This window comes from Tinamus guttatus, unplaced genomic scaffold, assembly GCF_059628265.1.
Source record: "Tinamus guttatus ecotype Peru unplaced genomic scaffold, ASM5962826v1 Tinamus_guttatus_pri_ptg000229l, whole genome shotgun sequence".
NCBI classification, from domain to species: domain Eukaryota; kingdom Metazoa; phylum Chordata; class Aves; order Tinamiformes; family Tinamidae; genus Tinamus; species Tinamus guttatus.
In genome coordinates, this window is record NW_028288763.1 from 421,339 (window position 1) to 565,517 (window position 144,179).

At 42.1% G+C, this 144,179-nt stretch overlaps 4 protein-coding genes across 6 annotated transcripts; all 4 read right to left on the bottom strand.

Moving 5' to 3' along the window:
- Positions 1 to 18,852: 18,852 nt before the first annotated feature.
- PARVG (parvin gamma) lies at positions 18,853 to 29,811 on the bottom strand. 2 transcript variants are annotated; one of them, XM_088525612.1, is made up of 12 exons: positions 29,716 to 29,811; positions 29,144 to 29,208; positions 26,577 to 26,679; positions 25,936 to 26,076; positions 25,392 to 25,507; positions 24,045 to 24,100; positions 23,096 to 23,118; positions 22,612 to 22,670; positions 22,421 to 22,489; positions 21,989 to 22,090; positions 20,182 to 20,254; positions 18,853 to 18,966 (listed from the first exon to the last, which is right to left on the bottom strand). In XM_088525612.1, exons 1-12 carry the CDS (start codon positions 29,792 to 29,794, stop codon positions 18,887 to 18,889), a joined length of 966 nt encoding a protein of 321 aa, XP_088381738.1. In that variant the 5' UTR covers positions 29,795 to 29,811; the 3' UTR covers positions 18,853 to 18,886. The 2 variants fall into 2 exon arrangements, with proteins under 2 accessions (XP_088381738.1, XP_010214488.1); XM_010216186.2 differs by having other exon boundaries at positions 22,612 to 22,673.
- An 8,232-nt stretch (positions 29,812 to 38,043) lies between these two features.
- Positions 38,044 to 89,963, bottom strand: PARVB (parvin beta). Of its 2 annotated transcripts, none has more exons than XM_088525613.1 (13): positions 89,836 to 89,963; positions 71,460 to 71,549; positions 68,600 to 68,670; positions 60,865 to 60,967; positions 55,173 to 55,313; positions 53,936 to 54,051; positions 50,944 to 51,002; positions 49,257 to 49,276; positions 47,445 to 47,506; positions 46,701 to 46,769; positions 44,311 to 44,412; positions 41,875 to 41,947; positions 38,044 to 38,139 (listed from the first exon to the last, which is right to left on the bottom strand). In XM_088525613.1, the coding sequence occupies exons 1-13, from the start codon at positions 89,948 to 89,950 to the stop codon at positions 38,063 to 38,065; spliced, it is 1,098 nt and encodes a 365-aa protein (XP_088381739.1). In that variant the 5' UTR covers positions 89,951 to 89,963; the 3' UTR covers positions 38,044 to 38,062. The 2 variants fall into 2 exon arrangements, with proteins under 2 accessions (XP_088381739.1, XP_088381740.1); XM_088525614.1 differs by lacking the exon at positions 89,836 to 89,963 and adding an exon at positions 73,204 to 73,258.
- Positions 89,964 to 98,052: 8,089 nt separating this feature from the next.
- Positions 98,053 to 112,889, bottom strand: SAMM50 (SAMM50 sorting and assembly machinery component). The gene is made up of 15 exons (XM_088525621.1): positions 112,844 to 112,889; positions 111,496 to 111,606; positions 110,030 to 110,131; positions 109,163 to 109,250; positions 108,683 to 108,789; positions 106,755 to 106,885; positions 105,979 to 106,066; positions 105,284 to 105,412; positions 103,585 to 103,656; positions 102,866 to 102,952; positions 101,647 to 101,717; positions 100,793 to 100,860; positions 99,678 to 99,824; positions 98,967 to 99,108; positions 98,053 to 98,174 (listed from the first exon to the last, which is right to left on the bottom strand). The coding sequence occupies exons 1-15, from the start codon at positions 112,862 to 112,864 to the stop codon at positions 98,129 to 98,131; spliced, it is 1,410 nt and encodes a 469-aa protein (XP_088381747.1). The 5' UTR covers positions 112,865 to 112,889; the 3' UTR covers positions 98,053 to 98,128.
- A 1,841-nt stretch (positions 112,890 to 114,730) lies between these two features.
- Positions 114,731 to 132,285, bottom strand: LOC104569230 (patatin-like phospholipase domain-containing protein 2). Its single transcript, XM_088525622.1, has 9 exons — positions 132,099 to 132,285; positions 126,454 to 126,686; positions 125,602 to 125,667; positions 122,441 to 122,650; positions 121,277 to 121,337; positions 120,545 to 120,760; positions 119,498 to 119,630; positions 118,416 to 118,532; positions 114,731 to 115,213 (listed from the first exon to the last, which is right to left on the bottom strand). The coding sequence occupies exons 1-9, from the start codon at positions 132,283 to 132,285 to the stop codon at positions 114,922 to 114,924; spliced, it is 1,515 nt and encodes a 504-aa protein (XP_088381748.1). The 3' UTR covers positions 114,731 to 114,921.
- Between the last annotated feature and the right edge of the window lie 11,894 nt (positions 132,286 to 144,179).

Below are 144,179 nucleotides of genomic sequence, written 5' to 3' on the forward strand. Positions count from 1 at the left end.
CTCTAAACAGGCCTCCTTTAGCAGTGAGAAAGTCTGGTATAAGCTGAACAAGTGCAAGTTATGGGTTAAAAGCATCTCCACTACCAAAAGTTTGGTGAGGTGTAATTTGAAAAAAAAAAAAGTGGAGGGAGAGATGGACAATAATACTCTATCATCTTCAACAGCTTGCTAAAAAATAACAGGGGCATAATATATATAATAATAAACCTGCTATGTGAAAAAAAAACCCTTGGCACTGCAGTCAACTGACATTTCTGAAGCACTTTCGGGGCCTCAGGAAAATGCGATTTCTCATGTAAGGCACCTGTGTTTGAGAAATGCTAAACAAGTACAAACGATGATAAGAAGCTTGGCAGTGGTTAACACCTCTGAGGAGTCCTCCACGCACACCACTTGGATACTGAAAACCAGGACAGTGAACAGGGGCAAATGACCACACTTGTAGCAAAAGAGGAAAATTCATTCAGTAACAGGCATCCAGTAACTGCTCAATGGGAGCAGCACAGCCAACGGGAGCAAATCCAAAACAACACATTCCATAATCTCCTACTAGAGGTAGCTCACCCTCTGGGGGTCCCTCCTCCTTTATTCAGCAAGTTGATGAGCCCTGTCCCATGTCCCTTCTTTGTCTAGAAGACCTTCCCTGGCAAGAGGAGGGCCAGCAGAAGTGTCCAATGGTGCTCAAACTTCAACACCAATAGGGGTCTTGGACACATTCAAGGGAAAGGAAGGGCTCCCTGGTGTACCCTAGTGCCCAGCAGCTTCTCTGTGCTGTCCATGCCAGTGTGGGGCCAGGACTGCATATGCACAGTCAAGCAAGCAGTCACCTCCATCACACAGTGCTCTTTCCCAGGAACTTTGGGGTGGTTTCTGATTTTTTAATGAGTTGCCACAACCAAACTACACTCTTCTAACGTCTTTCTCTTCCAGAATAATAGGTTTTGTATTGCCAAATAAGGAAAGCACAAAAGTCCAATAGAAACAAGAAGGTCCCACACAACCCAAAACCTCCATCTCACCTCCCTCCTTGGAAGTATCGCTCTGCAAACCTTGCATTTCCTTTCCAAATACACAAAGGCAAAAAATAAAGTAATACAAAATATCTTTATTTCCTTTTAACAGGGGAAACAAAGCAATTCAAAACAACCTTTTTCCCCAAAGGCCTTCTCCTGAAAACAATCACATTTCTGTGACACAACTTCTAAATACTGCTCTTCCTTTCCCCATGATTTATAGCTACTTTGTTTTTTTTTTTTTAATAGAGTGGTTTAATTTGTTATGCTCAATTAAACTGGTTTATTGCTTTGTTCTTTTGGTTTTTTTATAGCTGCAGCACCAACTGATCTAGAAAGCATTTTGCAAAAGAGCGTAAAAGCAGTGAGTTACAGACTAAAGAAAGAAAAGAAGCAAACAAATCTTTAATACCAACCAGGAATATCCTGCTTTTCCCCATCCCTATTACAAAACCAAACTATTCCTCACTGTCAGCTATTGACCATAAAAGGAGCATTTTGGGTTCAGCTATCCTTACTTTTGAAACATTAGTATGATGAAGCATCTGCTTGCTCCATGACATCCACTCACACAGGAGACCTCTGACAGAGCGCTCATTTTCTACTCAGAAATGCTTTTTCCATATAATTACAAGTTGTTTCCTGTTAGAAAGATGCACATTCATGGCCACTTCCAGATAAATTGGCTTTTATGTGTGAACAAGCATGACCATATGCAAGTCAAAGATGAACACGCCTGTGGCTGGCCACTCTCTGCAGCTCATTGCATGAAGCTTTGTTCACCATCACTTTCATGAGAGTTCAAGGCAAAGGTTTCAGGCTTTGGGGGTCTTGAAGTCACATGCACTGGGTCACACTTAACACATGCTAAGTTTCCCTGGTACAAGGGAAGATTGTCATATCGATTTGTTTCCTTTGCAGAGCAACGCTGGTGCTTTCCTAACACGAAAATATAATGCCTTATCAATCATTTTTTTGTCCCTTGTACTATTTAATTCTGTAGTACAATGCTACGAGTGCTCTTATATGAACAAGGTGTGTCTGGTGGCATCTCTGAAGCTTCAGAGCTGCTTCCAAATCTGTGTGTGAACAGTTTGCAGAATGAGGGTAAGGGAAACCACCTTAATCTTTGTTTTCTTTCTAAAAAGACCTATTTGTTTTAAGCTATTTTTATGTATTTCTAGTTTATTAGAGTTGAAGACAGTATCAGTGTTGATGTCATTTTGAATTCATGGTGTAGAGGTCAGCAAACGCACTCAAACTTTCCATCCATACAATGCAGTGGAAACATTCCTGTAGGATCTGGAGCAAGCCACAAAGTTATTGTGCTTTGGCAACCCCTGGCTAATGTGGTTAAATCCTTGCTTAATGACATAGTTGTTTATTGGGCAGGAACACTGAAAGCACGCTACACCTCAAGGCAGTGAGTACCATTAGCTGTCTTTGACTAGGGCAGTAACTCCATTAAACCACAAGCACTTTTTTGGGTGAAAAAATACAGACCTTTTTCAGCATCATAAATAGTTTTTCCTCCACCTTCTCTGGATCACTGCACACCCACCTCCTAGCATCGATCACACATCGTGCTTTCCTACCCCAGGATGTTGAATTAGGATGTTAAGTCTAGCGTGTGTCTCTCACACTGAGTGTATCCAGTTGGGTTGTCAGCCTACAAAAAGCTAACACAGCCTTTACCAGTGCTTTGCTTGATTTATGGATTATTTTTAATGTTAATTCACTCCCCAATGCTAGTTCTAAGTCATGGTGTTTTGTTTCACTCCTTTAAATCTTAGCAATTCAGTACCGACAATACATAAATCTTCTCCTTTGCACCTCAGAGAAACTTGGAAAAAAAACTGCAAGCTGCTGTTGTCTGTCTTAGGACATTTTTTGAGTTGATCAACTAGTCTCAGATTATAAAGCCATTTTGTTTATTAAGTCTATTTCCCCAAACAAAGAAAAGTTAATAAAGGGCAAGGCTGAAAGCAAAGAAATAAAGTGGGGCCAAAAGGGAAAAAGCTTCTAAAGTAGGATTTGGTTTGGTTTGGGGCTTTTTTTGAATAAAGGAGAATACAGAAGCTAATATCACACCAGTAATTCACCCCATGGTAGTTACCAAGAACCTCAAACACTGGAATCTGAAAAGCAGAGCAAAGGCAGGAAGTGCAACTGCTGAGCTTTTAATAACAATAATAATAATAATAAATCACTTATTAACTGTCTCTGTCAGCTTGCTTAGACTTCACAGTTTTTCCAGCCTTATGAATTTAACAGACTTGAAAACATTATCTTGGGGGATGCAGAGCTTTCAGCACCTATCTTGACTGCATGTGTCTGGACCATCTTCATAGGCAACCAACATTTGTTTGGAAAGATTCATGGTCCTTTATGTGGCAGTATACGAGACATTTTCTCACTGTTGAATTTTACCCAAACAAAGCTGTCCTTTAAGTGTCTAACACTGAGCTGCTTTTACTATCCCCCCTGTTATCTAAGGCAGACAAAATTATCCTTATTAGTTAAAAGTTTTGTCTTGCATTAGTGCCTTTAAAAAAAAAAGAAAAAAAAAGATATTTCTTGACTTGTACTAATGAATCCATGTGGTTTTACAAATAAATATAATCTTAAGAGGGACCTAGATTGGTTGTAGAGTTGGGCAGAGAGGAACCTTACGAGTTTCAACAAGAACAAGTGCAGGGTAGTGCACCTAGGAAGAATAACCCCAGGCACCAGTACAGATTAGGGGTTGACCTGCTAGAAAGCAGCTCCATCCATGGAGAGGGATTTGGTAGTCCTGATTGACAACAAGTTAACCATGAGGCAGCAGTGTGCCCTCGTGGCCAAGAAGGCCAAGGGGATCCTGGCCTGCATCAAAAGGAGCGTTGCCAGCAGGTCAAGGGAGGGGATCCTGCCCCTCTACTCAGCTCTGGTGAGGCCGCACCTGGAGTACTGTGTGTAGTTCTGGGCTCCCCAGTACCAGAGGGACATGGAGCTTCTAGAGAGGGTCCAGCATAGAGCCAGAAAATGATTAAGGGACTGGAGCATCTATTGTATGAGGAAAGACTAAGCGAGCTGGGCCTGTTTAGTCTGGAGAAGACTGAGAGGAGATCTTATCACTATGTACAAATACTTGAGGGGAAAATGTAAAGAGGATGGGTCCAAACTCTTCTCAATGGTGGCCAGTGACAGGACAAGCGGTAATGGGTATAAATTAAAACACAGGAAGTTTCACCTCCATTTGAGGAAGGATTTCTTTCATGTGAGGGTGACAGAGCCCTGGCTCTGTCTAGGCTGACAGGCTGCCTAGAGAGGTTGTGGAGTCTCCTCCCTTGGAGATGTTCAAAACCCATCCGGGTGCAACCCTGTGCCATGTGTCTCAGTGTCCCTGCTTGAGCAGGGGAGTTGGACTAGATGATCTCTCGAGGTCTCTTCCAACCTCAACTATTCTGATTCACTGTAAACTTAGTGCCTCTTCCCCATCTGCCAGAAATATCCTATAATTTAACCTGCATTTGCTCAGATTCTCACTTCTCACAGCAGAACACAATGAGTAAAAATTCTTCTTTCCTTGATTATTCCCAGTTTAGTCATGATTTCCATTTAGATACTTAAGAAGGAAATTCCATGTAGAATTTAAGATGCAGAAAGTCTCTCTTACACAAAATCAGATGCTGCAGCTGCCTAAGAAAAGCATTTTTAAATGAAAAATAACAGAATTCAACAACAAGAAAAAAAAAGACTTAAAGAGGGCGATTTGTCCCATTCCTCCAGCAGAACTCCAGAATTAGCAGATTTCATTTTTTTTTTATGCATAGAGTACTAAAAAAAAACCCATCCTGCCCAGATAAACCCTGCAGCACCAGGTACCCAAGATCGCATCCAAATAGACCTCCAAGTGCTAACTGGAGGTGCCTTTAGGAAAACCTATTGGGTTTTGAAATGGTTTTGTGCTCAGTGGACACCGGGGATGACTCAATGAGCTTATGGCAGACCCTTTGCCACATCTGAAGCAGTGTCTGTCCATCTGTCCTACTGGGACCTCCTGACTCAAAATAGAGCACACTCATCTGCCTGTCCCAGGCAGCAATGTTTTCCAAAGTCAAGATAATTTGATAAATAATTTTCAGATTAAAAAGAAAACACAAAGTAACAGCTTCAGAAATAGCTCCAATAGCACTGTTGGAGCTGGAGGGGGAGGGAATCTCAGGGTTCTTTTATTTTAGGTTCCCAAAGCTGCGAGGCGGCTCCTGTGGCGTGGGCAGGTGTTGGAGAGTGGAGGGGGGCCGAGCACGACATTTTCCCGATGAGCAGACCCAACAAAATGACTCACCCTCCTCCTCCATCAACAAGCACTCCCGAGCAGAAATAAAGCTGCTTGCGCAAGGCAGCTGGCAATGGCCATTATGTTTTGGGGATAAAGCTCCTCCTTTTCAAGAGGCTTCTCAAGCAGAGGCTCATTCCCCAAAGTGCAGTGTGGGACTGTAAGTGGGTACATGTGCTCTGGGTTTCCACACCAACACATTCACCTCCAAGTCAGGAGAAGCTTTGCCCACCCTGTGTCAACTTGCAAGGCAAGCTTGGCCTCAGACCAGAAAACACTTGGTCTCTGCCCCTTGTGCTCACCCAGTGTCTCAGCAACCTTCCTCAGCTGAAAGAGACTCAGCCTCTTGCCAAAAAACTCACTTCCGTGGAGCTTCACCTGGTTTCTGCTATCGTGGGTGACAGCACTCAACCATATCCTGCCCCATGGGAGCTACCCTGAAGCCACCCTGCCCCAAGCACCGAAGACCCATAGCAGGATAAGATGAGACAATGCAACTGAATCCAACTCCAGCACAATCGAATAGAACCCAAACCAACACAATCAAACCGAACCCAACTCAACCACACCCCACACAGGTGCCACTCAACCAAGTTCTCCAATGGCCTATTTGCTGCCTGGATTGAAGCACCTGCTACCCCCCTGCTTCCAGCTGCAGAGGATCAAAACAAAGAGCAAGCCTGCTCCTCACCCTCCAGCTCTCCCCACCTCCTGCCAGGACAGCAGATGCAACACAGGTGCTCCCCTCAGCTGCAAAGGACCAAAGTACAGAGTTGCATTCATGCCTTTTTGTGCAGGAGTCAAATAACCTCACATACTCTTTGCACCTGCCAGTGCAACGGCATCTCCCTGCTTACTTTCACAAGGCTTGACATAGGGAACGGCATGAACCATGTCTGGAAACATGCGGTTTCTGCTTCAGTGTGTTCTTCACTGTGAAATAAATCTAGCTTTCAAAATGACCTTGTTTTTGGTTTTTAACCCTCATTAGAGGTTAGCAGGCCAAAGTACCCATTAAAACACATCATCACGGAAAGATAAATATGAAATTAAACTAATAGCAATTGGCATGCTAGAGCTATCAAGCCACAGTAAGAAGAGTTTCAGGGAACACCATACGTCCTGCTATTAGGGAATTTTCCAGCACACTAAGTAAGGTTATTTGCAGATCAATTTTGCCATGGTTGATTAACAGTCAGTTAAAATCCAACCCCTTTTCTTTGGAAAGACTGTGTGCAGTTATTTCCCCCCGAATTATGGAAACAGGATTGCCATAAACTGTTTGCTTCAACTCCTTGATACACTATTAATTCTTAAGCCATAATGCTGGATTTGCTTCTACACATGAATGAGAAGAAATCTGAGATAACAGAAAGTAATAAGGAAATTTCCTTGTTCCTGCCCAAATATCCTTTGTTCACATGCAAATAGGGCTAAGAATGCAAATAGACTGCAGTTGAAAACTCAATACAAGTGTCTGATGTTAATCAAAAATAGATTATTTGCAAAACTGAAGGGAATGTTTCATGCTGCTACTAGGACTGTAAACAAATGTTTCTGGGTTTGACTGACTCCAGGCCAGCAACAAATGGACTTTCTAGAGCAGCAGTCTACAAAGGCTTTTGTTCCAGAGAAAAGTAGCAGTAGCATCAGTGGTTCCTGTTACAGCAGGTAAGCACCCAGGTTTTGCACACCCATCCTACATTCACATCCATTTGCATCTAACTGATGGAGCCTGCACTCTTACAAGAATTCGGAGAAGATTCTGTTTGGCCCAAGAGCTGCTCTGGAAAGCTTCCATGCAACATCCCCATGAATGGCAGATTACATATTTTGAAAAGGCTTTACCCTGGCGCTCCAGCTTGGCTTAACTCCCACTGAATTCACAGTTAAGTCAATGGTGGGTGTCTTGAAAAAAAAACATCTATGGGATCCAAAAAATACAAATTTTGGACAAGGTCAAGTATTTCTCCAGGGCAACAAGAGGAAGGTGACTGGTTGTACATTCATGTGCAGTCCACCTCTGCTCACTCACAGATCTGAGTGATTTTCTTCTCTTCTGCTTTGAATATTGTATGGTCACTTACTCCTGTGCCAGGCTGACTGTAAATTACCACCATTATATGCTGGCAACATTTCATAGACAGTTTCTGAAGGCTTAAGCACACGTGGAGCAAGGTAGTAAGAAATCAGCCTAATGTTGCGACCACAGGACTTGCATTTCAGCTGCTCAACAGAGTTGGCCCCTGGCAAAGACTCAGACCGGAGCCCACCTTTCTGAGGCTCTGCACCAGCCACCTGTAAATTGATACTAAAGCAGACTGTTCTCTGCCTGTTGGACATTAAACACATTGCTCTACAGGAGCCAGCCTTGATGGTTCTCAGGCAACTATTTGGCTGGGTTGAGGCAGGTGTCTTTATTGTGTCCTCCTGCACAGTCACTATCACCATCTCATTTGGAAATAAGATATGAAGAACCCTAACTGAGAAAATATGAAGCATTTTTGTTTGTTTGTTTATGCCTAGAAGAGACAATTAAAAATATATTAAGTTGTACTTTGAGTGCTTTTGAATTTAGGGTAACTAAATGACAGTAAAATGACAGCCCCCTCCTACCTGCTTCCTAGTTTCAATCCCACTGGTGATAATGGGAAATGACAGTCAGACTGACCTAGGGAAACTGGCAAATCACAATAAATAACAAGGACAATAAAAATCATACCAGCTGGCAATGACATAGTCTGTTAACTGGCTGGGTATGCTGGGAAGAACATGCTGTCATCTGCTGCTTGAAAAATCAGAGGCTAAAAGGAATCGTGTACAGGCAGGACGCCAGCACACCTCCTCCTTTCTCCATCCTTAACCTAGCCAGCCTAAGTCATACCTTGCACTTACACATGTGTCACGTGGCAGTGCACAGCATCTGATGGTGTGAGAGCTGCCATTTTGGGCAAGGTAGTTAGTGACTAGTGGTCTGCAGCACAGAATATGTGAGTGTTTAGGGTTTGTAGCGAAGAACTAGGCTCCTCAGTAACATCACAGATTATCATCCTCTGATGAAAGCATTAATCATACCTTGACAAATAGATTTGACATATTGGATGCGTGGCAAGTGAATGAAATGTGAAACATGTGCAGTGATTTGCATTATCAGCTACAGATTATGATACTTTTAAAGAAAAAAATAATAATTTGCAAGACAAGTCATCACCACTTGGGACCTCACACAGTCACAGTCCGTAGGACTTCAATCTCCTCAGACATCATTCGTAAACACTCTGTTGCAATCCAGTCTTTGGCATATCCAATCTATCATCAGCTCAGCTTCATAGCAAGCGGGTAACTTGACAACAGTTTCTGACATGACAAAGCTAAAAGAACATGGCAGGAGCAAGTCTCTTTGATGTAACATCTGGGCCCACTTGCTAACCACACCAGACAAGTCCAGCCAACTCAGCTAAGTACTTTTGCGTGGCTCACAGCACAATATTTTAAGGAAATGACCATACACTGCCATCTGGCAAATGACAGGTTCGTCCATTTAAAACATCAAAGCCTAAAATATTTTCATAATGATCTTTAACTGCAAGGCGAGTAGCCAACACACACCTCTCACCTGGAAGCCATAGATTAACCTTGGCAGTTTGACACATAACACTTGCTCCATTCACACCAGTAATGGTAACTTTTTGCCGTCCAGGTTGCACACCCAGCTTTTTGGCATTCTGTGTTGTTAGTATTTAGATCTGTGCTCCTGTATCTATTAAAAACTTCACTAATTGCCTCTGAGGACCAACAGGAATTAGGATATAGGGGCCATTATCACTTATCCACTGATAAGCCTCCACTCGCTGGACAGGCAGGCCCAATTACCCATTTTTTGAACTCATTTCTTGCAGTTCTTGTCTAAGGCAAGAGAAGGGATTGTTTCTTTTTCCAGGGTCTGGCACTGGAGGAGTCGATCTACGCTCCTTCCTTTTGCCGTTACCTCATTTCTGGAATGCTTCAACAAGACTGAGAATTATGCTTGTGGGTTTACCTTGTATAGCAGCTCTTGGAATGCCTAGAGCCAGAGCTTTTCTCCATACTTCATTCCTACATTTCTTAAATTCAGTCTGTGAGAGCTGCTGCTCTTTCCCTTTGATCTTAATTTCAATTCCCTGCTTTACTGGTCTCACTCTGTGATGTTCACTTTGGGGTTTAGAGTTTGCATTGCTGTTAGGATCACACCAACCCATCTCACGGCCATAACTGGCTGTGCCCTGCATTAGCTCAGCCCAAGTGGGGAGCTGTCGATGGGGGTCATTAATACCTAATTGCTCATTGTATTCAGTGTCCCGCCTTATCTCATCCCATTTGGCCACCAGATAGTGCTTAAGGATGGCTGGGGCACCTCTTACCAGTGGTTTTAGCATTGCAGGATTCACTATAGCAGATATGGGGGCATTGTCAGGCCCTTGTTCATGCATGGCCTGGATACAGACAGCAATAGATAAGTCACTTAATGATTTGATAGGAATTATGGATTCTCCCCGGTCCATTGCATCTATTCCTCCAGCCCAGTAGGCCACTTGGCTGGTGATTGAGTGGAGAGTAGCTGGTGGGTCAGGTCCTAGGTTTAGGAAAACACCAGGGCCCCAATACCTGTTTGCTTCGTCTCCACTCAGCATTATCCGATCTCCACCACTCAAGCAGACTTGCCACAGATATTCAGTTTCAGTTTCACTTGGTTTCCTGCTATACTTCTCTTGTAGGTTAGTTAGTTGTAAAGGGTCCCAGGGAATAGTCCTGGTAGTGTATCGCGGAGCACCACCTCGGGGTCCGTCAGTTCTTTCTGTTTTCACTATAGGTCGAGCCTCATATACAGGAGGTTCAGAGGGATATAAGGGGTCATTGTCATTGTCTGAGCTACTATCCTCAGAACTGAGGGAACTTCCCCAGATGTCCCCATCCCAGTCCTCAGGGGATACTATCAGTTTCTTTATTTGTACCACTTCAGGAGGGTGAGGAGCCCTTAAAAGCATCATTTCTACCCTTTTCTCCAATTTTTGCCTCTTTTCTTGTTCTTCCTGTAATTGTTTTTGTAATTGCTGGATCTTTAAGGATAACAGCAATTCAGTGTTTTTCTTTCCTTCTGTTTCTACTCTGTTCTGTTTTAGTCCTCTCTTTATGTTCTTGTTTTGCAGCTTCCAGACAAGTTCCCAACATCTTACAAATAATACCCTTTCCTTTACCATAGAGGTTCAAGGAACCTCTAGCCGACTTTAAATGTTCCTCCACAGCTTCCCAATCATGCCAGCTATCACGAGCCCACTCCTCTGAGAAGCTGGGACTCGGGTTCACTCCATGCCTGCATAAAGAATTAGTGATACAACTTGCCATCCTGCCAACTACGCCAATTTTGTCACGGAACGAGTGGTGTTGGGGGTGAGTGACACAATGCACTTCACTCATGGGAAAGAACCAGGAATAGGTTTTATTGGTAATGACAATGGTTTCACGAGATTCTATGGCAAGGTCACTTATTAGTTACTGCATGGAGGTTCAAGATACACACAGAATTATCAAGGACACCCTCCCGTTGGGTCACGAGGTTCAGACTGGACCCCCTTGCTTTCCAAACTCCTCCTGAGAGGAGTCTGGGTGTGGCTGGATCCAGTCCTAGTCCCAGACCTGGTCAGTGGTTTATGTCTAAGGAATTTGTGCACAGTTACAAAGTAAGGTTTACAAATTCAGAAGGAGAAAGGTGCGCCATAGTCACTTGGGAAGGATCTCTTAACCTCGAGGAGTATCCTTGAGAGGCGTCCCTGCTCAAGGGGAGATCCCGGCGTGCAGCCCGCTGCCACGCAAGGAGAGCTCAATGGGCTCTTGGGCTGTCCCCGTATTTATGGGATAAGATGATTGACTAATAGTCATTCTTTCAATTCAGAAATGACTGTTGGCTGGTGTACTCACAGTTAGCCTTATCTCCCCATCAGGATAGGGCCATCAGGACTGTTATTGACGGTTAATGTCTGGGTGGGGGAGGAAATCAGGGAGGCAACTACCAGGATCAGATAATGTGGTACTTAACACCTGAACAGGACTACATGTGAGAAGTCAGGATGAGCTGGGGAAGGAGCATATCCGTCACAGGAGAAGAGAATAACATGCAATGCCACACACACAGAAGGACGCAAAGAACCTACTTGGGAGAGCTTCATCATGCTCATGCATGATCATGCTCAATACGGTCAAGCTTTACACACAGACTTCTTTATTATTAAATATTTGTGTTCATGTGCTTTGTTCTTACTATTAAGATTAAATAGTACTTTGATTTCCTAACTCTTGGCTCAGACTCTCTAGTCTTCTCTGGTGAAGAATCTGATAGAATGTCCTTTGCTGCTGTTGATATGTGTTGATCACTGAATTCTCTGATTTTCATGATACTTCTATTCCAAACTATAACTCAGTAGTTATTTCAGAAAGTACAGAAAAAAAAAAAATGAAAACCTAAGTTTACACCAGCTGGAAGTGTCTTTGAAACATGAATCAATTTCATGGATTGCAAATTGCCTTTTTTTCTCACAAATTAAAGACTTCTCCACCTCCACTCAAGAGTAAAAGTAGGGAGACAACTCCTAACATTTTTTTTTGTCATTTAAGAAACTTTTCATGAAGCAGATGACATAAAACGTGCTAGCTGACTACTTTTGCAGAGATGCACAGTGAACTTCAGTAACATACTATGAGCTGAATTAAATTGTCTGCCAAAAGCAAGCAAACTCTTCAAGACAATCTGTTATTTGACTCACTGTAATCAGTAAAGCCTGTTGCACCATCTGCTCTGTATAAAGTGCATGGTACATGTTTTTCATGGTTTCTAAACTTAGTGATGAGCCAGAGTCAACATTTCTACAGTGGGGATCCCCATAAGGAATTCTATCAACAATTCTTGCCCTTCCTGCTTCATGTCCAAGATCCTGGAAAATCCTTTTCCATACTGCCATTGTGCTCTACACGCTCAGTAGAACCAAGGGACTTCTCAAAGGACATCCCACTTAAGAATTAGAAAAGCACCAAGATCAAACTCACCCTTATGGCTCTTCAAAATCAGTAATATTACTAGGACTCAAACTTTACATGGGCTGGACAGGGAGATCACAGGGCTAGATTTCACCTACCAAGATACAGTAATTTAGAAGGGTGTTGGTGAAAGGGGTGCTGTCTGTGCTTGAATTGTACCAACAGTAACCTCAATGTTTTGCCTTAGGAAATGCCCAACGCTCTACCCCTATTCACTGTTGCTTACATTATTAGCAATTAAAAGATTCTCTATATAGAAATATGCCCACAAAAGCTGCAGAGCGTACAGTAAACCTGGGGGTAGGGGGTGACATACCTATTAGCTATGGGCTGCACATTTATTCTACTTGCACACTGTGAACCTGGCACTTCTGGGAGAAATTAGACTGCTATAGATGACAATACAGCAGAGAGCACATTCCCACCAGAACCAACTGGGAGGCAATACCCAGAAATCCCACACACAATCACAGAATATCCTGGCATACAACAGCTGTATCTGTGGAATCCTATCTGCTGAGTTCTCAAACATCCAGAAATGTTCAAACCCTCCCTGCTCAACATTTTCCTGCCAAAGAGGGAACACATCCAGCAAAACTATACACACACATACACACACACACACATATGCATATAGTACTCCTAGCTGCCTTGAATGGAAAGGTGAAATAGGCATGGAAAATTATATGGACAGTGTGACATGGATATATTTCTGCTGTTGCATCTCTAACATAGTAGATCAACCTAAACAATAGGACTTCTCTCTTTGACTTCTTTATGTTCTAAGAACGACAAAGGAATTCTTCTTGCATATCACTAAGAAACACTTCAAATTCTTATACACAGTGGACAGCTGGTGTTTGAAAAAACTGTTCACAGCTTTTTTTGCCTTGCAAATGCAACTTCTCTAGAAGATCTCTTCTCAGTGACACCTCTGCAGCACCGAGCAACAGAGCAGAGAAGGAGCAGGCACCATGAAAAGGCATCTGCTCGACCACCCAGGCAAGCAGCACATTGGGGAGCCATGAAAAGGAAGGAAGATCTGGGGATAAGGAGGCAGAACAGCAAAGTACTGGAACGCACAGAGGAAAGAATATGTAGAAAAGCTGGATGATATAAAGAGGCTGTAATTTGAGTATTATTATTTTTTTCTCTATGTTTCATTTGGTCTGTCTGTAGAATAGCTTTACAAAATATATATAGATAGACCTGATTCCACTAAGACTTTCTGATATTACTATTATAGTGAGCGGAAAGCTCAAGTTTCTGTATTCATCAATAAGGGGGTTTCTCCACAGTTTGGCTGAAGAGCAGGACAAAGGGAGGGGAGACTGAGTGGAGCCATGAGCGAGTGGGACAAAAAGAGCCATCTGCAAGGAGATGGGGCCTTTACAAAGGAGGGAAATAGGGCAATTCCCCCACATTCTTCAGCAAGGGGGACAAAGGAGTTGGTGAGCTCAGGTGAGAACAGATGGCGGGAGGCCGGAGTTCGGTGTAGGCGGGCTGGGAAGGCTGTAACTTCTGAGTACCTTGGCCAATGGGGAAAAGGAGAGGGCGTCCCTCGGTCGGGAAATTAGGATAAAAGGGAGGCTGCGTCCCCCAGCAATTTGAGAGACCCCACAGGGATATGCCCGGTGCACAATCCCTTTATTCGAATAAAGTTTTAGGAATCCTCTGTCTCCTTTTGGACATTCAGTTCTTGACAGGGAGATTTTCCGCACAATAGTATCATAAGTTAATGTGGTCCAACGTACATAAACTCTTTTCTATTACATAATGGAAGTGAAACTGCTCTAGAAGTGCATTTCACTGGATGCACTTAAAAGCATATGATATACTTAAAGAACACTTTTAACAAGAGCTTTCCTGAAATACTCAGCTACATACTGCTTTGAAACTTGTGGCTTTTTGACTCTATAGATTTTATTTTTACTGGCTTTTGGTCCATAAAAGTCTAGTTAGTGCTGGGCTTCCTTATTCTAAAATATTTATTATGTTCTCTGGCCTGCACATTATGCAACAGCTGATCCTGAAAGGCATCTAAAACCCAGGAGCAAAGTGGCACCCATCATTCGCCCAGACATTTCACTGTAAGTCTGTGATGCATTTTAAGCTACTGAGACATGTACTTCCCTGGCAGGAGAACAATGGTTGAATATGATGGTTGATATTTTTTCATTAAAATACAATGTTCCGCAAGTGGAAGAGTGGGTTTTTTAAAAAAAAATGAAATAATATAAAAAGAGGAGGGGGTTTTCCTGGGGAAAAGACACATGGTGGGAAAAAGCACATATTTGTAGTACACCATGGGAGTTTCAGTTCATGTACTTCAAGTGTCCATTTTCCATCTTGGCCTTACTCCCTATTTGGGATCCACTTCTCAAGAACTATAACCATATGACTGTCATGAAGCACTTCTTCACTATAACAAGAGAAAGAGACTGTCATAGATGGCAGGAGATAGGACCAGGGTAACATCAGGAGTACATACAGGAGATAAAGTCTGGCACTTGGAATATAGATGAAAATAGGAAGCACAAAGTACCTGAACTGAAAATTCTCCGGAGGCATGCCAGAAAGATTTTAGGACCTAAATTTAAGTAGTTTTACTCAAACTCAACCAGCCAAACAGATATTCTTCCATAGATGAAATTCATCATGTTTTGACCTCTTCTCCTCCAGATTTATCTGATTTCATGCTATTTAGTTGGCTTTTCATCTAGATGTGTGAAGCACATAGGTTCAGCCCAAGAAAGAACATCAGTGGACAAAGTCCTTAAAAACTTTCATTTTACTCACAGGCTGGAACACACAGGTTTAGGGGAACCCTGTTGTAATATAATGACATGGCAAGGAAAGGCTTGGGAATCTGTAGATACTAAAAGTCAATGGCAAAAGGTGCCCTAATGTTTTTCAAATCAAAGTGCTACAGAAATGGACTATTTTTTTACTTTCAAAATTCCAGAAAGTACAGCACCTGCTGATATAGAAGATGTTGGGGAGAGGGATGTTTCCAGCCTTCAGGACAGCTCCTTTGATTTGATTCCTTCTAACCTTAAAAAAACAGTCTCTCCGCAAGTCACCCCAACTTGCCACCATGCTAGGAAACATGCTAGAAAAACTAGAATGCCAGAGGAAAACTATCTATCATTAGAAAAGCCAATATCCACTGACTCTTTCATTTCCTCCAGCCCGCAAAGTAACACTTTCGTTTATTTTATGATAACATTAATACACTAGGAAAAAAAAATCAGATGTGTGAAAACTGACCATAGCTTTTATTCTTTAGGAAAAGCATGGAAGAGAAAGAAGCCTTAAGCACATGGAGAGTAAGAATTTGGATCAGCTACTTTTGTGGCTTGAAAGCCACATTGTCAAAGAAACATTTGGTAGTGACTTTGGGGATGTTTCCTCACAGGTACTACAATAGCAACATAACAGAGGACATATGAAAAGAATAAGAAAAGGGAAAAAATAAAAAAAAGGAAAAGGATAGACAATAGACATTGAGGATGGTTGGTAGTAAACACAGGAAGGAACTCCTGAGGAGAAGGGGTTTTGGCACCAGAGCTGGGTACCTAATACCTTTCCTGGGCTCTACAGCTAGTAGTTCCTTTTTTTCTTGCCACTGTGCCTCCGTAAAGACCCCCTGGTGCAAGCTTGGCAGTTTGCTTTGGAAGAGCAGGACAACAAAAAACTGAGGACAAGCAGGAGGCAGCAACATGTCAGATCTGTTCCAAGTCTCTGTCATTGCCTTGCCACATAGCTATCAAATCACTTGGAGTGACACAAGCTCCTGTAGGGCTCCTCTCTGCCCCAGCAATTCTCGGGCTGGTTACTGGATATTGAAGAGATAAATGAACTTGATTTTCTGTCAATATTTCAAATATTTCAAATGTTTTACACACAAATGACTTCACTGGATGCCTGAGGAATTGCCCCAGTTCAGTTTGCAAAACTAGCTGCAGAGAAAATAAAATCACTTAAACACACTTACTAGTCCACATATATTTTTTCATCAGAAATTGCTCACTATCTAGTATTTAAATATGAGCATTGTAATTTGTGTGTCAAGGAGCAGGCTTGCATAGAAGAGAGCTTGTTTTATTCAATACACTATAGTCAATTTTCCAGCTTAATAGCATAAGCAGCTTTGTTTTTATGGGCTTCTACTTGCAAAGGAAAAGGGAGCCAAGTTGATCATTATATAAGGCAAAAGTAAAGGAAAAGGGAACCAAGTTCATCATGATATAAGGCAAAAGTGATATCTGGGAACAGTAAAGCTTATTTCTATTTTCCCCACTTCCATGCTGCAGGAATATTCTCTTTAACTCTGTTACTTTATATTTACTATCCAAGCTGTGCCAAGTCTGTGAGTACATCCCAAGTGTAAATAGTGCATTTGTATATTCTGTACAGATTTATGGAGTGTGTGGGTGCCTGTGTGATGGATTAGTAAAATTCTGTCACACGCTTGAGGAACCAAATGCCAGCTCTTCCTAGTGAGACACACACTTAGCCAAGTGCTCAGAAACATCAAGCATGCTGTAAATCAGCTCATTGCATGAAAAACAGATTAAAACATTCAGTTTTGATCCCCAAGCATTTTTGATTTAACCACATTAGCTGTCATTTTCTCTCCCCTGTAGGTTTACAAAAGAATGACTAGCTCTCAACAGGTCTACGCAAGGGAAAGGAACATGGCCCTTGCTTTTATTGAATATTCAGAACTAGACTTTCCCCCACAGCTATGTGTTGGACTGTGAGCTCCTCAGAAGTGTCACATTGACTTGTGCTGGGCGATGTCCTTGCTGGACCACGTCCCTGAGACTAGTCACCGTCAAATCAGGGCTAGTTTAGTTCCTAGCTTGAAGAGGCAGCGTCATTGCCCATTGCCAACTCTACAACCAAATGCCTTGCTGGCCCTGCTCCCCACAAGTGACATCCTTCTTATCCATGTGGGAGTGATTGATTCAGCAACCCACTTGGAATATCACAGCAATGACAGCAGGGCTTTGCGAGGAGAGAACTAACTTCTAAGGACGTCCAGGCAATTGTTTGAAGCCCACTAAGGAATAAAACAAGATACCTACAGACACTTGCACATGAAAGAGCAGGCATTTCTAGCTTAAATCTTTTGAAATGGCACACACAATAAATTTCTGCTAGGGAAGCAAGTTGGTCTTGCAGTTCATTGCCACCAGACATTGGTTTTTCCTCTATAAAAACACAACAAGGTAATTATGGGTGCAAACAGGATTAGGCTCATAGCACTTTGAAGAATTCATTCTCTTAGCAGCTTTGTGTTATCACCACTTTCAAAGGAAGTACTTGAAGATGTACCAGCATTGCTATCTGATGATCTTCCTTAGGTTGCGTGATCAAGAACTAGACACAACCAATTCACAACTGTAAATGTCAGCCCTCATGCTAGGCGTGCTTTGGTTTTCCCTTAACACACAGAGGGAGGATCAAATGTCACAGTCACTGACTACAGGAAATTATATCAGTTAAGAGGAAAGCCAAAATAATATCAAAAGTTTTTTTTATTGGAACTCAAGATGTATGCAACACAAATATGACATAATTTTAAGGTCAAAGGAGCAGATGGAGGTTTTGAAGGAGTTCTGATCTAAATTCCCAGAGAAAGACCCAGGGCGATAGCTAATATAAATGGTGCCTTTTGCAAAAGTGACTGCATTTGGCAGAGGTCTCCTGCTGGATAAATTCAGCTAAGAGTGTCACAGGGCAGCTGAGTTCCCATAGCACTAGGATGCCGTCAGAAGTGGCAGGGGTCTTTCCACGGTGTTGTAGAAGCCCCTGTACAAAACCACCTCAGTACATGGTTCTGTGTCCCTCTTCCAGATTTGAGCAGGCAAGTAACGAAACTTTTATCTAATGTTTTGATAAGTTCAGGTTTCCTTCTAGCTCCACATTCATTTGCTTTCCAATCCATGTGGTCTTGCCCACAGCTGGCCACCTCTGCAGAGAACTTGAGCTTGCAGTGCATCTGTAATATCTGCACGGTGGGTCACCCACCTCTGTAATCTCCAGAATGGATCAGAATCAGAAAAGTGCAAAGTTGCAATACCAGCTTCCAAATCCCATTCCTGGCACAAAAACAGAAGGACAGTCTTACTGGAGACAGGAATAGACACATATTGGACTTCTGTCCTGCATTAGGGCCTCAGAAAGAGCAAAGGAAAGATTCTGGAAGCTCAGTTACAGAATATCCTGGCCTTACTCAAAAACATACCACGGATTCAAACTGTGTATTTGAAATCTTGCATGAATACATATGTGCCTGTATGTGATATACAAGCATCAAAGACAAGTGTAGGCACATGTGTACACAGGGACAAACATATAGCTGAATTTCAAAAACTAGACCACAACGTGCTAGAATAATAATAATAAGAAAAAAAAAAGGGGGGGGGGGGCTTAAAAAAAAAAAAAAGGCAGCCCAAGCACTTAGCCTTTCTCTTCATGTTTCTTTGGTCTTGTATTTGGAATATAAGCAATACAGAAGCCGCAGTGTAGTCTTTATATCGCCTTTCACAACATCTGTGAATACACAAGAAACAACCATACCAGGTGGGAAGCATTAGAACTATCTGGAATAGAAAGAGGTACCAATGCCAAAGACAACCTTCCACATTTCCCCAATTACAGTGCAAATGGAGACAATCTAATTGCAGTGAGAAGAAAAACAGGATCTACAGAGTTAGAAAAGTATTTGATTCCTCAAACGAACTAAAGAAAAAGGGGCTTTCACTTCACTATCTTCCTGGAAGACAAGATAAATAATAGATATCCAGAAACAATTCTTCACCTGTAGAGATAATGAACTTTATCCAATTTAATGAACTTTAAAGAGTTAGCTTTTTATGATTTTGCTCAGATATGAATCATTACAGGCATTACCTAACACTTTATTTTTCTGTTGCAATGTTTCCATCATGTTTTACTGCTGTTGATTGTTTTCTTTTTTTTCTTCCAGGCTTCAGCTTTCATGTTTTTGTTAAACAACTTGCTCTCATGTTTATTAAATGTAATGGAAGAAGTTAAGTGATGCAGAGCATTTACCATTCTTCTTACATTTCTGTAAATCGCTAGTAGACAGCTCACGCTAAATGGTCATAATTCTTCCTTGAGCTATTTTAAATACATTAATGTATTGACATGCCTCAGCCCTCTCCAGCAGACAGTCCTATTCTTAAGCAGAGCTAGTCAAAATCATTTGTGGGAGTCACTTTGGTTTTTAATTGGAAAATTGGACTCATTCAAAGAAATTTTTTTTGGCGTGAAAAGAGATGGGACCATGAAAAAGACAGGTCAAAGCATTAACGCTGTGAAGAAAGCACTCATGTGGATGCAGGAGATCAGGATTCAGCCACCAGGACTGAAGTAGGCAGAATAATAACTTAAATCTATGAATTTCCCATTCAGGATACTCTCCTGCCAGGTATCCTGGATTTGGATAGAGCGAGCAGCCTTTCTGATTTTCAGGACATATTCAGGAAAGTCTCTTTCCACTATCAACAAGCTTGCTTTTATATCACACAAACTTCTTTAGAATTGAGAAATGTCTTTCCCATCAGGTTTGCTGTTGAGTTTTCCTTAAGGACGATCACTGTTTCAAATCTTTAGCAAGTCCTGACTTACCAAACAACGCGAAGCATCAGTGCCGCATTGCAAAACTTTCTGTTTTCCATCTCCCTAACTTCAGCCAAACCAGGGTATTAGCAACGCCAGGTAAGCTTTTGTGTCAGGACTCACCTTCAGAGTTCACAGAAAAATTGAGCAGACCTCCATCCGCCAGCAAGTCCAGCGCAAGGTTCACGTTGTGAAGCTGTAGATGAGAAAGGGGGATCAGTGCACCAGAAAGTGTCCTCCACCCATGGGTGCACGGACCGGGCTGGTTTTAATAATGTTTCTCTAGTAGCTGAAGAATGATATCGATTCCTCTTCCTTTCTTTGGGTGCGATGGGGTGCTTATCAGAATTTCTCCTAACAAGCATATAAAGTTTGCAGTAAAACCCAATCTCCATTCAAATGTATCCCACTTTATTCCCAAATGCTTTCCCAGATTATCCCAAAATAATTCCTCCTCCCTTGTACATCCCTTTGGCTTCCAGTTTATCCTTGGAGAGGTACATAATAAAATGCCAGCATGCAGCTCCTTATTGCCTTCCAACAAGAAATTATGCACTGGGGTCCCCCATGCATAAGCCAGGCAGGAACTGTGTGCTCCAAAGTGAAATAAGAGCTTCCCGTTTCACCAAGCTCTGGGATTTATGGGTGACAGAGCCCGACAGTTTGGACTGGAGCTTGTTTTCAGCCTCTCCCAGCTGGCAGCTGTGAGCACTTCAGTTCATATGCAGGCCTGCACAATTTTTAGATTGGAATGAATAAATCAAATTTTTTCTTAATGGACTGGCAAAGGAGAAAAGGTGGTATTTTCCCCTCTGTAAATATATCAGAGTTGCACAGAAAGATAACCCACAGATTTCAAAATAAATCTCCAGGCAGAAATGCTGGTAATTACCAAAGAAGGGCAACCTTGAAAAATAAGCTGTTTTGCTCAGCATTATTTCTAGACTCAAAAATGCTTGCAAAATTATTTAAGATTTATGAGCTGATAGAGAGGGGGAAGTCTGGAGTATTTGGGATCTGATCAGGCAAAAAAAAGAATCTCAGGATTATTTGCTTTGGAGGCAGCAGCTCCCGACTACACGCTTACAGCTGGAAAGGAACCTGAAATGGCGCTCCGATCTCAGCCACCCCTCCTGAGATGGGAATGACACGTTTGAAACCTTCGCAGAGGTCACGTTTTCATACCTTGCTGTACCAATTAACGTCAAAAACGACAGGGAGCTGCGAGGCCCGTGGGAATTGAAAGGCACATTTTATGGGGAGATCAAAGGTGAGCTGTGGGAGTTCAATATTTTTAGTGAGACTGTCATTCTGGTTTTTGTCTTGTAATGAACATCCTCCGAGATGAAAAATACCGCTTGGGTAAAGTGTTCGACAGCAACTATGGTACTTGAAAGTAACTTTGCAAAAAAGAAATTACTGGCACGTACAGTGCAGATAGGCTCCGACTTGCACCCAAAACTGCTTCCCTGAAGGAGATTTGCAAGGCTTGAACAGGGCTGGCCAAAACCAAAAAGGTTATCTATATAATTTTAAGTCAAAAAATATTCACTGAATTCTTTTGAAAGAGATTACTTGAAATATTAGAAGTTATTTCCCGTTCAGTAGAGCAGAGCAAGCAATTTGGAAAGCCAGGTAGGTGGAAGAGGAACAACCAGTAGAAATGCTTCAATTTTTTCTTGATTTGACCCTTCAAAAAATATTTCCCTGTTCTGAATATTTTTACTTTAAAACTCCAAATATTCCTGACACACAAAATTCAAACCTTGACCTCACACAGCTGAAGCTGTGAGAGACCCTTCAAGGGCACTCTCAGGCATTTGGCTTCCCACGCTGCAGCAGCTACATCAAGCCACACACAGCTGACTTACGGGTGTACAGAGGGGTGATGTTTGAAGCAACAGGCCTTAATAACTAAGGAAGAACCTACCATCTCCGTGGGGCTGGCTGGAGTCAGAAAGAAATCTCTTAAATTCAAGAAGTAGCCCTCCAGCTGCCCGATCAGCAGGAGTAAGATGACTCCATCTGCAAACTAGAAGGATGATCCCCATGTTATTTATTAAATTGGCCTTTAGGAATCATGCTAGATAAATGCTTTTCTAGTGTAATAGGAAAGGAAATGGCACAGCAGCAAATAGGCTAAAAATTCAGTTTCTTGTACCTCTTAGAATCATGGAATCATCATGTTTGGAAAAGACCTTCAAGAACATCAAGTCCAACTGTAAACCCATCACCAGCTTTTACACTGAACTTCATATTTGGTTACAAACAAACTAAAACACATTGGTAGCAATGCGACCTCATAAAAGACTAGCTCCCATAGCGAGCAGAACACAGGAACACCCCACTCCAAGCAGGATACCTGAGACTCAATGTCTTTCACATTTAATCCCAATTTTCCAACATGCTGGTTGACAAATTGCAGAAATACCTGAAGAAAACAGATGGGGAGAAGAGGGGGAAAGAAATGAGAATTTTTTTTCTTTTGTTCAGAAGGGCTGTGAATTATATATTACTTTGCAAATTCCAGTGTCTATTTAAAAATTAAATCACCTGTTTTACCGCATCCAGTCTATCTGGAGCATGGCTGAATAATTCATCAAAGGCATCATCTGCTATAGCAAAACAACATTAATTGCTATTATTTTAGAAGACCATCATATCAGAGGTTTAGAAGGGCTTGAGAAGGAGGGAGGTGTGAGTCTTATAAACCAGGGAGTAAAAAGAGCTGCTAGGCGAGGGGAAAATCCTGCTTTTGTGTTTAACAGAGTGGGGCTTCAGGCTTCCCAGCCTGGAGGCTGCTGGGTTGCCCTCCCTCTTTGCTAAGCATTAAAAACAGAGAAGAGCCATCACTTTAAAGAGCGGATTCCGCATTTCTCCTCCCAGCAGGATCAGGCTACTGGAGGAAACATCCATGGGCATTTTTCCGTGCTAAGTACATATTAAAGGAAACATTTTACATCTATGCAGCAAATTTGGTACATAGTAGCACGTAGTAGACGTAGTAGACAAATACCGAATTTGGCAATGTACTTACTTGACTGGTCTTCTAAATTTCCTCTAAAGGTTCAAAAAAAGAAGAAAGAGTTAGAAAAAAAATAGCAAAAACTAATCCTATTCATAAGCAAAGCTTATCTGTGCCATAAGGCATCTTGTAAAGCAGCAGGTACAGCACAAAGTGTCATTAACTGTATGTCAGAACAACTTTTCAATAGGCATTAAGTATATTGTATATCCGTATAGACACTTAGAAGTGTATATAAGATTTTAACTGGCACACAGACCAATAAATATTTATTTTATAAGCATAATTTGTAATATCCTCTTCCTATAAGCTCCTCATGATGTTAAAACTTAAAGATGTTCTGTATATCAAAGATGATAGTTGGAAAGTCTGTTTCTAATTCTTGAAAAGATGTCCGTATTCTGTGTATAAATGGTATCCTACTATTCAACTCATTTAATAATCACAACACCTCACATAGAAGCTCAAAGCTTAGTTCTTCAACAGTAAAATAATGAAAAACTCCTTCTTTTATCTTAATTTATTAATACAAGAGCAATAAATTGTTAGCAGATTTACACTAAAAATTTCCACTTTAATCTTGGACACATAAACATACAACACTGGATTTTTATTACTACGTTTGTGTGGTTTTACTACTATCAGTAAAACCTAATGAGGATTGATTGGTGCCTTCACTTCAGGCACTAGTTCCATGGCAGTAACAAACTTCAAACCTCAGAAATGCTCACAGACATTCTTTAAGAGAAATATAAATAAAAAGTAAATCAGAAAGGTATTAGACTGTAATATTTAAGTTAGGGTGATGGAAAAAAAAAGAAAGCAAAAGCACAGTTAATATGAATATGCATTCCTGGTATTATGATTTTCGTTGCCATCATGCTCCAATCTTTCTTTTAAGGAGGGAACCCCCCCACTTCAACATTTCCTTTCGTAAAAGCCAATATACATCCCCTCTTACTTGGTATCTGTGATATATTCCAATCTCGTTTCTGTCTTTAATCCTCTAGAGGTGTTCTGTTAAGAAGACAAGAAATATTTTCCTTTTTTTATTATTTTAAAATATGTATAAATATATCTGAAAGCAGTAAGGAGACGTCCATGACCTGTTTGGTACCATAAGCACTTACCAGAAGGTATTTATTTTTCCATATTTTGCTCTTCTGCCCTTGAACACTTTTGCAGCTTTTCTTCCCCTCTCTGAACCCCTGTCTTCACGGTTTTCCCTCACTTTTAACCTATTGATTTATTTTCCCCCTCAGGACACTACCCAAGTTATTTCCACTGCCATTCATCTTTCCTTCAGAGCTAATATCCATTTCCAAGGCCGTGCTTTCCCAAATGATCCAACTTTGGAGTAGCAGAGGCATCCATGGCCTCGCAAGGAATCACAGGGCAGGCTGCTTTATGAAACATCTGAATTTTGACTAAGCAGATCCGCAGATCCACACTTCACAAGCTGCTGACTCTGGCCCAGCAATGTGCAATTTAGATTCCTCTTGGAAATCAGAGAGGCTACTCGTGCGCTTAAGTGCTAGGCTGAAATGGGTCCAAAACAGCTACCTTGGCAGACTGCAGTCTCAGAAGAGGTTGTCCCTCCAGGACCTTTTAATCCTGTCTGACTGAAGTATGTAGCTTAAGCACACACACCATTTCAGCCCTGAATTTGATGCTCCAAACAGCGAAGAGTGCCAGCTAATGGACGTCCAGACTATGCTTACAACACGACTGAATCACGAGTTTTTTGTTAAACACGTAACAAAATTGCGAGATATAGGATTGTTTTTCTAAATTCCCAGAGACAGAGCGTCAGGTGTGAATCTCAGCATCGACTTGAAGAACGGAAAGAGAGAAAGAAAGCAGGCAAATCTTGGCTAGCAGAGAAAAATAGCAAAATGGGATCTTGACAGACAGTAAAAGCTGCCTTCCTCTAAGAAAATAAAGACTTAGCATTAAACAAATGTCATGATTTAAGAGTACAGGTTTCTATTTTAAAACTCTTGGAGGTAGCAACAGCAGAATTTGTTCCTTTTTTCCTCATTTACAAAGATCAACACCTGTTTTCCATTTGGCCCGTTTCTTTTGGATCAAGGGGAAGAGAGAGCACAGTAGTTCTGCTCTTTTGAAGATACAGCGCCAATGCTAAGCACAAAGTAACAGTTTGCAGCAACAAACAGCTTAGAAATTAAAAGGCGTAGTTCACAGAAAGCAAAAGAAATATTTTATAGTGCTGCACCCACATTCCTCCCTAATTCTAAGCAAATTAAGCCCTGTAATCCATAGTAGCAAATATAAAAACTATAATTACCTCAATAGTCATTGTTTCCACTTGAACATTTGCAGGAATAGCCAGATCAGGTTGGAAGTGCTTTGCTATTGCAACCAGAAGGTGCAGTGTGCTTAGTAAGTCCTTCGACAAGATAGCTGTTCCACACAAAGAAAGGAAATAACTTTTAGCACGCAAAGCAATTAAATCTCACTGTAATATCCTAAATGGTCCCTGTGCAAAAGACCCCAATGTCATGGAAGGCCATATCACAGGTGCAGCACCAGATTTGGGATAATATAACATCACAAATAAGCACTATCACCACTTAAATGAACATTTGGTGAGATACATACAGCCCGTAAGTTAGCGTAGTAGTGGTCTACGCACTTTGACATGTTTGCATGACCTAGTGTTAGTCGGATATTCATGTCAGATAATTCTATTGGAATCCAACTTATAATTAAAACATCATTTAATTCCTGTTGTAGCACCCTAACCCCAAAAGGTCCTTTGCCTCACAGCAGGTTGATAACAGAGGACCCCCACAATGGTTAATTCCCTCCCATGTCTCTTCTGCACCCACATTCTACGCTCCACTTCAGCTGATTTTCTTCCAGCTGCAGACACTTAGCCACAGCTTCCAGGATCACAGCGAGCTTCTGGCGCTGTTTTTTTTCTGTTAACGCAATCTTGTCCACATCCAGCTTGAGGGATCCTAGGTGTTCTTCATCGGAGAGGCCATATGAAGATGAATGTACATTAAGACCACCATAGGGAAAAAAAAAAAAGGAAAACAAAAACATAAAATCACAGTAAAGCACATCAAATCTTGCTTTAAATGCCTGATACCACTTAATAGCTTCTATAGCTACAGCTCCTCATCCCGCAGCTGCATGTGTTAAATTTCTGGTCTTTCCAGAAGCCTCAGTAAAATGAGGAAAGCTCTGCAAAAGAGGTAGGACTCCAGTGCCTGCTCAAAGCATCGTTCTCTGACCCCAACATCCCTTATTTTCCTGGTGGAAACTACATAAAAACAATAGAAGACAAGCAGACATTTATTCAGAATTTCACTAATCACAGAGTGTTCATAGCACATAGCATGCTTCTGTTTTGCCATTAAAGAGAAGCGAGACTCCAGCAGCCCTACGACTACTCTAATTCCTGTTGTTTAGTCCTGAATTTTCTCTCTGATTTTCTTGGGAGCTAAATTCACAGGCAGCTTACCCAGAAGATGATGAAGTACCAGCCCGTCAAACAAATCCTCCTCCAGGCTTTTGACTACTATGTGCTCCTGTTTCAGAGTGGCGTTAATCCAGTCAATCAAAAACTGTAGAGGGAAATAAAGCAGTTGACAACTCTATTCTTGCTGTTTAAACACATACCCAGTGCTGCACCGTGTTGTACCTTCCTTTTTGGTCTCCTTATCTTACATCTAGTTTTGTTTTTGTTCTCCTTTTCTTTTGGGCCTTTTTTTTTTTTTTTTTTTAAATAAAAAGGGAAGTGAAAGTTAAGTAGCAGTTCTCCCTAACAATACCAGGCTTGCTGGTCAATTCTGGCCAAATCTCTAAGGGGCATAAATACCTCAGAAGTTTTATCTCAGAAATTATATTCGGATATGTTTTGCAGAAAGAGATATGCAGGAAAGAGGGGTTATTCCTGCTGGTGCTGCTATTGCCATTGCTCCTGGTGAGTGGCTGGAGTTTGTTTTGTGGGTGATATCCTTCCCACTCACCTTGAATAGAGGAAATAATTCACAGCCCATCCCTGGGGGTCAGGCAAAGGTAACCAAAAAAAAAAAAAAAGTAAAAAATAGTTTGTTAAAAAAACAAACAAACAAAAACACAAAAACTCTGGGATGCCTGGAAGTGCACAAGGAACAAGAATGCTGTCAAAGCCTCTGAAAGACACTTCCTCAGCTGAGAGGGAACCCACACTTCTCTAAAGCAAAATGCTGTACTCCTCAGCTCATGCTTTCTGTTCCAGTTCTCATGATGCTTTATATTTGCAAGTATGCATAAATTCATAAATCTAAATATGAATACAGTCAAATAAAAGGCACTGTCAAGTGCAGATTTATGAGATTTCTTGTTTGCTGCTTCTGCGCTTAACAGCGATGACCACAGGTTCCCTATTACACAACTCTGCTTTAAGTCCAGTTATTAGGACCCCACTCAGCTGAAGAGCATACAGTTGTCTCTAAAAATGAATAGCTAAGGAAAGGAAGAAGAGAAAACCCCTCAAAAACGAAGTTTGCTACTAGCTTCTAAATGTAATCACCTCGTATTTTACCTGCAGTTAGATACTTATAATAACTGCAGTGAGCCACCTGGCAGTTCACATTTCCTAGCTCCCAAAAGCCCCCACAAGACGAAAATGCCCTGGAATGCAATATCCATCTCCAACGCCTTTCTTTGCTTCTCTTATTCTTCCTATAAGTCAATGCCCCCCATCATAATTCTCTTCCTCAAAGGAGTCGTGAACTCTTTAGATCAAGATGACAACTCGCAGCACTGACAGACACACAGGAGATTCTGCGGAGGGCCCCAAATCCCACCTCCTCATCTTCCAGAGAATTGAAGTTACACAGCAAAAAAAGATTATTTCAAAAGACTGTGACAGGAAATGGATGAAATGCTGAAACTCAAGGAAATTTTCCTAAACTAAAGAAACCTCTTCATTCTAGGCAGCCTGAAAAGAACTTAGTGTCTCTGTAGACAGTATAATTGCATTTTTCATACTACCTTTCAGATCCTCTCTTTGTATAAAAATATTGTGAGAGCTTGATGCAAAAATTAACTCTTCTTGTTTGAGGGTGCATGAAGGTTTAAGAAAACATAATAAACACAGTTATGGCTTTATGAATGCCACATATACACACATTAGTGCACAACCTAACTTGTTTTCTTAATATTTATAACAATTTTAGTATCTTCATAAGTCAAGAAGTGCTGGTTTCCAAAGAGACAGGCCAGTTTTCTTCCAGGAAATTTCAGTTTGCTAACGTTCCTCTGGGCTGTGGCATTAGAAAAATGGTGAATGATGCACAGGGGATATTTTCAAAATTTTAAATTAAGCACTCTCCTGTGAAACAGGCTTCATCCTTCACAGTTCCCTCAAGCAGACAATGTATCACACAAGGAATTTGCAAACCTTTCTCCTGAACTGCAGTGGTGACTCACAGCCCCTTCACCCCTTCTGTCTCTTCTCTATGTGCTCTTGGTCAGGAGGCACCATGTGTTTCCTTAAGCCACTAGCAACCAACACAGAAGACAGGAAAGGAAACCGCTGCAGATCAGCATGGGGGCAATCTGAAAGGTTGCTAGCATGGGATCAGGATAGCAAATTCGCATGTATCAGCACACAAGCCTTTAGTAACAGTAAATTTAACATATATTTGCTTTCAACCACAGCCATTCCCTTTGCTATTGCAAGTGAGCCAGCAACAGGGCACTTCTGGTGGGTATCATACACATTTCCCCAGCTAGGAGGGAGACCACATAAGAGAAACTCAGCTTCACACTGTGTGAGTGCCAGCAACCACTTCTGTGCAAGGTCAGCACTTAAAAAGCTTGATCCAGTAAGGCCCCAGGTATTCTGGCACTTGTGCTTAGCAAAACCTCTTGTCTATTTGTGTGCAGCCCAAGAGCCAAAACCAGACCCAGTCTATGTCCTTAGAGAGTGTGGGACCAGGGCCAAGGGGGCTGGGAGTCTACAGGCCTGAGTACTATCACAAGAGGTTAAAATAACCTGGTTGGGATGAGGTTTAAATAATACAGTAAAAGAAGTGGTACCACTTTCAAATCTTCCAATTTGGCATTATTGCGTGAGGTGGGTTTTATAAGCCTCCTCTTCTCTCCTATAAAAGGAAGTAAAACAAAATCCATTAAAACTATCAGATCTGAGTAACGCAAGTTTTCTATAAAATCTACTATCAATATAATTTTAGCCAGTAACACTAAGCTCCCTATGTGAAAACAGTCCTAATTTTAACAGATTTCCTCTGTGGGAGAAAATGGCATATCAAGAGTATTGTGACTACAATCCGAAACTACGTTTCAAAGGAATTCCATTCAACAAGATCCAGAGGACAACTCTGGAAATAAACAAATTTGAGCAGATCCTTGTATACAAAGTTTAAATTTCAACTGAGGTATCGGCTAGCACTTGTGTTGCTGCCTCATGATTTGCCTCTAGGGAGTCAGATGGGAAATTACACACTGTAGTTTCCTTGTAGCCAGTTATACCCTGGGAATTATATTCCTTCTGGGAAAAAAAATACAATTCATTCATACTGCAAATTTTCTGCTTAGTTCTTCAGGTCATTCCTCTGACCTTTTCCTGTACTGCTTTGTAAAGTACATACCTTGAGCAATGCCATTCTCAACTTCAAAGTCATTAACTGCAGCAGAATGTGTAAACGCATTGGGAATGTCTGGATCCATTTCTTTTTTCACTCCTGATGAACTATTAAGAAAATACAGGGGGACAAGATATGTTAGCAAAAGCACGTTAAGACCAAAATGAGTGCCAAGAAGGAAACACACAACAGAATTTTTTTTTCAGTTACAATTGCATGACTTGTGGATGACTTATTTTAAAAAAAATCTGAAAAGTTAAAAAGAAGTATCCTTTGCTGCTGCTAATAACTAAAATGTGGAGACACTGCAGTACTATGGAATGGCTTAATTACACCCTATTCTGTTTCATGTGAATTAGATTAGTAAAATCTTATTTCAAGTGAAAAAGCTTTCAGATTCTAGGTATCAATAAGTATCTCCTATAAAAATCACCAGTACTTAACAACTATTCAATCAAGTCTGCAGTAGTTAAATTACTGAGAAAAAACACTAAATAGAAGCAATATCTTTTATTAGACCAGCTGGCATAATTGTAGAAGTAAATGGGATTTGCTTCTGGGTACACAAGTCTGTCTGGATGCTAGTTATTAGAATTAGGCGGCATGACTTCTGCATGATTTCTTTTAGATATATATTGCAGAAAAACTTCCTTTCCTATCAATCACAGACGTCCTCTAACGAAAGCATGATGGCAATGCACAACAGAGAGGTCAAAGCACCTTGTCAGCAAACACTAAACTATGGATAAGGTTTTCCAGAAGGGCTAGGAGTCCTGTGGGAGCGCAGAGAAGGCAGAGAAAAGAATGGGATGGTTGGAGCAGGGTGGAGACAGTCCATATCACTCATACACAGTCCTATCAAACTGGAAAGGTTGGAAAGGAGGTTCCTCTCTTATCCATCAGAAAAGAGCTGCAGATTAAAGGCTGGAAGTGATCTCTCTCACTCTTTTGGAAGCCTTGAACGAAATCCCTGGTAAGGACAGACCAGTCTGATTTTTTAACCATTCAAAGCAGTGTCATTCTGCCTATACAAACACCACAAAAGATAGAGCCAGGCTCTACAGACAACTTGAATGGTAGGAAATGTTCAATTTTAAGTGCTGGCCTTTGTAGTCTGAATTTTCATGTTAAGGTTGTTTGGTCAAAGCCACAAAATTGAGAAAACTAGAATAGTTCAGCTTGGCAAAGACTAAAAGTTAATTAAATGTTCATGATATCAGAATGTGAGTTCTCTCTTCTGCAAATTGTACTATGCCTCAAAAAGCAAGGTGGCTCTCTACTAAACCATGGACCATCACAGCAGCACATGGTTTGTGTCATGGTATCATCTGTACAAACCCACAAAAGAGACCTCAGCTTCTCTGACAATCTTACCATCTAGACAAAAACCCCTTTTAACATACACCTTGTTCATTAAATCCCAGCTGCAGCTAGAAGCTGGTTACTCCATGGGCTGTTACTGTGCTGCTCCACAACTGGGAATGCTACAGCCTACAGAAGGGAAAAGCACGATCTTCACTGAGGTTCAACGCTGCAGGGCCGCTATGGGAAAAAAGAGGCAAATTGCTTTTCTTCCTTTTTAAATGAAAATGAGATGCTCAATACTGTAGGTCTACACATACTGTTTGGAGGAACAAATTTGATGCGAATGGTAGCGCACACCATTCAGAGAAGATTCTACAAAGCGACACTGCTTTCTCTGATAGCTTCAGGCTCTGAACAGCGTGGTGCCACTCTGTAGACTCTCACGTATTTTTTAAAGGCTCTAGTCAAAGTGCGTTATGAACATGTGTTGTATTTTAACACAGACTTTGCCAAGCCAAACACACGTGGAAAGAGAATATTGGTGGAAAATAGCAATTAAATATTTTTGCATATCAGTCTTGCAAAACAAAAAGTTCTCAGTAAACCATTAGAGGGAAGGGGCATGAGAGAATATGTTTCATTACAGTGACTGCAAAACCAAATGCTCTCTCTGGAAAGGTAGTTGACTAAATAAGATAATAAGGAAAAAATGAGTCATTTAGTGCCTGAGAAGCAACTGAACTATCTGAGATGAGACTGCCCAGATGAAATGAACTGAGAGGGGAAAGGTAATTAATAGAGAGCAACCTCAGTCCAACCTACTTCTAAATCAGGTTTCTGACAGCCATTATGCCTTGGAAAGCCCCAGCCATTTCTCTTATTAAGAGTCTACTGTAAACTAATTCAGCTTTGCTGCAAAACTCAACTTACATAACTCTTACACTTCCACTTTGTAACTACTCATCCAAATAACACCTCTGCTATACTCTTGGTCTCTGCTTGACCAAGGAACCCAAACTGCCAAAGCTGATGTTAAAAATTTGTAACCCTGTAGGAAAGGGCCGGAAATTAAGTATTTGCAGTCGCATAAATTAATCTACTTCAGGCCTCAGTCCTGCATGGCCTGAGGCCACGCACTCAGTTAAAATGGCCAAACAGTGAGGCACAATGTCCACCTGGCCTAGTCACCAGGCCCTAGTGGCACCTAAAAGTGGGTAAGTAGGAAAAAACATTAGCAAGTACATATAGATGCTTTCCTGAAAAACTCTTGCATCTCAGTCATCACACTCAGTCATCTCTTCCTGATGCTGGGGAAGCAGAGGAGACCCTTTCAAACCTTTCATCATCCTCATCTCCCTTTTCTGAACTTTCCCAGTGTGATAGTTCCTTTTTGGAACACTGTGACCCTGAATGGATTTAGAGAAGGGCACTGTAATGTTTTTGGACTTGTTGTGCACTCCTCTCCTAGCAATTGCTAGCACTGCTTGGTTTCTGATTGCTGCTGAGCTCAGAGCTGACACTTTCATGGAGTTATCCATTATAACCCCAAGGGCTTATTCACAAATAGCAACAGTCAGCTTACAGGCCATCATTTACCTGTAGAGCTGGCAATGTTTTTCCCTCCGTGTGTATCACTTTATGCTTGCCTACACCAATTTCCAACAGCCACTTCAGAGCCTGAGAAGTGCAGTTTCCTAGCACTAGTAACAGACTCAATGCTTATTACTAATAATTAGCACTCTGGAGCAGACCCTCGCGTGACTTCCATTTCTGTGAGGCTTGCTCCTAGACACAGCCTTTCAGAGAAAAACAAACTGCAGAAACAGCGTTGGCTGTTTCCCAACTCCTTCCAGCTTCACTGCTAGCCAAGGAGCAGAAGAAGATAGAAGACCTGTGTTTCCAGCTTGCACATTTGCTATAGCTGCAGCCCATCTATACAATTTGCAATTCACCTCTGTTACCAACACGCTGTTTTCTCTGGCCTCAATCCTCCTGCATGTATTATTTATCAGTTTTCAGAGGACAGCTTTATGAGACAACCGCTTGAATACTGATTGCAGGGGGTTTTATGCTGGAATCCTTAAACAACATTGAGGTTTAATGAGATTTACTTATTGACTCTTCAAATGCAATAGCATAATTTGGTCCTTTACTTTCTGTTATGGCCACAGCGACATGGATGTACAGGTTTGTTTGCTTTGAAATAAACAGCTGTTGCATTTCTCCCTATGTCACCTGCTGAGGTAGCAGATGACTTAATTTTTGCCAGGCTTGGCCTGTTGCATAATAGTAACGTTGCAATGCTCAACTGCTGATAAAACTATTCTCCAAAAAGGTCAGACCTTTTCCTCACCGTGTCCCAACAGCTTGGCTCCCAGACACCCCTGATATAACACGTTCGGATGCTAGTTCCTGCACGTCCTGCAGTTCCTGACCTACAAACCAATTGCAGGACATGCACAAGGCACTTACTTTTTTCAGCCATGTTACCAAGTCCCTTCAGCCGCTTTGTTTCCTGTAAACAAAGCTCCACATGAGCCCAAACACCTTGCCTGCCGTGAGCTTGCTAAAGGGATCATGCCCGAGCAGGGAGCAAAACCCAAACAGGGAAAGTCAGTAATGTTGCTGCCTTCAGCACACCAGAAACTTAAAAGAAATGAGAAAAATAGGAGAACTTAACATGGTGTGCCCAGCTTAAGGCTTGCTTTTACTTCCTTGTTGAGTACTAGACTTTTCAAGTGCTCATTCTGGCCATCAGCCTCAGAAAAGGTGTTTTTCTAGCAAAAGCAAGAATGCAGAAATATTTCCATTAAAAAAAAAAAAAGATAAGAAAAAAATAAGAAGAACCAAGTCCCTTTCCCAGACTTACTGCTCTCGCCTTTGGTAGTTGTCCAGAAGCTCTTCCAAGATCCTTTCCCTGCAAGGGATGTGCAGTTTCTGTGGGGCTGAGGCCGGAGCAGTTTCGCGTGGCCGCCGCAGAGGCCCGTGTGGGCGCGCAGAAAGCACGAGGGGGAAGTTGCACTGCGCAGCGCTGGCTCCCCTCCGAAACGAAAGCGCGCGGGCGCCCGGAACTCAACTGTCTCCGCGCTTGGCCCCTGCCGGAGACAAGAATAAACAGAAACACAAATGGAGGAAGCGAGTGTCCCCACAACTCCTTGTAACAGCAGAACGTATCGGGGAGATAGGGTCGCTCCTGCGTAGTGCTGCACGGCACGACTGCTTGTTATTGCGCATCTCGGGGTCGCTGGCAGCGCGTGTTTTCCTTGTGTATAATAATAAAAATAAAAATGACAGTGCCACCCTCTACCCTGCCGTCCCCATCACTCATGCCAGAGGGGAAGCTGGAGACAGCAAGCATTTCCCTGGGACACTTCCTCTGGCTACAAGTTGCGGTTGTGAGCTCTTCCTGAAGCGAAAAGAGACCCTGTGGCACTCTGTGAGATCCAGGGAAGAGGCGGTGAGCAGCCACTCTAACCACGCTGGTCTGCTCTAGTGCTGTTAAAGGGCTGAGGCCTGCGCTCGGCTCCACAGCCTAGACAAGAAATGATAATTCTGCCAGCAAACGAGCTGAAGGGGATAAATGAGAGCGGGCTCAAGACAGATTTCCAGCTGCCATGAGCTAGTGGCAACCGAGATTTGCACTCGATCTTTTATCCTCCTCCCAGCCTCGACCTCGGCTCTCCCCTTACATTTCCAAGTACACACACCTCATGCACGCACAACCTCATACACCTGTGAGTCCTCACACAGCAGTGAACAACCCACGGAATTTGTGGTGCTCACCAGTAACAGGTCTTGATGGAGTAGTTTCCTGGTTCCCCACAAGGCCTTGCATTATGGACTCTACGGGAGAGTCACTCTTTTTTCTCCCTCCACTCCAGGGAAAGGAAAACCCACAGGCTTTTTGAGTACTCCTCCAGGCTTACATGGGCTTCTGGCTTCCCAGAAGCCCAGCAGACACTCTGAGGCCCTGGCGTTAGCTTCCCTCCATGCTGCTGTGGAAGGAGCGAGCTCTGCTCTTCTGCAGGATTCACAGAGTGGAAACCAGGTGATTTTCTCTTGTGGAAAGGAAAAGGTGAAGTGTCATCGTGCCTAGCAGCATATATATATAAATATGTATCAAAAAAGGTAATTAAAAGCTACAGACAAACTCATTAGTGTCTGCATGGACATCTCATTGCTTTACCAGTGCCAGAAACCCATGAACACTGCTCGACCAGGTCTTACAGAGATCAAGCATGGGTGCTGACAGCTGAAGCTCATCTTTCTTCCCCCAGACTTGTCCACTCAGTCCCCCAAATGACGTAGCAAAACACGTGATCATCATTTATTTATTTATTTGAATAAATATTACAGTTGTCACAAACCATGCACTGATTTTCTACAACACTCCTGCGGTCATTTCAGCAAACATAGCATTGCATTGCAACTTGCTTACAGTACACAAACCTTGTCACAAAGCTGGATGTGTTCAGCATGTGACAAGTCCAGAATTTTATCCGCAAGCTGGTTTTTAGTAGCTAGAAATCCAGAGGAAACACTGTTAAAAAAGTAGAAAAGATTCTTAAAAAATACATTAATACTGAAAGAACTGGCACTTGGGGTAGAGGGGTAGAAAGCCCTATTTTACCCTGATTAAAAACAAAACAAAACAAACAAAAAACTCTGCCACTGCTGCTTTTCCATCTCGAGAAGCAGGATGTAGGGCTTCTTCTGTGATAATATAGCTTACTGGAGCTGAATGTGTCTAGCAGATGCATCTAAAGGGCAAGCTGCATAGGTGGATAAGACAGACGTTTCCCAAAGTGCTTACAAATGTGGGAGCCTTAATGCTGCAGCACATTTAGTATTCCAGATGAACTCAGTAGGATGCAAATCCACCCCTTTGGTCCCCAAGGGAACATGGTTAAAAATCCAGTTACAGAAAAAGTTTATGAGTAACATTTTGAACACTGGCTTATCTTTCTGAGAGAGAGGTAAGTGTCATGGCTACGTAACAGAAAAGTATGGAAAAAAACAGGTGTTTAGGGAAGGTTTTACCTACATTACCCTTTCTGTAAACTGCTTTGCTTGGATGAGATTCCAGTTCAGATAAACGCATTCCCCATCCAAATCCAGTTAACAATAAAGGCAGCGTCTGCAAGAAGAGTCACCTGGCTAGACAGCAGAGAGCCTAGGAAGGAGGAAGAACGTATTTTCCCTGTGCAACACTACCAGCAGGTTTGGAAACATAACAAAACCCACAGGATATGACACCTGCTCTCAACCTATCCAGGACATCACAGTCTGCAGCATCAACTTGACGGGATATGCAAGGCATACTAAAAGAAATCTATGCTTCAGGTTGTAGAGAAGGAACTTCAGTTGCAGGAAAATGGCCAGAAAAGCCTAATTGAATGAAAGACAGACCCTTTCTAAACTTGGTGACATGCTCACACCTTCTCATGCAATGAGAAATCAAATCCCCCAACTACAAATCCCCTTCTCAGGAATGGCCAACTTCCCTGACCCAAAACTGCCCTTTCCAACCTCCACTTGTTATTTCCTTTTTGCTTTCCATATTAGTATTACCAGGAATTTCAAAACTAGATTCTCCGGAGGACTTTCCCAACACCTCAGAGAACACACACAGCATGTGCACTTCCACCCTAGCTGAAAGCAAGTGGGTGGAATGACAGCTCCTCAAGAGATTTCTTGTTTCCCATTAATACACTGAATTAAACAGGGAGCTTGAGACATCTTTCAGTCAATCATCTTCTAGCTTTCAGTCCCATGATACCCCTACTCCACAGCAGAAGAGTTGGACCAATTTCAACTTTCAGAAGAGCTGAAAGTTGCAGCTGCCCACAGTACCTCTACAATCTTCTCTATAATAACCAGTCTACTGGTCCCATCTGAAATTCACATCCTACTGTACTAGTCACTGTGTGAAAAGGCAGATCACCTCTCTCCTAAAGTGCACACAAGCACGGATTCCCCACAAGACTTTCTACAGTAGGTAGGATCAGAATTTATCTTGGAAAAATGGGAAATATCCCACCTTCTCTTTTTGGGAAGGGAGGAGTCAATGGGAGCAGAAGCGACACAAATAAATTGACAGCAGAACACAAGGCAGAAGCACATTTTTCCCCCCACATTTCTGAAAATTAAAGTATGTTGAAGGAAAGAAGGAAAAAAATCTCACACCAATTCAGATAGCATGTTTCCTCTTGAACTCAGAAGGGTAAATAAGGCTTGGTGCAAGAAGTCTGGATAACTGTCATTCCTCAGGTACATTTCAGAAACGACTGGGGAGAAAACGCATTACTCCAACATATGCATATTTGACTGACCGGATTCAAGCTGACCACTAAAAGACTGACTGCTGCCCTAGCAAACAAATTTCTCCTGCCCAGAATAAATACAGGCAGACATGATTAGATGGTCATCCCATTGCAAGACTTATTCAGTGTTTACACAGAATGGAAATAACAGTGAGTAGTATGAGGTTGACACCAGAATGAAAACACTTTCAAGGCTTTCACCAGGTACTTCGGATAACCCTCCTACCCTCCGCAGCAGAACAGAACAAAACTCTTATTTGACAGAAAAAGCTCAGCTTCTAAGTATATTCCAATGCTCTTTTTTAGTTCCTAACTCTTAAGCCTAGAAAACCATCCAATGCCAATAGCAACCAAGAAATTTACAAAAGAAAGTCTAGTATAGTATGAAAAGGTCTACAGCCATGAGGAAGGTCTCATGTTTTCCCTGCTTATTAAAGTAACTAGTGGTATATTTCCTTTATCACAAGAAGAACGTTTCCTGGCCATAAACATACAATGGACCCAACAGTTCTGGCAAGTGTGAAATACCAACACTTTTTCAAGTGGCCAGCAGAATACATGCATTATTTTTAGTAGGGTGTCATACAAGGAGCTAAGGAGAGATCACATCAAGTATAGAAAGAATGCATGAAGAATGCATAAGGCACAAAGAAAGCGTGCAGGTGTTTTTATTGTATTTTTTCCTAAGGAGGTTGGAAGGACGAACACCTCAGCAGCTTTCAGGATCACTCAATGTTCTTGTACTTCGTGAAGAGGTTGTACAGAACCCTGAGGGTAGACTTCAGATCCAGGTTGACAACATCTGTGGGGAAAAAAAGAGAAATTCTTAATTTGCTTCTAGCTCTGCCTCCTCGTTTGCCCTCGAAGGAACAAAAGCCTTCTCATCTTTGAGCCTGTAGACGGCAGCAGAAAACCCACAGAGGTACGATCTCAAAAGTTAAGGATTTTAATTTGTCTGTATGATGCGCTTCAAACCTTTTCATGATACTGAAGTCACAACTAAATTTCTCTGGGAAACAGAAGAAAAGAGTAATTCCTATCTTCCCTTCCCCATTTAAATTTAGTCACAGAGGAAGCCTGCTTCTGCCTGAGATGCAGGAGAAGGGCTTTGGAAATGCTCACTCCTGGCAATAACATTGTTAGTATAGTATCATCTTCTGAATTTTCACAAATGGCTACACTAGCCATAAAAGAAGCAAAAATGTAACTGTACCCATCCTGTGGCACTGAATCTCACGTTCAGCCACTCTGCGATCATACAATTCACAAATAAAAAAGAATTAAATTCTCCCAGAAGTTTTCTATTAATTAATAATTTTCTAATAACATTACCTAGTAACTCCTGCCATTCTAGACCAGAGAACAATTCTGGCAGCTCTCAACAAAGGGTTTTTTACTAGCACCTCCCATCCCGTTACTATAATAAAATATCAGGAAATACCACAAACATGTGAGCCAGGGACTGCTGGGGTGGGGAAAAGGCAAAACACAGAGAAAGCTGAAGAGGTGAAAGGAAATGGTAAATAGATAAGGAAGGAGGAGGAAGTGAAAATACTACAATATCTGTGGAAACAGCATTAAGAAGAAAAGATATTTTAAAAATCACTCGAGAGGATAAGAAGATGGCAAATAGTGAACAGACTATGTGTAATTAATGTGAGGTCCAACACCTACTGTCTGTTTTGAAGAATCACTGCCAGGACCTCCTTGCCTCTCCCTTTACTTGATTCCAGTCTATAATCCCCCCACATTTCATCTCATATTTTCAGTCACCTTTCAAACTGTTCTTTCTGCCTCTTTTACTGTGTCATCTTCTCTTTCTTTTTTATGATTTTGTATGTTACAACAGAACCTTCTACTGTGCCAAAAAAAAGGTCCTAAGTGCTGAGAGATAATGCACTCTGAAGAAAGAGGGTATCTTACCTAGATAACCGAATTATGAAATATACTTCTAAGTTTTCCAGGCTTTGTGGAAAGCTGCTTAATATCACAGCATTGCCAGTAAGGTAACAGCCTGAAATGTGCAGGATCAGCGTTGGTCCTTTTATACCTAGGCCCAGTTGCCTCAGAGATTGCAAAAAGTACATTTAGCCATGGGAAACATGTTTTCCAACAGCTACCCACTCTATAACTGGCAAATCAAGATAAGTATCTGGAGTAGAGACACCCACAGGCAGATCTGACCCACTGATACTCACAACCACTTTGATTTGTAAAGCAATTAAACCAAACAGTTCTAGGCACTATGAAAGTGCCAAAAAAAAAAGACCTAAACAGACAACTCCAAATGAGGGAGTAAAGGCCAGGGAGCACTAAACATTCAGGGATCTTTGGGGTATTTGCCCCAGTTGGTTGTCTTTTCTCCCTGGTTCCCGTGTCTCCCTGAAAAGCAAAATGAGTGGCTGCCTCAGCACAAAGTGTTGCCATCAGGTCCCTTCTTATGCCTCTGCCTGAAACATTATGGAGCACCATGGTGTGAGCTGCCTCCTCCCTGGGTGGGTGATTTAGGGTTCCCTATTGACCAGTGTCTAACAGGAGGTCCCAGGAATAAGCATGATGCTCAACTGCCCATTTCTTATTTTAACACAAAGCAAGCACACTCATTACCAACAATAGCTAATAAAATGTTAACTGAAAATAGCTATATCACCAATGTAGTTTAAAAAATTCCATTAATTTAGAACTTTCACACTCCATGAGAATCCCTTGAGAGGCTAATATACCAATCCACTAAAGTGAACTTCTCCTATAATAATTCAGCATTCAGTTCTGCTGCTGGCTCTATTTATTAAATTGGCCTGGAAAAACAGAGAACACAATCTGGCCTGTATGCTCCTATTTTTGTACATCACTGGTAGCAAGACACACTAAAACATTAAGCAAGACCTGTTTCTTGTAAGCAATGCAGAAAGCATGGGCTATAGAAGGAAAACTTTCAACTTTCTGCCTTATGCAATGTTTGGGATGAAAAACCTACAGCAACTAATTCCCAATTTGCACTGAAGAGCACAGATCCACCTAACATGTTTTCTAGCCTGTTTAGGACTGAAAAACAAATCCCAGACGGAGAGGATGCCACCCACAGAACCTTTTGCCAAAGCAGTTCTTGAGGAAGTCTCCTCGAGGAAATGCTGGCCCCATACACAACACGAACAGGCTCGCTCCAAACGCTGGGAGCTTCTGCCAGTGGGAACGGGTTCACACACAGAAGAGGAAGGAAAACACAGAAGAGGCTGAACATCCTGCGGCAGCATTACGCAAAGAGGAATGTTATATTAGCTAGCTTGGCTTTCTAACTTTTATTAATAATTAAATTTTAAATTAATAAAACACTCTAAGCTCCAGATCCCCAACCCAGTCATAACAATGCCGATACCCTGCTGCTTACTGAATCCACACGCCATGTCTGGAGCAAACCAAACACGATCTGCAACAGTGTTCAGTTCTGCAACAGTGTAAGGGTGTACATAGCACTGCCTTACAGGGAGGTTATCTTATCGCCTTAACAGAAGGCAAGCTTTCAACTAGACGAGCCGAATTCTAGGCTTTTCATGGTTTATCACTTCTGGATCAGGCTTGTTTAGCTAATGTGGTCTCTTATTATAGTCTTTCTAACTCTTCGACTCAAAAAGTTGCTGTTCCTGATCCTGTGTTCATATTTCTCCATTTTCCTTGTCCTCTTCAACAACCCAAGGAACCAACTCCAATAGTCAAAACATTCCCCCAATTTCAGTCTCCCAAGTTAGTGTCTTATTTCATTCAATTATTTTCCAGTAGCACTTTTCACCCTGAAACTTAGAACAGCAGCACTGACAAGATACGCACACTTAATACGGTGCCTTTTCCCCAATACAACCAGTCCATTATTTAATAATCCATTTACCTTTGCCATTTTATCTCATTTTAAATCAGAATGATCATTCCTCATAAGCCTCTTGTTTTCTGTTTGTTCTGTGACAGCCTCTAATATGCATGTAGTTTGTATCACTAAGAATAAAAACTGCTCAGCTGGCTGTCAGAAAGTTTAAATTCCTCTTTCTAGCCCCAAGATGAGCAACACTGCAAACCTCATCATTGTTTCAAGACTTTGAGGTTTTAAGGGCAAAGCATCAGTTTTTACATCATTCATTTCTGACACTGAGGGCCACATACATCAAGAAAAGAGTTTGCTACCAGTTCTCCTAAGAAAAAGAGACTTTCAATTATCTGTCACTGCAATTCGATCATAAGAGTCCAAACTAGTTCCAAGTGTTTCAGTGATGGGATTTACAGCATGAAAACCTTCCTGGACTGTGACTAAGAATACCACCTAATTTTATAACATAGCATTGAAAAGCTCTTGGACGAAAACTAGTTGTACACCTTAGAGGATCTATTCCAGGTAAGAACGTATCATGTAGATAATGAATCCTCTAGAAAGCTGTCAATGTTTGCACTAGCAGATCCACTTTGTGACCCTATATTAATGCAGCTGCACTGAAATGTAACTGCTATCATGTTTTTATATACAATTTAAAGCCACCTGTCATATCCATACCTTCAGGGCGAGCTTTTGGTTTCTTGAGTCCTCCATCTTGCATCAGCTCAAAAGCAAAGGAAACATTATGGACCTGAAAAAGGAAAATTGTTCAGACTTCCAAAGGAATATAGGGATTCAAAAACTTCAAGGAAATAAAAAGAATACTTTATTCTCCCTCTCCTTGACACATAAAATTATAATTCTATTTAAATTTATAAGAGATATTTACATGTTTGAGCATCGCAGAAAGTATTGTGAGAGAGTAAGAAATAAAAGATTGCATAATTATAGATCATTAGCATTATTATAGCATCATTATTGTTATATTATTCATTTTTTTGATGCAATGGAAGATTCCCAAATTTTGAGTGTAAAAACTGTGACTACATGAACTAGGAAACCTCGTTAAGCCCCAGAAGAGCCTCTACAGTGGAAGTTTCCCAGTAGGATGTGGAACAGACTTTCAGACTTGAAGCTAGTCAAAACTATGGTCCCAAGGATGAAGCCACCATGAATGTGAAGTAACAGAGAAGAAGAAAGACAAAAATGCAGGGTGAGATTAAATGAATATACCTGTTGAGGAAGGTACATTAGTTTAAGGAGAAAAATCCACGCAGCAGATTTCTTTTTTATGCTTACTGAAATTTAAGTAAGGAAATTTGGATTATGAATTCTGTGCATTTTTGTTCCTGCAAATGACAGGTCTGAAGATACATAGCAAGGGGGAGAGATTTAATTAAACCTACTCATCTTGGAAATCAGGAAGTTATGCATAAAAGCTCCCCTGCAACAAGATGAAGGAAGGCCTTTTTCACAGGTCCCTCTGGATGGCAGTGGAGCCCTTTGGGGTATCAGCTACTCTTCCCAGTTTCATATCATCAGCAAACTTGCTGAGGGAGCACTCTGTGCCTTCATCCAGGTCATTGATGAATAAGTTGAACAGGACTGCACCAAGGACTGACCCCTGGGGGACCCCGCTAACTACAGGCCTCCAACTAGACCCTGCGCTACTGATCACTACCCTCTGGGCTCTGCCACCCAGACAATTCCTAATCCACCTCACTGTGCACTCATCTATCCCACACTTCCAGAGCTTGCCCGGAGGATGCTGTGAGGGACGGTGTCAAAAAGCCTTGGTGAAGTTGAGATAGCTGACATCCACTGCTCTCCCTCATCTAGTCCCCACACTATGCACACACAGAGAGAGGCCTCACATCATAGCCTGACCTCTTGCATTCAGGGAGCTCCTAAATGACAACTAGCAATTAACTGAGGAAGTCGACTAACCCTATATAACCCATGTGAGATTTGGTCATGATAAGAAGGTATGCTTGCTCTGTTAAACACCCTTCTTATCATCAACACTAGGAAATGATACAGGGGAGTGGAACAAGTGTGGGGCTAAGAGCAAGATGCTTATTTTCTCTCCTTCCATCCTTAATGCCCTGACCCTAAGACTGCAAAGAATGCTCTCCTTTTCCTCAAAGCTGGTTTCATCTGAAGCATAGTTAAGAAAGCAAGCAGTTCACCCCTCACCAAACACAAAGAACTAACTTAAAATGGGAAGCAAGAACTTTGTCTCAAATCAGCAACTCTGGCAATGCTGCTGCCACAAAGCCAGATCTCTGTGCTCACAAGCTGACTTTAGAGAGGCAATGGGCTGCACGCTCCTTCCCTGGCAGGATCAGGTCTCCCTCCTGGCTCTGGTCAGTTACAAGGCAGGTTACCTGTCTGCACTAACTGACTCTACAGGCTCTAACCCCACTGCAGCCAAAGACCATGGCCTAGGTACCTCCAGCATCTACTACTCCAGCACCTCATTTACATATCAAGTAAAGCTATTTATTCACTTAGTTTGTAATTACATTAAGGAAACTACAGAAAAAAAGATCAGATGACTGTTAGGCAACAGATACTCTTGAGATCAGAGGCTACTTTTGAGGACTGACATATTCTGTGACACCTACCCCCTCCCCATGTCAATCCCAGTGTAAGGAATGGGGATTAAGCACAGTTTCCCATTCCTTGCCTTTTGCCTATTTACTGGGTGAGATCAGGCTTCAGCTCTCACATCTAGCATAGTAAGGCACCCAGAGGATTTCAAGCAGCACTGCAATTTAAGAAGATGCTGAAGTAAATCACTTTGTGCAAAACTCTAGATAGTACAAAGCACTTACTGATTTATTCCTTCCATTATGTGCCACCTGATGGAAAAAGAGAATACCTTTCTTGCTTAACTAACTGGGATTTACCCCTGATTTCACAAATATCTTTTGGGAGTACAAATTGTACTAACAACTGACCATGCCAGGAAGCGCACCTTTGTTACAGCTCCTGAAGAGATAGATATGACAGGCTCTGACTTACTGTGCACAAAGAGAAAGGATCCAGTGAATGGAAAACACCATGTGTGGTACTGGAGCCAAATGAATATGACCTGGAATTTGTACCGACCTTCTGATCAAAACTTTCAGGTGTTAAGTAGAAGTTGTGAAGTGGAACGAAGTAGTCTTCAAGGAGACCCATGAGCAATACCAAGTAAACACCATCTGCAAACTAAACAGAAATGCTGATGACATTCCTAGGTGGAAGCATCTGTTTTCCAGTAAGTATTCATTAGCAAGCAGAAGAAAATGCGCGCCCCGAACTAGCTACCTTGATTTCTACCACTTTTGTTTGTTAGTGCGGAGATATAAGCCAGATCAGCAGGCACAGGCAGCTCTGCTGAGGTTTAACAAGGAATTGACAGCAAGTGCAGCAGAAACATTCAGGGTTTCATCTATTCCCCAAATCCACCTATAACCTGTGCAATCACCAGTTCAGCCGAGCAGGCTGAATCAACCTGTCCTATGTTGATATAGCTGCTGCCTTCTCTGATTAAAAAAAGTAAAAAGGATACCAGGCTTTCTCTCTACTTCTGGTGGGATTATTACCTGAGTAAAACAAGGAAGCCCAACAGCTGTAACATTAACCCATTCAAGATCGTGTGCCAATGACTATTAAATTATTTACATACAGCAGAGAGCTTTAAGCAGAAGAAATTAGAAGTAATTCTCTGGAAGTTGTCTATAATTTGCACTCCTTAGGGGTGCAGAGCATTTGGGTTGAATGCGGCAGTAACTGAAAACAAGATCCACTGAATCTCCAGCCAGCTTTACCCTGTTTACAAGGCTACTGAATACTTCAGGGAGAGGTAAAAGTATGTATGTGTGTTCTTGCATTTGCTCACATTCTTTTTTCAGAAATATTGCCAACTTCACTGCCATTTTTCTGAATTAGAGAAAAAAAGAGACTTCCTAGGAAATTTGCCATATAATATATTTCCAATTCTTCTACAGTAGTACGTGGTCAAATACAATTGCTCTTTTAGGTCGTGCAAGTTGGACGCACAAATCTCTCACCTTAATGAGAGCTTGAAATTAATTCTACCATGTCACATGTAGTCTTAACTGTCACAGGAAATTCTTACTTCACAAAAAAAAAAGTTCGTTCAAAGCCAAAACAGACCGTTCACAGGTTCAGTAAAAACTAAATTCTATACTAAACACTTTCTGTAATACTGTTCAGTGTTCCTACCAGGCAGAGACGACTTTCCTGGCTAGCTGTGGGTGATGCTATATATTTCAAACCGAAATCTCACTTGTGATTCTCTCATGGTGCATTTGACATTCACTGCCCTTTCTGTGCTTTTCAAAAATAAATTGCTGGATACTTTCATGGAAGCGTGCAACAGCTTCTTATGGCAGGATGTATCCCGGGAGAAGTTGCCTATTTGCTTCAGCAAAGCTACAAAACAGCAGTGAATGATTGGTGCTAGACTAAGCCAGAGTTAAACCAATTGCTCATAGTCCAGGACTAATTCTCTACATGCCATGCTCCCCTCTCTGCCCAGACACTAGGATAACCATGTGTCCAAGATTCAGCAAACTCTGGAAAAAGTATTTGTTTCCATTATTAAAACATAGTCAAAACCACATGTGAAATCTACGTGATTTGCAGATTTTGCACCCACAGGGTGAGAACTGCCCCACTACCACCAAAATTCACACTTGAGATTTCCAAGCATATTCACTACCCTCTTCTACTACTACCCTCTCCTACACTACTATTCTCCTGAGCGAAACACAGGGGACTCCTGTGGCTGTGGTGGCCAGTGGCTACCTGAGGGAGCTTTAAAGAAGCTACCTGGGGTACCGAGGCCACTCGAGCCACTGCAGCAGGAGTGCTCAGCCTCACTAAGCCGCACTGTGGGAAGCAAGCGTGGTGTAGATTCTCCCCAGCAGGGACAGCAGGGACAGCAGAGCACATGAAGGCTGTGCTGCAACCTCCAAATTGTTCCCTGCTCCCGCTTTGATGTGATCAAAGCTAGCAATGAGATCTCCACGATGAGCTGCACACTGCAGTCCACATACCTTCAGAGTGCCCCAGGCAGCCAGTTGTGAGCAACTAACACCAGCTCGTTGTGAATCCCCACAGCAAGAAAAGACATGACCTGTCAACCACCCAGAACTGCAGCCCCTGCTTTGCAGCGCTCCACTTTGATCCAGGAGACAGACTGCCCCAGAACCCGGCCCTGCTCTAAAGTCATTAACATGAATATATTAGTTATTCCACAGTTTCACCTTACAGAATGGAATGTAAATTATCAGCATTATACAATACATGTAAGCATGAGTAAGGGAAGCCAAGATGAATGCATGAATTGCTATTTAAAAGATAAAGCCTCTGATCTCCTAAATTCATATACCCAAATATAAGCAGCTCCATAACAAGGTTTTATGGAACAAGGGCTTATATTTGTAATTTACAATTGCAATTACACACAAACAAATCATGCCTCCTACCTGGGTTTCTAACTCGGTTACTTCCAAATTCAGTTTGTTCAAGTGTTTGTTCACAAAAGTGATCAGAGACTACAAAAGAAAATACCAGAATCAATGATGTGAGAAACTACAGTTAGTATCTACGTGAAAGGGTTAACATATTCTCTTAAGATATTTTTAAGCCTAGTAAATACTACCATGAGCTATTTGCTTTTGCATAAATAAGTATACAACATTGAGAACAACTCTGCAGTACGCTCATTTTTGCTGCAACACATGGCAGAAGTCACCAGATGGTGCTATTACATATTTTTTTCTAGTTATCTCTCCAGGCACATTAACCCTATTACAGAGCTGTGGGAAAACTCTGTGATGATATTAGTTCTTTTGAAAGTTCTTTGCAAAGATGAAGCAAATGCTAGTTGGGTTTAGTGCCTGTGTGAATCAATTTGGGCTCTTGGAGAAGAGGACTGGGAGCAGGGCATGACCAGCCTGGAGCTAAGACTCCCCAGGGAAGATGCCAGCAGTGCACAGTTTCACACTTGCCTCTGTCCCACGTGTGATCATGTGTACAAATGACCAAACTACACACAGGAATAATGTGGAACAATGTGGCCTCACTGGCTCTGAAATAGTGATCTTCTGAGGACACATTCCCTATTTTATTATTTCAGAATTATCTCTGCTATTGGACAGATCTTTCTGTATGCCTTTTGAAAGTATAACAAACAAACAAAAAAAAAAAAAAGTGATTTTTTTTTTTACCTTCTTGACCACGCTGAGTTTATCTGGTGCATGATCAAAGAGTGTGTCGAAGGCATCTCTCTCTGGTTTTATAAAAAATAAAAACAATGTTAAAAATAAATAAAAAGAAAAACCAATACACCAGTAACAACCAAATATGGGTAGCAAGTTGTGTGTCACATGCTTGAGGGTCTGTCTTAGAAAACCATGTAACAGAGACTCAAGATAAAACTGTTCCCCTATTTTGGGAATCACACTGGGAGTTTTAGGGGTAACTTAAGATAAGCATTTCACACCATTTTTCCTTTTTTTGCCATTTATAATTTGTACATAAGATGTGCAGATGAGGGAAAAGTTAAAATGAAACAAATTTTCACCATGCTCCAATTTTAGCTTAAATAGTGGGCTACTGAAATGTCACCTTTTGATGCTCAGCAATAGAGCAATAATTATAGCTATGTTCATGACAAGTGCTCAGCATCAAAATCAGATTTTCATCTGGCCAATTTTAAACTTACTGGTAGTATCCTTAACAAGCTTAAAATTCAACACATGAAGAAGACCTGATTTGTCGACATGCTAGGAGCAAAGCCTGTATTTTCTAATCCAATATACAGTATGAACTTTTAAATTACTGCAGAAGTGTTACACCTCCAAAGCACTTTGTAAAAATACTTAATCCAATCTAAGATCTAATAAATTTAATACAGGAGTGCAGTATTTCACATTGTGGCAGCTTAGAACTGACTGAATTTTCCAAATACTAAGTTTTTTTGGATGATATTAGAAATTGGATTGTCTTCATCAGGTAACAGCATACACACAAAAACCCTGAACCAATTGCAATCATGCAAAAGACAACTATCAAAACGCATTGCTAGAAGACTGGGGGAGAGGGTTATAAGTTGTTAAAATGCTTCATTACAGTTTTAACTGTTTTTCCATGTTCATATTCCTTTTCCTTTACAGAACATATTTCAGTATTTGCTAAGGTAAAACAATAGACACCTTTGTTGTCTAAGGATATGTTATATATCTCCCCGTTATTTATTTTTCAAATATTTCATTATTTATATTTCAAATGCCTTTTTAGTCATTAATGCACATATTTCACAGCTTTCACATATTGGAGCTGAGAAAAAAAGAACTAAATAACCTGTTCATAGTCTCATGGAGACCTTTAGAGGATCTCACATCTCTCAAATGAGTGGAAGTGATTTAATAACCAGTACAGTGAGGGCCAGGCTATGCAAAAAGAGAGAGAAGGCCTTTGGAAATAATAAGAAAACTCTTGCTGTGCGTTTAAAAGACCATTTCTCTGCTTAATAAAGTCCCCAGTGAGCCAGGCGGGGATAAGATACTTCATGGAAAGGAACTAGGAGAAAGAATGATTGATGGCTGAAAGGGGACAAGCAAATAGAGTTTTCTTGGATGTTTTACCATATACCTGTGCTTCAATAATTTTCATTTATATACTAGCTAAATAGTCACACTCTGAAGAGAGTGCAACTCTTATGATTACGTTGCAAAAATTTTTGCTTGAAATATACTAACAACAGTACTATGAAATACTGCACTTTGTGGCAGCATCCACATTCATTACATATGAGTGAAAACAAATCAATAGAGACCAGTCCAAAGATCAAAGGATAGAACAATCTGGTTCAAACTTCTCGTGCTCCACATCTGAGTGCAGTAAAACACCTGCCCCCGCAACACATTCCACCTCTGTGTAATTGCTCAATCCACTGTCTTAATCTGTCCAAGGAAAACAGACATAATTTCTGTGCCTGGCATAAATTAAAAAATTTCAGAGTCAACTTTGTTACTTACCGAATCTTCCCATCATCATCCTGCAAGTCAGAGCATTCAAGAACACTAGATTAGTTCATGAATAATCACTTTGAAAAGACAAGACCATGGGCTTAACGGGCCTTTTCCTGCAAGATGCCGAGGGCTATCCACTCCTACCCAACTAGGAGACTGAGCGTGTTGGAGACCAGATCCAACGTGCTGCAGGAATGTCCCCAGCAGATCACCAGTGATGTCAGGAAGATGCACTTGAAATTAATGAAAATGCATAACTTATATGTAATTGTTTTTTATATGGTTTTATTTCTTATGCACAATCATTTTATGCTCAAGAGTGAGTGAACCAATCTCTTTCTGTGTGTAGTTTCCACAAGTAGAGTCAGCAGAGACTGTGTCACGCAGTTCAGAATGAATAAGGCCGGGTATTATCTAGCCCACTTAAATCTGTTTTCTCTGAAGAAAGAAAACATACATCATCTCTGGATGTTATGCAATTAATATAGCCACATATGAATCATATCCCCAGCCAGTGACATCACCAGACATATGCAGATGATTATCAGCCCCTGATCTGCACAGGGAAATTTGGAAGTATTTAATTAAAGTTCTGCAGTTTGTTGTACCTCTGCTTACATTTGTGTATGCAACACATTAGCCTCTTAGTATTGTATAATATTAAACAATAAAACACATGTATAAACCTACATGCCTATCTGTAAGCATCTTTCTTGCTAAAGATGTCCAAACCCCATTGCATAGATTGTGTCTAAGAAACCACATCTGAAGGAGAGGATAACCTAAATACACCGTTCAAGAGCACAGAAGTGAAGGGAGGAATTTTAGCCCAAAATACTGAGGCAAAGCTCTGATCCTACAGAAAACACTATGAGATCTTTAATGTCCACACAGAGATATTATGATCTCATTGCTGAATGTTTCCATATGAAAGATCTTCCCCACTGAGCAAGCCACATGGTATTTCATTTATCTTCAAAGTCACGGAAAGCTGAGCCAACTCTGCAGGAAGCCAATACTCTGATAAACTGAAGGAGGGCTCATGTAAGCCCCTTTAGAAGAGCTGCCTTCAGGCCACATAAAGGAGACTCTCAGCTTTTATTTGCAGCCAAAGTGCACATCTAGCCTTTTCCTTGTTTAAAAAAAAAGAAAAAAAAAAGAATATAAAGGCAAGTAAAGCCATTACAAAAACTGTGGAGAGGTTTGTTTAGTTAATTTAGTTTTGCTGAGTTCTTTTCTTGAGGTGCTATATGAAATAGGGAACATCTCTCAGCTTTTATGCGGTATCATGCCAGTTTTGAGAGGAATTTCAAGAAATTGTTTGATTATTCCCCCAAATATCTACACTAGTCTTTTATTTGAGAGAGGCTACGGCACCAGGCAGAAATTGGTTATATTTGGCTATGTGCAGAAAGAAAAAAAAAAAAAAAAAAAAAACACAAAAGTCACTCTCAGTGAAATACCCAGTGAAAAGCTTTTGTAACACAGGACTGCCAAGCCAACTCATTTCTGCTTTGCAAAGCGTTTCCAGAAACAAAGTTGTTTCTGCATCATTATAAAAGCAACACATGGGATTTTGCTTATTTAGCAGCAGTAGCAGGAAGGATCACTTCTCTGCTTTGTCTCTGCAGATGATTTCACCTCATGCACTCACAGACACACTAACACTAAATAGGAGGCATTTAGCACTTACTCTGTCGTCGTGGTGAGCTCCTCTGTAACATGGGTAGTCTGAAGAAGACCTTCACGTTTCTGGAAACCAAAAGGGAAATTTGCATTAAAGGACAGGCTTGTTAGGGTTTCTGCAGCACTCATTGTGTTGCAGAAAGCCAGGGGAGATGTAGCATAAAATGTTCTGGCTAAGATCAAATTAGAGTTTGCCACCCCTGGTTTAAGTTCCCCAGGGATGTTTGTTCATATTGTGGTTATCAACCAACACTCAGACAGAATTGGCAGGCTGGCTCTTGGAGGGGCCTGGGCTGCAATAACAAGGACCACAGCCCCCAGGCCTGGTGAGGAGCTCCGTATGGGTAGGAGGCTCTGCTAGAGCAAGCGCCTCGCTGAGGCCATCGGTCACGCTCTTGTCGGGAGCGCATCAGCCAAGAAAACCTGGGGAGTGCAAAAGCCTGACTAGTGATTTCACAGTGGAAATTACCTCCCTTTTATTGTTTTTTCTTTCCTCGGGTGATTTTCTCCATAAACTCTTCTACCCAACAGAGAGATAGCATCTGATGAGGCTCAATTTCAAAACAGTTTTCTCCAGGCTCTATTAAGACACAGCCCTGTAACAGAGGTGGGACCGAATGTTTTTGAGCATTTCCAGAGTTTTCGAGATACGGCTTGTGCCTCTCTCTGGGGCAGGAAAGTACATTTATTTGATTCCAAAACTTTCTTAACATGTCCTTTCACTGAGTGTATGGGTCCCTGCTGCCTGAAAAGGGGGATTTTCCCTCCTTTCTTTTCCAAAATGAAAGTGCTGTCACCAAGAGCGCACAGCTCAGCAGCCATCCAGAAGCAAGGGGCTGTCAACACGACCTAGAGCAGAGTTAACAAGGAATGCTGTCAGCTCTGGTGAACAGCAAAACCATCCCCCCAGGCACAAGCTCTTCATAAGAATGCCATCTAAATAATCTTCACCAGCTCAATCCCAAGCGCAAACTTATCAGGCAGAAGAGCTTTGAAGAGAAACACATTCTTCCCCAGAAGCAATGGAAGAAATAGAGACTTAAACCTAAAAACGAGGTAGCAAGAATCCCTTCCAACTCCTCGTTCCAACATTCAGGGCAGCCTAGCTTTATTTGGCCCAAAGCACAGTGGGAGCAGTTGTCACCCACCCTTCTGTGGCCACAGCTCGTGCCGGCGCCTGGCCCTGCACAAGGTCCAGCCTGCTGGCCACGTCTGCAGACGCCTCTGTTCCCTATCACAAACACATCTAGCTCTGCTCCCCTGCAGGCGTCGTAGGATCCGTGCCAGTAGGTTGGGTAAAACAAGCTAGGATGACAGTGTGCTTGGAAAAATATGGAAGCATCTCGCAGGGCAGTGTTTTCTTCAAAACAGACTAGTGTGGCCTTTATCTCATCCCACCCAGCTTTGGCTCTTCCAGCAGGGGTTTCTGCACCTCCCAGGCACCATGTCCTTCAACGGGAAGTGGCTAAAAACCATGAGCAAAAAACCTGCTTGTGAAAAAGGCCTCCAAATAGTGGCTAAGAAGAACAGATGCCAGCACTGCATCCCCAACGGGCAGAAATGGCAGCTGTTTTCTCTGTAGCCTCCTAAGAGGCAGCTGCATCTGCTGCTCTTACAACGAGCCCAGGTCCCTCAGCCTTGAGATCCCCAAACAAAACCCAATCTTTAATAAAACCCTGATTTTTTGTATCATCATCATCACCAGAGGCATTTATTGTGCACCCTGCTTTGCCTTTGACCTATTGATCCACAATTTGGACTTCAAGAGAATTACTGCAAAAATACCTCTGATCTGCCAGAAGCATCAGAACAGTTGCTGAGCCCTGTAAAAATAACAAACATACAGCATGCCTTAACAATTTTTCCACTGATTTCCAATAATGCTTTTGCTCTCCTGAATCACTGTTGAGCATTTACATGATGTGAATTCATGTTTCAAGTATCAGGAGGTAGAATCAGCTAGGAGAAAAATCTCAGGATATTCAGTTATCACTGGAAATAGGCACTGAGACCCCAAAGTTTATCCTTCCCTGCCCTAATTGTGGAAGGCTGGAAGTGCTGAATGACACACGTATTAAAACAAGTACAGTCTTATCCTCTTAACTCGGCATTGTGGCTATCCATAAGATCTTAAATAAAAGACTCACCTAAACCCCTGCTCTACTAGGATACTTCATGTATAAGTTGGATGCATACTGCCATGCTTAAAGCATTGTATTTTAACCAAAAAACGCAATCTAGCAACATAGGAAAATCTTAGTCTAGCACTCAAGAACCAATCAAGATTCTTAAGAAAGGGCAAAATTTCAGAAAAGGAAGTCCCTGCTGGGAGAAAAGGCAAGATAAAAAGTTGGGGTTCGTAGGCTCTGAAAATAGTATCTGTAGACTGAAAGGAAATGGTCAACACCAAGCAGAGCAAGGAATTTATACAGTAATACCTAGGGCAGGAGACAAGAGGTCAGGGTTTCTCAGGTCAGATCTCTTCTCTGTAACTAATGAAAGCTAAGAAAATCTTGAGGCTTTGAAAGAAATGATTAAGGTCGCCAAGTATACCAAGGAAAAGAACATGTCAAAGTCTAAATAATACCTCTTTAAGGGAAAACAACGTAAGTAACAGGATTGCCAAGTGAGAAAGGCTGAAACTCCTCCCTATACTACTTGTGCTTGAATGTCTTCTTTACAAAAAAAGAAAAAAAAACACAAAAAAGGCATAAATCTTTTACTGGATTGCCAAGCTAGAGACATCACTCTCTTTTACACACACTGTTAGCTTGATACTGCTTTAGCAATCAGCGATCCCAACCATACTCCGTATATGATATTCTCAGGGCCGTGAAAGAAGCTGGTCTCCCAGGACCAGCATTCCCTAAACAACCAGGACAAGAATTTTCTAACTGAAGAAGTGCAGAGGGACAGTGGACAGCAGCAGGCTGCAGTGCAAAATCAGCACAGCAACCAGCGAGTGCTCTGGTCACGCTCTCGTACCCGCTCGTACTCACCCGCACAACCACCACTTGTACAGACACGTGTTCAGGCAGCCGAATGGGAGCGCGGAAATGCATTGCCAAAGCCACCAGAAGGTGAAGAATGGAAATGAGATTCTTGCCATGGATTGCTGCAGGGAACAAGAAAAAAGAAGCAAATGGAAATATATTGAAGCCTGATTTTAAACAAACTACTCTGAAAAAAGAAAGTTATTGAACGGAGAAAAGTCTATAGCAAGCATGGTCTTCTATCTTTCTTTTTCCTTCTTTCCTCCTTTTCCTGAATTAATAAAGCCTACAAAATAATTTTACGGGTAGCAGTTTCTAGACTTAGCCCTGTCTTCATATTACCTACCTAACTTAGGAAAAAATTTCATCTCCCTCTCTAGACAATGAAGAAGAAGAGCTGGTCTTCAACTCTCCTTCTGCTGGAGGATACTGAAAAATCCTGGTTTTAGCAGATTTAGGAAGTGGTAGCACAAGCTCAGCTGTTTGTGAGAGATGCACAACCTGGATGAAGGGACCTCTCAAACTCCCTTCTCACTTTTGGCACCTAAGGGGTCACTCTGGATCTGAGTGCCCTTTTGGTTAGACCTGTCAAAAGCTGCAGCTCTAAGCAGGCCCTTGCCTCTCACTGTGGTGGCCTGAAGGCTTAGACCATCCTCTAGTAATCAAATGACTAACAAATTTCTCATAACTATAGGGATTCGACTTCAGGAATGAAACAGAAATCATTTTAATTAAAGCATATGCTTAACAGAAAACATCATTCAGTTATCCAATAGCCCACACATCTGTGGAAGCTTAAACAAGGATGACATGAGAAGATATCAGTTACAACCCATACATGGGTTTGATAACAATCTCTACACAAATAAATTAAAAAACACCAGTGGAGCAGAGAGAAACTGATCAACATATTGATTAGTATATCCTCCTGGTTGGGGAAGCCAAGAGGAGGCATCGTAGAATCATGAAGTCATTATGGTTGGGAAAGACCTTCCAGATCATTGAGTCCAACCGTAAACCCATCATCGCCCTGCCTGCTAAACCATGTCCCTAAGTGCCTCATCTAGACGTTTCTTAAACACTGCAGAGACGGTGACTCCACCACTTCCCTGGGCCGCCTGTTCCAACACTTGACCACTCTTTCCATGTAGCAGCTTTTCCTAATGTCTAACCGGAACCTCCCTGGTGCAAATGGAGGCCATTTCCTCTTGTCCTATCCGTGGCTATTTCAAAGCATCCTTACAGTCAACGTTCCACTTGATCGTCCAGCCGTGGGGCCGCAGCAAGTCATGAACAGCTTCCAGCACCGTCTGCAGCTTTTGCTTCTGCCCAATCTCAGACTGCGTCACTTCTGCCACGTTCAGCTTACGGTCAGCCAATTTTTCTGCATGTAGAGAAAGCAGCAACAAAAAGAACAGGGAAAATCAGACGGAACCATGGCCTGGGTGGGTATACAGAGCACAGAGAACCAGCCAGCAGGACTGGCCACAGCTACAAATTTTACAATAGAGAGATTGCCCTCAGAAAACAAATGGTTGAAAACAAACTTTTCAGCGTGTCAACTCCAATAAACCCTGCAGCGGAGAATAGATAAGGTCTGGCAGAACATGCTCCTAATCAGGTTTCAAAATATGTAATTTGCTGATAGGCACCAAGTTAGCAATAATTGTGGTGCCTCCTGTTTTCCTTCACTGCTGAAAAACATTCAGTACAATACACCTTTCTCTCCACAAGGAATTTGCTCCAGCTTAATGGCCTTTTCTAAAAATGGAGGTTAACCTGGGACATAAAAAAAAAAAAGGAAAAAAAACAGAAAAAAAAGAAAAAAGAATACTTTTATGAACATTTACTTCAGTCTAACAAACTCTATTTCAGCTTAGCTGAAGGTCTAAATTTAGAGTAAAGCAAAAGTGTGTCTTCTGAAAGCCTCAAAGGAATATCTACCCATAGATTCATATTGGTTTAATGAAACCAATTTAAAAGAATAAGTAAATTAGTAGAATATTGATATGTTGTCAAGATGGTTGATTATTTATAAAAATGAATTAATGTTGGAAGGTTTGTTAAATGCCATTACAAAAAGCCGAACTCTGTTTCTGTAATACGGTTATTTGTCGCCAAAATCATAGAATCATAGAATCATAGAATGCTTAGGGTTGGAAGGGACCTCTAGAGATCATCTAGTCCAACCCCCCTGCATACGCAGGGACACCTAAAGCACGTGGCGCAGGACTGCATCCAAGAGGGTTTTGAAGATCTCCAGAGAAGGAGACTCCACAACCTCTCTGGGCAGCCTGTTCCAGTGCTCTGTCACCCTCACTGTTAAGAAATTTTTCCTTAAGTTCCTATGGAATTTTTGATGTTTCAGTTTCCGGCCATTTCCTCTAGTCCTATCAGTGGCCACCACTGAAAAGAGACCATGACCGTCCTCTGCACTCCCTCCCTTGAGGTATTTATATACACTGATTAGATCCCCTCTCAGCCTTCTCTTCTCCAGGCTGAACAGGCCCAGCTCCCTCAGCCTCTCCTCATAGGGCAGATGTTCCAGGCCCCTGATCATCCTTGTAGCCCTGCGCTGGACTCTCTCCAGCAGCTCCACATCCCTCTTGTACTGTGGAGCCCAGAACCGGACACAATACTCCAGATGCGGCCTCACCAGGGCTGAGTAGAGGGGCAGGATCACCTCCCTCGACCTGCTGGAGATGCTCTTCTTAATGCAGCCCAGGATCCCATTGGCCTTTTTGGCCACGAGGGCACACTGCTGCCTCATGGTCAACTTGTCGTCCACCATGACACCCAGGTCTTTCTCCGCAGAGCTGCTCTCCACAAGCTTGGTCCCCAGCCTGTACTGGTGTCTGGGGTTATTCCTCCCCAGGTGCAGGACCTTGCACTTGGCCTTGTTGAATTGCATGAGGTTTTTCACCGCCCAGTTGTCCAGTCTGTCCAGGTCCCTCTGGATGGCAGCACAGCCCTCTGGGGTATCGGCTACTCCTCCCAGTTTGGTATCATCAGCAAACTTGCTGAGGGAGCACTCTGTGCCTTCATCCAGGTCATTGATGAATAAATTGAACAGGACTGGACCAAGGACTGACCCCTGGGGGACCCCACTAGCCACAGGCCTCCAACTAGACTCTGCACCGCTGATCACCACTCTCTGGGCCCTGCCATCCAGCCAGTTCCTAATCCATCTCACTGTGCACTCATCTATCCCACACTTCCGGAGCTTGCCCAGGAGGATGTTGTGAGGGACGGTGTCAAAAGCCTTGGTGAAGTCGAGATAGACGACATCCACCGCTCTCCCCTCGTCTATCCAGCCGGTCATTTCATCATAGAAGGCTATCAGGTTAGTCAGGCAAGATTTTCCCTTGGTGAATCCATGCTGACTACTCTTGAGCACCTTCTTGTCCTCCATGTGCCTGGAGACAACAGCCAGTATGAGCCGTTCCATCACTTTTCCGGGGACGGAGGTGAGGCTGACTGGCCTGTAGTTGCCTGGGTCCTCCTTCTTGCCTTTTTTGAAGACTGGCGTGACATTGGCCTTCTTCCAGTCTTCCGGCACCTCCCCCGTTCTCCAGGATCTTTCAAAGATGATGGAGAGCGGCTTAGCTATGGCATCTGCCAGTTCCCGCAGCACTCTGGGGTGCATCCCATCAGGGCCCATGGATTTGTGGGTATCGAGGTTCCTTAGGTGCTCTCTGACCCAATCTTCCTCTACCCAGGGCAAGTCTTCCTCTCCACCCGCTTCTTCTCTTGCCTCTAGGGCCTGGGGCTCTAAAGGGCTGCCCTTGGTAAACACTGAAGCAAAGAAGGCATTGAGCAACTCTGCTTTTTCTGTGTTATTTGTAACCAAGGTGCCCATCCCGTCCTCCAGCGGACCCACGTTCTCCCTGATCTTCCTTTTGCTGTTAATGTATTTGAAGAATTTTTTTTTGTTATTTTTAACGTCCCTTGCCAGCTTGCCTTCCAGACGTGCCTTAGCTTTCCTTGTCGCATCTCTGCACTCCCTGACTACGTTCCTGTATTTCTCCCAGGGGGCCTGTCCTTTTTTCCACATTCTGTATACCGCTGCCTTCTGCTTGAGCATTGCCACAAGCTCCCGGCTCATCCACGCAGGTCGCCTGCCCCCTCTGCCTCCCTTCCTACACACAGGGATGCACTGCTGCTGGGCGTGGAGGAAGTGCCGCTTGAAAACTAACCAGCTCTCTTGGGCCCCCCTGCCTTCTAGAGCACTAGCCCATGGGATTCTACCGAGGAGGTCTCTGAAGAGGCTAAAGTTGGCCCTCCTGAAGTCCATCGTCGCAAGGCTACTTACAGCCCTGCCTCCTCCTCGTTGAATCCTGAACTCCACCAACTCATGGTCACTGCAGCCGAGGGTACCCCCCACCTTAACATCTCCTACTAGGCCCTCCCTATTTGATAGCACGAGGTCCAGTAGCCCACCTCTCCTCGTCGGCTCCTCCACAACCTGCGTCAAAAAGTTATCATCGACGCTCTGCAGGAACCTCCAGGACTGCTTATGCCTGGCTGTGTTGTCCTCCCAGTTGATGTCGGGGTAGTTGAAGTCCCCCATGAGAACCAGGGCCTGTGACCGTGAGGCAACATCCAGCTGCCTACAGAAGGCCTCATCAACCTCCTCGTCCTGGTCAGGTGGCCGGTAGCAGACACCCACCACAGTGTCTCCCACATTAGCCTGCCCTCTAATCCTTACCCACAAGCTCTCAACTCGCTCATCCTCGACTCCCAGGTTGAGCTCCATGCATTCCAGTTGCTCTCTCACATAAAGAGCAACTCCACCACCTCGCCTTCCCAGCCTGTCCTTCCTAAAGAGCACATAGCCTTCCATGGCAGCGCTCCAGTCGTGCGAGCTATCCCACCACGTCTCTGTGATTCCGATGAGATCATGACGCTGGGACCGCACACAGATCTCCAGTTCATCCTGCTTATTCCCCATGCTTCGCGCATTGGTATACAGGCATTTCAGGGAAGCAACAGAGGCCACAGGTTTCCCAGGAGGGGTGAAAGAGGACCCTCTGTGATCATTTCCTACCCTCACTTCCCCACTACCATACTCCCGCTGGACGCCATCTGACCTGGGCTGTGCGGTACTGCTTGCCGCGTCAGTGTGCCACTCCCCTTCCCCCTTCTTGCCTAGTTTAAAGCCCTCCTAACCAGGTTGGCCAGCCTTTTTGCAAAGAGACGTGTGCCCCTCTTGCTAAGATGAGTACCATCGTTCCCCACTAGCTGTGGGGAACTAGCTGTGTGTCATTCTTTTCTTCCTCTGCACTGAGATCCTCACCCAAGCCCCCGGAGCTAAATTTCCCTCTCAGAGAGAGAGCTGGGGAAGGGTAGGGCAAAGAGCTGTCCAGCTGATCTCATTTCTGCCTCTAGCCTAGGGAGAAAATTGGTCAAACTCACTGTGCTGTTGGGACTAGGAAGGTAGGACTGGTTGAGCATATTCCAATTATATATCATTATTGCTGTTTTTAAAACGAACAAAAGAAAACATACTTCACTGAAACCATTTTCCCAAGACAGGACAGGCTTCAGCTTTCTTTTGGGAACTTTTCACAGTTGTCAGAACATGTTATTCAAATAATGAAAACATTTCTGCTCTCAAATTCGAGAGCACTTTGCTTTTGGACATTTTACCTGGCTGTATATATAAAATCCAGCAAACAAAAAGACAGTGACAGAAACACAATGTGCTTCAGTAAACCAAACAGAAAGGACTTGTATGTTACCAAAAGCAATGAATGTTTTAAACATGTGAAGGTTTTTTATCATTTTTAAATCAGTATCTGAGAAGTATTAATGGGAAAAAATTTCTTTAGCCACGATCTCCACGAGTCTTTTTTTAACTGACTGCCAAGGCATTTAAATACGATTTTAAAAGACCTTATCCTTAAAAAAATCTATCCTATCTATCCTAAAATGTCCATATTTTGGTTAGTTGTTATGACTCCTATCTGTTCTCAGTGCTGGGGAACTGCCAGTCACCAAGTAGCTACTGATTTTCTCTACCTCTGCCACCACAAAGCCTGTTGTTGGTAACCAGTGTTTAGAAGCCTGTGAATGTTCACCGAAACACCGCGGACCTGTTATTTAAGTAGCACACACAGAAAATTCAGTACGTAGCAGCCATGAAAGCCAATGAAATTATCACCATTAAACCCTCTTGCCCCACTCTCACATATAGAGCCCATATCCCAGCCCGCTCTTGAAAACTTATCATAGAGAGATTGCTTTTATTTTACTTATCTGTCTCCCAAGTGACAACTGGAGAGTATTTACCAAGGCACTTGAAGCTTAAAGGCTCTCTGTGTGCTAAAAACGCCCCATGAAACACTGCATCATCATTACAGGCTTTTTCCAGCTAGAATGAACACTGGATTGCAAAGAGGCAAGGAGGCTGCCAAATCACAACTGCTTAACTGAGCATAACTCTTCGTGCCTCATTCCTCCCTACCTACCTAACAGCAAATTAGGAGTATGTGCCTGCTGTCATGCACTCTCTGTTTATCAAGAATGCTTCTAAAAATAATTCTGTGCTGATTTCAAAAAAGTTTACATCCCAAAAAGCTTTCAAGAGTGAACTCAGAACACAGTCAAAATTTTGGACTACAAAACTTCTGCTTCATCTGCCCCCTCCAACATAAACTTCCATCTCTTCACCTCTTCTCTGCCACATGTAACAGTTGTCCAGCTCTTCTTAGTCCATGAATCAGATACCTAAACATCATCTTTGTTTCCTCCCCTTTCAAAATACTGCCTGAGAACAGATGGAAGGGCTGACACTGTAGCTACCATCAAAACAACATGCACCTCTGGTGAGCTGGTAAGTTACTGCACAGACCTGCTGCCATAGGAAGCTTCAAGGAGGATTCATTTGTGGCCCCTTCCAGTGTTTGGGACCCCCTTCTCTCACATGAACTCACCAAGCAGCTTCTGCAGCACTTGCCCATCATAAAGGTCTTCTTCAAGCTGTTTAACAATGATTCTCTCCTCCACCAGCACATCGTTTATCCAATCAATTAGAACCTGGAAGTACAGAAATGGGAGATAAGTGTCTAAAAAACAGCAAGGTGCGTTCCTTCTTTGCCAGGCAACAGTCAGGAACAGAAAACAGAGCAAGGTTTACCACATTCATGTCTTGCCAGATCACGGAGCAATAATGGTGAAAAGATGCTTCTGATTTTGTTGCTTTTAATTCAGGTCGTGGAAGAGATAAAGTTTAGAGCTTATTTATCCTCATTAAAATGCACCAATTCTAAAGCAAGTAGCAACTAGTAACTCTGCAGAAGCTTTCCCTGCTGGTATCTATTTACTCCTAGTCCCAAATATCCTGTCTTACCTGCTTTATGTGGGCAGCAGACCTACGAGTAGACAACAACAGTGTCCCATGCACCTTAGCTGACATGGAGTCAACCATGGAGACTCCCAACACCACCTCCATGAATCCCTATCCTGCACAGACACTGAATGATGGACCGGAAAGAAGCATCTCAGGAGGGAAAGCACCTCTGTCATGAGCTAAACAGATCCTTGGTGGATCTCTTTATAAGACAAGGTATTTTGTCTTAGAGCGACTATGAACAGAGGAGTTTGGAATTAAAGTTTTGGTCCCCTGGGCCTAACAGTCATTCTGCAACACATATGAGAGTCTCCATATGTTGGCTAACAAACACAACTGTAGAAGTCATTCAGTTGCCTGCAAAACAGGAGTGAGCATGAAGAACCTTTAAAAAGAAAATGAACTGCTGTTTTCCAGGTGCTAAAGATAATAATTTCCAAACCACCAGAGGAAAAATAGTGTTGACTTTTTGAAGTTGGCAGTAGCATTTCCCCCTGATTTGGTTTGGCAGTACCAATTCCCCCCAATTTAGTATCTGGAAAATTAAAGGACTTTTGCAAAAATAATATAGTTGTGAAGGAAGAGATTTAATGTTTTCCTGCTAGAAATCCCAGATTACAAAAAGGAAACATAAAATTGCCAAGTCAGTGACATGCTAAATCCATTAGCTAAGGTCATCAGAAGCCCCAATTAAAACTGCAAGGTTTTTAATTTACTTCACATGAAATTGTGCATTCTTTAGATTCACTTCCTGCTTAAATGCCGTATTTCTGCCTCTACTTGGCAGTCACAATGGCTAAGAACTCTTTTTGTGTGTGTGTGTGTAGTAATCATAGTATTGAAGAAATTATGAAACAAGAACAAAATATAGACAGCCTTCCACCAGAAAACACAGGCTTTGGCGATTGTAGGAAACATGAACACCTGAATATGCTGTTCACAAGGATGTTTAAGTAATTCTGTCTAGCTACCCTATTTCATCGAATCTACCAACCTCCAGAAAGTTTTGCTAGACTTAATGTCCCCAATTAAGTTTATGCTTCAAAACCAGAGCGTTCCCGCTTCATGTACCTTTAATCTGCATCACCAGCACCTCCAAAGCACTCTGAAAATGAACAGGGCTAAAACTCAGCTCTAAAAATAGCATACAAGCGGCAAATTTTAGCTGGGAGATAATGGCAACCAGTCAATTTGGAGAGAAGAAAGATGAGATCCAAGGCACACATATGCAAATCCTTCTTTCCTTCTGAATTGCCTGGAGGGAAGAAAAAAATCTCGGTAATGAAAAAGAGAGTCCTTTAAAGAGCTTCCTTTCAGCACAAAACCTTTTGAACAAGCTATCTACGAGGCAAATTCAGCAGAACATCAGCAGAGGTCTTCTCTGGAGGAGGGCAAGGGCAAGTAGAGATGATGTTTGAAAGCAGAGCTAGAAAGCTGAGGATGCGCTGTGCAGCGCTTCAGTCACCCCGCCATCCCACCCCATCATCCGCTGCTTCCCTCTCCTTCTCCTGCCTCATGCTCTCCAGCAGCTCTTGTCTCTTTGCAGTCTTTCTCAGGGGACAGAGGGACATTTCTGGTAAGGGGATCCATGAGATCCATGAGATTTATGGCAAAGACTTCCAAAAAAACACCTCAAGTTAAGCTGAAATTATCATTCGAAATTAAATACTAGCTAAGTCCCTACATGAAGCAGCCAGATTTCCAGAAGTGCTCAGTAGTAGCTTTGTTAAAGGAATACTCAGAACACCCAAGGCTTTCAAAACCTGTAATTAATGTTTTATATCCTCTTTCCGTGGCTGAATGATATTGAAGTTTGAATCTAGAAAATGCCAATGGATTACAAATAAAAATCTGAAAGCAGCTTTTTAATGGAGGAGTCAACATCCCTTTTTAATTTAACTTTCGCAAAAGGTGCAAAACAACATCATGCAAGCTTGTTTAAATGACTAACACACAGAAATAACTTCTGACTCTTTTCTTGTGGAAGGACAGCTCTGATTCTTCATAGTTGTTCCTTTATGCAAAGACAGGAGGAGAAAATATTCAAAAACCTGAGTGTCTGAAAAGTCAAACAGCTTGTTATGCCGGCACAGATTATCTGGTGGGAAGCAGACATAAACTGCAGCCAGGGAGTTGTTGCCCTGCTTAATTTGGACCTGTCAAATATCACACTCCTCTCCCCCTTCCTTCACTTCTGTGCCCGCACTTCGTACATTCACAGTTCAGCGCTACCTTTAAAGTCATGGCAATGTTTGGCGCATAAAATAATGGGTGCTCCCCAGCTGCACCAGGGCCAGCGCAATGTCCCATGTGCCCCTAACGGTCCCACATGCAGCCCATGGCCCCAGCACGTCAGCAGTCCGTGTTCCCGTGCAGCACTCGGAGACTCGCAGCGCTTGTCATGGCACGTCGCTGCATCCGAACTTTGCAGAAAGCCGCTTGTTTATAAAGCCTTCTACAGCTGGGGAAAAGTAGTCTTTTTAAAAGTTTAATATCACATCCTCATGTCTTCAATACCATGTCTGCCCCTTCATGAAGATCCATAGACAAAGGGAAAAAAAACCCTGAACTGCATCACTTGGACACATATGTTTGTAGTTACAAGATTTCCAGCAGTGCTTTCAATTCTGACATGTATATTTATAATAGCACTTTTAGGGCAAAGAGTATTTTTTTTTATTATTCAATGAGCCATGTTCCATTACTAAACACTGTACTGAAAACTGAAATCTTCTATGAGGGGGACAACTGCAATAAAATGGTGCTAGAAATCGGAAAGGAAAAATGAGTCTGCCTGGCTCATTTGCTTCCTAGTTCATCCAAGACCTTTTTTTGCATCAAGCTACAGCAGCTCTGTGAAGCATTTCTGGTTGGCTGGCTGCTGCTCCCACAGCACGGAGGCACTTCCAGGGTTCCTGCGTAGAGCTCAAGGTCACAGGACTCTGTGATCACTGCTATGCAGTGACGAGCAAAATAAAAAACAAGGCAAAATACACAAGTACACCTGGCACAATTGGAAAACAGGAAACACGGTCACCAAAAACAGTAAAGAAAGAAAATCCTGATTTTAATGACCCTTTTTTTTCCCTCTGGGATCTGGGAGAATTAGGAAGGAAAACTCGAAGGTCTGAAAGCTTTACTGACTTCAGGGTTGAACATGGAAATTCATATAGAAAAATCACATTCAAACTGGGAAACTTTTGACTAAACACAGAGCTTTGCCAGTCTGCAAAGAGATTTGTTTTTTTTTTTAAGAGCAGACCATGTAGCATTTAAGATCCAAGCTGTCATTTGGTCACACATGAAACCTTACTGAAAGAACACAAAACTTCACAGCTTAATTTTGGTTTTCTTTTCACTACAGTGAATTTAAATAAGCTATTACATTGGTTACATAGGGAAAAAAAATCCAGAAGGAAAAAAAATTCCTTCAATTTTTACATGCAATACACAAACATCTAGGAACAACAGGGAACACAAATATATTGGCCTCCTGATTTGTGTAAGTATTCAAAAGACAGAGAACAACCCACAAGTACTCTTTAGAATTAGCAACATGGATAAACTAAGGGAATTTTAGAAGATATTAATGAAAGCTGAATTTTAATACATAATGAGAAACAGACTTCAAACTGGGTTGTAACCATCACTACTACCTGGAGCAAACAAGAACAAACAAGGCAATCCAGGATACCTCATGTTCCACCACAAAACAGCCCAAGCTTGAAATTCAAATGCTTATTTTTAGTTGTCACTTGTCACTTGGTAAATATTAGATAGTGAATAAAAGAAGCTCAGACATTTCAGATGCCAGATACAGATTTTGGAAATTTGTGCGTGTGATGGTACACGTACATGCTGAGCTATAGATAAAGATAAAAATGCAACTCACTTCTCATTCTCTGATCTGAATTTTCTGCTTTGGGTCCTCTAGCAAATGTCACCCCACCTGTCTCAGAAAAACCTCTCTAGCCCTGATCCAAACCAAACTGTATTTGATCACATACAAGTCAAACACAGTGCAGGGGAGGAGGAAGAAGGAGAGGAGGAAAGGCTGCTGGCCATAAAGGGAATTCATTTGAACTCATTACTTCACATTGACAAATTGTGGTGGAGTGTTTTTAGAATACCATCCATGATAACAGATAATAGTTTTTACGTCAAAGTTCTGGTTCCTGATCGTTTTCATACATGCAAGAACATGTAAAGCACCTATTTCAGCAACATCAACTGAGCAGCCTTCAATGACAAGGATTTGCTCTGTGTTTGTTGCTTTAGTAAGAACAAAAAATAATTTCCTTTTTTTTTCCCCTGGTCTTTCTGCATTACCACAATGTTACATGGTCACTCTTTCCAGAGCTACAGCAAGCCTGTTCTAACCACTTCCAAACATTCACAAAAACTTGCACTGATCAATCCACTGTGCGTATAATTCCTCTGGGATCAGACTAACAGAAATTAAAACAATATTTTGTGGAGACAAACGGATATTAAAACAATGTCAGCAACAGAGATATTTGCATCTTTTTTCACCACATTTTCATATACTCCAACTGTACGTGACTAACAGGGGAACAGAAACGCACAAAATTGGTGCCAACGAAATGTTGGCACTCCTGCCTCTGGCACTGAAAGAGATTTGGGCTGGCACCAGTGAAACTGAGCTACTCTGCCAAATTTTAAAAGGTAGCAGACACTAATGCTGCTATTGACACATTCATCCTCAAGGAGACAAAACACAGAACCCTTCTGAACTATAAAAACCTCAAACTATTCCACTCCACACTCCTTGCTAGACCATGGAGATCTTTGACTTCCAGCCCTCTTCTGGCTGCTACTGCAGAGCACTCACCATGGCCAGTTCTCTTCTGGGGCTCTTGGAAAAATTGGAAAAACTAACCACCAAAGAACACAAAACAAGGAACAAACTGCTCTTTTTTTTTTTTAGTTTGTTTTTGAGTTATTCAAATTCCGTGGCATAAAGTGTCTTTGCCAACCTAACTCAAAGCCCTCTCTGGTTTACAGATTCCCACCTACATAATATTGAGTGCCTCTCTTGCTAAATCTTTCTAAAAACACTCACCTGATGCAATTGCAAATGCCTAGCAATTATCTAATTTAGATCATTTTCAAGTAGGCACTCTACAGATCATCTCTCTCTCCTTGGATGATGACTCTGAGGAAATAATTCCCACGTAGACATTGTTTCTTGCACTAGCTGCTCCAGTCTAATCGGTAGCTCGTTACTCTCACACATTACATGCAAGTGTGAACCAGAGCCTGACTCTGTAATGCATTGTGAGCACTCAGACTGCTGTTGCTCTGGGTCTGATTTCATTCCTTCCAAAGCTTTTCAGGGTTTTAAACCAAAAAAAAAAAAAAAAAGTATAACCTTGTTAGAGTATGATATCCCTGGAAGACTCTCCAACTCATATGAAATTGCTCCAACAGCAAGATTTCCAGTTTACTTCAACGAAGCAAATGCAATTTCGATATCACGTCTCCCACGTCAGAGAGTGCTCTGGGTTCCTTCACTGCAACCGCTCTGGTTCAGCTGAATTATTCATAGCAATTTCTCTGCTCCACTAGCAAAGAAACCACAGTATGCTTTAAAAGTGGTGAGCCCACTGTATCGTTCGAGAAAATTATAAGATTTGGATATTAACAAAGAAAGAATTCTTTGTTAAGTCACCTAATTAAAAACCACGATATATTCCAGGTGAATTATGACAAGAAAGAAGCTAGAGCACAGTTTCCTGCAGAATGGGATTTGATGTGGTTTTGTAATCCCAACCATGCCTCTCCAGTCTCAAGAACAGTTTGGTGGGCTTACTTTCAATATACACCAAGCAAAGACTTTGTGTATGTTCGTACATACGGTGCCCAAGGTTTCCTGAAAGGAATGTGCAGCACCTCATCCCACCCTCGGAGTGGGTATATATCATCCAAAGGTTTCAGACCCCCCTAACGAGAGCCGTACTGTGGTTTCTAACAAAAAACAATCTTTTCAAACTCTTCATCCCAAGGAAATGTAGCAGGAAGTAAAAGACAAGCAAAAAAGCTTTTCAGAATGAAGTTTTATTTATTCAGAACTGCCAGCACTTCTCCTCCTGCTCAAGCTTTCACTATGTTAACCTCAACCACATAACCACACAGAGACGGTTCTCCTAAATACTAGTCTCTCAGGATCAAACCCTGCATTACACATGGCACAAACTGAGCCCCAAGGCCACCCCTCATGGCGATGTAGCTGTGAACACAAGCATCCCTCACACCTTGAGCATGTGTGTACAAAGAATCTGGACATTCTGGTCAATTCCTAACACACAGGTAAACTAAAGACTTTCAACCCCCCCAGGCACATGGGATATGAATAGAAGGATAATCACAGAAAATGAAATGTGGAGAGCAGAGACACTGAAAACAAACCAAACAAATCTGCTTTCCACATCCTGCCCAACAGGACAGAAATGTCCACTCATCACTTTTCTCCAAGAAGCCATCAAGACCAGTAACTTAAAGAAGTTGAAGAGGAGTATAGGCTCTTTTTTCACAAATGTTAAGTTATTCAGTGTCACAGTAAAAATGATGAGGCCTGTGTGGAAGATAATCAAAACAAACTCACACTTAAGAACTTCTGAGCAACTGAATTATCAAGTCACAAGTTAGCAAGTTCTCATGAGGTAGCAAATCACTGGTTAACTTAACCTTTTCCTTGACACTCACAATGGGCTGGCAGTGCATGAGTAGCTAAGCAGTTGACCAACTTACAGTTCTGTTGGTCTCTGTCCACTCTCAAAGACCACGATGCTATTCAATGAGAGCTGAGGGCAGATAAACCTGCATCTGCATTTTCTTCTTCTTTTTTATTTTAAGCAAAAGCATAATACAGGGCAAGAAGTATGCAACTTCCCATTTCCTGTAATATCAGAGGTCTCCCCTTAACTCCCCTCTACCATGCCCTTTCTCATTTCAGTCTTACTCTTTCCCTTCCTGAAATTGTATTGTTTCTTTCCAAGACTTCTTTCCTGTCTCTGAGAAGAATGTATGCAGCTAGATTCAAGCTGAGCACTGATCCTCACTTTGATCGGGAGGATATAAATGGATCACAACTACAACGAGCACTCTGACAACCTTCCCTCTCATTTCTTTTGTTGCTGCTTTTAGCTTTACCAGTACCATCCGCATTGCTCACCTCGGTTTTCACAGATACACTTCAGTAATGAGCTCTTACTCCTCAACTGCACACTTGGTAACCAGCTTGTAAATGACTCTGGTTCACTATGTAAAGAGTCTGAGATAAAATACTGATTTCCTACCTTGATCAATTCTTTGAACTTGGGGTCTTCTTTTGAGTTAGGATCAATCATGGTGCGTTCCTCATTCTCCTCTGTCCAAGTAAAATGGGAGAATTTGATTAGATCCATCTCAAATGTATAGTGCTAAGAATAATGCAACAATAATTATTCATGAAGTGGGCTGGCAGCTGATTAAGAAATGACAGTGTCCAGTCATCATCTGAGCAAGGGAAAATCCAATGATCACAGTGTTAGGCATGTTTTTCAGAGATGCCAAGAAAGATCACACAGCCATAACTTCTCTAAAATATAACTGTCTCCACTGACCTTCCACAATTCAGACTCTCTGCATGCAGAATACACAAGGAAAATCACCATCCTCAGTGCTGTGTGGTGCACATTAATATTATTGTGCCATAAACTTCAATTGATTAATTTTCCCTGTCTTCCATTTGTATTCAAAGAGCTTTGCAACCACCCTTCCCAAATTGCACCATCTTGAACAGTATAGCAAGCTTACAGCACTGTGCTCAGTGCAACAGTTGAGACTTGGGGTGATGGTTTGTGCCTCTATTCTCCTGTTCTCTGAACCTCAGCATGACACAAGTCAGAGATTGCTTAACCTGAGGTTAACTCGGAGTGAAAATGAGCCCAGTTTACATCATCTGTAAACCTGGGCATGTGAGAAGGACACAGAGTAGATTTATCAGGGTATCCTCCTCTATTTCTTCTATTGATGGGGGATGGAAAGATGTGAGAAACACTCTCCAGTGGTGAGCAGGACAAGCACGAGAGGCATGAATGTAAAGATTAATTATTACAAGAGATGATTTGATACAGAACTATCAATAATGAACTTTAGCTCAGTCACGCTAACAACTAAACAACCTTTGGCAAGATTATCTTTACCATAACAGTGCACCTGGACAGTGCATCAAACGCATGTTTAAATTCTACCAGATAGGACAATAATATTTAGGAAGCACCTGGAGCAAGTCTGGTATTGTAAATTTTGGTGTTTGCTTTCAAGGAATAGGCCTCTCCCTGCACCCTTCTGTTTAGTTCCTTTTGCAAATGTTAGCTGTGTTCTAAGTTAGAAGTGACAGCTGTGGTCTAAGCTAGTTCCTTCAAGTGAAGAGCACACCCTGGCTACGACACAACAGGAACACAAAAATAGGTGATGGGGTCACAGCTATGTGAGCAGATCCACTTCTCTTCAGCTAAAATAAGCGTGTGCAGAAATCATGAATTTATCTTTATCTGAGAGACTAGGTAGGCAATAGGGAAATTTTGTTTATTTGAAGTCAGTGACCAATGTCCCACAGAAACCAGATCCATACAAGTATTTGTTTGCCTGAGCTTTATGTGGGAGAAATCTTTGAACTCTGATAAAGTCAGTGTATCCCACGAAGTTCACTCAGGAAGCCCAGCCTGCTTGTGTTTCTGTCGAGTACCCAGGAATGGAAGCCAGGCGCATTTGTTCTCAAAGCACCACCGTGTCCAAATATCTCGGTCTGAAGGAGCTGGTAGCCCTAATTCTGCTGAACTAAGGGCACCAGCTTCAATCCTGGAAGTCCTAACCATGGCTTTCAAGTCAGGCTAAGCATTTCATGTTGGTACTGTGTTGTTGGATGCTGACGCTCCTTCCAGCATGACAGCAAATGGGGCGTTGATAAGACCACTGACCATGCCACAGTCACCTGGCACAGAGGAACCCTTTAAAATCTGCACCAACTAACGACCCAACTACACTGCCTCGCTCTTACAGTGCGAGACATCACAGCTGTGAGGAGGGAAACGTGAGACTCGCACAGCGCAGGTACAAGACAGACTAGACAGTCTAAGCGGGTCGAGTTACATCTCCCAGATATTTCAATTTGTTATTTTGCAGGGTCCCTTATCTGTTTAAAGGGTAAGTCTTTGCTGTCTAAACACACTTGACAAATTTCCACAAAACTTGGAAGAGACACGAATTATCCTCTCCCCCTCTTATTTTTCTCCTTTCTTTTACTTCCTCATTCCTCCCTGGGATGAGTCAGGCAGTCCAACCGTAAGGAAGTGACACCAAATACACACCCAAACCCTGCAAACGGAAACCCTGAACAAGACTTGATACATATTGGGGAATGGGGTAGGGAGAAGCAGAACAGAATGGGACAGAAATTTGAAAATTTATCTTCTTTCTATAAAGTGTTCACTGTCTTACAAATTTGTGTCCTCATAAAAATTACTTATTGTTTCCCCAGCCTAAAAGCTCATCTGTTTATTCAGCATCCATCTCATTTTGCTGTATAGCCAATTTGCAAGGTGGCAGCAGTAACTAAGGCAGAATGCGGCCTCCATTAGTTAAAGGCACCATAGGATATGCAGCAAAAAGAGGCGGCTTAAGGGGTTCAACAAGGCCTAGCAACCACATCACACATTTCTGCTATAGACCTGCTGCGGGCTGGTCCTTTTACAGCTCAGTTCCCTACTTATACACAGAGAAGATAGATAACAACCTCCTTAGTACAGAAGGACATCTGTGAGGATAAACACGCTAAGATGCACTTGGACAGGGGGTTAGTGGTAATGAAATAAATCTAAGCAGACAAATGCAGCAGAATTTTTACAGATCCCAACTTTTTATTTGCTTTCACGATCACTATAGAACTCAAGTTCTCTGCCACCTCACTAACAACTCAATTTTCCGATAACACGCTTAAACTTCAGAGCACAGCTGTCATGCTTTTCTTTGAATTCCCTTTTAGACCTTCGGCCCATGCTCAACTCTGTCTAAGCTGAGAAATCTATATTCAATACTAAAGCAATGGGTACCAGACCACAGTGATCACCTTGACTAATATCCAGTAAGTTTAGGCCCATAGCATGAACACTGTACCTAGCAGTGTATCTTCGGGATGAATGTCCACGGTGCTTGGGTTCATCGGTGCATTGATGGCATTTTTACCCTCTTCTTGAAGGTCGCTCACTGGAAAAGAAGAAAGAGTAGAAAGAGGGTGAAAAATGCAAAGTTTGCAAGACATATAAGGTAGAAGAGGGTATTCATACTAAAAGAAAACATCTGGTAGGCACATTTGAAAATGGGCCCAGAGTTAATGGGATTAGGAACTGCAGCTGCAGCGGGAAACAGTATCAATATAACATCCTTTTATACCTTATTGAATTACATTCACCAGACTACCACATGAGAACACTTTGTAAGAGACTCAGTTCTACGGAAAGCGCAACCTCAGACTCGTAGTTTCTCCAAAAGTCACAAAGCCCACACCTTCTTGCAGGATGCTTCAGATCCGGAGCAGACAACACATGGTACAATCAAAATCCTTCTCTAATGGCTCCCCCACTGCTGATTGCCATCTTTTCTAACTGCGTAGCACCAGGAACTACTGTTTTCTACTGACTTTATTACAAAATCTCAAAGAATCCTAGGGAGACTTGCCAAATAAAGGTGAAAATACATTTAATCCTAGCACTGCTGCTGGCTAAAATATAGACACAGCATGGACAGGTGAGCACAAATCTGGAATCTGTGATCACAAGCGCTTACTCCAAATCTACAACTCCGATTTGGGGAAGTCAGTCAAATACTCTGCATCAGTAAAATGTCTATTAAAATACTTCCACATCTCTCACAACATGGGAGGAACTAAATTTGGGAAAAAAGCTAAGTAGTTGTTTAGTCTCTAGGTAGAATCTGTCAGTAAGAAAAGCACTAGCAATGCTATAATGCCTTTACATTCTCTAAACTCAGATGACTGTGACTGGTTGTAGGCCAGACTTCTGAAACACAAGGATTTGAAACAGGAGATACAGAGTCACTGTAATAAATCCCATTTACTCTGTGACAGTGTTGTATTAGCATGGGCTAATAAGGTCTTTTGTGGAAGCCTTTTTGGTATTTTGGTCCTCTTTGGCCAGGGGAAGGGAGGGCTCGAATTCCCACACCGTTTCAGGAGGGCTTCTCTGTGAGGAGAAAAGGAGGAACCGCTGTCTCAGAGTCACAGCATCGAAACAGGCACTTCCCTCAAGAACAGTCATTATTCCCCTTTTGTCTTCGAAAAATCAAACCACAGGCTCATTGTTCACAGGTGCTGTGCGAATGCTACCGAATCCTGTGTCGGGACCCACCCTCTCTACTGCTCTGCAGAGGAAGAATAGAGGGGAAAAACAGAGATCCTGCTGCCTGGGAGGAGGAAAGGGAACAGCAACACACTACAGTCCCCGCTCCCTCTCTCATGGATACATGAAAAGACGCTGGAAGCAAATTACTACGCTTCTTAACAGCAGCTTCAAGATTTACTGCAGCCAATCCTCAGCTGTGAAAGGCTGCTCTTAGGCAAGCAACAAACTCCAGTGTCACAGACTGAGAGGTTGTGTCCCAGGGACCCCAGCAGAGCGGCTGCTTGGAGCAGCCTGGCGCAGTGGCTGCGGGAAGGGCCTTGGCAGCCCCAGCATAACTTGCTCCTTGCACCCTGGCAGCAAACGAGCGGAGCAGCATCGTGTGCGGCACGTGCAGCCAAGGTTTCACCTCCTGAAGGTCGTTTTTAAAGAAACCCCGAATGGGAAGGAAGCCTCAGGCAGCAGCAAGGCACCGCGCTTACTGTAAGCGTAACGTTTCGTACCTGCTTTCCTGCGCTTCTTGCACAGGAGCCCTGCCATGCCGGCCTGTTGGCGCGCCGAGCTCAGCCGCGCGCATTCGCACCCCAACAGCGCCAGCGGCAACTGTGTAAGGAGACAGCCAAACCCGGGTTAATTTGGGCACGGTGACATCGGAGGAGGCAGGCAGAGAGGCTCCCAGCTGCTCTGCGGGGGTGGAGGAACAAGCTCTTGGCGCGGGAGCTGACAACTCGAGGTGACCCTCGCCAGGAGCCGCCACTGCCGCCCCTCACGGGCCCTGCGTGGCCCGCGGCTGCCTGCTGAACGGCAGGCAAGACTGACTCCCAGGTGGCATCTTCTCTCCAAGAAGCCCCTGTCGAAGCCGTCTTCAGCCCCTCGCCAAAGCCTAAGCAACATTCCCACCCCAGCAGCTCATCAGAAGGTTCACAAAGCAACGCTCAGCATGCAGATAAATAAGCCCTTTCCCCTCAGTATAAATGCTGTTACTTCATTGTCCTCCTTGTGTCCCCTCAGGCTTTCGGAGATTTACTAAAATACATACACTCCATAGGTCTTGAAAACAACCCCAAGAGTAGAAAGGAAAGGGCAAAATGCTTTCATGGGCACCCACAGTTCCCATGTGGCTGTTCTCCAGCACACACATTTGCCAGGGTTTTCTCAATGCCTGCTGAAGCCCGGACCCTCTTTATTATGTTTGCACAAATGCTGAGGGCTCCTTCTGCCCCCAGATTCACTTATCACCGTTCGGCAGACAGAGGAATGGCAGGGAAAGGAAGCTGCCCACAATGTGGGGCCCAAAACAGGCCCACCAACTAGCGCACGGAGATGGCAATCAAAGCCAATGCAGGCAGAGCAGTATTTCTGGAAGGAACCTGATAAATGTTTAATAAAAGCCTGCAAAGTCACAATAACGCACTGAGAAAGATTATCGATATAACTAGATGGGCAACCTCCCCCCCACCCCGCCCAACCGAGTCCCAACTTTGTATCACCAACAGTGGCTTTGGTGTGAGGCTTCTTCCAGATCCTTGTATGGAATAAGCCACCCATGCAAGGGGACATTTTACTGCAAGAACAGAGCTAAGCTGCACGACACTTCTGCTCACAATGCCTCCCACAAAGGCGTTACTAACCGCAGCCTGCCCTCCACCTGCCCAGTGCAGGCTCTTTTCTTCTTCCTTTTCCTTGCATCCACCAGGAGCATCTTCCTCAGCAACGCAGCCACCGCTGCTCTCCAAGTGAGCTCTGTGCAAAACATCTTTCCCTAGCACCAGATAATTCCACTCCCCAGATCAGGGAAGACAAGAAGAGGAAACATCTTCCCACCTTTCCCCCTTGGAGTGGCCAAGGCGTTCAGCAAAAACCCTGAGTGTGCCCCTGGGGCAGAAATGCAGAATCTCAGGTGAGAGGCCTTGTCTCTGCTGATGCCCAGGAAAGCAGCACAGGCTCCCGGCAGTCCTCTGACCTTTCAGCAACCTCCTGGCAGTACCGGCAGTCAACATGATTTAGCTGGAAGCTATGCTGCCCTTTCAAACCAGTAAATACAACAAGCAGGTCATGCTCACGCGTGTCATACAGGGCTGCGCATCTGCAGGCCCAGCAGGCTGCCTCTACGCAGGGTTACACGCACACTGAGCAGCAAGATGCCAAAAGCTGGAAGCACCAAAGATAGCTGAGGACATCTCCTGGGCAAGGAAAGGACCTGAAAACAAACAAACAAACAAACAAACAAACAAATAAACATCATCCTGTTTATAGAGCAAGCTGATGCCAAAGAGTCAAATCTCTTCTACATTTATCCTTAGGAATTTCAGTGGAATTTTAAGGAAGCATGAACTTATCAAGGACTCAGCACAGTTCACCCACTGTCTAGTTATTTTTTAAAAAGTGCCCACAGGCTTCTATTTCTTACAAAAACAGCCGGTAAATGTATTTAATTTTAGCTGTAGTTATTTCTGACCGCAGGACTGCATCTCCCCCCACAGAAAGCAGCAGCTGCCACAATGTTGATCACGGGATCTGGGGCACAGGGTTGCCTTTCGGCTTGAAGCAGCGCAGAGCTGGATCCTCAGTGCTGTCTCATCCAAACTTTTCCACTGGGCCCTTCGATCTCCTTATTAATCCCCGACTTTGGAAGACAGGTTTGTTGTCCTTGGCTTGACTGTGGATGATTTGGTCAAGCAACTTTGTCAGCCTCTTTGGTACAAGTAGCACATGGAGGAAAAACATGCAGTAGCTACAGAGCTAGAACTGCATGGGAAGCTCCCAGCCTGCTCCCAATTTTGTTATTCTTTCAGAAGTTGCCTTGTTATTCATGGGGAGAAGAGCAAGATCGGCTGTACTTTTTCAGAAATAGGCCCTACCTGCTCACCGTTCCTATCCTAAGAATTCAGAAAATCACTTGGGAAATGGAAGGTCCCGGATAAAGTCCATTCCTACCTCCTTCAGACGAGGGATACAACCCTCACCCTCTCACACGTCAGAAGAAGTGGCTACACCAGTCATGCATTGGATAAAAGAATGAATATGTAGGGGAGCTTCTGCTTGCAGGTGGGCACGTACCTGACCAGAAGGCTAGCAACAGGTCCCGGGAGGGTGAAGAGCCTGCACCTCCCATCTGTGCACGTGCTGCTCTCTCTCCCCATCTAGCACCTACTCATGTTCACTCACACACCCTGACATCTAAAATCCTTTCAAAAAAAGAAGTCTTCAAAAATTTTATAGAAAAACCAAAGAGCAAGTTTTACAAAACCTTGCATTTTCCAATAAAAGCTCTTACTTTACGAAAGGCTCTGAAATGTTCTGATAGCGACTGCAGGAGAAAGACAAAGCCCATTTTAATTATAAAAGGGAGTTAATAATCCCAGGCAGATCCAGGGCAAAAGGACTAGATCAAATCCACATAGAGGCATCATTATCAAAAGAAATACATTCAAAACAGAACAAGATTAATACAGAAAATTATTTGCATGCCTCAGTAGGTAGACAAGGCACTCACACCAGCCAGACCGTCACCTAGAGAAATGGGAAGATCTTAAAGCTAAAGACAACTTTTAGAAAAGGGTTGTAATAATCCATTTGTTTTAGTCAAAGAAGAGGCCACATTGGCTTGGCTGAATGTGTTAAGCTTACAAAGATTAGTGGTCTATCTAGTGACTGACAGAGTAGAGAATCTCCCTCTATTTTTGTCATAGGGTGTGTGTGTAAATCAAAATATATCATGGCATGTGACATGAGTCAGTCAGAAACTTTTAATAAAAACTGGAAGTTTGTTTCATTTGGAGGGTGACATATTGTTTCCAGTGCTTTTCCCATGAGAATTCTTATTTTTCTGTGGGTCCTTGTTCTTTTTTTTATTATTATTTTGGTTAAAAAAAAAGACTTTTGATGGGTGAAACCTGAAGCATTTTTGATGGGTGAAACCTGAAGATGTGCTGAGACAACCAGTATAACTGTGCTACAGCTGTCCTGGCCAGCCCCACACAAGTACCAGCCTTACTTAAAAGAGGAAGGGTGTGTTAAGGCAGAATGGGGAAGAGGGAAGAAAGAGCTTGGAAAGAGCAATAAAGAGACCACAGCAACCCAAATAAGCCTTCAAGAGCATTAATGCCGACAACAAAACACTGCATCAAAAGTAAGTGAGGAAATAAGGAATCCCAAAGGCACTGGAGTCTCCCCTCTGTCCCTTGCTGCCACTCAGCCTCGCTTTCTCCTGGCACAAGGTTTTGCAGAAACCACATGATGACACAGAGCGGGTTTCGGCATGCCTGAAAACTAACCAGATAAACAAGGGGAAAAGGGAGTCTAAAGATATGTGGACACACAAACACTAACAGTAGCTCAAGGAAGGAGGTGGAAATGAGATTGTGGACAAGAATGGTGCCTTCATGAAGGTCCTCAGCATGACACCGAGCGAATGGATGTCCCAGCCCAGCGAGTTGTGCGTCGCACTCCCTGCGCTGCCCTTGCAGCAGCAACCCACAGCTTTGAAAACGTCTCCTTGGTTGTTTTAACCCCCCTTCCTCACGCCTGATATTTCTGAGCACTTTGCAGCAAACACTCCTGACATTTTCTCCTTCCTGCCAAAAACGGAACAACCCTCCCCTTCACATGGATGAGCAGTGAGTGGTCAGCAAACCCATTTCTTTAGGCTTGATGTGAACATAAGGAAACAAAAAGTCTGATGAAAAGAGGAAAGAAGTGAAGGATTTCTGCCTCCACAGGGAAATCTACAAGGCATTTTAAGTTTACTCCTATCAGCTCTCCATGAAACACAGCACACCACTATATAGTGCTTAGGAGTCTCCTATGTCTCTTATAATGGAAGATGATGGACACAAGTGGGTAGGGAGCAGCATGTTCACAGACTAAGACCTCAGACTGAGATCCCTACCTAAACAGGTTGATTTCCATAAGCATCATACACCAAAAAGGCTTCTTTAATCAAAAGTAACCCCCAAAAGTAGATTGAGCTCATTACGAAGGATGTCCATGTTTGATGGGTCCAGACAAAGCAAGCCACCAGAGAAGAGACAACAGAGAGGGCAGGAGCAGAGCTAACAGCATTACTCTGCAACAGACACTCACTGGCCATAGACCAATCCTTGTTTCCTCCATCAGGCAGAAATCAGGGAGAAAACAGCACTGAGGGTTACGGTCTCCTACAAACTTTATCTCCGCTCCAACATACAAATGTAACAACGCAGATGTGGTATCAGGAAAGTCACTACTGCTGCTCACAGTGATGCTTTCTGCAACCGAGCTGGTTTCCAGCTCTTTGCAGACCTCCCTCCATCTCCTTCACATGATCTCACCCTGGTTGCAGACACCTAAATAAAACCCTTTTGCTTAATTTGTCGTCTGAGCAGTTTTACCCTCTTCGGCTTAACTGTTTTCCCCACGTCCTTCACGCCCTCTATGAAGGCACCTAAAACCAACAGCCCCCACTGTGCAAACGTGAAAATATTGCTACGTTGCTTGCTCTTCTGAACACGTCAAGAGAGGCACGGAGTAAGAGACTCACTTGCGAAGGCAGGGATGGCAGATGAGCACACGCTGTGAGAGAAGAGCACTTTCTTCCCCAGCTCAACAACCCAGCTGCACCCAGATGGAAAGGAGGCCACGGCTCTGACTTGCAAGTCAACAAAAGCAAAAGTTTTGTTCCTGCAACATGACTCTGCAGGAAGAATAAGCTGAGATAAATGATCCTGCAAACCACAAATAGCGCCATGTGCATAGCTGCTGGAGTTGCACAAGTGTCACCGAGAAAAGACGAGGAAAAGTCTAGAAAAACCCTAATATTTGCAGCACCAGTATTTAGGGTTTCCCAGTAAGGGTTGGTTTTTAGTTCAGCAAAACACCCAGGGCAAATGAGTGGATAGGCAGTGCTTCAGCTTAGGAACTTTATCCTAAACACTGCACATTTTTCTGAGCACTGTAGACTAACCATGTTCTTGCCTGTCTCTACCTTTCCTCTCTCCTATTTGCACTCAGTGCAGTAAAGGGACGTATTGAAAAAGAACTGAAATATCTCACTACACAAGCAGACACTGCACAGTACAAAGAAGTTTTTTCAATGGTTTCTAAACTGGCCATATTTGAGAAATCATTTTACTCATTGCTTTGAGCACCAAGGGAGCCTACCAAGACAAGGCAGATAAAAAGTCCAAGACTGAAAGGCACAGTGAGAGTAATGACTGCCATAAAAATATTAAGATGCTTAATTCTACCCTGTTTAAATAAGAACTAGGCATTACCATGTCCTGAGCTACCCAAGACCACATAGAAAGAGCATATCCCAGTCCCATCTGATTGGAACCGAACTGGAATGGCAATCATAGCCCTGTGGGCTAACAAAACACTGCCATAGTACAAGAGACAGGCAAGAATCAGCTCAAAACAAGTCTGAAGTACAAGATAATTTCACATTTCACAAAGCATCCAGAAGACTCGCAGCCATATTATTATTATTATTATTAGTCAGCTTAACCAAAGTTTTCCATGCTTTGCAGTTTTTTTCTCTGCGGTCTCTTCAAAAGGCTTTGCATTGATGGTATCAGTATGCGCTTGAAAAGGCAGCAACCTTAAAGGTTCCAGCGCACCTTAAAGACTAAAGCTCAGCTCCTGGTCAGTCCCAAGAGCTTTTTGTACCCACACCAGCTTTCTGAGTGATCCTCACAGAAAGAGGCAAACAGAATAGCTGCTTAGTGGAAGACGTATTTTTCCTCTCACTAAAATCTTAAACAGTATTGAAAAAAAAAACTGTATCTCTGCAAGGGCTTCTCCCTTCCCAGGTGCAGGACCTCACACCTCTCCATGTTGATTTCTCAAAGGTTCTGTTGGCCCTTCCTCCAGCTTCTCCAGGTCTCCTAGATGGCAGCTCTGAAGGATCCACCAAGGTCCAGCTTGAAGCTGGACTATTGCCACTTGAGATGAGGTCGACTGTGATCGTGTCTCCACTCTCACACGCAGTAAAACCCTACCAGTATGCATGGCAGAGAGCATCAGAGCCACTGCAGAGGCTCCCATGTCAAGTCACCTGGTACTGCACGACTAGTGTGGCATCCTGAAGCCAATTAAAATCCAGTGTGCTCCCTACACAGGCCTAATTAACTACCTAATTAGAGGCTCAAGATCCTTGAAAGACCAAATTTAGCCTAGAGCCAAGATATATCTATTGCTACCTATACTTTGCATCCTGCCTAATGTTCCAGCATAATCAAACGAAACTGGGAGCGATATGCAGGCAAGAAGGCAAACAATAATCCCAAGGAACAGTTCTTGAGGAGGGATGCTGGGAGAAAATTCCAGCCTGGACGGCCTGGTCCTTTCCCGCATCCTGGCACTTAGTGAGAAAATGCAAAGCCTCACTATCCCTTAAATCCACTTGTTAGAGTGGGTAAGCCTGAAAACAGAGGAAAACCTTCTATTTTGAAGTGACAAGTGTCTTGGCATCTGTTTAAAAACACATGCCTACAGCTGCCAAACAGCACCGGTGAGAAGACACCTTCCGAGGATCACACATTTCTCTATTTAAAGACGTCAAGAAGCAGACACCCTAGTCTGTGCGGACATCAGAACAGTCCTCCTCCTCCGCCACCTCTCTCACTCTCTTTCCTTCCTCTAAATACTGTGTATGCAGCCCTCTCATCTAATGAGAAATCTGCAATGAGGCCATATGGCAGCTATAATGGAAAACATACAGCTTCCTTTTTACAGTATATTTCATTACTGTTCAATTACTGAAAGTAGGAAGTACTACAGGAGGAACTGGAATTCATAGGAGCCAGAACAGCATGCTGCTTTTATAACCAAAATGCAGCATGAACTGAAAAGAGATTTTATGAGAGTTATACCTGACTGCCAGATGGATCTCAGGAGATTACAAAAAAAGCCCTTTTTAATTTGGAGAAACACTCACTGAGAGGCAAAACTGAATTCCCAGAAATCCCACTAAATGTCACTGACAAAGCGCAAACCAGAATCCTGTCCCATGGCTTTCCCTCTGGGCCAAAAGTTCTCAGACTGGGGTCTGCAGGTGGAGGATGGAAACAAACTGTGTGTGCAGTATTTATAATTAGAAGCTTAACTGTGCAGATATATTTTCCTCCACAAGGAAACGACGGAGATTTAATGGCCTAAGGAGTATGGAGGAGGAGAGTCACTGCTCTAGGCCAGGACATACTGCCAGGTGTGCATGTTCTCTCCCCATCGTTTTTTTCAGAGCAAGACTTGGCTGGATTCAAATTACAAAACCCTAAAACCACATACGTTAGCCATAATGCTTTTCCAGCTAATCTAAATATACAGCAGAAGTGACGAATTTTGGGTTACAGCTTTTTGCTTGACAAACAGAAGAGTCCAAATTAGGAAATGTATATAGGAGTTGGTGGAGTTCAGGATTCAACGAGGAGGAGGAAGGGCTGTAAGTAGCCTTGCGACGATGGACTTCAGGAGGGCCAACTTTAGCCTCTTCAGAGACCTCCTCGGTAGAATCCCATGGGCTAGTGCTCTAGAAGGCAGGGGGGCCCAAGAGAGCTGGTTAGTTTTCAAGCGGCACTTCCTCCACGTCCAGCAGCAGTGCATCCCTGTGTGTAGGAAGGGAGGCAGAGGGGGCAGGCGACCTGCGTGGATGAGCCGGGAGCTTGTGGCAATGCTCAAGCAGAAGGCAGCGGTATACAGAATGTGGAAAAAAGGACAGGCCCCCTGGGAGAAATACAGGAACGTAGTCAGGGAGTGCAGAGATGCGACAAGGAAAGCTAAGGCACGTCTGGAAGGCAAGCTGGCAAGGGACGTTAAAAATAACAAAAAAAAATTCTTCAAATACATTAACAGCAAAAGGAAGATCAGGGAAAACGTGGGTCCGCTGGAGGACGGGATGGGCACCTTGGTTACAAATAACACAGAAAAAGCAGAGTTGCTCAATGCCTTCTTTGCTTCGGTGTTTACCAAGGGCAGCCCTTTAGAGCCCCAGGCCCTAGAGGCAAGAGAAGAAGCGGGTGGAGAGGAAGACTTGCCCTGGGTAGAGGAAGATTGGGTCAGAGAGCACCTAAGGAACCTCGATACCCACAAATCCATGGGCCCTGATGGGATGCACCCCAGAGTGCTGCGGGAGCTGGCAGATGTCATAGCTAAGCCGCTCTCCATCATCTTTGAAAGATCCTGGAGAACGGGGGAGGTGCCGGAAGACTGGAAGAAGGCCAATGTCACGCCAGTCTTCAAAAAAGGCAAGAAGGAGGACCCAGGCAACTACAGGCCAGTCAGCCTCACCTCCGTCCCCGGAAAAGTGATGGAACGGCTCATACTGGCTGTTGTCTCCAGGCACATGGAGGACAAGAAGGTGCTCAAGAGTAGTCAGCATGGATTCACCAAGGGAAAATCTTGCCTGACTAACCTGATAGCCTTCTATGATGAAATGACCGGCTGGATAGACGAGGGGAGAGCGGTGGATGTCGTCTATCTCGACTTCACCAAGGCTTTTGACACCGTCCCTCACAACATCCTCCTGGGCAAGCTCCGGAAGTGTGGGATAGATGAGTGGACAGTGAGATGGATTAGGAACTGGCTGGATGGCAGGGCCCAGAGAGTGGTGATCAGCGGCGCAGAGTCTAGTTGGAGGCCTGTGGCTAGTGGGGTCCCCCAGGGGTCAGTCCTTGGTCCAGTCCTGTTCAATTTATTCATCAATGACCTGGATGAAGGCACAGAGTGCTCCCTCAGCAAGTTTGCTGATGATACCAAACTGGGAGGAGTAGCCGATACCCCAGAGGGCTGTGCTGCCATCCAGAGGGACCTGGACAGACTGGACAACTGGGCGGTGAAAAACCTCATGCAATTCAACAAGGCCAAGTGCAAGGTCCTGCACCTGGGGAGGAATAACCCCAGACACCAGTACAGGCTGGGGACCAAGCTTGTGGAGAGCAGCTCTGCGGAGAAAGACCTGGGTGTCATGGTGGACGACAAGTTGACCATGAGGCAGCAGTGTGCCCTCGTGGCCAAGAAGGCCAATGGGATCCTGGGCTGCATTAAGAAGAGCATCTCTAGCAGGTCGAGGGAGGTGATCCTGCCCCTCTACTCAGCCCTGGTGAGGCCGCATCTGGAGTACTGTGTCCAGTTCTGGGCTCCACAGTACAAGAGGGATGTGGAGCTGCTGGAGAGAGTCCAGCGCAGGGCTACAAGGATGATCAGGGGCCTGGAACATCTGCCCTATGAGGAGAGGCTGAGGGAGCTGGGCCTGTTCAGCCTGGAGAAGAGAAGGCTGAGAGGGGATCTAATCAGTGTATATAAATACCTCAAGGGAGGGAGTGCAGAGGACGGGGATGGTCTCTTTTCAGTGGTGGCCACTGATAGGACTAGAGGAAATGGCCGGAAACTGAAACATCAAAAATTCCATAGGAACTTAAGGAAAAATTTCTTAACAGTGAGGGTGACAGAGCACTGGAACAGGCTGCCCAGAGAGGTTGTGGAGCCTCCTTCTCTGGAGATCTTCAAAACCCGCTTGGATGCAGTCCTGTGCCACGTGCTTTAGGTGTCCCTGCGTATGCAGGGGGGTTGGACTAGATGATCTCTAGAGGTCCCTTCCAACCCTAAGCATTCTATGATTCTATGATTCTATATCTGAACAGACATCATTCTAGAGAGATCAGCTGGCCCCTAACTAACTAGTCATGCACCACAGAGGTTCTTGTTCCCACTTCTCCTCCCTGGCGACCCTCAAAGAGAAATGAAGGCTGTTGGGTTAGTTCCCTGCATACAATCCCTCCATGGGAGGTGGGGAGAGCGTGTGGCCTCACCAAGCAGCCTGCCCTGCAGCCAAGGCCTAAAATCAAGGCCCCTAAAAGGCAGGGCTCTCCCAATGCTGCCCTGCAGTGCTTTCCTCCTGCCTCCTCTCCTCCTTGCTGCTACCACCACCATGCTTCCCCTCAGCCCAGCGTAGAGCTAGCACAACTTATGACACCTTCCTAAGGCATGTCCCTCGCTTCTGCACCAAAATACCCAGATCCCATTAGCTAAGGGAACTTTGAGGTCCGCTGGAGTCAGGATTGCCATAATGAGCAGAGGCCAGCTGGAGGAAGAGGCTCAGGTCCTCCGAAATAACTGGGAAGGGTTAGAGAGATGGTCCCTCATCTGCTCCTGCAAGGAAGAACTCGCACAGTGACATGGAACAGCTGCAGACCCTGGAAATGGAGCAAGACAGTGTCAATGAGGAAAGCAGAAAAGCTTCCCCGTTACCAGGGGCAGCAAGTGTAGCAGTGGCCGTATACCACTCTGTGATACACAAAAGGCAGAAAGCTCTTCCTTCTTACAATAAACCCCCTCCTTGCCTCCATCAAGCCATCATGTCCAGGAACCCTGACGCACACCACACTCCCAGGTACATATCCACAGGCCAAATCTTCTAGTGGTACCCAAGGGATTTCAATGCCCAATTCCCTTTGAAGAGTAATCTGGCATCAAAATCCGTTCTACTACTACAGACTTGAGCCTCTTCACCTGTCTTAAGGACCCCTGCATGGGTGACCTTCTGGAGAGCAGCTCTGCAGAGAAGGACTTGGGCGTCGTGGTGGACGACAAGTTGACCATGAGGCAGCTGGGTGCCCTCATGGCCAAGAAGGCCAGTGGGATCCTGGGGTATATTAAGAAGAGCGTCTCCAGCAGGTCGAGGGAGGGGATCTTGCCCCTCTACTCAGTCCTGGTGAGGCCACATCTGGAGCACTGTGTCCAGTTCTGGGCTCTTGGATCTACTGGAGAGAGTCCAGCGCAGGGCTACAAGGACAATCAGGGGCCTGGAACATCTGCCCTATGAGGAGAGACTGAGGGAGCTGGGCCTGTTCAGTCTGAAGAAGAAAAAGGTGAGAGGGGATCTAATCAGTGTCTATAAATACCTCAAGGGAGGCAGTGAGGAGGATGGTGCTGGCCTCTCTTCAGTGGTGGACACCGACAGAACTAGAGGCCACAAACAGAAACACCAAAAGTTCCACAGGAACTTAAGGAAAAATTTCTTAACAGTGAGGGTGACAGAGCACTGGAACAGGCTGCCCAGAGAGGTTGTGGAGTCTCCTTCTCCGGAGATCTTCCAAACCCGCTCGGATGCAGTCCTGTGCCACGTGCTCTAGGTGACCCTGCGTGTGCAGGGGGGTTGGACTAGATGATCTCTAAAGGTATCTTCCCACCTTAAGGATTCTATGATTCTATGTATGTCCCTCTTAGCTGAATAGCAAAGCCCTAAGTGTTCGACCACCAGTTCCTGCCACCAGCAGACTCTGCCTTTCACCGGCCTTGCCGCAGACCACGTATTGCTGCTGAGGGATGCAGGTTTGAGTTGTTCCAAAATGCTCGTGCAATGGAAGATCTTTACCTGCTCATCTCCCAGATCATTCAACATCAAGGTATGATCCAAGGCCCAAAGCAGTACGGTAAAAAACTCCACCAGTTTCAACTGGTTTTGGAACAACTGGCCCCTGGCTGTTCTTAAAGTACATAAAAAAAGACATTTATCATGTTTATGCTAAGAAGAATTTAAAATAAGCAGGTATCATTGGAACATTGCCTTTAAGAAAAGGAGTTCATTTCCCAATCTTCACATTCTGGTTTTCAAGGAGTTCTAAACTTTGATTTTAGTGAATTAAAAATGTTAATAATCTTGCTGAACTTTTAAGATAAAAATAATGGTTTTCTTCCACTTAATCTTATTTTAATGATTTCCACTTTGAAATTAACACAACTTCAAAATGTTCATCTTTGTAAACTAAACGTTGATTTTTCAATTCATCATTAAACCTACCGAGCTGTTTTGCTGACTTTGGCTGCATCCTGCCTAGGAGAAAATTCTCAACTGTTCAACTGCCATCCAAAAATCTACTGTCTCACAGAGGCCTTGTCTGTATTCAAGTTGTGTTGGCTAAACCACTTGAATCTAGATTGAGCTACAGGAGAAAACACAATTTTAATGACATTCTTAGAGGATGCTCTTGCACATAAAGCTTAAAAATAAGCTGAGTTGAGCCAAGTTGAGACATTGGCAGACCAAGAACAACTGTTCTTGGAACCAGGACAAACTTTCAGCACGGATAATATGGCCAACAAAGGTGGCCACCTGTGATGTGAGCAGAGACTGAGCTAAAGGTGCTAACATATTTCTAGGATCCAGTTAAGAGGCATCTTTCAGGATCATTTTGAAGTTAAATATTGTTTTTAACATCTCAAGCAGCCACTAGGTAATGGCTATAGCAAAACTTTAGCACACTGGGACAGAAAAGTTCACTGTTTTGCAATGTGTTTACATAGGCACATCTTTAGAGACTACACAACAGAATGCATTAAAAAAGAGGGATTTTAATGGTTTTCAGCACATCCTACTCAAATGAAAAAAAAATCCATTTTCTAATCAAATCTGATTCTCCTTTCCTGATGTGTTGAAGGGGAGGCCTTACCATGTTGAGATGTGCTCCGTGAAGGAGATGAAGTAGGTCTGAGTAACCAGTTTCCAAACCCCACTCTCTCCAGAGAGCAATTACTCGCACAAGCGGTCCCATCAGTTTCAAAGGAACGATAAAGAAACCGTTTCCTTCAATTTAGTTCTGCTGTTGAGCTTATTTCCTCATGTTCCTCCCCCCAGGAAATCAAAGTGGATTGGGCACTGCAAGCTGTTCCACCTGAACAACTTGGAAATGGGTTTCAGTTTGTGTGGAAATGTGGGAAATGGGCAGATTACCTTTGCCTGAGTATCACTGCATCAAGGAGGACTTGGGAAATAGAGTTTTCTTCCCTGTCACTGGCTTGACAGGCGACCTCGAACAAGTCACTTCGCTTCCTCTGCCCCAGGTGTTACCCCTGCAGAACAGAGGGAGCAATAACCACGTTCCTCCAAGGGAAAAAGCCTTGAGTCACCCTGTGCTGTCCTACATCTGTAATAAGGAAAACAGAGTGAAACTTGCAGCAAAGCACTCACCTCCTCTATTTCAATAGGAAGATACCTCTTCTGTTTGCCCAGCAGGAATGGGGAGAATTATTTTAAGCTCCTTTTGCAGACCAAGATGAAAGGGCACTATCCAAAGCAGCTTCATCTCCATGATCTGAAAAGAACCTAAGGGATCATCTGTCTTGCAAACTGTATCATGCTGTGAGGCCTGCTGGCATCATGCTGGCTTCCCAAGGAGAAATTAAAGTTGAATTTGGAGCTTGGGAACAGGTGGGTTAAAGTTTATTAACTTTACACATTTAATCTTGTACATTTGGCACATAAAGGTGCATCGAGAGAGAACTATGCTGTGGTAATATATTTTTAGATTTTAGGCTCATTTCTACACAATTTAGTGTGAAAAAGTTACTAAAAAAAATCCCTAGTGGTCGCACAAGCATCAGAACTAACAAAACTTTCCTTTCTAAGGATACATGCAGTGATTAACTGCAATATTTTAAGAAGTACAACTCCAATCAATGCCCTCCATAGAGATGCTTCATTTTTTGGAGAGTTTCTCTCCTGTGTGGACTCCCTACAAGTTTACGAGGGCTGCTAATTTTCTCTTATAGGCATTTTTAGCTAACCGAGGAGTTGAAAATGTTTCTGGGAAGGAAAAGGAAGGGAGGAGCCAAACAGACAGTGAGATTATGCACACACACACAGAGACCGTATTTCCATAGGAAATCAGACTAAAAATGTCTTCTCAGCGAACAAGGGGTTTTCTTTTCACTTTTCAGTCACGGGGAACTAATGATCCACTTTACACTCATAAATACAAGTGCAATAGTATAAAGCAAAGGCTTCGGGTATAAATTCAAAGACTTCCTCAAATATTTAAACAACTTGTAGAATTTGACTCGAATTGTTAACTCTCCCTCATCTACAGGCACCTACTGACAAACTACTACATCATGCCATACACCTTAAACAAAATTAACAGAAAGGTAATTTACACACTATGGCGAACACTTTAAACACTACCAGAGTTACTATCACCAATGTACTTAAGGGTTTTATTTATTGCCCTGTCATAAAGTGAAGTTATGCATTTGCAATGGTCTTGCAACACTCAACGAACATTGTTCTCCAAATGCAACCCCACTAAAAATAGATTATGGTATCTTATAAAGTAGTTAGGCATAACTTTGACCTCAGACATTTATGGTGTGCTGGCCATACGTTCTTGTTATTAGTATTATATTGTGGGCTAGCAGCCACATTTCAAAAAGAATGACCCTAAGTAACAAATAAAAACTTATTCGGTTTCACGGTAAGAATTTCTGAGCTATATAGATCAGGCACACGTCATGCATGTGGGCTCAGAGGAGTCATATAAGCAGATTATAAGTATTGCAAAGACCAGGGTAATGGTTATTATATTAGTACCCCTCAGATGGCTAGCATTTACTTCAAGATACAAAAGACTGGCCAGTAAGAGCAACTAATATTTTCAAATTGCTCTCCAGCTTGCTTACTTTTTCAAGTATAAAAAGGAGAGGCAACACGGGCAGCATGTTGGTTTGCTGTTGAGCACTGGATGAAAGCAGCTCAGAATACCCGAACTCCAAAATCCTTTCTGACCTCTGCTGGTGTGCTCTGAGAAGCCAAGCAGAAACCCATCAGCCAGACCCCAACGAAGGGACGCAGGGAAAACATGCATGTTTAGAGCGGATCCTAAATGGTTTATCCATTCAATCAAGGGACGCCCCTTGGGTGAGGTTCCCAATTGTTTCTATTCCAGTCACGCACAAAGACTTGGTTTCTGCCATAGAAATTTGTCCCTGTGGCTGCCCAGATCCTACCATGGCCTTGCTTTATATTACCACACTAGTAGATCGCCACTAATAGCAAAAGCAAATACCAAAATTAAAACAGGCCATTCTGCAGCTGAGAGGAGCTGAAGCCCCAAAGAGAGTTGGCAAAATAATGGGAAAATCCAGCAAAATGAGAGGTGGCTTCCTCTAAAAGTGACTACAGCAACATGCCCCTTTGGACTTCCATTTCTGAAATTACTTATTTGGGAAGGGATGGTGTCAAGCTGCTAAGGTTCAAAAATGCTTTGAATGAAACGCATGGCTTCCAAGCATGAGGAGGGAACCCCTTGCTGGAGGGATCCTGTTCGCCACCACCTTCCGTTAGAAATAACTGATGTCACCGGGAAGGCGCGACTTCTTCAGCAAAAGCAGGGCTGAGAACCTTGATTAAAAATAGATAACAAAGGAAACACTAGTAAGCCCCACCAAAACAGCCAGCGGAAGGAAAACGAAGCAAATTTATTTAATCAAGCTCTGACACCCAGTATTTTATTTTTAAATATTGAAAAGCTGCTTTCGGAACGTTCCAAGCAACTCACAGACAAGATACAGGCAAAACATGTGCTCGCTCCACAGCTGCTCAAAAGGAGACCCGAGCGGGAACGACTTCCTCATCCTACCCCTAGGGGGTACCCGCTAGGGAATAGCCAAGGCCAAGTCTAGCAGTTCAGAAAAGGCAAAATTACGCCAAGGAGGTGCTGATCAGAGGAAAGCTGCACTTTATGTAAAAAGGGCTGGATCACCCGTCTCAAGTTCTGTGGCAAGAGGGGACTCCCTGTCTGCAAAATAAATAAACAAATAAATAAATAAAAGTTGCTGTGCTTCAGAGTAAATGACCATGCCACCAATATGCTGCCACTGCCGCCTAAACTAAAGCCCAGCACGAGCGATCAAGACACGTTTTGGGGGTAGGAGGCTGAGGTTTTTTTGTTCTGTTTTTTTTGATGAATATATTTTTAGTAGGAAAAGCGCACCAGGCAAGCTATTCGAATATACAAACCTACAGACAAGCAGGCCGGGCACAGGCTGGGTGGGTTTAACCGGGCAGATTTAACTGTTCCCGTCGCAACTTCCCTTTGTTCCCCCAAGTTTATTGCAAGAGACGCAAGCAGGCTCCGCCGCTCCCCTCCCGCCCTCAGCTCGTCCCGGGACAGCGGGGCGGATGGGCCGATGCCCCCCGGGTCCCCTCTGGCTTTCTCCGTTCCCAAGGGGGCGGCGACGAGGTGCCACGTCCCCCCCACACACACACCGCCACCACCCGCCCCCTTAACGGTCGCCGGCGACCGTTGGGGCCGCGGACGGGGAGCACACGGGGGCTCGCGCTCCGCCGCCATGTCGGGGGCCGGGGGCGCCGCCGCGCTCACCCTCCTTGGCTTTCTTCTTCCTCGCCAGCGTGCCGCCGAGCTTGCCCAGGAACGACTCGTCCTTCTTCATCCTGTGGGGCCGCAGCGTGGGCGAGCGCACGGGAGCGGCGGACATGAGCGCGGGGAAGGGGCTGCGCTGCGCTGCGGCGGGGAGCGCGTCTCGCCCGGCAGCCGCGGCGAGAGCGGCCGGGGGGCGTGCGTGGCGCAGGAGGACGGGCCGGGGCCGGGGGCGGGCTGCGAGCCCGGCCACAGCGCCCTGCCACGGCGGGGAAGTCCGCGGGCGCCGCCGCCCTCGCGGGGCCGGCGCGACATGGCGCCCGCGCGCCCCTCGCCGCGGCGGGGAAGGGCCCCCCGCGCTGCCCCGAAGCTCCAGGCAGACCCGGGGGGCCGCCGCACGACATTAATAACGGGCCAACATTAAAAAGGTGCCACCCCGGATTCCCTCCCCGGGAGCGAAAAGGGGCTGCAAAGATGCCTGGGCCGTTTTGACTTGCTCCGGAGCTGATGGGATGGGGTGGTCCTGGCTTATAACTGTGAAGAACAAGCAGGTCAAAATAAATAAATAAAATGATTAAAAATTACAGTCCTTTGAAGCAAAGCCATGAGTTCCATCAAATCTTGTAGAGGGCAAAAATCGAGGGCAAGGTCTTAGCTCATGGCATTTGCCTCCACGAAGGTCACCTGAGCCCGGAGGCCTCGTACCAGCCCAGCTGACATCTGCTGCCTGGTTCTGCAGTCCAGCACACACGGGACTATGGTGCCCTCTGCCCGGGTCTCTGCTGCCTGCTGTGTCCTGCTGTGCCTCACAGCGATTTTGAGAACAGGACATGTCCGGCATGCTAGGGCATCGTAGGAAGGGGATGGCTGCAGCTCCCACCATCTGCACCGAAACAGTCGAAAACAGCAAGCTGAGATCCCACGGAGTGAATTTATTACTTATCATTTTACAGCACCCGGGAGTGTGATAAGGGCTTTGCGGAATACACATGAAAAACAGATCACCAAGGGTTTGCAGCGCTCCACTCTCATCCTGCCAAGTCTTAGGCATGCACTTAACTCTAAGCTGCTGAAGTGGTCCCGCTGAGCATTTAACGGGGGCACAGGGCACCTGCAGTTACGCACGTGCCATGGTCCGCTCCTGGCAGCAGCTCCCTGTCAGCAGCCGTTACCACAGCAAAACACCACGTTCACCTCAGCACAACGGGCACAGGAGCCGCACACGCCGCGTGCAGGGCAGGTTTTCCTGCTTTACCTGCCACAGAAGCAGCGCTAACACATCCAGAGCATAAAGTAACACTTTCCTGAGTAAAACTTGTGCAACGCTGTAGTTTAACCATAGGCTTAGCCAGAGCTAATCCCCTCTGCCACTGGAAATCCCTTACTTCCAGTTATCCACGTGGCTTTTCCTGAACCGCTATTCAGCACGTGATCGAAGAACAAAAAAGTCCCACCCGGCCCGGCTTTCTGATCTGACGGAGCATGAAATCACCCAAGTGCGAGTGCCAGCAAAAGGGGGGAAACATATGACTTCGGGTGGGAAGGTCTCTTTGAATGGCAGATTTTCAGGAAAAGGTAATGGCAAAATTGTGGCCTGCTCTAGGTGGTTGCTAGTGAAATGATGCCTCTTTTCCCATTGGCATTAACTCTTTTGTGATCCAACTCCACATACTCTCCACAGCAAGCAGCCACCCCAGCATGGCTGTCAAGAACATGGCATCCAAATATCATGCCCAAAATAGGGCAGGGCTGCACGGAACTGCAAGGAAAGAAAAGCGGCACAGAACTCCGTAGAGCAGCCTTTTCTTTTTCCATTAAATAGGACAGCAGTCACGCAGAATTCAAAACCAAGAAGCAGGAGTCTGAACTGAAATGGGACTTTTTGTCCAAAGAGGAACACAGCACAGGGTGCTGTTTGCTTCTGTCTGCAAGATTTTCTGAGGAAGGAGGCTAAGCATTTTGTTTTTCTCGTAACTGCTGCTAACAGAATTCGGAGCATTCTAACTACAGATAGACTCCTAATTTACCTGTGCTACTTTTGTTTAAAAAAAGCTTCTACTTTTTCATGCTGAAAGTCATATTTAACAGAAAATGAGAGGTTCTGCAAAATAATGTTCACTCAGCTGCTCATTTCTCTAATTGGCTTCCCTTGAGCATTTGATTGCGTTTTTCTGTTCACCCCATGGGCTCCATTCCCCCTGCTGCATTTTGCAAAGCAATGGGAGAGGGGAAAAACTGACAAATACTGTTTTAAGGCAAACAGAGACGTAATCACAGGTTTGGAGTAGCACCCGCAGCTCATTTAATGTTTATCTCTAATGGGTTAGATTTCAGGGTTATAATGGGCTTGCACTAACACCTGCTGTTGCCCCAGCCTAGTCACCAGCCACAGCACCATTAACCACTGGGAAAGGCAACCAAAAATTACGAGTGCTGCTCTTCGCACGTCTTCAAGGAGGCATCTCGGAGCGCTCATCCCTGCGCACCAGTGTTGTCACTAGGGCCTCTGGCACATTTTGCAGCTTCAAGAGGTGCCGGTGTCCTGACCAGATCTTTGGTGCTCAGCAACCTCCCCCAGGCACTGCAGCCCGCAGCAAAGGCCTGAGAGACCCAAGGAAGGTCATCACCTTCCCCAGCAGACTTACAGCCTGTGCCCTGCAAGAGAGGGCTTCAAACCAGTTCAGTAATGAGGGTGAGCTCTAGCAAATAGAGCTTCCCTGTCCTGAAGTACAACACTTAATACGTAAACTCTTATAAGCAAGTGTGCGGAAAATCTCGCTGTCAAGAACTGAATGTCCAAAAGGAGACAGAGGAGTCCTAAAACTTTATTCGAATAAAGGGAGAGTCCACCGGGCATATCCCTGTGGGGTCTCTCAAATTGCTGGGGGACGCAGCCCCCCCTTTAATCCTAATTTCCCGACCGAGGGACGCCCTCTCCTTTTCCCATTGGCCAAGGTACTCAGAAGTTACAGCCTTCCCAGCCCGCCTACACCGAACTCCGGCTTCCCGCCATCTGTTCTCACCTGAGCTCACCAACTCCTTTGTCCCCCTTGCTGAAGAATGTGGGGCAATTGCCCTATTTCCCTCCTTTGTAAAGGCCCCATCTCCTTGCAGATGGCTCTTTTTGTCCCACTCGCTCATGGCTCCACTCAGTCTCCCCTCCCTTTGTCCTGCTCTTCAGCCAAACTGTGGAGAAACCCCCTTATTGATGAATACAGAAACTTGAGCATTCTGCTCACAAGTGTCTTCCAATAACTCAAAGACACACATACACTTTGATGTCCTATATAAAGAAACTGCTTAAATTTATAGCAGAAGTAGTATGTCAACTTCTTCACAATAAATCAAGGCTGGATTGCCTGAGACAAGAGGAGAAAGCCCAGGGAAAAAGTAAAATTATGCTAAAAGAAAAAAAAAAAAACACAACCAAAATACCTGCAGTCATTTTGAGAAGCATCATAGCGGCCAAACCAACCCTACTCTTCTATACGGGAAATGAACTACTCGGTTGGTCTTTTACCCCTGTCTGGCAGCCATGCAGAGCAACATGGCCCTTGCTGCATGGGTTGAATGGCCCCTTGGAGATGCACGTTCCCTCTAAGCAGAAGCATCAGGAAGGACAGCTATATCCACTTCAACTCCTGTCCCATGCAAGAGACCACAGAGGAAATTCACTCTAGTACCCCTCTCTCGTATCAGGCACAAGATCCCTTTGAAGGTGAATGCATTAACAAAGATGTCAAGAGCACAAACATGTCTTTTTCACAAGCGAAAAAAAAAAAAAAGGAAACAAAAATCAATCTGTTTCAAAATCTGGCTTTCATTTCACCTCAGTACCATTAGCTTTAATATTTGGCTGCACAGTTAAAAGTCTGAATTAGCAATTTCTCATTTTCAAACTGCTACCATTCCTTTTTATAAAGGTCTCCTACTGACCTCTGCTTTAAGTCGCAAGGCATTTTATACTCCATTCAGAATTTAAGAGTACACAATATTATAGTAATTATATATTTCATGAAATAATGGTGCCATTTCATTGAATATATGGGGCAACACTGAAGCAAAGTAAAAGCATCCGTTTTAAGTAGAAAATCATTATATACAGCCTTGTTTTATTATAATATCTGCATTGATTTGAGTAAGATAACTGATACCTTAGGCACATGGCATCATTAGAATTAGTTTTTCTTTGTGGTATATCAAATGTCAGAGTTTTTGTCAGAGTTGTCAGAGTTTTTCTTATTTTCTTTTCTAATATAATTTTACTGAGGTAGAAACTTAACTGATTTGTTTCAGAGCAATTTAGTTTATATATTGTATTTAACTAGAAAACTTTAATAAACGCCACTTGCTTCATGAGAACATTAGCTCTGAGAGCTGCAGGCTACTCTGTGTTTTTTGCCCGACACTGGATGCAAGCTGAATGCTCCGACTTGCACAGACTACATCCAGCATATGCTCTTGTCTTCATTAAGTTAAACTCAGCAAAAGCATTGCAGTTGCAAACAGGGGTTTAGCATCAACGTTACAAAAGTTATACATGCAATTACCTGTTGTTTCAAAAGCATGGTAGAGAAGCCCTGCAAAAATCCTCCTAAGAACTATAGGTACTACTTTGGGTGCCAGGTTCTACCCTTTTAAAGACTCCTCTACATGGAAATTCAGTAATTCTAGGATGATTTTCCTGTTATCCCATATAAAATTCACAATCTCCCACATGGCAGATCAGCTCCTTGGTTCCCCTTACAGTCTGGGTTTATTTTTCCATGTGATTCCAGGAATTGGTTTTAAGTAACTTCTCACCTAGTCCTGAGAGGGATGGCCTAGCCCAAGGCGCTTCTGCTTTTTCTCAGTCTGCTTCCCTCAGCAGGTATGGCACGGGCAGCGATTTCTACAGCTGCTCTACAGAAACACCAGGTGCTTTGGAGAGATAGTCAGTGCGGGCCATTAGTGTCCACAGCTCTGCAGGCGCTTCCACTGGCAGCAAGCACAGGTTAAGCATGGCACAGAGCAACAGCAAACAGGCAGTTTTATGTTCAAAGTTTCCTTAAATGTCAGAAAGTCGTCAGCTCATGTCTAAAGCCTGTATTTTTAAATTGAATACAGTTACGCTCTTAATAACACCCTAGCAGACCTGCTGCTTACGTGCTGGCAACGTTGCCTCTCTCGCTTTCCCCAAAAACTACCTGGCCTCTTACTCCTTAGCCGTGCCCCAAGGCACCTCCTCTTCCAGATACAAAGAACAATTTCAACATTTTATTCTTAAAGGCTCCAGAAAAATCCCTCATCATCTCGGAAGCAGCAACACAAACATCCCTGCTGCTTTTCACACGTTATTGCAGTCTTCTTAACGGCTTAGAGGTGCCCTCAATATCACATTAAGTCTCTAGGGTTCTTGTCCTGCGGAGCTACTCTTATTCCTTCCGTGTGAAAGAAAAGTGCACTCTTCTCCCCTTGTCTCTTTTAACCTGTAGAAAGGGCTGTAAGGAAGAATGACAGCTGAAGAAACTCTCCTTCAAATTGCATTTGTAACTTTGGGAATGATCATTGAGAATAAAGAAGCCACAAGCATCCTGGTCCAGTTCCTGCTGTAGCATTTGGAGGCGTTTATCACTCTCTTACTGCTCAGAGCTGCCCTGTCTGGTTGTAAAACAGGAGCATTTCAGCTAGTGAGCACATGCAACGCCATGCAGACTGCCCCTTTGCGCAAATGCAAGGCTGCTGAACCACTGCTGTTCCTTCAGGCCATTTTTTTACCCCCTATTATCTTTTCATTGTATGGCCAGAAGTGCAACAGCCAAGAGGAGAATGGCTGCAGGCCTCCTCAGAGCCATTTACCATGGATTCTGATCAGTATTACAACAGATCCTGCTGGAATTCTGATCTCTATGCTACCCATCCTAATGTCTATCTTATCCATACGATTTACAAGAGCCTCAGCAGCAGGTTTCACACAAAACTATGTTAACTATGTTAGCACTGTGCTCAAGTAAGAGCGTGATTTAGATGCTGCCTCTGGAGAAATACTTTACGTAGTGTGGATAACTCCTGAGCATTTTACTATATGCCATGAGATAATTCCATCTCTCAGTGTAATTTCAACATGGGCCAGACAAAGGTTCCTGTAACACAGTTTTTCTCTCATTATTATTACTGGATAATACAACTCCACATGATAGAGTATCATCTCCCAAATGTGCTTAAAAAGCTTACACAGCCTTTGGCAAATTCTCCCACCCTTATTTTAGGGCTATGGATCACAGTTTTCTCAAAAAAAAAAAATTTTAGTGTGCAAACTGAGGCTATCTTTGTAAGCCCCAGGAAGGCCATCTTACCTTCTAAACTGATCAAATGGTACTAGCTTAGTATTTTCCCTAAAGGACTAAATTTGAACAGCCTTTAATAACAAACACTGCACAAGTTTTTAGGAGTTTTTTAGGCAAGAGAATACCTCTAATTTTATCAATATGATCATAATAAACTTCAAATTTCTGAGAGAAAATCTTAGGCATATTTTGATATATAAATATTTCCATTCTTCCCACCAAAAATATTTTTCTATGTGAACGTGTAGAGAGTACTAGTAACTAAAACAGTAAGAGTTCTTGACATTCTCAACACCTTGTCTTGTTTGATATCATAAAGTCAAAAAAGTCACAATAAATGCTTTGTTAACTAAACATTTGCTACAGTAGCTGTCCAAAAGACACACTGGAAATGGGTCTCTATATTGATATAGATTTTGTCATTCACACATTACTCTTGTTTTGATCACTTGTGATCCTCATTGATGCAACTAACTAAATTAAAAAATGGAAAGATGATTAGTCAAGTGGAGCTGTGCAACACCAGGCACTGACCAGTTTCTAACCTTCATATATTTTAGAAAATAAGTTATCGAAATGCTTCATTACTGCGTTAGTGCAAAAGCAACATTTACCAAAGCTAAAGCACTGTGTGCAACAAACCTTTTACTAGCGAGCCGAGTCTCAGGACTGACTTGACTGGCACCAAGATTTTCCTGGCCATCCTGCCAGTGCTTGGCAGCGAAGCCACCAAGCTTGTCAGTATGTGCCAAGGGGTGCCTTTAGCCAGAGAGGAGAACCCCCAAGTACAAAATCTTTCTTAGGTTCTGTTAAAAAAGCCAGTCCTTGCTACTTACAGAAGGAAATTTACAGCTAAGGAAAGTCTAAACAAAGCAGTTTGGAAATTCTACCCCCCCCCCCATAAAATGCTTTACATTATGGCTTTAATATTTTAATAATTTTAATAAATAATAATAATAAAAACTTAGGTGGAGAGAGAGTGGATTCTAGGCTCCTACTTCAACAATTTGGGATTGATACATTTGTAAAAGTTTAATATATAACCATCTCGAAAGCCAAATCATAAGGCCTAATGAGGCTTTAAACCTCATTAAACATACAGTTTTAAACTGGAATATATGCCAAGTGACAAAGCAGAAGGTCACTTTAAAATGGAAATAGCACTAATAGAAGGCACTAAAGAAACACGCCTCAGGCATAAAAACTAACGAGTCAGTATCGTGTGATCACACCTACACACCACCTCTTGCAACTGAAAAAAAACAAAAAAAAAAGGAAATTCCAATTAGAAAGACCCAAATGAACTGCTTGGCTAACTGACACAACACACTCAAAACTGTCTCAAGGCTGGGAACCTTGAAAAGTCCAAAGTTATTCTTGAATTTTGATATTTACTGTACTAGACAACTGGACTTAACTTTTCCAATAAGCAACTCAGATTTGTAAGAGCTTTTTTCAATATAGGTGATTTTACAATAAAAACATTTCCTTCACTTACAATGATTTTTTATCAAATCTTGTGATGCATAACAATTTTTCAAGGTCATTCCTTCAAAGAAGTTGATGATGGAGAAATACTTTTGCCTCAATTTCTACTCAAGCCATACACGCACCTAAGCATCCCAGCACTTGGAACTTGCAGCTGGAAGTGTGAAGGCTATGCAGGCAAATGACAGTTAACAATCCTGTGAAATGCATCCATGAACCAATTCAACAGTTATCTAACATTTAAAGTAAAAACTAATCAGTTAAAGGTAAAATAGTTACAAATCTATGAATATTTTCACACCTTTAATAAAAATCGGAGCACCTTTACAGCATAATTCTTTAATGCAGTTTCCTGTGAAGTCTGAGGTAAATCACTCAGATATGTATTTGAAGGAAAAAAAATTGTGAGCACATTGAGCTACATTATATTTTCAATTTCATACAAAGCTCAATTCCATATTCTGATGCAAAACATTTTTGTCTTAGAGAAATCTGATTCCTGCTCCAAACTGAACACCATCACATATTCTGAAAAGACAAAAGAAAACAGACAATATTAGCGATACACAAACTATACTGATAAAACTGAAGCCAATTCTCCCTATTCCAAAGTTCCCTAGTTTTGCAGTATTTGGGACAGGCTTTGTTAAATAACTGCATTACAAATCCGGTATGTCTATGGAGTAAGTATTTACATTTGCAAAATAAAGCCCTTAGTTTTCAAGTTGCTGTTATTTGTTCACATTTCACGTGAATTACAAGCAAAACAGAATCTGACCCCTGTCCAAAATACAGAGTATCTCAGACTGTTTTTACAGTACTTCACAGTAAAGAACAGCTCCCCAACCTAGTTTTTCTGTTACATACTATCTACTATGTATAGGCTAATTGATGCTAACAATTTGCTTTCCCTTCATCTTTATCTATAAAATTTTATTCATTATTTTAAATTTTTATTCATTTTTAAGCAATGACATTAAACTTGGTATATATCCAATTACTTGTTTTTAGAAGGCTTAGGAAAACCCCATGAGCTGAGTGTTCATTTCCCCTAAAGAAATGAAATTCTGCTACACAGCTATTCATACATTTCCACAGCTGACCTCAAGTTCAATGAACTTTGAGGCCTGAGATGTAAACAGTCTTAAAGAAGCACCATGAAACCAACACAGCCATTAAAGTGCTGAAAAATCTTTAAAGAATAAACTGGCATTGCATAAAAAAATGAAGAAACAGCGGATTCTCTCTGCCAAAACCAAGTAGAAGCACAGGAATCTTTAAAACTAGTTACAATTAAAGAAATGTCTGTAAGAAACAAACCTGTCCCCAGACTGCACTCCCATGGGGAAACAGTAGTTAAGTTCTAATCTAGCGATGTTTCCGAGGCGGAGCACGATCCCGGCTCCGTAAGACCATCGAATATACTCTGCAAGCTTCTGCAGATGAGCTTTGGGGCCGTCCCCTGAGAAAGAGGAACAAAAGAACAAGAGTCAAAGCAGCATGTCAAGGTGTTCAAAGCCTATCTTGATTTTCAGGCTTACAAAACATTACTTAGGAGTAGCGGCTGCAAAGATTCACAAGTTTATTATGCTATGCAATAACTCTCACAAATACAAATTATCTCAAATTAAAACTACATACTTCTAAGATTCTGGTTGGATTGCTGGTTGATCTCCATTTCCCACCATTTGCACCTATTTGCACGATTCCAGAAATGTATACTAAAGATATAAATAAAAATCTTGAGCAACGCTCTCTGAATTTCAAAGCAGATTGATCAGCTTGTCAATTGTGCATAAAGTGTATCCCTTCTGTAGAGATGCAGTCTACTTTCCATCAGGAAAGGTACACGCTGAACAGCATTAACCATCAATCCACCATAGTTAATAGCAACAGCCTTTGAATGGCTCCTGAAATATATGCAGTAAACAAACCTTTTGAAGAAACACATGTATCTGCTCTCTGTTACTATCTGCTTTTTTTACATTCGGATAAGCAGGTCTTGCAGTATACAGTTCCATGGAGTCTTACCATAGTTAAGATTGCAGAGGTTTCCGGCATTGAGGAAGAAATGTGTTCGGAAAAGGTCTCCAAAACCTCCCCGGCCCGGACGGAAAGGGAGAGGGGTGTAGAGGTGCAAGCCGCCAGCCCAGTAGGCTTCTCCTCCCAAGTAATCACCTATTTGGAGAAAATACAGGAAGCAAAGCATTCCAGCGTGTATTAACACAGTCATTTGTTAAAGCCCTAAGTTGTTTCACACCACACTGCCACCCTATTGCAACGCTTGTTTTTTGATTCCAGCTCTCTCCAGCCTCACCACTGTCAACTGAAAATTAGCATTCCTGCAATTCTTTCAGAGATGAATTTTCACCACCAAAACATTTGCCCTAGTTTTAAAGAAGGGGAATTGGTAACAGGGAAGCAATTCTTCCAAGGCAAATGCAAGTGAGCAGCAGAATAAGAAAAAGTACGAGGGAAACTCCTGTCTCTCAAGCTGCCTCTGTAGATCATATTACCTTTTCCCTAAGCTATCAGAACAGGCACAGTATCAAACAGAGATTTGATCTGACTGTTGTTAGCACCATCTTTTGGGAACTTTTTAAGCTTGAAGGATGCTTACTAAAAGTCAACATGACATGCTAGAAGTTTGAAACCTGGTCACTTCCATCAACAAAGATCGTAAATCAACCTGAAGACAAATAGGTGGGTTTAGAAGCTCTCAGTCTTAAAAAAATAAAAGAGAGTTGTCAGAAGAGAAGGAGCTCTGTCTCTTCTTTGACTTATTTTAATACAAACCACACGCTTCTGAATTTCCCTTTAAAAAAGCATGAGAAAATTGTACATATTCTTGCATACATGAAAGGTCTGAGATTAAGACAAAATGAATGAAGACACCGTAACATGTGCAAGCCTGAGCAAATGCTTGGTTTACAGAAGTAGCTTAGAGCCTAACTGAGAACTACTGGGCTTTATTCCATTGTGAGCTAATAACATAACAACAGATCAAAGACAGATAAATCTTCCAAGATTCAAAGGGCAGCAAGAGAAGAATTATTTTGAAACTACAGAAAGCTTAAGGACACAAGGCTTTGATACAAACTATCATTCACAACATTGTCAGAGCAGTGGAATGGAAAGGTGCAGACCTTCACTCTGGGGTCCGATGCTGTACATACTGAATCCACGCACACTCGTTGGTCCACCAAGATAAAACCTAGTGAATACAGTCAGATTTGATTTAAAGCTTTATTTCAAAGGAAGCATTTTAAAGTATCTAGCAATATTGCAATAACACTTTTCAGAATTATAAGCATCTTCATTAAATGTTTAGTAAAGGGCACTTACATAAAAATGTTGCTAAAGCTAAATACTGATGCATTTGAGATAATTTCCAAATAAAGTATTAAAAACAAAATCAGCACATCTCACTTACAAAAATCAAGTTAAAAGGTTTCTCAGTCTCTTTGTGTGCCAACATTGAAGAACCACCCTGAATTTGAATCTCTGTTATAATATTTTCCAAGAAATACATAGATAAGATGCCATTACAGATGAAGCTAACACAATTAACACTTGGCATTTACTGTGAATAAATTTAAACCTATATGTTTTCCTCCAGTGATCTTTAATCACAAGTGTGAGAGTACAAAATTTGCTAAAAAGACACAGATACAGGATAGCATTATTTCTAAAAAAGCCTCCTGTCTCTATAGCATTACCTATACCTGATGTGAAATTTTGCAGTTTATATTTGAAGGCAGTGCTACTACGCAGCAAATTATAAAGGTATATCACCCCAGGATGAAAAATCAAAAGCATGCCCAAGTATCTACATGGAATTAAAGCTAACTAGATGTTATTTTATTCTCCTCAAAACCAGAACTGTTTCTCTTGCTCCTCACTTCTACTGGAGTTTCCTGTATGTATTACCTGGGTTGACTGAAAGCAATTAAGAAAGCTTTTATTAGAAAAGAGAGAAAAGCTTTTGAAGGTTGCTTGCCTGTCAGCTATGCTAGATGGTTTGTCTCCAATAGGAATCAGCATTCCACCCCAAAGTGACGCTGAAAAAACCTTTGGAAAGAAAGAGAAAAAAATGAAAAGTTGTTTACTAAAATGCATTATTGAAACTCCCTAAGAAAAGTATTACTAAAATTCCACTGTTCAGCACCAGGCTGAGGTCCTGTTTTGCTGACAGCGGATGAGCATGGGATGTATGCGAGTATCACACCTTCAGCAATTGTATTTTCAGGGAACTCTTGATCATTGCTGCCCTCTTTCGATACTATGCAGTGCTGCATCTGGAAAAAGGCACAGCACCTTGACACCTAGTGCTATGTTCACAGCATCTAGAGGGAACGGGGATCCAGCTCAGTTTTCAAGTTTTGAAAGAAAACAAAATCTACTGACATAAATTACTTCTGGCAATTTCAAACCCATAAGGAGCTATGTCCTACGAATAGCTACCAAAAATGTAACCAGTAACCAGCCTCAAAATTAGTCTTATACTTTCAAGAAACCATCTGACTTGTATAACCCACTATATTGAGATGGTCATGATCAGATGGTGCAGGCCACATGAATCTGGCTACATGACAACACACGTGCAAAAGGCCGTTGTGTGCAAGAGCACGGGGTTACGCACACCGTGGGGTTCCACGTGCTCCACCTCCACTCTTACTAACTTCCAGGCACATTAAGTGCCGTGGGAAGGAATAGTGTCTTCTCTGTGCAGCCGTCAAGTTACCTCCCAGGAGACTCCCTCCGACTTTCTCAACTAAAGCTCTGGATAGTCATATATATGAGGACAACTGGAAGGGCACTCAGGAAGTAGCTTCAGGTTTTTCATGCCAAAATTGCCAAAATATTCACAATCAGGTGAAAGAAAGATAACAGAGGATGTACAAAGTTTTTCAAAAATACCCTATCACGAAGGATAGACATGACTAACTGCTTCCAAAAGGAAAATAATTCCTATCGCTAGGTATCAGAGAAGTCCTTTTTTTTTTTCCAAAATATCCACTTTTCAACAAGTGACTCTACATGGTTGAAGGAAAAAAAAAAAAAGAGGGAAACACAGAAAGCACCTCCAAAAACAAATCAAGACATCCAGACATCCGTGATTTTTTTCTAATCCACAATGAAAATTCATCATAAGATAGAGATTTCAATATCCTCATCTGTTAACTCACTATTACTACAATATAATTTAAAATAACTACCGAATCCCATAGAAGCTGCTTATTCAACTGAAATTCAAAATCCTCTTTCAGAAAGCTCACATCTCCGCCTGTATAGCCAGCCAACTCCTGCAAAGACAGAAATTACAAAAGCTGTAACAACGCATTTTTCTCCCCTGCAAAATTCAGAAAATTTGCATCATCTCTAGCATTTCTTTTTCTGTCAAGAAGCACAGAAACACCAGGATGGAGAGAGAGCTGAACTTCACAAGTAGAAATCATTCTCTGTGCTGAATTGATACCTGCACGTACCCTTGAGAGTTATTTTTACCAGCCTTTCAGTTTTAACTGTAAGATTTAGAAGCTTTGTAAGCAATAGGAAGAAAATCTGGTAAACTTAACAGGGTAGTGAGAGAAAACAGGAGGCAAACACCTACTATCAAGTGTAGAGTGGATTTGGTCAGGGATAATGTGTCCTATCTAACAAAAAATTTAATGCCAATGATGAGATAAACAATGGTTGTGCTGGCTAAGTAATGGCATACAATGAATATATTCACCTCTAGAAACAAGCTGACATAGTTTACAAGACAAACAAGTTTACAGACACACACTGTAAAGGTAAAAAGTCATCGTAATCAATTTAAGATTAATTGCTAAGTTTAAACACCTTTTACACAAACTTTAACCAGATAAAATAAGATTTGCTCAAACACATGTAGAGGTAACATTCAGTAAGAGCACTGGTGATTCAATACTACCTGATTAATTTTCAGCAAAGCACCTCGTCTTGGCAAAATAGAAGAGTTCCGGGAATCAATAACCATGGCATGCTGAGAAGAATCAAAAATTATTTTTAGGTTTTTACATCAGCTGAACATAACAGAGAAACTCTCTTTTGCTATCAAAACCTGTGCACTCAGTGGTAGACAACAGCAGCTCCAACTAAAGTCGCTTTAGCTGCCTAGATTGAGGAACTTAGCTTTGACTTTAGAGGCCACATCAAATACAGTTACACATTTTGCCTGCTGTACACACAGCAACAGAGCAGCAGAAAAGTCTCAAGGCAAATCACCCTCTTCGTGACAGTAACCTGCAAGTAGTTTGTCTCCTAGAATCACAGAATGGTTGAGGCTGGAAGGGCCCTCTAGAGATCATCTAGTCCAATCCCCCTGCTCCAGCAGGGATACCCAGAGCACGTGGCACAGGGTGGCATCCAGGTGGGTTTGGAAGATCTCCGGAGAAGGAGACTCCACAGCCTCTCTGGGCCTGTTCCAGGGCTCCAGGACTTTCACAGGAAAGTTGTTCTTCCTCACATGGAGCTGGAACTTGCTGTGTTTCAACTTGTACCCATTACCCCTTGTCCTGTCACCTGCCACCACTGAGAAGAGTTTGGCCCCATCCTCCCTACATTCTCCCCACAAGTACTTGTACATATTGATCAGATCTCCTCTCAGTCTTCTCTTCTCTAAGCTAAACAGGCCCAGCTTGCTAAGTCTTTCCTCATATGATAGATGCTCCAGTTCCTTAATCATCTTTGTGGCCCTACGGTGGACCCTCTCCAGAAGCTCCACGTCCCTCTTGTACTGGGGAGCCCAGAACTCCACCCAATACTCCAGGTGTGGCCTCACCAGAGCTGAGGAGAGGGGCATGATCACCTCCCTCGACCTGCTGGCAACGCTGCTCCTCATGCAGGCCAGGATCCCATTGGCCTTGGCCACGAGGGCACACTGCTGACTCATGGTTATCTTGTTGTCAACCAGGATTCCCAAATCCCTCTCCGCAGAGCTGCTTTCCAGCAGGTCAACCCCTAATCTGTACTGGTGCCTGGTGTTATTCCTCCCCAGGTGCACGACCGTGCACTTGTCCCTGTTGAACCTCATGAGGCTCCTCTCTGTCCAACTCTCCATCCTGTCTAGGTCTCTCTGAATGGCAGCACAGTCCTCGGATGTATCGGCCACTCCACCCAGTTTGGTGTCATCTGCAAACTTGCTGAGGGAGCACTCTGTGCCCTCATCCAAGTCATTGATGAACAAGTTGAACAGCATTGGGCACAGTGACCCCTGTGGGACACCACTGGCCATGGCCTCCAACTAGACTCAGCTCCATTTACACATGCTACAGGAAATAATGCTTAGAAAGAGAACAGCTACTTTGCAAGAGGAGGAATGTGCCTGTCCTGCTCTTCTGCAACACAAGATGATGCTGCAGAAAGAGACTGGCAGTGACAAGGTTGAAGTGTCTTATATGCAGCCCCACAGAAAGCACAAACCATCTTATGAACTGGAAAAAAAAAAAACGCTCTTTTTTTGAACTCCTGCATGAACGGCCAAACAAAGCAAAAGACACTTCGGTAAAATACGCTACCTACTAAACAAGAAAGAGGAGAAGCCACTTTGGTATCTTTCTTATGTTAGTCAAAACAACATGCACACTGTTCAAGACAGGAAAAAGTCTTACAGAGAGAGAAGATTTAAGAGAGTGTCCACTTTCTTCTCGAACAGAAAAGGATGCTGTTCTGGCAAGGCAGCCAAGCTCTCTCCACACACCCTCCCACTTCAGTGTGTGGTTTGTCTTCCAGATTGGAAACTACAAAAAAAAAAAAAAAAAAAAAAAGAATTGAGTAAGACAGGACCAAAATTTTGCTACATTTTTTTTTTCCTCAAGATGTTTCTTTTTAAAATTTATTTGTACATGAATCTATGCTTCTTCTTTCCAAATGCCTTGGATCAATCATTTTTCATTTTGGAGTAAAAGCTAATTGTACTCCAGTCAGAGAACTTCACTCTCCAAACAGGTGCATACTACTAAATCTATCCCAAAAGAAAAACATTTTGAATTGGTTTGATGCAGTGGCCTAGGCAACCAGCTGACTTTCTGAAATGATGTTTCAACCATTAACATTTTTTTTTGGGGGGGGGAAAAGGTAGGCATTTATATTAGACCAAACTAATACTGAATTCTATGAAAAAAATTAAGAGGTATCACATCTGCTGTCTTTGACTTGTTGACCTCTTTCAAATAGCAACATATTCGTACCATGCACAGCTATTTCAATCATAAAAAACAAAAATCAAGCAAATATTTGCAAGAGCCAGCCATGACCTGAATTAAATGGAAATGAAGCACGTGCTGCACTCTTGTACTGCACTTACATTAAATTCTGTTGATACTCCTCTATCAGTTTCACGAAGAGAGCTCCAAGGGAACTGTCCCGTTACTTTGTACAGGTTAACTGAAAAACTGAAACATCGCTCTGTTGGTGGATTTGAAAGTGAAAATAATTGGGCAGAACTTCAAATTAATACAAAAACTTACGAAACCAGCTCTGTTACATTACTTGTAACAGCAAAATAATAAATATAATCAGTCTATTGAAGACACTGTTTTATATATTGAACTGCCATGCAGAGGAAAATACTGTAAGAAATAAATGAACAAGAAGTGCTAATAGCTAAAAGTTCGCTTACTATTGTACTATTATTAATAATACTAATAGTCTTCCTGCATTTAAAATTTAACAAGTAGATACTTTGAATAAATCGGCATTAACTAAGAAAATGAGTAATTTACTCATGAGATTTCAGTCTATCAAGAAAAATCCTCACTACTAACATTTTCGTTTTCATTCCCACTGCTAAAGCTTAAGTTTCTGCTAATAAATCATCAGTCAGCAAGAATCAGGCTTGACAATCAGCTCCTAAATTGCATAGAGTTCTGGCAGGAAGGAAAAAAACCAGGCTTTTTTTGTACCTTTACAACCGAACTCTGGGCCCAACACATGCTGGAATAAAGCAAGATTTGCATAAATCGAAATTTAGAAACCGTATTTTTCTATTTGTACATGTGTTTTGAAAAACAGATATGCTTTAAACTACTGGTATTCCTTCATTAGAACAGAAATACTCAAAAAAAAAAAGGGATTCCCTACTTTCTTTCAAAGTTTCCAGGCTGTGGTTTGAAGAAGGACAGGCCATATGATGTTTCCTTTGTTCCGTAAGAGAACTGGAAGGTTACCTTTTCCGCACGTCCAAAGAGATTTGGGAACTTAAGCCCAAGCACCTAGGAAAAATAGAAAAATATTTCACAATGTTTGCTAACTTGCATCATAATTTTATACTGAAGATGAGTATAAGTGAAGCTAAGAATGAAAAAACGAAGCCACTAAAAAATAGTCATAGCCAAATACGCTTTTCATAAGCACTGGCCGCGTAGACCACCACTAACACATCAGTTAGTATCATCACACAATTTTTAGTGCTGTCTAGTAGCTCCTGACTTAATCTGTGTTCTCCTTGTATCATCATTCCTGCTTTATTTCAAGCAAAATCTTTCAGCTGGTGGGGAAGCCTGGGAGCATCCACCTTTGGCACAACAAAGCACTGCTTTGCAACTGCAGCCTCTCCAGTGATCACTGAGCACAGTTCATCAGAACAGAAGCAAAAAGGCAGTGGGAATTTATGAGTGCTGAAACACTACCCCCATACTTTTGTTTTGAGATGCTTTTGCAGTCAGTCCTGACAGCAGTACAACGTATCATTACAAGTTTTCTACTAGTTTCTACAGAAACGACAATTAAAATTCTGCCTGCTCAGGCACAAATTCCCGGATAACACCAGGCGTTTGCAGAAAGGATGGAGCATCTTTCTCCCCACCACAGTTTCCACCAGAGCTGTTGTTGCATGTTCTTTTTAAAAAGAAAAAAAAAAAAAAGATGTCAAATTTGTACAGTTGATCCCACACACCAGGTCCTGACTGTCTTTCTCTGTTATTGAAAGCACATCAGCCACCCAACCATATTTTGCCACTATGCATTTATCTAGCTCACCAGAAAACACTAATCCAAAAGCCTGTTGGTATGAAACATTACATCAACAAACTTGAGATGAATTTAAGGAATTAGAATAATTTATTCGATCCTTACAGAAATGTAATCTCTGCTGTACATGTACCAGAACATGTACGAGTCATGCTTTCTTATTATCCAAAAAGTTTTACTTCTGAGTCAGAAATGAAAAGGGGAGTACAGTACAAAACAGAGAAACTAGAGTAGCTTTAAGACTGTTTTCAGATGTGCTAAAAGCAACATAGAGCATGTCTGACTGGCTTCCTTCAGGTCATAGTTCTTCGGACACGGCACGCAGCACCTGAGCTGCATGAGCTCCTGTTCTCCCTGCACCCGTGCAGCCCCATCACCTGAGTTGTGCCGTATCTGACCCAGGGTAAAAATACCCCTAAGAAAAGGATGAGCCCCTTGATCTGGCTTATCTACCCAGCCCAAGTACAGCTGCCCTGGGCACGCGAGAAAGCAGAAGGCGTGCTGGAACAAGCGAGTGGAAGCAGGATGTGCTTAGCCCAGCTCTTCTGCTGAGCCACATCAACAGAACCACGGTGAGGGTGCTACTTTTGTGTCCTCTTGTAATGTTTTTCATACAAGGTTTTAACCTGATATATCTTTAATTCTCCTTGGCTATATGAACGTGAAGCAAATGGAATCAAGACTGATGGAAGTTAATGACAAACAGCTTACTTGTCTCTCATCTTTAGGTTCATAAAGCATCTTAAATAGTATCAAAAGTAGGTGAAGTAATTTTATCAACTGTGAAGATTAATGTATTGAAGTTGGAACTATAATATTTTTCCTTAATTCGAAATGTGGTTTTTTTGCTGATTAAAAAACTCACTAAGGTCTCTTTAGAGACAAAGGCCTGACAAGACCCTAGAAAAGCTGTATATAGAAAATAATTTGTCTTTGTTCCAGTCCTCACTTATTTAATGATCAAATTCATTCTTGGGTTTGAAACATGATAATAAGAGGAATATCAAAAGGCATTCATGATTATTTGAAATCAACCATACCATACTGCCTTCATTGTTGCCAACCATAGTGTTATAGCTTCCAGTAAGTCTTCTCAATTCAGCTACTTCAAAAGTTACATCTAAACCATTCGGAAGGGCATCATCTCCTGAATAAATAAATATATGTTATCTCTAGAAATCTGTTCAAACAGAAGCCTATTTGAAAAAAATATGCTGACAAAAGATGACTGAATAACTTCAAAATTGCTGGAACCGAACAATAATAAGGCTCCATTACAAAGCAATATGGTTGAGAAAAAAACATTGTTTGAATATGCATGAAGACTATCAAAGCACAACTGGCTTTAGCCATCAACACATTAGTTTAATTATGAGCTAGTAATGTTTATTGGATACTTGCCTACTAAAAGTGAAGGTTCACACAAATTCCAATGTTAAAAGAAATAAAATTTAAAGTGGTCTAGACAGAGCAAGAGAGATGCTGTCAGAAAAAGCAAGTATGACTGTGGCAATACACACCTTGACAGGTATCAATCAGGACCTCTACCTGTCTAAAGATTCCTAACCGAAGCAGCTTCTCACGAGCTTCGTGGGATTTTCTCATCACCTACAGGGCGAGATAAGCAGCTTAGTGTTTCAGTTACTGAAAAATAATTAGGCTAAAACAGTTAACATGCAGCTAAGTTATACAAGATATATTTGTGTGCTTTCAAAACAGATCACAAGCACATTAATGCTCAAATCAACAGATCAACAATGAAACTCAGATAAGGCACCTCCTTCTTGTTTGCTTGCACTGTAAGGGTTGATCTAAGTTAATTCAAACCCATTATTCAAATGGGTTTACAGTACTTAGATCTCATACATCCATTTACTGGGTCCACACTTTTCTGAAAAAATATCCTATTCTGCTTAAACCTAAACTAATTTACAGGTCAGGTGCAAGTGACTTCTTTGCACCTCTCACAGTACTAAAAACAAACATACAGAAATAAAAAGCAGGTGTGCACACACTTCACATGCTCTCAGACATGCTGCTCCATCTGGAGACAAAACTAGTGAATTACACAATAAATTGAGCTCATGAAGAAAGCATTAGACTACACACAGCCACAGATATACACTTTCTGAAAGCAAAAAAAAAAAAATTTTAAATAAGGACTTGGTCTGCATGGGACAGTTGACCATCTCTCAATGCCTTTAGCTGAGTAAGAAATCCTGGCAGATATTTTAAGTAAGTCTGACATCCATATCATAAGTTTAGAAATCTCCTAGAATTAGAAAGGCTTCCCCACATCAAGGGAGGGTAGCTCAATGAAGGAATGAAGAGAAAATCATAATCTGAATTTTTAAAACAATCGGCTTGATATTCACTACTGCACTTACATCAATGAGATTTTTAGCCTTGAAAACATCACAGATTTCATACATGATAATGTCATCTTTGGTCCTTCCAAGTCCATCGAAGTGAACATGCTGAACCACCACCTAAACACAACAGAAGTTTAAAAATAAATATTGAATTTGTTTCTAATGACAATTACCAAAATAACCCACACAGAAAAAAATATTGCTTTCCCAGTGAAGGTAAAGATTATACAGATTTGTATTTTAAATACTAATAATTTTTATTATCAGACACCAGTGCTATAAACAATTCTGGAAAATTGTTCGTTTAACACAAATGAAAAAGAAAGGGATATTCTACTTTCAGATCTCAAAGTGATTTAAGCAGAAGAGACTGTAATATGCTGCTGCTGCTGTTAGGATTTTAGTCACAGAGTTTTAGGAACAAAGTCACTACTAAAATCACATTCAGTTCTTAAGACACTTAAGGCAACACGTGTAATTGGTTGTAGTTAGTCACTTCTCACACCAGCTACACACAAAGAAAATCACAAGTCATAAATACTTAAAACCTACTGAAATTGTTACTACTGCTGGAACATTTAGATTAAAATGCACCTCAAGATCACTAGTATTACGAGGCTTGGTAATTTCTCAAAATCGATCATTTTATCTTAAAAATCACAGCAAGTTCAGCTGGGACAAATGCACTATAATAACATAGCCCTTATATTTCTTCCAGACTCTTCATTATGACCTGAGAATAATTACTATATCAAAAAAGAGCAAAAAAGAAAGCAAATGTTTTATGCAGTTGTAACTAACAAAATAGCAGAATAAGAGCGATCTACATCTATTGTAAATTGCTAAAAAAAAAATGCATTTGAATGCACAAGTAATGAACTAAATAAAGGACAAGCTTTATTACCTAGCTTCTGGGTGGGATGACTCTGAGCATTATTGGCGAAAGGAAAATTACATAAAAACCAGAGACAATGCATGATATCTCTCCCCTCCAGCATGGTCAAACATATTATGGGCCAAGACAAACATGCTATTGCATGTGAAATGGCTTAAGAAATCATCATGCACTGGCTGAAGTCACTGTTTGCTCTACTACAGTAATTCAGGTGGTGGCAGTTTGACCTGCTAGCCTGGCTACCCTGCACATGGAGGGATGGCAGCTGCGCATCCTGCTAGTGCACACTATCATGGAGACAGAAATCTTTTATGAGAGAAACTTTTTACTCTTTTATGAGTACCACCTAAAAGCAGGTATAAGAGCAACTTGAGCAGCTGCAAGAGCTTCAAGAATTTTAATGACTATTCTGGTGCTGAGGAAGAGGGAATAACAAATAGAAAACGCTAGGCTAATTTTACATTGACTTCTTTCACATCTTCAATCTTCCTTTACCCGGATCCCACAGGAAAAACGATCAGTGAAGCACGCAAAGCTGCAAGGGCATTTCTGTTAAGCGAAACAAAGACATCATTGAGTGTCTTACATCTTTGTTTTCGAGAATTTCCTGCTTGACTTCAGGTTCAACTTCAACTAGTTCAGCTTCCTCTCCCAGTGCCCCAAAGTCTGGCCCGCTCATGGGAAGGGGCTCCAAACTCTGCAGGAATAGAACATATTAAACATGGCTTTCTTCTTGTGCGATTTCCACGTTGCCTTTTCCAAAGTAAAGAAGCCACGTTTCTGACACCGTGCCCATCAGATCATGCGGAAAAAAGGCAGAAGAGAAGAATTAAAATTGGTGGAATTACCAGCACGTTTATGTGTGCTGTGAACCACATGCAGGCCAAAAGGTCTAGTGAAAGCTGAACTGCTTTCGTGTTCAGCAGTTTCCTGGAAGTGCTTTCCACGTGTCTTCAGTGGCTGTAAAGCTGAACACTTGTAAGTGGGCTACACATCAGAATTATCTGAGATGTTTCTCTACCTACCTTCCTAAGGTACTTCAAAACCAAAAAGAGCCATGCATTTCCTTAACTACTCATCTAGTTCCCTCAAAAATTTAAAAAACAACAGTAATCCCCCCCCCCCCCCAAAAAAAAAGCTTTTTTTTTAAGGAATACTCAGAGCATTAAAGGTGAGCCTTATGTTCATAAAAAGCAGAGAAACAAACTGCAACTCAAGCTGTCACTAGCTAGTTTAGGTTTTTGGGAGAGGGTCAAACACTGAAGAAATGAAAGGGGGTCCAGCATGTTACTTTATATGTGTTTATACTCCTTTAAAATCTAAGATGTTTAAGAGGAGAAGAAAAAAAAAAAAAGAAAAAAGCCTTTTCAGGAACGTGCAAGGCTACCTGAAGCAGCAGGGCTGTGTAATTCCCTAAATCCACTTTTAGTCTAGTGGCACAAATGCAGCGTTGGTCGCACTACTGAGGGAGGACTGTTTTGCTGGAATACTAAAGTGCTGTTATACACCTGGGCCGAGCCAAACACACACAGAATCCTCTCTCACTTCCTGACAGCGCCAGAGCAAATAAAAGGAGAGCATAAACATTCCCCAACAGGGAAACACGCAGCGATCTGCACCCGGCAGACATTTCCTTATCGCTTTATTTTATTCCGCAACCAGACATAAAAGCAGGAATGTGAGGGGACAGGCGGGAGGGCCGTTAGAAGAGCCGGGATAAGCGGACGCTCGGGGCCCCGCCAGCGCCCTCCGCGGGCTCCGCCACCCGCCCCGTTGCAGGGGCCGCCCCGAGACGCCCCCCGCGGCCGCTCGCGGTGGCAGTCGCGACATGACACCCGCGGAGGCCCGAGCACCCAAGGTCACCGGGCCCCAAGGGCTGCGCGGGCGGGCGGGGGGGGCGCTGGGGCCCGCAGGGAGGGCGCGGGCGGCCTTACCCGCGCGTGCACCGTGCCCATGATGGCGACAGCGGCGGCGGGGCGAGGAGCGCGGGCCGCAGCGGATCAGGTCCGCGGTGCGGGGGCGGCCATGGCAGCACCCTACCCTGGCCCCCATTGGCCAGAGGGGCAGGAAGGGGCGGGGCGAGCGGCTCGCGGGGCGGATGTTGCCCCCCCCACCTGCGGCCAGGAAGGACGCGTAACGCGCATGCACGGGGCCCAGTGCCTGGCGCAGCGGGTGCATGCGCAGTAGCGAGGCCCGCGGGCACAGCTCGGGGCGCCAGGAGAGGCGAGGGCGGCGCTGGGCGGGCGGGAGTTATAAATAAAGACACCGTAAACCACGTCTAGTATCTTTTAATGATAGGAACAGCAACATTTCCGACGTTTCGTGCAAATTTGAAGACATGCACACACAAAACAAAAAACAAACACAAGCGAGAGTTAAGTAGCACCAGTCCGTAATGCAAAAATCGGTGGCCCGACACCTTCTCCAAATGTCCCCAGCATTTCAAAAACTTGTTAGGGTTGTGAAGTTTAGCACTTGAAGTTTAGGGAAATGACAGCTGAGGAACTGCATAAAGGTTGGTCCAATGAGAAAAGCTAAGTCCTGCTCTCCGAAGGACCTCCAGATATCCAAAATTAACACCCTGCTCTGGAAAAAAATCCCAAATCCAATTCCTCCTCTGAGCATCACATATTCCATCATCCTTCTTTTTATAAGGGACTCTCCCTAAACACGTATCACATTTGCGGACTGTAGCTGAGTGGCACCAAAATTCCTGTCCCTCATGAAAAGCCTTCAAATGTCACACAAACGCCCTCAAACACATACATGAACTGAATGTTAAAGTCAAAGCAGATTCCTTCTACTTTTTAAAAAAACTGTAGATGTCAAAAACATAACACGACATTAGGAAACAGTTAATTGCAGTTACTTTTTTTCCCCCCGTGTATTCACAGATTAATGCTTTATCCTTATTAAAACTACACAATACTTCCTAAGCGGAAATATTTAAAAACCTCATGACAATATAAACACGATTTAGCTGATTTTCAAACATGATTTGAGACCTCTACACACATCTGGATATCACTGTTTCCAATTTAAAATCTTGCATGTTTGATCCTTCTGACAATCAGCATTGGAAAGCTCTCTTTGGCCTACCCTCTCTTCCCGAGACAGATGGGATTCTCCTTCCTCTTTTCAAGGAAAAGGAAAAGGAGGAAGGGGAGAAAAGCCCTGAAATTGGAGGGACAATCAGCACTGACTGAGCAACAGTGCCATTTGCCACTTGCAACACAATGAGGTGTTAACATATGCCAGTAAGCTTGACACCTTCTCCATTTCCTGTTTGCTAATCACAGCCACTGCTTTACCTGCTTTTCAGCACTTATTCGAGAATTAAGCCCTTAAGTATACACAAAAGTCCTCTGAAATCACAGAAGCTGCACCTGTTTACATTTCTGTTGAATCTGTCCCAGTTCTTAAGACTTTTCCCCTTGAAATATTTGAATAGAGAAGAAGTCATAGAAAGACTGGGAAATATATGAAATAACCTGGCATAATACTGTTCCTACAGTATTGCATGCAGACAAGTTTTCCATAAATGCAGCAGTATGTTTAAACATAAGGCAAAGACACCGGAGGCCATTACGAAACTTTCATATAGCTCCCTTTATGAAATGCAAGTCCAATTTCTTTCAAGTGCTGTAAAAATTGCTGTAACAATTTTGTTAAGAATTATACTTTTAAAGTGTTCTTTGCTATGATTGTTTATCTAACAAGCTGTTTAAAGAGTTTTTATGCTGAAAGTGGATTTATTTCCAGAGAGATACCGTTAATCTTACAATGGTTCATTGTGCTGGTGATTTAAGGAAAGTCTAGTCTGCTACTTCATATAGTAACCACTGTCTTTACAATTCTTAGAACAGTAGAATTCCAAAGGCAGATTTGCCATGTAGCTGTAAACAAAGTTTTCCTAGACTTATTGGCAATTTTAAAAGTGAGCTTTAATCCTTTAGGATTTGAATATCCCTGCCAAATTGGAATTTTGAAATCTTAGAAAACTCTTTCCAAACTAATATTCTGGAGCAGTTTGGTAACTCTTCTCCGAGGAAGAGTCAAAATCTAATTCCAACCCAGATTCATCAGAATTTGGGAGAAAATTAGGATAGGAATCCATGTCTGAATGCTGCTTTATGTTAACGGAAGCATGTTTCAAGGTTGAGTGTACGAAGTATGAAGAGTCCCAGAGCCAGCTTTCAAGGTCTGCAGAAGAGTGAGGCATTTTAAGATGACAGTATGAGGAATGAAATTCCACAGTAGAAGGGGCAGTTTGACATTTTCTTAGTGGTGCATAGTTGTCTTTCCTGTTAAGAGAGAGAGAAAAAAAAAGTAGTATTTCAGTGATTTTTCTACTACTGTTCATACGTCAAATTTCAAATGAGGGAGAACACTAGAGGAAAAATAGTCAATTAAATGGTTAATTCTTAATGCATCTAATGAGCTCGAATACATGACAAAAGGAATATATGGCACCCCTGCCATCATGCAATGGCCTCAAAGGTAGGTATAGAATAGTCACCCATCTGCTCTGATAAGTACAGAGGGCAGACTTAGTTTGCAGATCACCTCTTAAATAGTCCTGGTCTTCCCCAGCTATTCACTTGGAATAGTGGGTTACTTATCAATCACAGCCATAACCCAACATTTACAAGTATAATCTCAACATTTACAAGGTTAGTAGGACAGACAGCTGTTCAGATTCCCAGATGCACTCCCCTCTTCACTTTGCAACCAGCTAAATAGCATCAACCGAAAGGCTGACCACAACTTGCATACAGTAGGAAAAAAACACTTAAAAAAAAAAGAAGGGGGGGCTTTTCATTCTTTTCCCATCCGAGAAACAGGAAACTGAAGTTATCAGCATGAATACTCAGCCTTTTCCTTCAAATTTCTGTCCCCCTGCTTGTCATATTTTTGGGGAAGAAAAAAATAAACAAAAACCCAAAAAACACCACCACCAAAATCCTTCATGGCTATTTCCAATCTGAGGCTTAGAAGATACAGAAGATGATACCAGCCACTAGGCTGAGTATCCTAATAGTATTTCTAAACTGTAACCAGCTCTTTTTTTATTATTATTATTTAAATGAAGTATGATTCCAAAAAAAGTTCAATGAGATCTGATGACATAAGGGGAAGGGAAAAAATGGGGTAGGTTGGAGAAATTACTCTCTGCAAAAACAGTAAGATCTCAATGGATCGTGAAACAAATTACAATGCACATGAAGTAAGAGCCGCCTATAGAAAACAGTGCAGCATTCCACAAAGAAAGCCTTAGGACCAAGCCATCTGAAGAGGGAATCCACTTAAAGAAAGGCTTCAGAAATCTTAGAAGTCCAACCACTTAAACAGCTCAGTGGGAGTTAATCACCCTTAAGATACCATAAAAGCATGCTGCCAGAGCCATACGGCCAAATCTTGTTTTTTTTTTCCCCCCCACAAAAAAGAGGAACAACAGTTTTGGCTGATCATCTAAGGACAGAATAATCTCAGTGAGAAGTTAGAGTTGGACCCACTCTGCAATGTTCCCTTCTGAATGTCCACCACAAAGAGTGTCTCAAGACTAGAAAGGTTGGAATCCAAATTAAATGAAGCTACTACACATAAGCATAAGAGCTTATATGGACCTCATTTACTGTGAAAAGGAGTTAGAAACATCGGTAAGGAAAGAAAGAAAGAAAGAAAAGGTCACAGAATGACATACAGTATTAAATAATTGACAGGGTGATCCTAGAAGGATAATACGTGGTACTACAAACTCCTTTTTTCTTCAGACATATGGTCTCAAAAACATACCAAGAGCACGTCAAGGTTATAAAGAAAGTTTTAACTCATTATGGAGAGGAAGAGGCTGTTCACATACAAGAATCAAATGTTCCCAGATTCTCAGTACAACTCAATACTGTAAAAAGATATTTTAACAACCCAATATTAAAGTGACTGTTTAATGCTCTCAAAGAGAAAAGGATACCTCATGACTCAAAAAAAAAAAAAAAAAAAAAAAATCAATATTCTATGAAAGTTTCTCTAGCCAGAAACTTTCAGACGGATTACTCCCTACTTCTAAAGGATGTGTCAGAATCCGAACGCTCAAGATGCCAACCCAGGATATGGCAAAACTTCTAAGAAGGCAGCAGAAACAGGCAAGTTCTTCTCAGACACATGCATCAAGTCTGCATTCCTGACTGACTCAGTGTATAGCACTGCCAGGGCAACAAAGATCATCTTTGATCTTCCTCATTATTTATCTTTATTAGTAACAAGAGAAAGACAAACCCCAAAGAACTCTTGGCTCAGATAACAGTAAGCTTTTTTTTTTCTTCTTCTTCTTTTTTCTTTTTTTAAAATCTATAGCCAGAATATAGCCATAGGTTTACTGCAATACCTGCTGCAGCTTGCTGTCTCCAGTGCTACTGCTATGATCTTGGGAAGCTTTAATGAAGCATTACATAATTCTCTGCTGTCCTAAAAGCTTTTCTGGTCATTATCGCTTCCCCTTCTCCTACTTCCTTCTCACCAACTGATTGAGAGAGTCATTAAAAAATTACTGTAAAATAGACTTGACCCACTCCACTGAAGCAGCTATTTCCAGTTTCTAAACCAAACCTTGAGGGTTCACATTTATAAGCCTTAAGAGAGTCTATGGCTCATAGCACTACTTTGTATGGCTAAGCAACTCACTGTTTCAGACTGAAAGCCTATTTTAACAAGAAAGTCTGCTGCTGCTGGTCACATTCATGTCACAGAAGTTTGCAGAATTCCACTCTGGGCAGTTATCACACTCCCCAGCATAAGGTGAAACTGTGATGGTATTCGAACTGGCGTAAGCTCTCACCAATTCCTCCATCCACACAGCACTGGAAAGATTAACAAAGTAAGAAGTCTGAAAGGCTTGGAAATAAGAAAGGAGTAATGAAACCAGTTACAACCAGGTTACCATAGGGTTTATCTTCCACAGCAATAGACATTTGTAGAAAATTTCTATAGTTGCCTTATTTCAATTCTTCCCAGCTATTTTACAAGTCTGTCCTCCCTACTCATTTTCATCTATTTTTCCACTGTTACAACCTTCTTTGTCCAGGGCTCCTAAAAGCCTAGTCTTCCTCCCCAACTTTTCTAGTTCCTACTCACCACATCTAGTCTAGAAAATCTGGAGCAGTTTTTCCACCCTTTTCCTCCCAATTCGTCCAGCTTTTGTGGAGCAAGGCAGAAACAAGGTCTCTGTTCTCAGTTCAGTGCCCATTCTGTAACTTCCCCCCAAAATCATAAGCCTATCTGGAGGCAACAACTCTTTACCTATCCAAAGCAGTCACTAATCAACGAAAAATAAACTCCAGACAATATACATTAGGGAAAACAAAACACTAAGGATATGAAGGAGTGAAAAATGTTTTGTATCATCCTTGAGAAAATTTTAAGAGGGGAACTTGCCCAAACTTGAAGCTTTGGCTAATGGAAAAGAAATCTCAGAATGCATCATTTGCCTGTAGCAGTACAGCAGCTTACCTGAATGCACAGAAGAGCTTGCTTTTAGCCCTGGAATAAACTGTACCAGCAATCTGACAAAGCTGCTCTTGCATCCATCGAACATCATCAGGAATGTCAGGAAACCAGTTTACTAACCTACAGTCAAAAACAAAACACACACATTGTTTCATAAGCAAGAGAGCTCACATGAGGCATGTTCTTATATTCCATGCCCAACTTTCAAAAACAAAAAAAGCAAAACAAACAAAAAAACCCTCACAATTTCTGTTTTCCCCAAGTTAACTCCTCCAACAAACACAGTGCCCAGGTCCTCCCTCTGCCACAATGCCTCTATATTTCTGCCTATCCTTCTCATCTCCCTTTTATAATCTAAGAAAAGATTGCTTGAGTGTATGAGGTTTACACCCAACTCTTAGGAATTCTGAAAAAAAAAAAAAAAACCCTCTCATCACAGTGCCTTCTTTATGTTGGCTGGAACTGGTTAATCGGCTTAAAGTTATGGCGGAGTTGAAGGAAGAACAGCAGGATAGGGGGAAGAAAGGAAAGCAACACAGAATAATGCCACAAATGTATTGTTTCTCCTTACAAAATGCTCTTAAGAGAATTCAGCCCCACTGAAGAGGAAGGGAGCAAAGCCTCACACAAAAATCCTGTTGAAACTTGCTTTTTTCCCTCCTCCCTCCAAAAAAGGCAAAGCAGCAGAGAAACAAGATAGTTTATTATCTGCTATTCAAACTACAATGCTCTTAAGCAAGCACTCAGTTTAGGGTTCATGACAGATTAATTTTTCTTGTACAAGAGTTAGAAACCTTGTAAAATTCATTCCAATTTTGAGAGTACAACTCTGAGTCAACCTGAGCAAACCTGATAAGAAAATTTACACAGTGAGTAGATTACTAGATTTCACTTCCGACTTCAAAAAGAAGGTACAACACAAGCACTACCTGGGTGAAGTTCAAGAATATAGTAGTTGTAAAGAATCTGCTCCCAGAAAACACACTTAAGGCTGTTCCTCCCCCCGCCCTGCTCTCTAGCGGTTAGAAGACAGCTATGACTAGGTATGCGTGAAGTTTTTAGAAGTCGTTCTTACCGACCCTTACCGTAAAGCAACGGAATAAGCAGACTCCACTGGTAGCGTATATGGCAACATCAGGTAGGACATCACCCGCATTGGGAAGAGTTTAGACACCTGGGCATAGAATCCACTCTGCTCTTTACAAGCTTCTTGCAGTGCTAAATGATAACATTTTTTTTTCAAAAAACTATTAGACTACTTGAAAACTTTCCAAATAATTTGGTTTGGTAACCATTAGTCTAATAAATATAACCAAGTATTACTTAACAAGGATCAGATAGAGAATAGAAAAAAAAAATCTCAAGACACTATCAGAGTAAATCTTCTCTAAGCTACTTTAAAATACGGTAAGTATTGACTCGTCCTACAAGGACAAAAAGACATTCCACAGAACCTTTAAGCAATAAGTCTCAGAAATAATTTATTATGATAAGATATGAAGTTCAATTTCCCTAATAATTATGTACTTTGCACAGCATCCTTGCCTTTTCATAGGCTGCAAAACTCAAAGGAGGTCGCTTAAAAGCCTAGAGCGCCACACAGTTGAGTCATACATACTGTTTCCAGAGACCACGTGGCATTTACAAAAAAATCTAGTTAAAAGGGTTTTTTTGTTGTTTTTGTTAGTAAAACATCTTAATAAAGGACACAAAATTCAGACAACTGGAAATCTACTGAAGCCTTGTTCAATAATAAAGAGCATTTAGATTTGAGATTCACCTTTGTCATGAAACAAAGGATCATATACAAATACTACAATATACAAAGCAGTGCCACAAAATCAAATGAGAATTCAAGTTATAACTCTATGGTATTGAAAAGCAACTTCTTCCTTTTGTTTCAGGTGTAGCATTTGTTCATTTGTGTAGCCAAATCAAGCTGTACATCTAATAACTATGTAATGAACTTTTATGGGTTGAGCTAGTCTCTAACAGATTTACAAGATTAAATAAAAAGCTTACTAGTTTAACCTAAGAACAAAGCAAAAACAAACAAAAACCCCACAAACATGCACACACACACACACAGAGTTTGCCATTCAAAGTTACTTAAAATAGCCTAAAGAACGTACCTTTACGAAGCCTGGGAGGAAGACTCTCAAATATGCTCTTGTCTAAAGGCCATGGATTCTGCTTCAGCTGGTCGTTAAGCACTTCAGCTTTCAGAGTTTCTGTTCCATTACTTTCTGACGTAGTTTTCTTGTTTACATGGTCAATGCACTGCACAGCCTCCTGAGGACTTCTTTTTGTGAAGGACAAGGTGACATAAATTGGGTCACTCAGAATACCTGAAAGAGTCAAGAACTTCCCCTTAGGGCAGGCTTGATGCAGAGGACTGCAGAATACCTTAAATCGGCCTGTTCTGAGGCAACTTTATCTATTCAATATCAAATAACACTTGGTCTTACAACCACAAATGTTTAAACATATTGATGAATACTTTTTTTTTTTTTTTTTTTTTGCAGGTCTAGGTCCCATTTTAAAACAGGTTCTAAAGAAAATGAAAAAAAAAAAAAAAAAAAGAATAATTAACTGAGATTGCACTGGATACACAGTCAGTTACCAAAGTTGTTTTCTAGCAAGAATAGTTAAAAAAAAAAAAAATGCAATTTCTATGTGACAGCACAGGTTAATTTAGGTAAACGACTATATGATTTCTGTCTATTCAAATTCAGAAGGAACACGCAACTTTTTCAGCTATCCCCTATTACCTACACACTTTCCCTCCCTTCCACTCCTCTTTTTTTTTTTTTCAAATCCAGGTTGAAGTCACGTTATCAATGTTAGCTACAGATGTAACATACCATTCTCTCTTAAGAATTTAAGAGCATCTGAGTATCCTTGCTCACAGATCTCTCCTAGTACCTGCAAGCACAGGATAAATGAGTCAGCCAAATGAAAGGAGATTCCACTTTACAGAATGAAAAGCTGCCATGCCCAATGCCCTCCATTCTTGTAAAAAATAGTACATTAACAATTGCCGTAATACAAAACACATTCAAGTTAATGTACCTACTGTGACCCAAATGCATTCAAACTTGTCTTTCAACCTTCAGAGATGCACTGAATTATTCATCTAAAAGGATGCTAATTCTAACTGTATTAGGTCTGCAAGAATTTCCTCCTATTCTGTTTCTTTGATTAGCCTTTTTTTTTTTTTTTTAATCAGATAGAAGTAATAATGAAGCAGAATGGCTTGGTGGAATATGTCAGTTCCCTTCTTCCTCCCAGTCCTTCCCATCTCCCAAAACTATAAGTCAGCTGTGCAATTCTCATGCTCCACTTCAAACTTAAGTCTTCCATACAAAAACATCTTTTACCAGATGTAACACCAGTTCACTTACTAATGTACATAATAGTCCTAGACAAAAAAAAGAACAACACATTTAAAGCCTACATAAGTAGAATTTATCATTTCTCTTCAAGTGATCAAAAATTCGCATTTTAAAAATACATCTACAGCAGTCAGGAACATTACTTCTCCTCTGCAGTACATCCCAAGCCAATTGGAAAAAAATCTTCTCCTTTTTCTCTAGATTAATCAGCTGCAATTCTACAGTACTTTCCTCATCAATGTTATAATTAACAGTGCTCAGCAATTTATTAATTCATAAGTTTACAGTAAAGCAGCTTTATAAACTCTATCAGATTGTGAAGTACCTGATTAGCAGATAAATATAAAAGGACTATAAATGCACAGTCATTAGTCTACCAGTATTGCTTTTATGATATATTCCTGTGCCAATTTATAAATAATCAGAGAAAGCCATTAGGCTTGGACATATACTTTTAGTCCAAGGAATATAAAAAACAAGAATAAGGAAAGACTAGGAATAAAACAAAAATAAGGGAAATGTCACCAGAAAATTAACATCATAGATAAAATTCTAAAATTACTGCAGCTTTCTGCAAAAGCAAATCTTTTGTATGAATACTGTATTATGAACCTCATGAAGTCTGCACATTACCTTAGGTTCTGGTGGAAAGAGTGCTTGTGTTAAACGATAGAGGTTCCCCAAACTAAACTGAATGCTAGTGTTGGTCACATTCATTTCATGGAAGTTTGCAGAGTTCCCTTTTGGGCAGATATCACACTCCCCAGCAAAAGGCGAAACTGTGATGGTATTCTTGGACTCGTAGTGAGGTAAGTTGTCACTGATTCCTCCATCCACATAGCGCTACAAAGATCAGCAGAAGCAAAAAAAAGATTGAAATTTAATTAGTGAATTTTCCATTTAGGAATTAAATAGCATTTAAGGTTGTAATAAAACAGTATTGCCCTAGGTTCGAGCCAAGCATTTACGGTGAAATAGTTTGTCCCTGACAACAGTTAAAATAAATTCCTGCCTATAGTACCATAGACAGCCTAAGAATATTCTCTTTGGGATTTTTGTTTCTTTCTTAAAGAAATGAAAAAGTCCACTTCAAGGAGCATAACCCTACACAACATCCATTCTAACAAGTTAAGGTCTACTGAAGTATTTCCTGCAAAAAGGAGAACAAAATTAACTTACACTTGAAGCAAAAGTAATTTGATACCAAACCACTCAGAATAAGAGTTACTTGGAATTACTCTTCAAAATATCATCATAAGTTTTCAGACAGGAAGAGACTACAACTAAATATGAACAATGCGTTAGGTCATGGATATCTAATCCAAGTGCAAGTTTAGAAGCCGTTTCACATTATGCTTTATATTCCCTTAATTTTCAGGGACTCATTTATGTAGTTTTAGCGTGTCACCACCCCAGACATATTTTAAAACGCAGGGACTGAAGAATTCCACATTGGGATAATAGATTTTTGGTGCAGCTGATTTAACTGTTGTGGCCAAAGATAAGTCTCAAAGACTCGTTGAGCCACTTGCAGGAACCTTCTCTGCAGTGGCACCAGTTTCAGACGGTTTCTTCTGAGAGCGGCAAAAAACCTCTCCTTTCCACCAGCCTTACTTTTTAGTGGCTGCAGTTTCTTCCTTCCTACTTAGGAACCACAGGTCCTTGTGAATTAAAACGTTGTTTTTAACAGGAGGAACTTGATTATCAATTTTGTCTGTTTTTTTTAGAGGGTTGAATAGCACAGCAGGTAACTGCTCTACACACGTAAGCAGTTTATACTTCTTCTGATGTTTCTGCCCATCAATTCTCTCTAATTTTTGAATTTTAAACCACTGCCATGTTTGAAGGGGTAAACACACACCCACAAACTTTACAATTAGCTATTAGATAAAGGAGAAACTACCCCAAACTGAGCTCTGCTTACCATAGCTAGTGAGGGAAAGACAGGTAGCTCTCAGTCACTCTGCTTAATAACAGCACCCTAGCCAGGCTGGGCAGGCAGCCCATGACATATCACAACATGACTGCCTGTCACTAAAGGCAGGAGGGAGAAAGACTAGAAGGAGGGAGAGAACTGGCGTGTTGGAGAAAGACCTGAAATAATTGGCCTGAAACTAAACTACAAGAGTTTTATGTGACAGATAAACATTTTCAGACAGAAAAACACCTGTTTTGATTTTGCTTACATTTACTATGTTATTGCATAGAATGCAATGTGCACAGGAAGAAATTGCTCTAAAACCACTCTGATTTTTACTTCTTTCTGCAGTTAAATGCAGACAATTAAATAGCTGTATCCTGTACTGTTACATATTACTAGCATTATACAACTAGTTGGAGTAACCCTCAAAGCTTGATTTTAAAGCATAAATGCATGAAGAACCAAGCTAGCTCACAATAAGATGCTGTGGTACTGCAAAGTTTAAATATCTGACATCCTGCTGTCTAAGTGCTACAGGAGTTACTCAAAACATATGCAAGTGTGGTATTCTTACTAGTTATGATAAAAATAAACTGCAAGGTTTTCTCATCCTCCTACATATTAAAATCATATGACAATCATTGCAAAGGTCAAATGGATATAGCGAATCCTTCTTCCACCCTTAAGACCTGAGCAAATACATCCTCGCTTGTATGTTTTTGTAGTCTGAACTAAGCCTTTTAAAATAACATTGTAGTCTGGTGACAAGAACTCAATAGGCAGATTAGCCTGGATCCACCTAAACCTTGGATTGAGTCCAATGTCCTGTTTTCATAACACCTTTAATCTGAAAGAGTTTAAGAGGGCACACAAGATTTGGAAACATAAATAAAGACAAATCTTTATACAGTTCTACTCATTTCTGGCTTTATCTTTAGCATGAAGAAAATACATTTCATGCCTATTCTTGACTTTTTCACACTTTCAATCAGCCTTGAGAACACCCTGTAATAAATCACTAGTAAGGATGCATTTGAATTTTACTTCAATACTTTTCCCTTCTCATTACCTAAGGAGCAAAGTTGGCAGGAAAGCAAAGGTAAATTAATGCAACATCATAACAAAGAGTAATTAATCCTACTGCCTTAATATGAAACACACATATGCTTACAGACCTGTTATTCAGAATACCTGCAACAAATTACAGTTTAACTATTCTGCAGACATTGCTCTTCTAATGTGAGATCAGGTAAAACCCAGTATAATAATGAAGTATTAAGAGTATTAAGTAAAAATGAAGTATTAAGCGTTATTTCTTTTAAGCAATGGAAGAGACCATCACATTGATTCTTCACCTTTAAGAAGCAACCTTTCTTGCACTGGATGTAAAGAAGGATCATAGCAGAAGACATTAAAGAGGCTGACATAACTAATTGAATACGGAACTTAAATCCACTTTTAGGGTAGAAACTATCTAGTGCAAAAATAGACAAATTACCCTACTTACAAATTTATGCAGATGAAGCACCACCACTAACTCTTGTTTTACTTTAATATTAATCCTTAAAATCTCTCACTATTTTCTTAGCTTAGACAACCCTATTCACTGCATCAGAACCACAAGAAATTTAAGGGGACATTTGCATTTCAGGGTGGGAAATTGGTGTATAGAACAAACTTCCCATTTCCGACATATACCCTGTTCGCTTATCCTTTTGTAAGGCTGTAATAAACAGCTGCTGTAGCAAATGCCCTGATAAAAGTATTAGTTTTATACAAGAGAAAAAAAAAAAAAAAAAAAGCAAACCATCTTTCAGTATTTATAGCATATCTAGAGATACTTTCGCAGCATAACAATAGAATATAGACTTACCACACCTCTAAATGATGGTGGAATTAGGCCACAATAAATAGGAACAAATGAACTACAGATTAAAGCCTGTGAAGAAATGAGACTGTATGTATTAAAGGGTAATTGTTATTGGAAGTATCATCTATCTGTGTTTTCCTATTTAAAAAAATCAATGGTCTTGAGAAAACACTGTTGACATAAGATTAATTCAAATGTGATCTCAGGAACTGTTTCAGATCTACCCCTCCATTCCATGTCCCAAAGTACTCCAGTCTGCCACTTTACAGTGTTATCTTCAGAGTTAGCAAAACCTGATCAAGCAGGAAAAAAAGTCCCTAGCAAGTGCCTTTTGAATAGAAAGCAAAAATAAATACGTAAAATAAGTTAATATCAATCATTATTTTAAGATGAGGGTAGGGTATTCCTTTTTTATTATTATTATTAACTGTGAGGGTGACAGAGCAATGGAACAAGATGCCCAGAGAGGTTGTGGAATCTCCTTCTCTGGAGATCTTCCAAACCTACCTAGATACAATCCCATGCAGCGTGCTCTATGTGACCCTGCCTGTTCAGGAGGGTTGGACCTGATGATCTCCAAAGGTCCCTTCCAACCTTAATCATTCTGTGATGCTGCTTTAATTAATATAACCACATTTCATCTGAGTAAAAATAGATGAGACTTTAAAAAAAAAAAAAAAACCCTCACACTCACGCAGAGTTCACAGAGATAATATCTGGGTAAACTAGTATGTGAATACAGCACAACTACCTTCAAAATACTGTGAAAGTCACAGTATTCTAAGATAGATCATACTAAATGGACTTAAAATAACTTAGAAAGTTGTCATATGCAATAATTGGAAATAAACATACCTGGACAACTTCTTCTTTAGAGTCAAAATTAGATATCAATGCGTTTTTACCATCTGACACTCTGGTTAGTGAAATACACAGCCGGCCTGATGACAACAGATGAGTGTTTTCTGGAAGATTTCTCATTAGTCCATCTCTTATTATCTTTATCACATTAAATGAAGGATGAAGGGGACCAAGATTTCGCTTTCTAGCTTCTTTAGCTAATGCCAGAACATCGGCACATGCTTCAGCTGAAAAAAAAAAAGCACATCATTAAGAATAGAAAATGGTTCAACGAAACAAAACACAATGAAACAAAAGACCTCTAGATTTTCAAGCAGATAGAACTAATTTTGATGAAGACCCTACCACTAAGTGAATGCTTATGATATTTATATTCATATGCTTATGATACATACATGTAGATTGTGGATGTAAAATAACTATGTAAGATGTTTTCATTAGCAAACATTAATTCCAGAAGTATGTTCTTTAAGGAAAAAAATGAATAGCCTTCCAAAAAACACAAACCATTAGTATGTTCTATATGCAATATCCATGAAACCTAGAACCTATTATAAGCAGATTTAAGGCTCACAGTGTCTCTGCTGAAGAAGCAAAGGACTTGGGTTTGTCACATCCAGAGACACTTGTTGGATTTTAACTCATCTACAATTTCCAGACATTGTAGGAGATACTCATCTCCATTTATATATAATCACAATAAATGAAATAGACATTAAAATGGAATTTATTATGGAACAGAATTGTAAGAAGGAAATCATTAGCTTTAGGAGCTAGATCAAACCACTACAGAGTAACAGAATAAGCAGTTGTTCAGAATAGTTTCATTGCTCTTCAGGAACACTCAAACCTTTAAAAAACAAAACAAAACAAAAAAACACTCCTCCCCCATCAAAGTTAAAAAGAATATTATCTTTTCCAACTGCTCTGTTTTGTTTAAATATTTAAAATTACTCTATCTTGTCTCTCCAGGGCATTCTTTGGGGATATTGCCTAATAAACAGATCTGCTTGATGGAGGGAGCAGAGAGAGGGAAGGAAGGTCAAAGTAACCGGTCATTATCCAAACTGATATGCTGCAAGGTCATCCAAATATATGTCCAGAACATGCATATTTTAACTGACATACCTGATTTCTAAAATAAATAGAATTCAGCTTACTGAACCAAACATGAACTAGTGACACCGCGCTAGAAATTATTTTGCTTAAGCCTCAGAGTTGTGATTATTTTTTGAAAATATTGTCTTTCTACAATGTCATTTTAAGTGGTGTTATCTAAAACTTTCTTATTCTTCCCTCACCTAACAACTTCTGTTAAAAAAGAGTATCTTCAAATAAATACAAAGTAATCTTTTTTTTTTTTCTCTCTAAGTATAAAAGCATTTGTTTATTCTACCCTTGAGGAGGAAAGTCTTCAGCCATGATTACACTGACACCCGGTTTCCACCCCAGAAAACAAAAGATTTAGATGCAATTCACTGTTGAAGATTAAGTATATGTTTATGTTCGTAAAACACATTTGGCATATAGCTGAGAAAAATGGCTCAAGTCACACTCAAGTGAAAAAGTTATTTTCAAAAACAGCTATGTAGGCAATTGTTGCAAGCCTATTACTGTGCACTCAGATATAAATCTTTTGTGTATATATATACATATATATATATTAGTTTTTATAAGCATATAACAAACTAATTTAAAAATGTTAGATCTTCTTAAATGTCTGAAGACAGAAATCAGGCCCATCTCAGAATTTGCAGATGTTTGAGACACTGTATTACCAGACCTCTGTTCAGAAACAGCAGCCTTACTAAGTACAATATCTTCTTTCTGCAAAAATAAATATGTTTTCAAAAACTTCTGCACTAAGTACATAGGCTGCAGACACTAAAAAACAGAACGAGTAGCACTGGGTACATGGGCACCTGATCAAGCAAAACACATGGTTTGCCAAAATCTGCCACAGTTCTCTGCCAAAATTTAATCCTGTTCTTCTGACTGGAATCCTTTGAAATTTCACGGCAAGATAGGAAGCATGGTAACAACTGCACTCATCTGCACTGCAGCCCTATTTCTACCCAGAAGGAAATAAAGTAGACCAATGTCCTCTACCAGTCCTGTGGTATGACTATTTATCTCACTGTAAACATAGTCAGGCAAGTATCAGCTCACTTTATTTATCCAATTAAATAGCTGCAAAACTGATGACCTCTAACAACTTAAGATTTGAACTTCCCTTCTATGAACTTCATTTCTGAAAATAGCTGCCTATCAAAATGAGGTTTGATTTCACATATGTTCCACACATAAGAATTTCTATCTCTTCCTTTCCTGTACTTCTAAAATCTGAAGCTCAGGAAAAAAGAAATATATATATTGTTGGAATTAATGTTAAGCAGCCTTTGGGGGGGGAAAAAAAAAAAGGTTGTTTTTTTTTTTAAAAAAAAATTCAAGTCTACATATTTTTTGTAATCCATTCTCAATATTAGAAGTAATCTTAAGCAGAAAAAATACTGTATTTCTTTGAGATTATGTGATGTTACAATACTGAAAATTTTATACTTTATTAATTCAACACTATGAAGTATTCTACCTTCCTTTGCTTCTCCTGCCCCGGTTCAGCAGGGTGAAAATAAGCGTCACCTCTTGGAGGATCTATTTGGAAAGAGAGTTTTGCCCTTTGATGACAACAGAAAGGTAGAGAGAGCTAGAGCTGAACTCAGAGCAGAATTTTACGCAGGCATCGGCAAAACTGTTTTATTTCTTGAAACACAGAAAAGCTAAAGAGATTAATGTTTGCATTAAACTGTTTGGTTTTCCACAGAATAAAATCTTAACTAATATATAGCTACACACACACCTCCTGTGCTTCTCAGTGCAACTTTAAAAACAGATGAGTACAGCAGCAAAACAATCTTATCTCCCAGATACCTATTGGGAAGATCTAAGAGAGTAAAGTGTATCTTAACAGGTTCAGCTTGGAGTAGCCTAAAACATACATCATCCTCAAGAGAACAGCTATCTCTAACCTTCTCTCTTCACCTTCTCTTGAACTGAATGACTGAAGTGTCTTCCTCCACCTAGGACAGCACAATTTCTTTCAACTCAATGGCCAAGGTTCACATGAAGCCAAGCATGAAATTCTAGACAGTGTAATTTTACCCATCCAACAGCTAAAGAAAGCACAAAAAAGTGCTTTACTTAAAACTTAGCTTCAAGCCTTGAATAGATGAAATACTAAGTCAATTTTAGTTTTTAAAAACAAAATCTGTACATATATACATACACACACACAGAGTTTTGTGGGGGGAAACAGACCAAATAAAATATATCATTTTTTTATATCACATAATGTTTCTTTAGAGTTTATTTATAATTCTCTGCTTTCACCAAAGTATTTTTCTAACTCACAGAGAATGAACAAATAGAAAGGTACAGACTTAACATGGGAATATCTTCTTTTCTTGATGACTTGACAATGATTCACATGTTTTTGAAGATATTTTTAAAGCCAACTGCTTCCAAACAGAAATATTCACAAATTCTGCTCCCTGCCACTCCCATCTTTACCCCCCCCACACTTTTTTTTTTTTTTTTTTTAAAAAGTTTTCATAAGGAAAGCATCTGTCCATAAAATACAGTATTCTGGGTAGTTATCACACACCCACTAGGAAATCTATTATTTATAGAAAATCAAAAAACCCAGCCAGCATATAGAGAAAAACCTGGATTAATTTATTAAAGTTTGCAGACATACTTAAAATTCTGAAAATTTAAAAAGCTGTTCATATCATGTACTCTCATGAAAAAAAAAATACACACACTTTTTCTGCTTAAAAACACTTTGAATATTTAAAACAGCTTCCAAGTCTTCTTAAATCACTAATTTGAAGTCTAAAAATGGATACATACTCAACAGTTACAAAGGATAAATATGTTCTAAAAGCCTATACTGGGCTTAAAATGGCTCATTCAAGCATATTATTTTGGTACATTTCAGCAAACTTAAAAGTCTAAATAGTATAGACATTGCTAAGGCTTTGAAGAAATTAAGGTCAAGTGAGAGAGAGATGAGTGGCTACATAGCAGGAATTAGCATTTGACAGCATAACTGTCTTCCAGGTACAGAAAGCTTTTCGTCATTTTATTTTAATCAATGAGTAGTTCCCTCAGACGTTAAAAACAAAGAAAGTACTCCCTAAATTCAAAATAAACTGTGCATTTTCCTCTTCTGATCAATGAATAAAATAAAATCTGAATTTACAAGATGCTGTAGTCCCAAATGCCCTACAGGCACTGCCAAGAAAAGCCATGAGTTTGAGTCACTAACTAGCCAAGTCCTTATTCAGTGAATGTTTGATTTATAAGGTAATCATTTTAATTTTATATATTGTTTGCAGTTTAGTCTCTGCCTTAAATAGCTTGATATTTTACTTGTATCAAGATGCTTTAATGCCTAGCATGTCTAATTTATTAGCCAAATATATATGTTCTGGTTCTCCGAAGCCCTAGTTAGGTGAAAGTAAGATATACTTTTCCTATTGCTAGACAGTAAATGCTTATTTCACCACAGAGACTATATTTAGTTCAAAATTGACATATTTCATTAAAAATGCCCTATAAATACAAAGTAAGAATAAATATATTACTTAAACTCTGATAAAAAATAATGATTTCAATCAATCCATTCAGTTTCTAATCATATACCTAAGTGACCTATGGAATATGCACTGTGCACAGATTAAAGAGGAAAAGCATGTTAAAGCTAACCTAAGCCCTGACTAACTCTTTAAACCCTACCCCAAGAAAGGAGAAGCTTTAGAGGAAGCAACTTAAAGCTAACCGAGGGCGTGCAAAGACATAAAGAAGAAATGCATTTATTACTTCCCAGCAAAGTATAGGCACCCTATGTCAAACCAGGGCAGGCAAACTACTGCTGTCGAAGGGTGCTATGGTTCAGCCATTCTGCTCTCCCTACAGTTTTCAATTCCTCTACTGTACACACAGATAGAGCAATAACTGTCACCAACCCAGTGTTGTAACCCTGAAGCGAGGAGGATGGCGAGAGCTTTGTATGGACACGCACACCTGTCACTGCACCTAGGAGCAAACCTGGGCACCTCTGACCACTCAAGTGTTGAAACCTGGCACGGAACTGACAAAACCACACCTTGAGCCCGCAAAGTTGCCAAATACCCATCTTTGAGGTGCACTAATTTCACCACCTGTCTCTCCCTCCCCTTTGAGGAAACACGCATTTGCCTTGCTCAGGGGTAAGATGGGTGGTGGGATAAGAATGAAATGTAAGCAAATAACGATTAAAAAAAAAAACAGAAAAATAATGAAAAAGACTAGAGGAGCTAGACAGGAGCTAGAGTCACCCTTCTCCCTTGCGGAATAGCTTGAAAGCAAAAGAAAACAAAACCACATCTCAGTTTCCTAACAGACATCAGCGCCGCAACCGCCGCCCGCTCGCTCTCCCTTCACGCAGCAGTAACCGGCGCAACCGCCGCTCCCGGCGCTCTCCTCACGCGGCAGTAACCGCCGCAATCGTCACCCCCCTGCGCTCCCCTCACGCGGCAGTAACCGCCGCCCACAGCTCCCCGCCGCCGCCGCGCGAGGAGGAGGGCGAGGCCGCTCACCCAGCGATCCGCCGCCGACGAGCACGGCGCCGGCCAGCGCGCCGGCCGAGGCGCCGTAGATGTGCCGCGCGTCGCGGATGATGTGCGGTGCGTGCTGCTGCAGGCAGGTGGCCGCGCCGATGTGATAGACGCCCAGGAAGCCGCAGCCGGCGAACGAGACGCTCCATCCGCGCTCGCGGTCCAGCATCTTCGCCAGCGGGGCGGGGGCGGAAGCTGCGGAAAGGCCGAGCGGAGCCGCCGCAGGTGGCAGCCCGGACTCTGCTGCCGCCCGGCCGAGCGCGGGGCGACGTCGCGAGAGCAGCGCAAGCCGCGCGGCCGCTTACATGCCGGCCACGCCCATCCCCTCCGAAGGGTGCGAACGGGCCAATGCGGCGCCGCCGCTGGCCACGCCCCTCCCGCGCGCTGTGACGGCACAAAGCCCCTCGGCCAATCGAAGGGGAGATGCAAATGTGGGGGAGCCGCGGGGCGGGCGCTCCCTGAGGGTGCGCGGGGTTGCGGCTGCGTCCCCCAAGCGTGCGGCAGCGCGTGCAGGTAGCGCCGAGTGCGGCGGGACCTGCGTGCTGGGAAACGTGCGAAGGGCGGAGTTAGCACTTATCCCGCTTATGCGGGGCTCAGGAATACGTTGCACGCGGTTTATATAATCGCTCGTGTTCCGTGATCTGCTTTAGGAACAAGCGTTGTTTCAGCAGTAATCCTGTACCTCATAATGAGGTTTCGCCACCCTAGGGTGCTTATAAGAGGAAGCTTATTCTGTAATAAACTTGCAGACTATTGCAGCAAAATCCATAGCCAGTAACTGATCAACTTTCAGAAGTCCCATAAAAGCATCTTTAGGCACTTGAGCGCTTTACTAATCTGTATGTTTGCAAATGCACGAGAGAGGGGAGCACCCCAGGCAGGAATCCACAACAACCAGCTTGCCCAGCAGCCAGCTGCCCAGAGCTGGGCTCTGAGGACATGGGGGACAACACGTGTGATGGTCCATAGGGTTTAACTGCCTCACCCATGGCCACAGAAACCCTCTTTAGCTACTTGCATCCATTCTCATATCCCAGCAGTGGAATTTAGAAGCATTTCAACAGTGTCTGAGAGGAGCTCATACTAAGAAAACACAGCTGGGGGAGGTTGTGTTGTGCAATTTCTGTTAACACAGAGCACACTCCCAGGAAGAGAGAGCAGGATTCAAGTTCTCCTTCAAACAGAATGGGCTCGAACTCATACCAAGCGATCACTAGTTTTACTCAGGAAGATTTCAAACAATCCTGAGATGAAACACAAAGCATCATGAAAGACTCCACGTTCCTTGACCCCTGTAAGCATTGGGCCATACGTTAGATTTCCCCTTTGGCAACTTAGCTCTCTAGCCACCCTTCCATTGCTGTGCCAAGCACCTGTGTTCATTCCTAGTTTCACCATTTCACCAGGCACAGCAAAGTGTCCTAATCCCAGTCCTGCCTAGCAATTTAGACTTGCAAATTATGGAAGTGGGAAGCCAAACCCTTTTCAGGTGACAGGGAAGGAGGAAGCTGAAAATAGAGATGAAGCCACATCCCACACTTTGAGATGAAGCCTATTGCATCAAATACTGAGTGTGGCAACTACCTTCTTTCCATTGCCTTCTAAAGAAAGGGGCCAGCTCTGCTGTATCTCCATTCTGTCCGTGTTGTGCCCTCTCACACTCTGCACTTGGAGCGTAAGCAGAGCCATTTCTTAAATGGGGCTCTTGGGAGAGGGGCATTGAGACACTTAGAGAGGGGCAGTTTTAACATCTGTGGAAATTTCAGAGAGAGACAGTTAACTAGCAGCTGATGGGGAGTGGTTTAAACCTGATAAACTGATTTACAGGAAAATGTTCCTAAACACTCTTTTTTTTTTTTTTTTTTTTAGTGTAGAGATCATCTCATTTTACCAATAATTTTTATTCCTAGAATCATCCCTGGAAAGCTGTTCCTGAACCTCATTTTCTAAATAGAAAAAAAAGGATCTTCTCATTTTTAGCCAGTTTATATCCATCTGCTCCTGTACTAACTTTGTCCTTTAACTTTACTAGTTGCTTGGTTTGGCACATTGGGAGCTGTCAGCCATATTCCCTCATCCTGTGATACTCAGCCAGTTGAGCTCTTCAGTTTCCTCTCCCAAGGAAGATGCTACAAGTGCTGCCTGATCAGCACTGTAATTAGTCCTTCAGAAAAGGTCTCACCAGAGCCAAACAGAATCTTTACTGGGGAAGCTGAATCACTCATTCTGATGACTCAGAAGAAACAGATTCTTCCACACTTCATCTTAGTTTTCTAAAAATATATTATCATCCCCAGTGCATAACACCAGGCCTGATCCCAGCACTGCACTTCCATTCCTGCTGGATACCTGCTGCTTTCTTAGTACTACTTCGTGTCCTGCTAAGCTGCTCCGCAGCAGATCTCAGTTTCCTGGTGCACATCCCCCTCTGTCTTCCCTAACTGAGCAAGTAGCTTCTCAGGCAGTGTATCAGCTGAGGCTGGAGACAGGATGGATCCCATTTCCCCTGCCTGGGAAATCAGCTGCCTCATCAAAAAGGCAGATGAGTTGGACACACTATACATTTGGCTAATCAAGACTCTCAGCTTTCTTTTATCTCCCGGCCTATGAAGATAATTACCCTTCCCCTCAAACGTGTTCTAATCCCTTCCTTTTATTTAGTTCACATTTTTATGTTTATGTGCTTAGTTCCCACTGAAGATTTGTCTGCATGGTACATAGCTGTTTAGGGTAAAGATCATCGAGCTAGCTCTAAAGAAAGAGCCATCCGAGTTAGCTGATGCAATCTCACCACAAAAGCCCTACTGCAGTTATACAATATGCAACTTCAAAATCATCCAATTTATCTCATGGATCACTGCATATGCGGTGCTGCAACCTGCATTGCAGAATCTTTTCTCAGTATGTACCGGGAAATGAAACGACCTCAAAGGCCAGGTAATGGAAATTAAGCATAGTTTCACTGTGGTAAAACGTACCTAGGAAATCTGAGTGCATCTTATAATGGTCTGTAAACAGATGTTCTGTCTGTTATAGTGTTCTGTAAACCCAACCTAATGTCTGGAATATATAGGTGTGCCAACTGTCCATTATTTAGCCACTAAAGCTTCTCCCTTAATCCTTTCAATTTAGCTTTCGTATCAATTAGGATATGTGTTATTTTCCTAAGATACCAATTAAATAAAATCTGCTATTGTAAAAGAAGAGAGAAACTGTCAGCGCATTTGTAAAGTGTTTTTAACTCCTAAGAAGAAAGGTATGTTTTAAGCAGTAAGGTTAATGAAGGTATATAATTGATAGGAAAAGGAAACATATACGATAGAGTAAAAATAGGAGCACTACTGAGGAAGTAACAAATGATCAAGTCCAAGATCTTGGCCAACTCTGAAGACATGATGAGACCAGCTCTACAGAGGGAGAAGGATATGAGCTCAAGAAAGTGTGTGGTAAGCTCTGCTCAGAAACAGCAAAGATTTTCCACAGCGTTGACTGTGAGGAACTCATTAATAATCATTGATCTCTCATATAGCATTTTTCCTCAAGCATTTTATAAGGACACAACATATCATGATACCCATTTTCATGGGAGAGGGTGAAAGCAATCCAGTAGTGAAGTCTGCCCAGTAGCACTCAGCAAGAGTATTTTCAAAGTTAGGGAGAGAAGCCTAACATCATGAGTCCTAGATCATATCAGTACCTTAGCACTTCACCAAAAGAAAAGTTACTCTAGGATTCCTGGAGTACACAAAATTTCCTTGACTTGCTAGTAGTCTGTTGTGTGTGAGAGAGGGAGAGGTGACTGAGTTGGACTTCTTCAACTGATGATCCACTCACTAATTAAAAAAAAAAACAATAAAATTGAAAATCATCCCAGTTCTGTTCCTGGGAAGACCATATTGTGAAAACTTTCTGAAGAAACACAAAGTCAACACAATTTAAGTACCTTTGGTGAACAACCCAACCCGGTCCCTGTCTCATTTTCCTGTTCCTAAAAGAATCTAGAGAACAAAACCAAGGACTGGGTTGCATGTTTTTGGAATTATATGACATGTTGTACATTCACCCCTCATTTCTATGTACGGATAGACAATTACTGGAATCTGTGGAGAAAACATATAGTGTCTTAGTTATCCAGACACTCCCATTTATGTACCCCATTTATGCCAATTTGGAAGAAGATTATAACCAGAAACAGAAATGAATATTGTGTCTTTAATTGTTATCCTGTCTACTTCAGCACACACTAGGGGAATTCGAACTAGAGTCATCACCAAAAGACCAAAGTCTTGACTATTTAACACGCACAAGGAACCACAGGGCAGGGAAGCAGAGAGAGGGGTTACAGAGAGTGGTAGGTGCTAATCATGAGCTGGACAAGGAACCCTTTCCACTGCTTGCAGCAGTGCTCTGCATACCTGTTGCACTGTCCTCTCTTCACCTATGTCTGCCAGGAGGCTTCTAAGGAGCAGAGGAAGAGGAAAAATATTTAAACTTTTCTGGCCAAAATGAGCTCTTGCAGTTTTTTTTTTTTTTTAAATCGAATTGAAAGGCTTTGAGAGCTCCAATTCAAATGGCCTCACTACATTCTATGTTAACGTTTACAGCAAAGCTTTAAGTGGCACAAAAGTTGTTCTTATTCCATTACTGCCTTCCAGCGGTATTACCCAGTGACAGACAGTCTACGTGGGAATATTTTTTCCTCATCACATGTCATACCATGACCCATTAAGCTTGCAGTGGTCTCAAGTTAACTTCTCTCATGTTTCATTGGCAGGAAACTGAAAGTAGGTCATTTCTAATGGAAGATACTGACCTGCTTTTCCCTTTGGCCTGATCCTGTCAACCTTTAAGTAAGATTTTTGGTGTTTAGGTCAATATTTTGGCAATTACATTTGTGAAAGGTTATGGTAAGGCTTAAAGAAACAGTACAAGAGGATGATCTCAAAAATGGTTTATATAGAGTTGATAGGGTAAAGCCTGATAGTTTCCAAGTAATTCCTGTGAGGTTTCTAGACTTCACAGCATAAACATAATGATTACTTTGACTAAATTAAGAGAACTGTTTTCCCCAAGTTTTAGTTGTGACTGTGGGCACATTTTAGCAAAAGCAAATCAATTATAATGACTTGAATAAGTTCAGAGCAATATGAAATATCAAAGCACACAGGTTGTACAGTCTTTGCATTTTTTCTGGGCTTCTGCCATAATCTCTTTTAAGAAGAAAAAATCAGTCTTAATAAATAAACAAACAAATAAATAAAACCACCCACCAGCCATTTCATATTTGTTAAGTTCCAACACTGTAAAGGCAGACCCCTCTTTTTCTCAATATTACTGAAGCACAGGGATAGTAAAACCAGCATTTTGAAAATCTCTTTGCCACCTGTTTTGTGCTGAATGCTTTCACAAGAGGGGAATTTAATTTTGGAAGCTATATCCGAAGCACTTCCTTTGGTTACTCTGCCTGCTATTGCATAAACTATTTTGTAACTATTGCTGTATCTCAAAATGCATAGCAGTTCCTCAAATCTAAGAGTATCACATATTCTAAAAGGTATCTACTGAAACATCAGTTCTACTGCCAACCCTCACTTACTCAGAGTCATACAGGAGGAGAGATGTGGTAATCTGAACTTAAAAAAAGAGATAATACAAAACATATGTTAATTAACCTATAAAACTTATTTAGCATATTCACCCTTGACAGACTTCTGTAAACAACCCTGTGAAGAAGCAATTTTAAAGGAGAGCAGCAGAGAAGAGGGTACGCTCCTAAGGAAGCAAGGGGCTCGTCAGCCCACAGCACAGATAACCTGCCCACTGTAACCTACTCACCAATTATCAATAGCTACCTACAGGCAGACATATGCAGTTCCTCCTCTTATGGTAAAGAAATGCAAAATAGTGACTAAGTTCTGTGACTAGAGCCTTGCTTCTTGTGTTTGTTTGAAAAGTTGGTAAAATCCTCCAGCACTTTGATTCTTGTTCTCAAGGGTGAGTGAAAACCAGCTTATCTGGTTCTGGTAGGAAAAACAATGCATTTTCACATCTTGAATTTTTAGATGGTGACTTATGTTTTTTCACTCTCAGATAAATAAATCTTGAGAGTTAGTTTGCGTGCCAGTTCTGATATCACAGTTGCTGCCTTTACTCTTCATAATTTCAAAATTATTCCATCAAACGAATAGCTTTAAATTACCTCACGTTAACATGATTCATTTTTATGCACGCTATGTTTTCATGGCATTTTTATTTCACAACTTTGTGGCCTGATAAATTATGTGGCAATAGTTTATTGCAAAAGACCCCTTGCAACCTAAGTTTTTTTTCCAATGTCTTGGAATTCTTTAAGGCAGAAAACTAAGAAAATAGCCTATAGCTAACTGAAACTAGTAGGAATTCAGTTAGCGATTAGAGGTAATAATGTTCAAATCTTGTCTTGCAGGATATAAGTTTGCAATACGCTATAAAAAGCACCCGTTTTCTATCCAATAGATAGGTAGATAAGAAAACATTTCTTATGTAGAAGCCTTTCTAAAACTTATGGTGCATTTTGAATCTTGCATTGCAGTACAGTTACTAATCAACCAAGGAAATACTCCTGAAAATTATAATTTTCATCTACTTAGAGAGGTTTCCATTTTGCAGAGAAATTGTGGCTATAGAAACAGCTGATGCTGGGAAGTTACTGCTTGTATGGAGAGTAACCAGCAACCTAGCAACCTTATTAGCATAACAGCCCCTCTCAGCATTTGAGAATATGTTATGAAATTTTTGAGAGACGATTGCAGAGCTGCATACAGGTGAAGATGCTGTCAGCAGAGTATGTGGGCAAAATATAAATATACGCACTGTGCATAAATATACACCTTTACTGTGGTAGTTCTGGATCCTATGATTATTTAAATAGCAGATACAAAGTTTTAGGAGTTTTTTCCTTCTGGTTAGAGAAGAATGAAAGAACACAGTACCAGACAGATGAATCTAGCTGATACCTGAGCCAAATGTCAGACTGGCTGGCAGAGCTGTGTCATATCAGCACAACAGGAGCAGAGACTTTGCAAGCACCATGGAAGGTTGTCCAAGGGCTTTATTCTTTCAAAGCAAAAATTCCGAGCAAAGACAGCCTGAACAGTCGCTGTCTGCCCTCTACCACTCTTTCGCAAACCATGGACAGGCTGCAGAAACTATTCCGATGAAAAATAATTCTGTCTCTTCTGGGTTGTTTCTCAGGTTAAGCAGTACTGCTGCTGAACAGCCAAACAGCCATGGTCTCTGTGTGGACACAAGAATTGAGGCCTTTTCTTGCTGTTTATGGTGGAAGGATGTTATTCAGGGTCAGCAACGGAAGCATCTAAGCTATGCACCACATTGGCTTAAAGTAAACATCCGTCCTCAGCATTCTCCTATTTGTTATTTTAAGCAGCTAATTGTGCAATGCCCTGATTATCATGGATCCCATTTCAAAGGGTACCTAACTCTTCCCAAGTGCTGCACAGGAAATTCAGGCATGGCCTTAGCTCAGAGCTGTAAATTTCATCACAGGGGATCAAGCGTTTCAGGGTAGCTATTGAAATGACAAATATCTTAAGGGAAGCTATCCAGAGCATGAGGCCAGACTCTTTTCAGTGGTGGCCAGCAATAGGACAAGAGGCAGCGGCCACAAACAGAAACACAAGAATTTGCACCTGAATTTGAGGAAAAACTTTGCTATAAGCACCGGCACAAGTTGTCCAGAGAGGTTGTGGAGTCTCCTTCTCCGGAGATCTTCCAAACCCACCTGGATGCCACCCTGTGCCACGTGCTCTAGGTGTCCCTGCTGGAGCAGGGGGGTTGGACTTAGCTGATCTCTAGCAGTCCCTTCCAACCACAACCATTCTGTGATATAACAACTTCTATTTCCTTTTGCAGGTCTAATTCTCATTTCATTTCCACCTAGCTGACACAAGATGAGATCTACTTGTTTAGCCGTGTAAAGAGCAAATGATGCATATACAGCACAGAATGAGACTCTCTAGCTCACAGCTTGATACAGAACCCTATGGAAGTTTACAATCAGTAAGAATATTACACAAGACTTCCAGTACGACCAGTAGTGTAAGTGCCACTATGAATCACAACTGTCTGTCCATTGGTATTCACATGTACAAACAGATGCCAGATAGTCAATTGCTGCAAATCAAAGTATTCTCATTTCAAACCTGCTGATGAACTTGCACTTACTTTTAGAAATCAGCAAACTGTTCTGCTTGAGAACACCTTTACTTTTTGAATGACCCTCCCCCTCACTTCCCTGATGCTTTTCAGGGAGGAAAATTTGCAGCAGAAGGACAAAATGTTCTTGTACACCCATAAAATGGGACAGCAATGAATAACCTAAAGGTGACATGCTGCTTGTTTGGTATGGCTGCGGGAGAGCTTCAGCTGAGGTTCAGAGATAACTGTGGCATTGGCTGCAGGCAGTCGTGGTGTAGTCTCAAGTGTGCTGCCCAGTATGGTGAATAGCTGCACGGGCACAGCCCCTTTTCCCAGAGAAAGGTGCTTTAAAGCAAACAAAAAACAAATAAATAAACAAGCAAACCCCCACCACACAATAAGGAGAAGGTGGGCAAGACTGCGAGAGCAGAAATGACACACGTGCATTATACGCAGTCGTGCCAGTTTTCCCTTCCAAATTCACAATGCCAGTGAGCTGCCCAAGGTTCCCGATCAATGATTAGGATCCTATTGTGCTCAAGCCAATACAAGGCCTTACCTATATTGAAATGGTTGTACAAAAAGGACTTTTCTCCTCCAGATAGTAACCATCGGATATTCCAGTCTTCCAGGAACAGCTGACCTTGGAGAAAGTTTTTTCTTTGACCACAGACCCTGGAGCACATCCTTTAAACATAAGCATAACTCTTTGGAAGATCAAGGTGTAAGTTTCACCTTGATGATAAAGTGTAGGTGTCTACCTTAAGAAAGTGAGCGCTTGTCAAGACTTGCAACTGCTCTCACTATTGTACAACATTCGTATGTAACACAGCAGAACAAGTTAAAGAGACTTAAGAGCACATAAGATGACAACTAAAAGATGGTCAGATCTCTTACGTAGTCATTTATGTTTGTAAAATGCAGCTAAAGTCACTACTCTGGACAGAGACAATATGTTGCATAGTCTCTGCCAGCAAACTTCTAGGGCCTGTGCAGGAAGAGGTTAAAATGTTTAGAACATTTTTGAGACCAAAACTAGCCAAATTATGGAACTTACAAACATACATCTGCTGTAATAGCAATATCTCATTTCCTAAGTTAACCAAATCATTTCGTAACTAAATTACATACCCGTACAGAACTTTATGATTGTTTGTTGAGAGGGAATTAATTTAAGAGTTAGTTTCACAGGTCAGTGCCAATCACTATATATTTTTTTTAATTTGCATAAAAGTTCTGATTGTACATTCATCATTTCCTACTTCTATTGACTTCTACCAAGTCAGTCATTTCAACCCTAAATTCATGCTGCGAGGCTCATAGTGTTAAGTGAACAGCCTAAAGCAAAACTTGCTTTTATAGTACAGATCTTACTTTGATCTATTTCTCTAATGACAAATTCTGAACACCTCCTTTATCAAACATAGTTTTGGCTAAATTCCTCACGACTAAAGCAGATCTCCTAAACATGCAGTGCCAGTGCAGATACTGTGCTGATGCTCTGCTAAATTTTTGCTTCATTGCAGCGTCCATTCTTCCTTGAAACACTGGCCAGCCTGGTTAGCTAAAATCAGCTACAGGCAAAATTAAATAGTTTGCTTGTTTAGAAAGCTGAAACACAGCTCAAGGCAAGCGGGAAAGCTGCTCTTCCCTTGGCAGGAGCGAGCTGCAGCTTGGCTCAGCCTGCAACACACAGTCACCTCAGGCAAGGGGTCAGTGTGGCAGGGCTGGGGAAGGCAGGCTCTGCCTGTGGTGCACGTTCACACTGACCTCGTGCTGTGGCTCACGGTGCTGTCGCTCTGCAACTCATTCCTCCTCACCTCCCTTGGGTCCTGTGAGGGGGAAGGCAGAGGCTGGTGGCAGCTGAACTTGGTTAGCAGGTCAGGCAGCTGTGCCTGGCAAGGGAAACAAGTGACCTTCACCTCCTCTGACTTCCTCCCCTCTCCAAGGAATCAGCTCTTCTGAGTGCCTGCAGTTCCCCTGAAAGCTAAGGGGTGTTTTGTGCTTCCTCTGTTTCTGCTGCAATGAAAAAAGGGGGAGGGGAAGGAGTAGGGGGAGGCAGTTTTTTGGTGTGGCCCCCTTCCCTTCCAAATGTGCCCTCTGTTTGTCTTGGGTGCATAGATACCTCTGTGTACATCTGGATGCAGATGTCTCGAGGAACACTGGGATGGACCCCTTTGGCAAGCTGGGATGGGCTAGGGGAGGGAAGAGATTCCATGCCTTCCTACTACATGTAAGAGGATTTAAGATACAAGAAGCATTAAAAAATGCTTAACATAACTTAGAATGGTTAAAATTGAAACAATCTAGGCCACTGTACCATTCCCTCCTTCATTCCCAGTTGCTGAGAGTTGCCTTAACAAAGGGAATTAGGGCAATGAAGTGATTTGTCAGTTAAGTTGTGAAACCTCCATACTCTGGTCTCAATTTCCAGTCAGTACATCTAGAGAAACTCCTCACTTCAACTTTATTCCAGTGATAAATCTGGTTCTGACTTGTCAAATGAAGTGAATGATATTGCTCCATAAAGAAGATTAAATACAAGGACTGTCTTGGCTTTAATTAAATATCACAGCATGGCTTTGTTCAACCCTAGAAAAAGGTATGTTTTACCTTGCTCATTTTTAAAAGTGCAGAATAAAGTTTAATTTCCCTGAAGTTAAGTTCTTAACAAGAAAATTCCCTACCTCTTTTCTGGATGCTGTGTGAAAAAGGATGAGCTAATTTTGGATTTAATTTAAGAGACAGAACTGTTTTTTTTTTTTTTCCCAGCTACTCAGCAGCACAAGGGAAGATTAACTGGGAGACTAGGTGGAGGAAAAATGTACAGGTAGTTGAGGTAAACAATCTTATCTTTAAATGACCCCTTTAAATCTCTTCTGTTGCTGACATCAACAGATGCATATTCAGAAAACAAAACCCAACCCACTTGGTAGCTTTTGTCTTCATTCTGTATTCAAGTTGCCAAGCAGAACTAGAAGCTTAGCATGAGGGAGTTATTTCCAACATAAGTTATTTGGAATTAATTCAAAGTTCAGCTAGTTCTGAGAAATCACGCTTTGCACAAGCATTTTTAGTTTATTATCAGGGTGACCTGTCTTTCCTGCATAATTAAAGCACACAATTTGACATCTCTTTACACACTGAAGGCTTCCATTGTGGCTTTTTGTACCTGAATTGTACTGTCAACAAAATGACACATCTTCTTCTTCTACAGAAGAACAGCATAAGTAGTGAAATACAATTATACTTGTATATATAATTGTACAAGTTTACAACTAAAACTTGTAATAAGTTTGTAAGATAAAATGTTACTCAGTCACAAATTATTTTCTTCTGAACATTCAAATGCCTGTATAAAACCTCCATGAAGATCTGCACAGCTTTGGCTGATCAGTAGCATAAATGCTTTGAATACACAAACACATATCTGAACCTAGTTGCACCCTTTAGCATGTGCATCTGTTTACATTTTTTCAGTCTTTCTATGAGTGCCAAGATGACATTTCTAGTTCTGCTCTTCCTTTTTCCTAGCACACAAATCCTTGACTTCAAACAGTAGGGCCGCATCTGAAAACACCAAAATTTGGTCCAACTTAGCTGTCACCAAGATGAACAGAATTTGTGCCAATCTATGCCATTTGGTTGTTGGGGTGAAGGGTAGAGCAAGATTAGTAGTGGGACAGAGTGGGAAGGAACACACCAATACCAGGAGCAGTGTGTTTTCTAGCCACTTGGCTCTGCCCAAGGCATCTCCAGGCTTACAGAGCTGTTGTAAGAGCTAAGCTAGGCTGATTCCTCATGACCTCCAAGAGCTGCACAAGCTGCTGCACCTGCTGGGGAGTCATCAGCTGCTCTCTTGTTCGC

Bases quoted from the DNA above. Each gene is read 5' to 3' on its own strand.
- SAMM50 (XM_088525621.1), bottom strand. From the start codon at position 112,864: ATGGGCACGGTGCACGCGCGG. The intron at 105,413-105,978 runs GTAAGTGCAGTA...TTTTTTTTGTAG, and splicing joins GAGTATCAACAGAATTTAAT to TTTCCAATCTGGAAGACAAA. The intron at 101,718-102,865 runs GTAGTTATTTTA...TTCTTTCCAAAG, and splicing joins AGCAGCTTCTATGGGATTCG to GTTTTTTCAGCGTCACTTTG.
- PARVG (XM_010216186.2), bottom strand. From the start codon at position 29,794: ATGGATCCAGACATTCCCAATGCGTTTACACATTCTGCTGCAGTTAAT. The intron at 26,680-29,143 runs GTACCACTTCTT...TTCCCTCTACAG, and splicing joins AATTGGAAGATTTGAAAGTG to TTTTTGATTGACTGGATTAA. The intron at 22,490-22,611 runs GTGATTTAATTT...TGTTTTCTTCAG, and splicing joins GACTGGATGCGGTAAAACAG to GTATTTCTGCAATTTGTCAA.
- LOC104569230 (XM_088525622.1), bottom strand. From the start codon at position 132,285: ATGCTGGACCGCGAGCGCGGATGGAGCGTCTCGTTCGCCGGCTGCGGC. The intron at 122,651-125,601 runs GTAAGTCTATAT...TGATCTTTGTAG, and splicing joins CACCATCATTTAGAGGTGTG to CGCTATGTGGATGGAGGAAT. The intron at 118,533-119,497 runs GTAAGGGTCGGT...TTTTGACTGTAG, and splicing joins GCTTATTCCGTTGCTTTACG to GTTAGTAAACTGGTTTCCTG.
- PARVB (XM_088525613.1), bottom strand. From the start codon at position 89,950: ATGTCCGCCGCTCCCGTGCGCTCGCCCACGCTGCGGCCCCACAGGATG. The intron at 54,052-55,172 runs GTAAGGATGCTT...TGTTCCCTGCAG, and splicing joins GATCAAGTGGAACGTTGACT to CAATCCATGGCAAGAATCTC. The intron at 41,948-44,310 runs GTCGGTACAAAT...TTCCTTTTTCAG, and splicing joins CTGAAAGTTTTGATCAGAAG to GTCCATAATGTTTCCTTTGC.